The 144,179-nt window shown below is 39.6% G+C and overlaps 6 protein-coding genes across 17 annotated transcripts; 3 read left to right on the top strand and 3 right to left on the bottom strand.

Annotated features, from left to right (window-relative positions):
* Nucleotides 1-7,450: 7,450 nt before the first annotated feature.
* Nucleotides 7,451-16,924, bottom strand: LOC133446198 (rhodopsin kinase GRK1-like). Its single transcript, XM_061724135.1, has 7 exons — nucleotides 16,043-16,924; nucleotides 14,565-14,692; nucleotides 13,032-13,189; nucleotides 12,860-12,943; nucleotides 12,652-12,776; nucleotides 9,228-9,429; nucleotides 7,451-8,449 (listed from the first exon to the last, which is right to left on the bottom strand). The coding sequence occupies exons 1-7, from the start codon at nucleotides 16,739-16,741 to the stop codon at nucleotides 8,160-8,162; spliced, it is 1,686 nt and encodes a 561-aa protein (XP_061580119.1). The 5' UTR covers nucleotides 16,742-16,924; the 3' UTR covers nucleotides 7,451-8,159.
* A 10,015-nt stretch (nucleotides 16,925-26,939) lies between these two features.
* On the bottom strand, nucleotides 26,940-47,853 carry tfdp1a (transcription factor Dp-1, a). 5 transcript variants are annotated; one of them, XM_061724129.1, is made up of 12 exons: nucleotides 47,781-47,853; nucleotides 43,811-43,896; nucleotides 43,217-43,283; nucleotides 42,916-43,028; nucleotides 40,174-40,295; nucleotides 39,840-40,005; nucleotides 38,659-38,805; nucleotides 38,506-38,574; nucleotides 38,189-38,340; nucleotides 34,752-34,918; nucleotides 30,173-30,251; nucleotides 26,940-28,158 (listed from the first exon to the last, which is right to left on the bottom strand). In XM_061724129.1, the coding sequence occupies exons 2-12, from the start codon at nucleotides 43,820-43,822 to the stop codon at nucleotides 28,020-28,022; spliced, it is 1,233 nt and encodes a 410-aa protein (XP_061580113.1). In that variant the 5' UTR covers nucleotides 43,823-43,896; nucleotides 47,781-47,853; the 3' UTR covers nucleotides 26,940-28,019. The 5 variants fall into 5 exon arrangements, with proteins under 5 accessions (XP_061580113.1, XP_061580118.1, XP_061580117.1 ...); XM_061724134.1 differs by having other exon boundaries at nucleotides 43,223-43,283; XM_061724133.1 differs by lacking the exon at nucleotides 47,781-47,853 and adding an exon at nucleotides 47,661-47,755.
* Nucleotides 47,854-77,383: 29,530 nt separating this feature from the next.
* Nucleotides 77,384-95,433, top strand: dcun1d2a (DCN1, defective in cullin neddylation 1, domain containing 2a). 7 transcript variants are annotated; one of them, XM_061724125.1, is made up of 7 exons: nucleotides 77,384-77,537; nucleotides 86,729-86,945; nucleotides 87,054-87,222; nucleotides 88,641-88,771; nucleotides 88,871-88,953; nucleotides 94,304-94,400; nucleotides 94,484-95,433. In XM_061724125.1, the coding sequence occupies exons 2-7, from the start codon at nucleotides 86,771-86,773 to the stop codon at nucleotides 94,561-94,563; spliced, it is 735 nt and encodes a 244-aa protein (XP_061580109.1). In that variant the 5' UTR covers nucleotides 77,384-77,537; nucleotides 86,729-86,770; the 3' UTR covers nucleotides 94,564-95,433. The 7 variants fall into 7 exon arrangements, with proteins under 7 accessions (XP_061580109.1, XP_061580108.1, XP_061580107.1 ...); XM_061724124.1 differs by lacking the exon at nucleotides 77,384-77,537 and adding an exon at nucleotides 80,256-80,392; XM_061724123.1 differs by lacking the exon at nucleotides 77,384-77,537 and adding an exon at nucleotides 82,069-82,215.
* A 2,172-nt stretch (nucleotides 95,434-97,605) lies between these two features.
* On the top strand, nucleotides 97,606-113,646 carry LOC133445637 (cilia- and flagella-associated protein 157-like). The gene is made up of 9 exons (XM_061722960.1): nucleotides 97,606-97,682; nucleotides 98,967-99,247; nucleotides 102,048-102,195; nucleotides 105,255-105,501; nucleotides 105,798-105,898; nucleotides 107,227-107,368; nucleotides 107,515-107,597; nucleotides 109,988-110,122; nucleotides 113,550-113,646. The coding sequence occupies exons 1-9, from the start codon at nucleotides 97,606-97,608 to the stop codon at nucleotides 113,644-113,646; spliced, it is 1,311 nt and encodes a 436-aa protein (XP_061578944.1).
* Nucleotides 113,647-114,887: 1,241 nt separating this feature from the next.
* On the top strand, nucleotides 114,888-131,597 carry LOC133446546 (growth hormone-regulated TBC protein 1-A-like). Of its 2 annotated transcripts, XM_061724591.1 has the most exons (8): nucleotides 114,888-114,960; nucleotides 116,078-116,223; nucleotides 120,532-120,690; nucleotides 124,120-124,244; nucleotides 128,642-128,738; nucleotides 129,918-130,090; nucleotides 130,172-130,357; nucleotides 131,412-131,597. In XM_061724591.1, exons 2-8 carry the CDS (start codon nucleotides 116,130-116,132, stop codon nucleotides 131,505-131,507), a joined length of 930 nt encoding a protein of 309 aa, XP_061580575.1. In that variant the 5' UTR covers nucleotides 114,888-114,960; nucleotides 116,078-116,129; the 3' UTR covers nucleotides 131,508-131,597. The 2 variants fall into 2 exon arrangements, with proteins under 2 accessions (XP_061580575.1, XP_061580576.1); XM_061724592.1 differs by lacking the exon at nucleotides 120,532-120,690.
* A 1,039-nt stretch (nucleotides 131,598-132,636) lies between these two features.
* Nucleotides 132,637-139,997, bottom strand: lamp1b (lysosomal associated membrane protein 1b). Its single transcript, XM_061724590.1, has 6 exons — nucleotides 139,640-139,997; nucleotides 137,393-137,577; nucleotides 137,170-137,298; nucleotides 136,971-137,037; nucleotides 135,154-135,321; nucleotides 132,637-133,675 (listed from the first exon to the last, which is right to left on the bottom strand). Exons 1-6 carry the CDS (start codon nucleotides 139,698-139,700, stop codon nucleotides 133,536-133,538), a joined length of 750 nt encoding a protein of 249 aa, XP_061580574.1. The 5' UTR covers nucleotides 139,701-139,997; the 3' UTR covers nucleotides 132,637-133,535.
* Between the last annotated feature and the right edge of the window lie 4,182 nt (nucleotides 139,998-144,179).

Below are 144,179 nucleotides of genomic sequence, written 5' to 3'. Positions count from 1 at the left end.
TAGCTACTTTAAGAAATTCCCACCAAGCTGATAAAGTTGTGCTAATATTAATGCTTTTGAAACATTGATGACGTTTGATACTTTGACTAATAAATGGTAACTCTGAGATTTCTAGTTCGTTGCAAAACACTTGCTCTGAGTCTAGCCATTGACTATCTAAAGGATGATCTTTTGACCATTTTACAATATACTGTAATTTATTGGCAAGGAAGTAATACTGAAAATTAGGTAGCTCTAAACCTCCATATTCTTTAGATTTCTGCAATGTCTTTAAACTAATGCGTGGAGTTTTATTTTTCCACAGAAATTTTGAAACACCTGAGTCCAGCGATTTAAACCAGGAAATAGGGGGTTTGAATGGTATCATTGAGAAAAAATAATTTACTTTTGGTAAAACCATCATTTTAATGGTGGCTATTCTACCCATGAGTGAAATGGGGAGAGAGCTCCATCTAGCAAGATCATCTTCTATTTTCTTTATAAGCTGAACATAATTTAATTTTATTAACTCTGACAGCCTAGGGGAGATGTTTATGCCTAAATATCTAATGTTCCCTGATTGTAATTGAGTATTGGATATATTCCTAAAATTGCAGTTCACGCACAAAACGGTGGATTTAGACCAATTAATAGAATAATCAGACAGAGATGAAAATCCCTCTATAAGTGCGATTGTCTGTGATAGTGAAGATCGTGAGTTCTGGAGGAAGAGGAGTACGTCATCCGCATAAAGACTTATTTTGTGCTCTACTATTTTGCATTGTATACCTTTAATATTTTGATTTTGTCTAATAGCTGCTGCTAAAGGTTCGATAAATATTGCAAATAATGAGGGAGATAGAGGGCAACCCTGTCTAGTGCCTCTTTGCAAGGTAAAACTTGTAGAGATTTGATAATTTGTCCTTACACGTGCCTTGGGAGAGCTGTATAATATTTTTACCCAGTCAATGAAAGATTCACCAAATCCAAATTTATGTAAGGTTGCCAATAGAAACTTCCAATTTACCTTATCAAATGCTTTTTCCGCGTCTAAGGATATAATAGTAGTTTCCTGTTTATTGATACTGGAATAATCTATAATATTTAATAATCTGCGAATATTAGTAGAGGAATGTCTACCTTTAATAAAGCCTGTTTGATCCGGATGTATAATAGAAGGGGTGACTCTTTTCAGACGTTCAGTAAGGGCCTTGCTAATTATTTTAAGGTCTACATTTATTAATGAAATTGGGCGGTAGCTCGATGGGAGCAAGGGATCTTTATCCGGTTTTAATAAAAGACTAATATTAGCAGAGTTCATATTTAAGGGTAAGCTTTTATTTTCCCTAATATTTAGAATCATTTTATAAAATGTTGGTGCTAATATGCTCCAGAATTCCTTATAAAATTCAGCTGGGAAACCGTCTGGGCCCGGAGCTTTATTATTGGGCATATGTTGAAGAGCTTCATGGAGTTCTCCTATTGAGAGTGGTGAATCTAAATTCGTAACCTGTTCCTGATGTAACTTTGGCAGGTTAATTTCTCCAAGAAACTCATTAATGGATTGATCAGATGGTTCAATTTGTGACGAGTATAATTTATAGTAAAAGTCTCTAAAGATTGAATTTATTAAACAGGGATCATGTGTAACTTCCCCTGACTGGTCCTTAATAGATGTTATGGTTGTTTTTTCTTTGTTTATTTTTAATTGATTGGCTAAATATTTTCCCGATCTGTTAGCATGTGCAAAGTTTTCCAGGCGAAGCCTTTGTACTAGAAACTGCGTTTTTGCGTCAATTATTTTATTTAATTCTATTTTAGTTTTCCTTATTTTGCTAAGGATACGTTCATCTGCAGAAGTCTGGAAGGCCTCCTCTAGCGTCTTTATTTCACCTTCTAATTCTTTTGTTTTTAAGTTGTCTTTTCTTTTTTTATTTGACGAAAAGGAAATTATTTTGCCTCGCATTACTGCTTTCCCTGCTTCCCATAGAACGCTCGCTGATATTTCCGGCTGGTCGTTAATTTGCAAAAAAATATCCCATTCTTTCTTAAAAAAGTTAGTAAAGTCGGGGTCTTTGAGTAATGATGTATTAAATCTCCAAACTTTGGAGGATGATACGCTCCCCCTCTTCCCCAGAGTGAAAGAAACAGGTGCGTGATCGCTAATATTGATTGGGTGTATTTGTGATTCTGAGATATCTCTCATCAGAGAGCTACTGACTAGAAAATAATCTAACCTAGAGTATGAGTGGTGAACGGCTGAGAAAAAAGTGTAGTTCCTAAGGGTTGGGTGTAAAGAGCGCCATGTATCGCAAAGACCCAGATCATTCATGTATTGCTTAACAATACTTGCTGACTGCCAACTCCTGTGTCCGCCTGCATTACTGAGCCTGTCCACTCCAGGGTCCAGAACCATGTTGAAGTCTCCTCCGATGATCACTGTGTTGTCTAGGTGAGCAGAAAGTGAGGTGAAAAAAGAGTGAAAAAACGAGGAGTCATCAACATTTGGACCATATACATTAGAAATACATAAATTCAAGCTTTGAATTTGCAAGACTAAAATTAAATATCTACCCTCTGAGTCAATGTGTGTGTCCTTTACAGTGCAATTTACTCTTTTATTAATGAGAATTGCTACCCCTCTTTGTCTGGAGTTGTAACAGGCGGAGAAAGCGTGCGGAAATTCTGGCGTGGCCAATGCATCTGCTGAAGCTTTAACTAAGTGTGTTTCTTGTAGTAAAACAATGTCTGCCTGCAGAGTTTGAATCTGATTAAGAAGTTTCAATCTCTTTGCTGTGTTCCCGGCCCCGTTTACGTTCCAGGTGACGAACTTTAATTTATCCATAATCCAATCACTGAAAATAACATTATATGTAAATGGTAATGTTGCAGGAGTTGGATGTGTGTGTGCCATGTTAATCTAAATGTATGTTTGTACCAATTAACCAACCGGAAAGTGCAGCAGAGTGAGACATGGAGGGAAAGAGGAAAAAAGGAGTGTGACAATTGGGGTGGGGTGAGGGGGAGGGAAATAATTCTAACCATAATTAAAAGAAAAAAGAAAACAGAAAAAGAGATAGAGAAGAGGGGGAAAAGAAAAGAAAAAAAAGAAACGATCACCGATGTGTGACTGTAACTCATTGAGACTAGCAGATCAAAAATTATAAATACCTTAATATGTGCCGAAAATGTTTATGAAACTTTATCTGATCTAATCACCCAGTGTTTATAAAGCTATCTCTCTAATTAATTACCAAATGTTTATAAAGCTATATCTGATCTAATCACCATTTAGTGAGAGAAAGAGAAAGGAAAAAAAGGCAAATTGTACTTATCTCTCAGAAGAGCCACGGCGTGATGTTGGGGTTCCAGTAAAGCTCCCCGTTCACGTACAGCCGGTCCACGGTGATGACAGCCCGACATCCCTCCGAAATGAGCCTCCTCCGGACCGGGAAGAGGACTCGGCGACGGTCCAGGATCTCCCGGGGGAACTGGTCGTTCACGGAGAACGGCAATCCGCGCAGCTGTGGCCCCTGTCTTCTCACCTGCTCTTTTTGCTTAAAGTGTTCAAACTTGGCAACAATGGGTCTGGGTCTCTGGGCTTCCGATCTTCTTCCTCCAAGGCGATGGACGCGGTGAAACGTGATGGAATTCGCCATGTCTTCGGGAAGCTTCAGGTGGTTGCGGATGAAATCATGAACAGCTGCTTCCGGATCTTCATCAGCTTTTTCTGGGATCCCAGAGAATACTAAATTGTCCCGCATGCTTCTGCTTTGAAGGTCTAAATTTGCCTCTTTCATGGTCTTATTGTCCCTTTTAAGCTGGCTCATCCCCTCTGTCAGAGATTTTACCGACTCCTTTAAATCCCGGTTTTCAGCCGCGAGCGATTCCACCTGCCGTTGGCTGAATTCCAGGGAGGTCTGCAGCGCTTGTATCTCCCTGTGCAGGACCTCCAGGAGGGACAGACGGTTCTCAAAGCCACTTAGCCGGGCGTCGATGGACAGCAGGGCGTCTGTAGTGGTGTTACCTGGGGGGGAGACGGCTCCAGGTGATTTCTCGTCCCGGGATCTTTTTGACGATGAGGCGTTCGGGGTAGCTGCGTCTTTTTTCCCCATTACAATTCGATTGTAACTTTCTTCCATATTCTCCTGCAGGGACTCTATGGTTTCTTCCTGATCCAGATTATTTATATCTATGTAACCTCTCTGTTGAATAAATTTTCACTTACTGTACAATTTACTATTTGTTTGATAACCAAAAGTATATTTTTCAGCTCGACATTGAATGCTGCTGCTGTCTCTGTGTACCTCGTGCTCCTACCACATCTCGCGAGAACTCAGCCTCCTCTCACAGTCACAGGGGCACAGTCATCTTAATTGCATTGACTCTGCCTGTAAGTGAGGTGTACATGGGGGTCCAATTAGCCAGATCCTGCTTGGTTTGTGTTTTCCATAATTTTGCCAGTTGTTTAAAATGTTTTGTTACTGTAACTCCTAAATAACTGAAAACGTCTGTCGTGACTTTAAAGGGTAACCTGATTTTCTCTAGTGATGAGATGTCCACATTTAGAGGCAGCAGCTCACTTTCATTCAAATTTAGTTTATAACCCGAGATCTCACCAAACTGTTGTAACAAATTAAGTATTAATGGAATTACAGTCTCTGCATTAGACACATAAAGGAGAAGGTCGTCAGCATAAAGGGACAGTTTGTGTTCTATATTCCCTCTATTTATTCCCATCATAGAGTGGTTAGATCTAATGGCTACAGCCAGGGGCTCGATAGCCAAGACAAAAAGAAGGGGACTGAGGGGGCATCCCTGGCGAGTTCCACGGTGTAGATTAAAGGGCCTTGAGTATAAATTATTGGTCGGAATCATAGCCGAGGGTTTGGAGTATAGCAGTTTGATCCAAGCGATGAACGTGGCACCGAATCCAAATTTCTTCAGCGTTTCAAAGAGGTAGTCCTCATTCTACTCTGTCGAATGCCTTCTCTGCATCCATGGAAAGAAGGCATTCTGAGGCAGCTTGGCAAGGAGTGTACATTATGTTAAACAGGCGTTGAATATTAAAAAAGGAGCGTCTATGCTTGACAAAGCCTGTCTGGTCTGGAGATATTACACTGGGTAAAGTGTTCTCCAACCGATGAGCCAGTGCTTTGGCTAATATTTTGTAATCTGTGTTTAACAGGGAAACAGGTCTATAGGATCCGCAGTCCAAGGGATCTTTATATTTTTTATGCCAGTAATGTTATACATGCCTGGTTTAGGGTGGTTGGGAGGGATCCTGATTCCAATGATTCCGAATACATGGCCGTCAAAATGGGAGCTAACTGTGTGGAGAATTTCACATAAAATTCACACGGCAGGCCATCCGGACGTGGTGATTTTTTGGTTTGTAGGGACTTAATGGTGTCCACTATTTCTTGTTGTGTCAATGGTTTATCTAAATTTGAGACATGATCTTGAAACAATGATGGGGTGTTTAGATCCTTAAAAAGGTTCTGCATGGCGTTGGGATCGGAGGGGCTGCTGGAGGTGTACAGCTTACTGTAATAGTTTTTAAAAATGTTGTTTATGTCCTGTTGGTCTACAGTGACCACACCATCCTGAGAAAGCACCCCATTGATAATTTGTTTAGCTCTTGCCCCTTTCAATTGTCTGGCTAAAATTTTCCCCGCCTTCTCACCATGCTCATATGTAGCACTGCTGCTCCTGAGCAGTAGATTTTCTATAAGGGATGACGAAACAAGGTCAAATTCTGCTTTAAGTTTCAGGCGCTCTTTATATAGGTCAGGAGATGGGAGATGTGCATATCTCCTATCAATTTCAGCTATTTGCTTGTCAAGTTTTAATTGTTTCGCTTATTGACCATGAAGGATATTATTTGCCCTCTTAAATAAGCCTTAAGGGCTTACAGCTTGAGATTACTTTTAATGAACATTTCTCAGCTCCGCAGGTCTTCCATCTCTGCTGTTTTTCAACTTTTAGTTTTAGAGCGACTAAGAATCAAGAAAGCAGTTACAGAAATGAAAAAAGACGAAGAAAGGTAAATGTCCTCCACACCTATAGTGGGACCCAGTCAGCTAAAAATGAGAATTTACGTCTTTTGGTTATGAGGCTCTAATGTTTAAAGCGGCACTATGTAACTTTTCCACCTTAATGTAATATTTCCAGAGTCATTGTGATGGTACATCAACTTCCAACAGGTTTAATGAACCTCTGTCATGGTCTGAGGGGGTCTGTATCGCCTTCACTGGCACTATGTAATAACTTTGAGGTGCATGGTAGGAACCCTTCCACACTAAAAAACTGCAAATCTTTACGGCTTTGACTGCTTTACGGCATATGTCACTTCCCCCTCCTTCCCGATTCGCAGTCGAGACGAAAATGGGCGGGACGTGGAGCGAGAGCTCAGCAGAAGCTGGTAACCCATTGCTGTGTTGTGGCTGCAGCAGCTCCACACATAACAGACGTGGGGAAAAGATCACTAATGGTTTAACTTTTCACCGCTTTCCTGCTTGGAGGCAGAACAACGGAGGCCAAGTATCTGATATAACAGAGTAAAAGAGTGAAAGAGTCGTCGGCTCGGTTGGATCGCGGCTGTAACGACCAAACATAACGTTCCACAGTAAACAAACAAACACGCACACAGACGGGGGTCGGATCAAAACACGGGTTTTATTCCCCACTTCGCCGGTACTGATTTTTGTTATTGATTTTGCTGGTAGAGGCAGTCAAGCTACCGTGGCGTCAGTTCATCGGCTAATATATTGATCTGGCTCCGTCCCGCCCGCCTAGCGTCTATTTGACTCATGTCAGAACTCCAAAAGAAAAATCTCAACTGAGAAAGACACAACCGGAGATGGTTTTAGAATCGATGGCGAGAAAAATGATCTCAGCTCTCAGCTACAAATTAAATATTCCATGTTTTGATTCTCAGATTTTAGGTTTTTATTCACAACTCGTATATTCTTGAACCGTTGAGGTGACCGGAGCGACTCTGTGTGTCGACCACCTCACTTCACGCCGCTATACTGCCCCCTTTTGATTGGCGTGTGGAGTATAAACTTAAGTTTTATCTTCATGTCCTTTAAGCTGTCGCGCTGATGCCAACGAGATATGTGGAAAAACTGCAGTTCCTCAACCAACCACAAGGGGCTCAAAAGCGACTTAGTTTCAGTGCTGATTTCAGATGTCGGTTTGGTACAAACTGAGGATGTTTAGATTGATATGATGATAAAAAGTCCTAATAAATTGCATCAAATGTAATTAAAGGTGGGCGTGTTCCAGTCAGCCTCAGAGATTTGCTCGTCCCGCCCATTTACCACATGGCACGGCGCTGTACGAAGAAAGAGACTTCAAAATAACTTTTTAGAGAACCTGAGGATGACATCACAGAGGGCTTGTCCAGTTCTTCTTACACAGTCTGGATCCGTGGAAGAAATAAAGTTCTCGATGCAGGTTTTCACATAAACAAGCTATTTTATTCATCAGTGCTTTTTCAAACATTTTATATTTCTGAATTTATTCAACTTTTGCTCAAGAAATTTTGTATAAATAAATAAATTTGCCGTAAATATGTGTCCTATATTCTCATTACCCTCATAATATCTAGACTACATATACATCCATCAAAAGTGCTCCGCTTTTTGGTCGTTCATAAACATTCAGCTGTTAACATCATAAATCCTGAAGACAACGTTGCATCTTCTGTGTCTCAGCTTTTGGTTATCCCTCAGTATTTTATATTAAAAGCTAATAAAAGAAAGAAAAGAAAACACTTTCCATCAGATGGGGTACATCGGTAGCAGCATGCACGTGGTCGAGGTAAACATCTTACAGGATAAAAGATGTCACATCACTGCACCCCTGCTGGGAAATGGGACTTCTTAAAAGACGTTTGGGATCTAAAAGCGACGCATTAATTCAGCACGTATACACAAAAAAGAAGGGGGATGGAAGGTGGAGAAGAAAGAAGGATAAAGGAGAGAAACAAATACGTGATGAGAAGAATAAATGTATGCTGGAGTCCGTTTTTCACGCTGAAAGTCCATCTTGTTCTCGCTGTTTTCCGGGTCCAGAAAGTCTCAAACTGCGTCAGTCTGGGGGGCAGAATGAGCGCCGGCGTCGCGGCGCCGCCAGTTTTAGAGGAAAGCAAGTCTGCCCTCGCGTGTCTTCCTTTACGAAAGGCAGCAGGTGGAGGACTTTGGCTGCTCCAGGATGGACTCCCTGCGGAGGTCGTTGGGGACGGTGCCCTCGGGGCCCCACAGGTTGAGCTCGCCGTAGATGCCCATGTCGATCATCTCCTCCTGCCACGGGATCGGGATGTTCCCGGAGGCAAACTCGTCGAAGAAGTTCTTGTCGTCGTCCTCCAGGTTCACCCCCTTCACGGAGGAGAAGGCCCCGACGTCGTCCAGGCTCTTGGCGTAGACCACCTTAGGGTCGGGGACGAACGGCGGGGGCAGGATACCTGAGGAGGAGCAGAGGTGTCAAGTAACGAAGCACAAATACTTCGTTACCTTACTTAAGTAGAAATTTTGGTTATCTATACTTCACTTGAGTAATTATTTTTCAGACGACCTTTTACTTTTACTCCTTACATTTTCACGCAATTATCTGTACTTTTTACTCCTTACATTTTGAAAACAGCCTCGTTACTCTATTTCATTTCGGCCTTTAAAAAAAAACTATCCAGTTAAATTGCTCCATCCGGATAGAGTGAATTTGGTTGTGGTTGTTTCAGATGTTCTTGTCCAGTTTTATTCTTACATCCGTTCCCTCAGATTCCTGCAACTAAACTTGGAAGTACATTCCAATAAAGGTTAGGATAAATGATAACATGCCTCTGAAGTTTGACTTTTTGCACCATTACAATACTTATAGGCAACTAGTCATCATATCTCCTGCTCTCTGAAACACATGTTAATGCTCAATAGTACACATATATGGTTCTTTAATATATTTGCATTATACTAAGATGCATTCATTTTCAATGGCTTTTGTCCTTAATGGCTTTTTTCCCCTTATATTACTTTTACTTTTATACTTTAAGTAGTTTTGAAACCAGTACTTTTATACTTTTACTTGAGTAAAAAACTTGAGTTGATACTTCAACTTCTACCGGAGTATTTTTAAACTCTAGTATCTATACTTCTACCTGAGTAATGAATGTGAATACTTTTGACACCTCTGGAGGTTTGAGACCGTTGTCCTGAACACCTGAACCATCAGACGGGAATGAAACTGACCTGCGTTCAGTTTCCTCCAGTTGATGTCCTTGAAGAAAGGGTGCGCCCTGATTTCGTCGCAGCACTGGTTCTTGAAGCCCATCCTCGCGTCCACCTCCTTGGCCAGCAGGCCGTCGCACAGCGACTTGGCGTCTTCGCTGAAGGCGTCGGTGTAGGTCACCACCCGGTTCAGCATGCGCTCCTTCATCTCCTCTTTCTCAACCTGTAACCGCCAGACCCAAACAGTCACTCGCCGTTCACTCGGGTCCATAAAACCCAGTAAAAACTTCTGTCATTATTAGTGCCACGGCTGCGCCAAGTGGCACGCCTCCTCCATAGCTATGCAATAGCAATGGAGGAGCAGTGCCTCTTGGCGCAGCCAGGGCGGACAAACTTCGGCGCGTAACTAGTCCCGCAGCTTTGAGAAAACGCAAAAAGTAAAAACGTGCGCCTTAAGCGGGAATCGTGTGCTATGACTTTTATTAGCGATTGGTGTGCACGTTTTTGCGCAACGTGCAAAAACGTGCGCTTTTAGCGCCATCCGGAACGCATTGGGAGAACTTTGGGGCCTCACCACTCGCACACCGTTACTCGAAAAATTCTGAACCGATATAGAAAGTTGTAGGCCCTGAATTTAATTGCAGTCCTGTGGATTTTCAGAGCGATGGCACAAATAGTTTTTGCACGAAGTGCAAAAACATTTCCAAATTTCCAAACTAATGGGGAGATTTTCCCATGTAAGTGAATGGGGCAGAATGTCACACTGTGGGTGGAAAGAGGTTCGAAAAAACCCAAAATTCACCTTTTTTCTGAGTCACGTATCTTTATCATACTTGCACGTAGAAATGTCATTCAAACTTCAAAACGGAGGAAAACTTCTCTTTTCTCTCCAAACCTGAAACAGTTTTTTCCTAAGATATACACTTTTCAAGATATGAGCCCTCAAGCGAGGACTGGAAATCACTTTTTTGTCAAATTTAGAGTGGAGCTCTCATTTTTTAGAGTGGGAGGGACGGTAAAAAAATGACCTTCATTTTTATTTGTAAGTCGAGCTCACGGCCGAACCGTGAAAGCTAGAAAGATCATTTTTGGTCAGAATGTAAACATAGATGTTGGGATTCATAAAATGTGACTTTGACAGGCGGGGTATGCACAAAATTTAAACGGGGGTGGCTAAAGCGGCGCCAATTCCTGCCTCGGTCTCCATTCACTGTAATGTAATCAAAAGTTTTCTTCAAAAAAATCTCACTTTGTTTTCGCACTGCCGTTACTAACACATTTTAAGGAATATCTGAATAAAATTAAGATTGTCAGAATCTGCCGGGTTCTGTGTCTCTCACGATGTCTTTGTTTTTCTGCTAGGAGCTATGGTTTTCTCACAAATCGGAGTTATTTGAGAACTTGTCACAAGGCAAAAGCTGGGGTTTTCTCACAGCCAACCCGGAATGTTCTGAAGTCGAGGTTCTTGTTGCCGGGGCAACCAGAGCTCAGCTGCTGAGTGATTAGACTGACCCAGAACTGGTCACATGACTCAATCAGTACAGACTTCATATACTTTAACCTGGAAAATGGAGAAATCTGAACCCTGACCTTTTGACCTTAGACGATAACCAGTACTGCTGGGAACCGGTTCATGGGATATATATATATATATATATATATATATATATATATATATATATATAATATATATAAAAATATATACATTTGTATATTATATATACAAATTAGCCCCGTCCCTTCTTCTGATTGGCCGATATGTTATAGTCCAATATCTTTTGAATGGTTTGACATACAGAGTCATGGGTGGTGTCATTGGACTCTGTATTGAGTCCTTGACGTTCATTGGTGCAGATAAGCCCCGCCCCTTCTTCTGATTGGCCGATATGTTATAGTCCAATATCTTTTGAATGGTTTGACATACAGAGTCATGGGTGGTGTCATTGGACTCTGTATTGAGTCCTTGACCTTCATTGGTGCAAATTAGCCCCGCCCCTTCTTCTGATTGGCCGATATGTTATAGTCCAATAACTTTTGAATGGTTGGACATAGAGAATCCTGTGTGGTGTCATCGGACTTAGTTTTGAGTCCTTCATCTTTATTGCTTGCAAAATGCAATAATGTACACAAATGGGCAGCAGCCCGCTGTGGCACTCTCGAAATTTCTGCGAGGAAATCATCTAGTTGTTATTATTATACTATTAATTGATTATTAAAACCTATTTATTTAGAATGGCTTTTAATACCCAGTAGTGTGGTGACGCTTTTATTCTTTTTATTCTGTAAAGGGCTATATAAATAAAGTACATTTACATTTTATTAATCAATCATATTATCATAATTATTGTTACTTATTTTCCTTTTCTTTTCTGAATGAATATGTGTATTTTTTTCATAGATCGCCATTATATATACTGCTTTGTATGTTCAAAGAGGATTGTGATATTGATGACCATAGATATTTATTATACTTTACATTACTGTTTACTGAAGCGTACTCTTAAATTAAACACTTACCTGCTACTGCCCTTACTTTTTAACAACTTGTGCTTTTTATTATTTTACCTCTTTTCTTATCATTTTATTTCATTTTATTTGTTATTTACTGTTTAATTGGGTCTTGCCGTTTTTAATGTTGATGTAAAGCACTTTGAATTATCTTGTGTTGAATTGTGCTATACAAATAAACTTGCCTAGCCTTGCCTATTTAATTGATTGATTCCCCCCTTCTTTTACTTTATTTATTAGTTATTAATTAATTAACTATTATTTTTTTTATTTATATATTTACTTTTTTTGGCTGCTGTCTCTCTCCTAAAATAACCATATTTCTAGAAAACCATCATACTCATACACTCCACACACGTGCTTGCATACATAAACGCACACAGACACCACATACACAGTCACAAACATTGATTTTGTTGCTTTGTACTGTTTTGTACGGAAGAGTATTAGGGCCATGCAGGAGAAAAAATATTTGAGAGGTGAAGATTTTTTTTTATTGTGCACTTCGAGAAAAAAGTCGAAATGTCGAGAAAAAAGTCGAAATGTCGAGAAAAAAGTCGAAATGTCGAAGAAAAAGTCGAAATGTCAAAAAAAAGTCGAAATGTCGAGATTAATGTTGAAATACAATTTCAAGAATAAAGTCGAAATTTCGCCTTTTTCTCAATATTTCAAATTTATTCTCGACATTTCGACTTTTTTCTCGAAGTGCATAATGAAAAAAAAGATCCTCTAAAATATTATTTTTATTTTTCTCCCGCCTGGCCTTAATACTCTTCCGTAGTTTTGTTTGGCCATCTGTTTTCTTTGTTTTCTTGCGCCCCCTCTTGTCCTGTTCCTATATGCGCCTCTGTATTGTTACCTGTTTTAAGAATAAAAAAAATGTTAAAACCCGGTAAAAACCGGCCTTTTCTGCCAAGGCGAAGCGTCAAAAACGCACCTTTTCTCCCCGGTTCCTGAAGGGATTCTGAGCGGCCATGAACTCGTACAGGGTGACCCCCAGGGTGAAGTAGTCCACCGAGGTGTCGTACTTCTCTGACTTCAGCATCTCTGGAGCCATGTACCCTGCAGAAGGTAGACCAGGGTTTCAGGTGTGAATCTGGGACATGAACACTCTGCTGATCTCTCTGTCGGGATAAAAACCAAACCTGGCGTCCCGGCGTAGCCTTTGGTCTTTTCTTTCCCCTCCTTTAGCTCCACAGCCAGACCCAGGTCAGATATACGCACGTTGCCTGTTTCAGGGGACGAGATCAGGTTTAGGACGTTAATTACAAAATGAGTTTAAACAACAACAACAAGGACGAGGAGGAGGAGGATTACCGTCGTTGTCCAGCAGCACGTTCTCTGGCTTGAGATCCCGGTAGATGATCCTCTTCTGGTGCAGATGCTCCAGGCCCTGGATGATCTGGGCGATGTAGAAACAGGCCCGGGGCTCCTCGAACCCGGGGTTGTTCTCGTCCACCAGGTAGATGTGGTACCTGCCGGAGACAGAGGTCAGGCAGAGGTCAGACAGAGGTAAGACAGAGGTCAGACAGAGGTCAGACAGAGGTCAGGAGGGCCGCGGGGGCGGATCAGCTCGCCTTTGCTTTATTTGATCACGTATTCAGTCGCGTCAAAATTCAGCATTTTTGACTGACAACTAAACAACTAAATCAGTGCGTTTACATGGGAAGTTTGAATCCTCTTTAATTCAGAATTAAAATTAAATCCGATTTAAAATGATTATAAATGACAACGTAAACACCTCATTCCGAATGAAAATGGCCATTCCGAAATTAAACTTAATTCCGAAGTAAGTGGCTGGTTTATTCCGATTTTAAATCCGAATAGAATAATTCCGCGATCATGTATAGAAACATCATTGTTTTATGTTTGATTCATTGAACTGGTTGCAGCCCAAATCTAGACGGCAATTTCACTGGCTTCAGACCCTTTTTAAATGTGTTTATTTTCCTCTGTCCTCCATATTTAAAAGGACTCATGATTCTATATAATTCTCCATACTCACTCAGACATATGAATTTTCCTTTTTTCTTTGTTCCTAGAATTTTAAAAGAGGTTGGGAAAAGATCATTTTATTTTAAAGCTCCATCAGATTGGAATAATCTTCCCCTCTTTTTGCGTTCTATTACCTCTTCATCGTTTTAAGTTGGCATTATATTCTCATCTTAAAACAAATTGCCTATGTTTTTAATTTATTTATGTATTTTTTGTGTCCTTTTTTCTATTGTGTTTATTTTTATTTATTTTATCTATTTATTTATTTTTTATTTTCTCTCTGTTATGTTATATTTATCTCATTGTTTCGGTTATTTAATTAGCCTACTTTGTAACTAGACTTATGTGGGTAGGGGTTGTGTGTGGGAGGGGCCTTGTTTTCCAAACAAAGTTTCAAGATGGCAGCACGCAGTAAACGGTGGTCAAGAGCAGAGACCATTTATTTAATAAATAGCTTGGAGGACCTGGAAATAATTAAAAGAACAGATGGCAGGAAACATAAAAATTGTGAGCTTTCCAAAGTTGTAGCGGCTAAGTTTGTTTTTCTTCCGGTAGACGTAACTTCCGGTCCGCCCCCCTATCCAATCAGAACCTTCCCAACCCCCAGACCTTAAGTGGAATTGGATAAAGCCGATCAAACATGTTTTCCATGTAAACCGCAATTTGGAATTACTATCTCCATGTAAACTCGAAGGAAAATAGTTTAATTCGGAATTATTTAATTCGGAATAATTAATTCCGAATTAAAAAACATCATGTAACCATGGCCAATGTGAAGGATTTAACCAAATGGGGGAGTTTAGTTTCGGTGTCGGTGCTTGGAAACGTGAGAGGATTTCCAGAAAGTGAGATTACTTGAGGTCTCCTCCGTTCATGATGGTCATGACCAGACACAGCTCGTCCTTTGTCTGGAAGGCGTACGCCAACGACACGATGAAGCGGCTGTGGACCTTCGCCAGGATCCGCTTCTCCACCATCGCCCCCTACAGGAGGAAAACCAGAGGAGATCATCTTCAAAGCTGAAACTCGGGGTACGGAAGAGTATCAGGGCCATGCAGGAGAAAACATATTTGAAAGGGGAAGATTTTCTTTTATTGTGCACTTCGAGAAAAAAGTTGAAATTTCGAGAAAATAGTTGAAATTTCGAGAATAATGTTGAAATACAATTTCAGGAATAAAGTCGAAATTTCGTGAATAAAGTGGAAATGTCTCCTCTGGCCCATCAAATCCAGTTAGGAGAGCGACTGACAGAATTTAGACTGAATTTCTTTGTTACTAAAGCCGATTCTGAAGTACAGTTTCACCAGTTCATCTATAGGCCTACGAGGCATTTTGTAAAGACAGTTTGTTATAGTCTCAGAAGGTTGACTTTATCCTCGAAATTTTGCCTTTTTTCTCAACATTTCGCCTTTTTTACTGCCCTTATTTTTAACCGCTTGTGCTTTTTATTATTTTACTTCTTTTCTTATCATCTTATTCTTAATTTGCTGTCTAATTATGTCTTATGTCATTAAAAGCGTAATGTCAATGTAAAGCACTTTGAATTACCTTCTGTTGAATTGTGCTATATAAATAAATTTGTCTGGCCTTGCCTTGCCTTTTTTCTCGAAATTGTACTTCAACATTAATCTCGACATTTCGACTTTTTTCTCGAAGTGCATAATGAAAAAAAAAATCTTCCTCCTCTAAAATATTTTTAAAATTTTTTTTTCCTGCCTGGCCCTTATACTCTTCCATAGAGTATTTTTTTTAAGAGAAAAACTAAAAAGGTTAGCCCTTTTTTTTTTGTTTTTTTTTGTGTTACGCCCGTTACACCCACGACGAGCTCAGATAAGTCAAGGGCGAGATGCAACTGTGCCAAGGAGTTCCCTCCAGAAGGGCTTTTCATAAAGCTCCCAGTAATCACTCTATCCCTGTCTCAGTTTTTAATTCTGAGGCAGGGACAAAGATGATTAGCACCGCTGCAGCCGGCCCGGCGCCCAACTCTCTCTCTGACGTGCAAACGCCTTTGTTATTCAAACCGGCGCCTCCTGCAACCTCTTTAAAGAAGCCGTGCTATTAATTTTTATGAAAAAAACAATGCTGTGGCACAAAAAACTGCACAAAAGTCTAATTTAAAGGTGAAAATCTAGCATTTCTTCCCCATCAGGGTGATTCCAACATCTAAATCCACAGTAACACCTCGTATCCAAAGCACTTAATCTTTCTACATTTTACAGATTTTTAGCTAATTATGACAATAAACAAGCAGGTTATTATAAGTTTTGTTGTTAAAGGAGCAGATCTGCAGCCTGACGGGCCGATACGAGCGTCTGATGCAGAGTGACATTCACCTCATTGCCTTTCCTCTTCTTCAGCCGCTTCTTGTTGAGTTTCTTACAGGCATACAGTTTTCCAGTGGCCTTGGTCTGACAGGCAGACACCTCCCCAAACCCACCTTTCCCCAGCACACGGAAGTCCAGGAACCAGTCGGCATCCATGGGCTGCATCTCCAGCCACTTCCACTGGAGGAACCTCTTGAGGAACAGGCTCTCCAGGAAGAAAGTGTAGGGGGCCTCCCTGAGGTACTCCAGCGTGTTGGCCAGCGCGGCCGAGAACAAGTCATCGCCCGCCGCCTCCAGGTTTTCCTTCACCTTGGCGACGATGTCCTCAGGCAGGTATGGGCAGTAGTGTTTGGCAGACGGGTCCATGTACCTGGAGACCACCTTTGAGGATTTCTTTGCCCTCTCCGAGTCCTCTGCCAGGTCGTATTCCTCGATGTCCTTCCACAGACGACACGCCCCGTGGTACTGCTTGTTGGAGTCCAGGAACTCCCGGAAGAGGCGTTTGCCGATGGGCTGGTCCACGCAGACCGTGTCGAAGCCCAGGTCCAGGGTGTCGCGCAGGCCCTCGCACACCGTGATGTGGGGCAGCTTGAGGCGGGAGTGGAACTTCTTGTCCCGGGCGGCCGCCGGGTTGGAGCCATCGATGCTGCCGCGGGCGTTGATGTAGGCAGAGTTGGCGACCACGGTCGTCAGTCCTCCGATGTCCATGTCGAGGGGTGGCTGGCGGTGCTTAGGCGGCGAGGAGGGATGGCATCACTGGGAGAGAACAAATGCGAGGAGGGAGGGAAAGAAAAGGAGCAAGCGGGAGCCAGAAAACGGGAAACGGGTCCCAGAAGAGTGACAGAGGGAGCGTAAGAGAGGACTGGCAACGCGAGGCTGGAGTCTTAACTAGATGCACCACCCTCATTCACACAAACACACGGGGGCATGCGCACTCAGGGACACACACACCTGAGTCAACACCTTTCAGTAATCCATTAACACCCCGATGCCCCAGACAAGGTGTGTGAGCTCATGTCCCACAAGTCCAGCAGTACAGGCAGGACCGCTGCCTCTCAATCAGCCGGGGGACAATAATCACACCTCTTCTGGTGTTAATTAGCTAAATATAGTTTTTATACAATCATGCTGCATCAACAGAATTACATTTGTCAATCGAACTTCAGCATAATTAGCCATTCTCAATTTGATATCAACAGATTACATGAGATCTAAGCTGATTGACAGTTTTGTTTTTCTTATTTTAAAGATAAGATATTTAGATATTTTGGAATCGTCTCACTGAAATAAGCAAAGCAGTCCCACCAACGTGTGGTTAGTGTGTAATAACCCGGCCAGCGACACTTTTAACTTTAAAAAAAACAACCTCTCTGGTGAAACTAGTCTGGTCTCCTCCCATGTCTACCGGTACATAACATACCGATACACTTGTTTCTACCGGTACTGAATGTACCGGGCTGGGAGTGAGCTTTATGCAACAAATGAATGCCAAAATAAACTTAAACCTTCTTTATTTATATAGCACCATATCATACACGTGCTTTACATGCAGAATAAAATGACAATCAGAAAACACAATTTAAAACATCCCATACGACCCCCCCCACCCCACACGCACGCACACGCACGCACACGCGCGCACACACACACACACACACACACACACACACACACTTAGGCTTAGCACTAACGATCCAGGTGAGGAAACACTACACTATGGGTGGCCGTCCACACCGAGAGGCATCACCGACCACGACCACAGGGAGCATCGCCACAGAGACCCCCCCAACCCGGACAGACCAGGACAGACCCCACACAGAAGGTGGAGTCCCACCCCCAGCTACCCAGGCCTGAGGGATCCCCTTGACGACACCCCCATGGGCGGAGCAGGCACACCTCCCAGTGTGAACGACCCCCCTGAGGAAGCACTGGAGCTAAAAAATAAAAAATAAAAGAAAGTAAAAAATGCCTAAAAGTATAAAATGTTTATAGAAATCTATACAAAACTTAAGATGAATAATAAATAACATAAAATAAAATGAAAGTCATTAAAAATGGATTAAAGGTTTAAAGATAATAAAAGAGCTAAATAAATAAACACAATAAATAGATGAAAAGACTAGGTAAATGAGATCAGATAAAAGCCAAACTAAAAAGGTGTGTCTTGAGCCTCCTTTTAAAAATATCAACGTTCTCTGTGGCCCTGAGGTTCTCAAATACAAAGTAACTAAGATGTTTACAGTATTGGATCAACAAGTTTTTACAGCATTCACCGGCGTTCCGACTCCTATTTTCACTATTTTGATACTTTTGATAATAGTCTGTTTGTCACTTTGCCAACGGTGCGCTTCGCTTCTCTGATTGTTTGTTTGTCCATCTGACAGCGTCCTGAGGCAGTTCCTTCTGTGTCCGTTGTTGTTGTTGTCCCTGAAGATCAGTCAAATATGGAAAAACCAAACAAATTCTTTGTTGAAGAAATTAAGAATAAGTACTTTTTTCATTTAAAGCAGCACAATGTAACTTTCAGCTTTTGTTGAGTTTGGCGGCTCCTTTGTACAAAAGCGGTAGTGCTTTACCAGTAGTGTGGCAGGGTTCCTACCATGCTCCTCAAAGTTACATAGTGCCAGTGAAGGCGATACAGACCCCTCAGACCATGACAGAGGTTCATTAAACCTGTTGTAAGTTGATGTACCATCACAATGACTCTGGAAATATGATATTAAGGTGGAAAAGTTACATTGTGCTGCTTTAATTAAAAAAAGAATACGTAATGCGTTTAACTTCTCTACACCAGCGAACATTAGGAAGTAAATAATCCCTGTCCCTGTGATGATGTCACGTGCAGCATCAGCATCTGCGTGGATGGAAACATTCATTCATTCCTCCAGCAGCAGAACATCTGGGCTGCAGAGGTGTTCCTTCACAGTCACGTCCAGATCACACCAGCCATTAACAAGCACTGCAAACACTCCTGTCCAGGTTCTGGGGTCCGTACGGGGAATTCTGTCACTGGCATCATCTGATGCCAAACCGGTGAGGAAAGTTTCAAAGCATAAAAGTCTAAAGCAGAACCCAAGCAGATGCAACAGGATTTTACGTGAGAAGCGTCACTCAAGAATATTTTAATGGTCCAACAAACACCCTGTACTTCATGCAACGAACAATATGATTTTTATAAAACTAACTGATTACAAAGTTTCTGACTGTTTCAGAATTTCTTAAGCCTTGATGGTAAAAACTTTATTAATATAACGATAAATGTTGTTTCAAGGCAGTTCAGCTTGGTCCAATGAGTCCAATTACTACAGAACCAATAAGTCTGCAATAATAATTACTGCATCAACACTTTTCTTGGATCCGGTCCCCGGTCCTGATCCAGCACCGGCCGACTATGGAAGGAAAAAGGAAGGACCAGCATCCACCTGGGGTCTGTTTCACAAAGAGAGGTAAGACTCTCTGAATCTAACCTGGTCGGGACCAGGTTTATCTCAATGAACCTGGAGTTTCTCTGCGTCTCCTCCCTCTTTCAGAGCCACGCGCACATTTGATTTCCTCATTTATTCAGTCAGCAGGCGAGTTTTGGCGAAGTTCTGCCGTCTGTCATTAAAAACAGAGTCAGTATATATAGTAGAAGTCCATTGTCACGAACATGGCATGTCCTTTTGATGAAGACACAATCGATTGAGGTGCAGCATTAATGCGCAGAGAATTAAATATTCGTCGGGAGATAGTTATCAGACCACGTAATACATGTATATTACATAGTCTCATTACAGGCAAAGCAATACATGTTAATCCTTTATTTGTTATCATTTTGATGATTGAATTGTTTAATGATTTCATAATATATTCAAATTTTTTGAGATTTTTTATTTGGGGTTTTCATAAACTGTGAGCCATAATCACCAAAATTATAACAAATAAAGGCTTGAAATATCTCACTTTGCATGTAGTGGGAAATAATATTTGTTTCACCTTAAGTTGAATTTACTACGAATGAAGTTTTGCAATATATTCAAATTTTCCGACCTCCATCTGTATATTATTACATAAATAAATAAATAAGAGCATAATATATGTCTATATTGGTTCAATACGGAACGCAACTTTTAATTCCCAATTACGGAACAATTCCGTATTTCAAGGGACGGGTGGCAAGCCTACATAAACCTGTCCAAGCCATCAAGGGGTTCCACAGGATTGCAGGTGAATGATGTAGAGATCTGTTAAATTAATTTTATATTATTCTGTGCTGCGGTGTTACTCTTTTTTCGAAAAACATGTTCAAATTCGGCGTATGCGCGCATTAAAATCTCTAATTCCATTCGGGTGAAAAAGCAGACCTCCTCTTTCCCGTTGCCATGGTGACTCATCGAATCGGGGCTCCATTGATGCTGGCTTTTTATAGTTGTGGTGCACGCGCTTAACTCCAGGTGAAACTACTTAGAGTTGAGTAAATTAACTCAAATCAACTGTTCTGGAACCGAAAACTCAGAGTTTCCGATCTCAGAGTAGATCAATAAGAGTTCAGGATTAGACTCAGAGTTTGTTGAACCTGCTTTTTGAAACGGACCCCTGGACCGGTCGGAGGTTGAGAGGACGGGATAGAGGAGAGAACAACAACAGATTAGGAACACCTGCTGGGAGTTAGGAACAGAAGTTAATAACAACCGTGATGTCATTAATAGAGCTGGACTGAGGACAGGTGCATCATGGGAGGCCTGATGGAGGTTGGTCATGAAGAGCTTTACATGTGAGGAGAAGCTAAAGCTGGACAGATGCATTTACTCAGAGTTCTCATCAGAACCAGTTTCCCTGCGTCGGTCGGATACAGGACGTTCCTGATTTTAGCAATATGATGAAGTTGAGTTATGGCGGCCGTACAAATCTGTTTAATATGTGAATCGAAGGACAGATTTGTTAAAAATAACTCCCAGGTTCCCGTCCGTGGCACCAGAGGCCAAGATAACACCGTCTAGAGTCCCTGAAGCGCTCAGGTCCAAATACAGAAACCTGTTTGAAAGTCATCCAGGTCTTCAAGAACCAGTCCAACTGGTTCGTTCCTCTGGGTTCATGGGCAGGTATAGCAGAGTATCATCAGCTTAGCGAAGGAAGTTTACAGCACGCCGTCCAATAATACCCAATGGATACAAATATGAGAAAAGAAGTGGTCCAAACACTGGACCCTGCAGAACTCTGTGTCCAAGTCCGGTACGTACAGTAACACCTCTGTTGAAGAGAGCGGTAAAATTACCAGTCGGTCGTATATAAGCTACAAATTTTAGCTTAAATAAAACATATTGGTTATAGGTTTATATCCATTTATGTTAAGAAGTTTTCGACCTCACTGATGACTTTACATCCAGAAAATAGAGACGTGTGCATCTGTAAAAGGTACACGTGCACGTTTAGTTCTGATTTCAGACCTGCTTTCTTTTTTTTGGGAGGGGTTTGAGGTCGTGGAGGTAATTGATGGCTATTTGTGATTTGGATTTGTTTATGTTTTAAGTTTTTTTTTAATATTTATTTTTTCGGGTTGAATTTTTTTTAAATCATATTTGACTCACAGTCAAACTACTATTTCTATAATTACAGTTAAATGTGTTATTATTGATAGTTTGTCAAGTAAAACGGCATGTTTTAATATGGTCATTTTGTACCTGTGATACATTTGGGATGGGGAGAGGTGTGAGGGCAGGGGGGCCTCCAAATAACATTTTGCTTAGGGCCCCAATTTGGTCATTAACTTTAACAAACTGGAATCTATCAGATAAATATGACTTAAACCAGTATAACACAGTTGCTTAAATCCTAAAAAGGCGTTCAAGCCTCTGTAATAAAACGTCGTGATCAATCAAACGCAGCTCCTTAATCCAACAGGACGGCGCAGATGCAAGTCCAGGAAGAGTCTTTATAAAATAAAAGTAACTGGGCCGAACCTGACAGGAAATGGAAAGTGAATTATACCAAGAAACCTTTTAACTATTAACGTAATTAGAAAGATTCAATAAACCCATGATTAAAACCGGATACCACGGACGAGCTGCAACTGTCAAACCTCGTCCTCGACGTCGTCATCGTTTCAAAAGAAACAGAAATTATTCTACATGCTTTCTGTACGTTTGTCAGGACAGATTCATATTCGGAGGACACCCAGAGGAGGTTGTGGTCCAGCAGCCAACTGTGGTTCTGGAGGTTCTGGAGTGTTGTTTGCTGAGTGGTGCAGGTTTGGATGCCGCCATGAAGAGCACAGCAGCGGTGTGGAGCGTCTGTTTTCAACCCCGGGGCACCAAAACATCAGCGGATCCCAACTGAGTGTTGAGGTTATTTATGGAATGTATTACTGACATCAAGCAGCGGTTGGCACACAATTTTTTACATTTAAATGAGGACAAAACGGAGTGCATTTTGTTTGGAGACACCGTGACAGCTGAATTTGGCACTTTGTCCGAATCTTTCAGTCCCAAAGTTAGAAACCTGGGAGTGATTTTCGATAGCTTTTTAAAATTTGACCGACAAGTGGACAATGTTGTGAAGTTTTTATCAGTTGCGTCTTTTAGCCAAAGTGAAAACATTTTTGAGCCGCCACGACATGGAGAGAGCTATCCACGCTCTAGTCAGCTCCAGATTGGACTACTGTAATGTACTTTATGTTGGCATCGCCCAATCTTCTTTTAGCATCTTCAGCTGGTACAAAATGCAGCTGCCCGTCTTTTAACAAACACACCCAGACGAGAGCAGATCACCCCGGTCCTCTAATCACCCCGGTCCTCTATTCCCTTCACTGGCTGCCTGTTCGTTTTAGAGTTGATTTCAAACTTTTAATGTTTGTTTTTAACCCTTGTGCTGTCTTTGGGTCAAAATGACCCAATTCTTCTATCCTTCTTTCCTCCTCCAATGCTCTCTTCCTTCTTCCTTTCCTCCTTTTTTACCCTCTTTTACATCTTTTTCTTCCTACCTCCTTTCCGTCATTCGTTCCTTTATTACTTTCTTTGCTTTTCCTTCCTTCTTTCCTTATTTTATCCATTCCTTCCTTCTTCCTTTCCTTTTCTCCATTCCTTTTTTCCCTCCCTTCCATATTTTCTCCCTTACTTACTCCCTTTCCTACTTCCTTCTTTTTCCCTTTCTTCCTTCCATCTTTTCTCCCTTGACCCAAAGACAGCACAATGGTTAAAGCTCTTAACAGCCTTGCCCCTCCTTATTTATCAGAGCTTTTAACGGCGCATGAGCCTGGCAGAGCTCTGAAATCCTCCAACCAACGTTTGTTGGAAGTGCCCAGGTCAAAGCAGAAGCTCTGGGGTGGCCGAGCCTTTTCAGTTGCCCCGGGCTCTGGAATCAGCTCCCCTGCACCATCTCTGACCTGGGCCTTTTAAAATCTAAACTGAAAATGTATTTATTCAGGGTGGCTTTTAATACCCAGTAGTGTGGCGACACTTTTTTATACTTTGGTCTTGATGGTATGTTTTATTCTTGTTTTATTCTGCAAGCACTTTTTGTCTTGATTGTATGTTTATTATGTAAAGCACTTTGGTTCACCTGTAGGTTGATGTAAGGTGCTATAGAAATAAAGTACATTTACATTTACAGCCTCCTGACGCCGTCGTCTGTCAGAACTGCATCCATCGCAGAATGCATCCATCACAAGACGGGCTCCACTTCGAGATCGTCGTAGGTGGGTTTCAGGCATTCGTTTGGTCCTGACATGTTTTTAAAAGCTGATTTTTGTGCTGCTTCATGACTTAAAGGATCATAAACCAACATCAGTGTCGAATGTTTTTTTCATCTTAGAACTATAAATGATGAAACCTGCAAATTTGAATTAAACATTCTAACTTTCTTCAAATATTTGACCTCCGGTTCTGTTTTTCCTCCTGTGTTGATACAGAAAGGGACGGTAACACAACCATTAATCCTGAAACTAGTGGGAATACGATCGGTCAAGTGGCTGTCTCCCTTACTTGTTTGTCTTTTATTAACATGTTTTTTTCCTTCATGCTTTGGCTGTATCTCAGCTAAGAAACACGGGAAAGAAAGACGAATCATATCAGCTGGTGGTTGACCAACTTATTCCGGTGAAGCAGCATCTCAATGTGGATTTTTAGAAAGAAAATAGAATTAAAAATAACAAATTAAGTTAAATATCTATTCGGATACTGTGCTGCTTCTGGCACTTAACACGGGTTATGATGCGTTACCATGACAACTGATTTGTTTATCAGTGGGAGCAGCTGATCGAGTTTTAAAAAGCCAGAAAAATACCCAGAAGTTTGACTCCAAATCCCAAATAAAATGCAAATGTTGGTGTGGATGTAATGAAGGGAGGAAGAGGATGTTCAGAACATCTCTTCACCTGCTCATCGCGGAGAAGGAGATGACCGGAGTTGGAGCAGGGATGAGGAAACGCAGGCAGACGCAGCCCAGATACCCAACACTTTTGTAGATTTTAGGAGCTGAAATAAGACATAACACTGTTTCCATCCTGACAGAAGAGGTGGATCCTTCTCGGAGTTCGTCTCGGGAGCAGAGTAGACCGGAGACGCACCACCGAGCCCACTAAAGCAGACAAACTTAGATCTTTCATTGTTTTCTTTTCTGTGCACGTCTGCAGGCCAGAGCTTCAAGAGGGGGAAGTCCCCCCTTATGATCCACGTCCTGGTTTCTTTCTTTTTCTTAATCTACAGGTTCAAAAGCAAATACAATGAAGAGATTTTTGCCAAATACAGGGAAGAGACATGAGGTAGTGATTGTGGGGATTCAGCATAATATACTGTACGTATATAAAATGGTTTATATAATAATGATTTTTGTGTGTGTGTGTGTGTGTGTGTGTGTGTGTGTGTGTGTGTGTGTGTGTGTGTGTGTGTGTGTGTGTGTGTGTGTGTGTGTGTGTGTGTGTGTATGTATGTGTATATATATATATATATTATTTATAAGTGCTCTGGTATATCATTTATTTATAAAGCTCAGGTATAATATTTATAATGCTCAGGTATAATATTGCAATGAAGCGCTCTAATATTTTTATAATGTAATAACGGGTATATTTTTTGGGAGTAAAGCTTGATGTTATATTTATTTATGTTTATTTTTATTTTGTATTCAAGCAAAATTGAAAAAAAAACAAGGGGTAGGACCTCATAAGTTGTTTTACTTCCTCCTACTCCTTTTCGGGCATGAAGGTTTATTTCCCTTTGATTTATTTAATGACTGTTTATTGGTATTCTTTTCTGATGTTTTGTGTAATTAGTTTTTCTTTTTTATTTAATATGCTCGAAATAAAGATTTCAATCAATCAAACAATCAATTAATACTGTTTGGTTTAAGGTTTTTACCTGCCACTGTTTATGTTCATGTAATAGTTGCTCGGTGGTCAATATTCTGGCCTCTGGAAAGCGCCTAAAGAAAACTTCTGTTGTAATAGACGCTATATGAGTAAAATAGAATTTGCAGCAAGATGCTGTTCATGTTCCTACGTTGGCGGTGAAGAGACTAGAGCATCAGTCTTAAAACTGGAGATGGACACCGTATCACTTGTATTGGGCGTTCCAAGGCAACACTTAATATCAAAACATAATCGGAGGCTTATTGTATTCTTACTTATACTTGGATCAATGAAAAAGTACCAACTGTTAAAGGCTGGCAAAGAGTGGTGTTTGATCTTGTGCCATTAGAGCAGTGGTCCCCAACCTTTTCTGCACCGCGGACCGGTTTAATGTCTGACAATATTTTCACGGCCCAATCTAAAAGTTGTAGTTGATAAAAACTAAATAAAATGACAAGATCGGCATTAAAAACTGTGGTATTTTCTCTATAATAATAATAATAATAAAAAATAAAATAATGGAAATTGTAAATTACCTTTTAATATGAGTATTTCTATAAATGTGTTTTTATGTTTGTTTTCTCATTAACGTTATTTAAAGCCAGGCTTTTATTTTATTTGTTATATATTAAGGAGACCGATATTTAGTGCTTTTATTTTGAAGGCGTCTCGCCGAGACCTCATCTGGCACTTCGGACTTTCAAGGTAAAAGTTTAACGGCAGTGTCTGAAAGACTAAACGAGTGTCGGGAATGCTAAAGTGGTGCCAAACTGACACAAAAAGCACCTAGCTGATAAGGAATTGTTTTCTTTGCAAATTTTATAATGTATTTATGTACAGCTTGAGTTTTGTTACCATGGTTACTCTCAGTATTGTGGTTAAAGGTGGCTTTTTTACCGATCGAGCGAGCAGCTGTGTCGGTCTGTATTAAATGAAACGTATATGAATGTAGAAAGACTAACTTCTGCTACAGAATGTACACGTTACAGAAATAATTTTTTCTTTCTGTGCGGCCCGGGGGTTGGAGATCACTGCATTAGAGTACCTGACATGTATATTGCATTCAAAAACAGAGCAATTCTATAAAGTTTGGGAGCCCTATTTGAACTATGTCCAGCCTGATGTCTCTAATATCATGTTGCAGGGACTTTCTTGACTGGTCATACTGGGTATTATTTATATAGATCTGAGCTGGTGTTTTGTTTTTTTTTTTGGTTCTGTGTGTTTTCCTGTTTTGCTTGTTATTTCTGTGGATCATATTATGTATCCATTCTTTACTTGTAAAAGTGAAAAATTAATAAAAATATTGTTTAAAGAGAGCATGAGTCATCCGCGGGACAGCAGCGCCAGAGTCGATGGTTCAAAGGAAATAAACCTCCAGGGAAAACAGGCTGGTTCCGTCCCTTCTTCAGGCTCACTGCCCCAAAATATGTCACTTCGTGTTATTGATCCGTTTACACAGATCTGCTCACGATTCACCTTGCAGGAGCAGCTCCGGTGGACGGGTGGAGGTCCACCTTCACGTCTTTATAGCTGCCCCGACGACCCGCGACAACAAACTCACATAAGGTTATTAAAACAATCTATATTTTAATTTGCAAACTTATATTAGATTACAGAAAAGGTTTTTGGAAGAGTCAGTACAAGTGTTTTGCTCAGTTTTAAAAGGGAGATCTTTGAAGGGAGTACACAAAGACCTATACAACCACACGTTTTGTTACATCAATAATTTTTGAAGGTCTATCTTTACCACTGGCCGCTAAAGAATACTATCAGCTACGAACCGCCGCAGGATTTATATACGTCATTATCAAACGAAGCTTATTTACCTATCAGGAGAGCCTGGGTTACGAGTCTTTACCGTGCCGATGCCATTATTCCGTAAAAACACTACCGAGGTGTTAATAGGGCGGTGATGGGGGATTCCTGAACTCCGAGGGGAAGAAGAACAAAAAACAAAAACAAACCACAACTAGCAAACAAGATCCAAAAGCAGCTGCCTAGAGAACAGAAGGAAGCCAACCCAATATAACTGGGGTAAGGAAAACAAAACTATCTCAAATCACTTCGCCAAACAAAACCAAAAGAAAAAAAAACAAAACAAAAGTCAACAGATGGGGTGTGGCCCCGTCCAGGGGACGCCGCAGACGTCGTATCCGGCCGCTCAGGACCCATCTGTTGCGCTGAAGCAGACGCTTCCGGGAACATTTTGATCATAATGTTTGTCTGCCGACGGTAATTACAAAATAACTTGAATGACTATTCAAACTGGAACATTTTACATTCCCCCCCCCAAAAAAGCGGCATGTTTTACATAGTTTCTCCGAGCGGGATGGCTTATTGAAAAGTGGATCAGAAATACGAAGGCTTCGGGTGGCAGCGTCCCAGACTGCGGTTCCCTTCAGGTGGACGCCTCTCCCCCGGCGCGGCGGCGAGTGAGTCGGGGCAGAACGAGACGGGCGTGGAGGACAAAAACAAAACACCTCTGTTCTTTCAAGATTCATCTACACCCCTGAGAAAGCCAGAGAGAAACACGGGTGGGGGGTTGGAGGGGGGGCAGGTTGGAGAAGCACACTCAAGACGGGACTAAACTCCCACAGTGACTGTGGTTTGAAGGACTGTGCTTGTTGGGAGTGGTGAGGCGTCGGCAAAGGCGGCGGCCGGTTAGTCCTCGTCGTCGTTCTCGTCGTACTCGTCCTCGTCGTCGTCGTCCCCCATGTACGACACGGGCGTCTCCACGCGGGAGCCGCTGTAGTGAGAGTCGTTCGAACTGGACGCCATGGTGCCGTCGGTGCAGCCGTCACTGCGGGACATGGAGGTGGAAGTTAGACGACGAGCGGCTGGCAGTCACCGGTAGTATTATGGAATACAAGACTGTCTCAGAAAATTAGAATATTGTGATAAAGTCCTTTATTTTCTGTAATGCAATTAAAAAGCGAAAATGTCATACATTCTGGATTCATTACAAATCAACTGAAATATTGCAAGCCTTTTATTATTTTAATATTGCTGATTATGGCTTACAGTTTAAGATTAAGATTCCCAGAATATTCTAATTTTTTGAGATAGGATATTTGAGTTTTCTTAAGCTGTAAGCCATGATCAGCAATATTAAAATAATAAAAGGCTTGCAATATTTCAGTTGATTTGTAATGAATCCAGAATGTATGACATTTTTGCATTACAGAAAATAAAGGACTTTATCACAATGTTCTAATTTTCTGAGACAGTCCTGTTGTGACAACGACCTAAAAATGTGTAGTTCTATCTACTAGTTCAAGAAAATGTTGAAAGAAAATATTGTAAATAAATATAAAACACTAACTATAAAGTATATTATCAAAAACATTCTAGAATGTGAAACGTCAATTTTATATTTTGTCTTTATTTTTTGTCTTTATGCATTGCTTAGGCCCTCCAGAAAAACGCGATTACGCGATCGCAGAATTCATTGCATAATCAACCAAATGGCGCAGATTACGCGGGGATAGATTTATTCCTAAAAGGGCGCATATTTCCCGCGATAATTGCATACGTCCGCGCTAAATATGCAACTATGCGGGGATTATGCGGGGCTCGCTTGATTTCACAATTCACATTTTCGCATAAAGTTTGGAAAAGGGGGAAGTGTTGTGAGGGACATGTTGGGACGGCCGGTCGCGACGTGCGGGACCCGTCCGGGGACCTCCGCACCCCTCGCAGAAACCGCCACCTCCCCAAACAGCAGCTCTCACCCGCGGGGGTGAGAGGAAAAAGGAGTGCCGTCTCCGTCGAGCCCCCCGCTTGCGCGGTGGGCGCGGCTGCCGGTGGACTCAGGATCCGCGCTGACCGCGTACCACTGCGCACGCTGCGCACGCTGCGCACGCTGCGCACGCTGCGCACGCTGCGCACGCTGCGCACGCTGCGCACGCTGCGCACGCTGCGCACGCTCCCATCCACTGGGGGACCTTGGCGGCGGACGCGTGGGTGACGAAGCTCTGGCTCGTCCCCTCACCGCGCCGGTGCGCCCGGCAATCACCCGAGCACCGAGCGGCGGGCTGGAGGGGAGAGACCAGGCGGGGACCGGCGTCTGGGCCGCCACCCCCCTCTCTCCCTGCGCTCTCCTTTTTTTTTTCGTCTACGACCTCAGATCAGACAGCCCGCTGAATTAAGCATATTACTAAACGGAGGACAAGAAACTAACAAGGATTCCCTCAGTACAATCAGCATTCTTTTAATCTGTGTTCTTATGTATTGAGTGTTGTATGTTTTTATCATGGACCTCGAGTCTGACTAATAAACGATGATGATGATGATGACGATGAGTAGCGGCGAGCGAAGAGGGAAGAGCTCAGCGCCGAATCCGCAACTTCCTGCATATTTGGCATATTTTGCAACTTTCCGCATAATCCACGACTTCCCGCATATTCCGCAACTTCCAGCATATTCCGCAATTTCACCGCATAAAAGCACATAAAAAACCCGCACATTTAACCGCATAATCAATGATTTTAGCCCGCATAATCAATGATTTTAGCCCGCATAATCAATGATTTTAGCCCGCATAATCAATGATTTTAGCCCGCATAATCAATGATTTTTGCCCGGGTTTTTCTGGAGGGTCTAATTGCTTGTTTTCACAGATTAATGCTAATGTTTCAGATTTAAGTTGATCACAAGATAAAAAGGGTAGAAGCTACGGCTTCAGCCTACACCTTTTCGGCAAAAGCAATGTTTATTTTACTTTTTCATTTTTTGTTTTGTAAAAATGGCTTGTACAAGGTTTAAGACCGAAATAAAGACCATTCATTCATTCATTCACGGCGAGGACGGCTCACCTGCTGGCGTTGTAGCGGGTCCCGTTGGCAGCGGTTCCTCCAGTGATGTACACGTTACTGATCGGGCCTTTTGCCATTTCTGGATGAAGGGAAGACAAATATGTAAAAAGGTACAAAGACGACAAACTCCGACCTCGCATCACGGAGGCGGTACACAGTTTATATAAACACGAAATACAACCACAGTGTTCCCACTAGAGCTGGGTATCATCACTGACCTCCCGATACGATACTATTCCAATACACTAGGTCCCAAGACGATACGATTTCCGATACGATATAGATATTCTAATTACAATAACGGAATAACGTGATCCTTCCATCGCTACGTCCGGCCAGAGAGGCCCCACCCTGACTGGTGAAAAGAAGCAGCCTGCTCACTCCTCAGGTTAAGGAGACTTGAGCTCAGTGCAGGGCCTCCCGGGGCTGTTAGAGGGAGCTATGCCCAGGACTAACTTAGGAAGGAGCACTGGGTGATAAAATGGGGGGGAAAAAAAAAAAAATTATAATATATATATTTTTTTTAAATCGATACTTGGATTTATATATCGATAATCGTTCCTACACATGTATATCGATGAAATATCGATATATCGATATTTTTAACCCACCCCTAGTTCCCACTCGTTCCCTGAAATTATTTTCCAGGACAGTTTAATTAATGGCGCTCCTCTTCCGTGTGGTGTCTGACATGAAAAGTCATTTGACTTTTTTTCTTTTAACTTTTTGAATCGAATTCAGTTTCAGTTTGAATCCAGTTTATTTTCGGACATCACAAAATTAAAAATAAAATAAAAATGACAACAAGGAAACAAATACACTGTTCAAAGAAAACATTACAAAAAAAAAAAAAAGTTTCCAATATACAAATAACATCCAGACCGAAAAAGATGTAGGCTGAATAGTTAGTGTTTAGTAAACCTCTAGCTGGTGTTGGTAAATCTCTAGGTAGTGTAAACTCTAGTGTGTTAGAGTCAGTAGTCAAAGTTGCAGCTATAGAACAAAACTATAATAGTTAGTCTCAAATATAGCTTCGTGGTAAGATAAGCTGCTATAGGCTTTGCTGCAGGGGGGCACCGACATGATCCACTGGGCGGTGCCTCTCACCATTCTTCTCCTCTCCTCTTCCTCTCTTCTCCATTTCTATTTTTATTTATTATAAATATCTCATCGCTATCGTTTTTGTCCATCACTCCTGTAGTTTCTTGTGCCGGCCCCCCTTTTTTCTCTTTTGTGAATGTTTGCAGGCCGGAGCCTCGGGAGCTGCGTTCTGGCCTGCGGTCCCGGTCCCCCCCCCCATCCGCGGTCATCCCATTGCTGCTTCCACCTGCCTACATGGATGTCTGCTGTGTGCTGCTGACGTCCCCCCCCTCTACTCTAATTCAGTAAAGGGCACGCCCACTCCAGCTCCACCTGTCACTCAACACGGGAAAGGGAGGAGCTTGTGTTCGTGGAAGAGAAAAAGCTCAACATCTAATGACAGTCTTCAACTTTCAGTCGCTAGTTTGACACTAGAACACACTAAAACACTATAATTATAAAGTATACTATCAAAAACATTCTAGGATGTGAAATGTCAATTATATATTTTGTCTTACTTATTTTTTTCTTCTTTATGTATCGTTTGTTTTCACTGAGTAAAAGCTAATGTCTCATATTTTTGCTGATCAAAAGAAATAAGGGTAGGCACTATAAGCTACGGCTTCAGCCTACACCTTTTCGGCAAAAGAAATGTTTTTTTTTTTTTTTTTTTTTCTTCCTTTTCATCTTGTTCTGTACAAGCCGAAATAAAGATTCATTCAAAGATTCATTCAAAGTTTAAAGCAGACAATGTAACTTTTCCACCTTAATATAATATTTCCAGAGTCATTGTGATGGTACATCAACTTACAACAGGTTTAATGAACCTCTGTCATGGTCTGAGGGGTCTGTATCACCTTCACTGGCACCAACTTTGAGGTGCATGGTAGGAACCCTTCCACACTACTGGTAAAGCACTACCGCTTTTGTCCAAAGGAGCTGCCAAACTCCACAAAAGCTGAAAGTTACGTTGTGCTGCTTTAATCTAAGCGTTTCGTCCTTAACGGCGTCTGAAAAGTCTCTAATTCCAGCTACAGTCGACCGGAAGCTCTGAGCAGAAGATCTGATTGGCTGTTGGCGTCGCGGCCGCTAGAAGCAGAGAAAAGTTTCTCCTCCATGAAGCCTGAATGTTGCCCTGATCAGGTGACAACAGATGTACATAAGCAGAACTTTAAACCCGTTTACATTCACTAACAAGGTGGAGGATAATTTTACAGGAAAACTTAACTGTTTCCAGGACATTTGACCCGTTTGTTTTTGTCATTTTCCAGGATGCGTGGGAACCCTGATTAAGTAATGAAAATGATTTTCAATTTTGCAAACATTTAAGTTGATCCGATCAAAATTAGCACGTAGCCTCCACGGCGGTTTACTCTCCCTGGTGTTGCTTAGAAACTAAAGTATATAAACGCAAATGATGCACAGAGCTATGCACCGGGGTAGTGACGTAAACGTTGGGAACGAACAGATGTAAAACCAGAGCACACAGACTGCAGCCTCTCCCATTATTGATCAGGTTAATCCATACAGTTGATTACAGCTTTGAGAAATTCAGCACAGAGCTTCGGACCCCACGTGAGAACAACTCGTGCAGGTCAACAGGTCACGGTGTAATCATGAACTTCAGAGCATCTGAGTTTTCCAGGCATTTAAACCCAAAAGATGAAGTTATGTTGCTAAACTTGAAAGACTCAAATATTCCCGACCCGCTCTATTGCAGCGCTCCGGGAGGACTTTTTAAACGCATCAAAACAGCAACGGAACTGCCGGATCTCCAATATCCGGAGATCTACGACCACATGATCAACTTTCCTTCGTGATACTCCGGGGACTCTTAAAATTTTTAAAAGCCTGGATGTTACGCCCGGGATTTAACATTCAGCTTTAGACTCTTTATTTTATCAGTATAGGAAGAGTAAAAGACACTTCATTCATTTAATTAATAAAGGTCGGTGTAGGCTGTAAGTAAGTACGTAAATCTAAAGCACCTTTCACAGACAAGAGAATGTCACAAAGAATAAAAACAATAAATGTAAAAATAGTATACAAACAAAACGATACAGATTAAAAGCTCCTAGAACAAAAGTAAATACGAATCAAATGTTACTGTGGATTTTTAGATAAATTAGACAGTTTACTGTGTGAATCAAAGTTTTAAGGCTCCACCTCATGCATTCATTTCTTATGTCTATAATAGTTATAATGCAGGCGTCTTTTTTTTTTTTTTTTAAATACATTTATTTTAGGTGATTCCTTGACAAAGACTAAATGACCCTCAGCTGGATTCTCTCGTGTGTCGGCTGTCTTTATGGCATAAATTAGTTTTTCTCTCCTCTCTGGATCTTTAGGAATCTGATAAAAAGCTCCATCTGTTCCCCCGTTCCTAATATTCTGCATCCCGGTGAACGACAGCTATCGGGCGTCGTTTCTACCGTTCACCGGCGCAGAAACGCCCGTCTCCCGCTTCAGCTTTACTGCCAAAATGGCATTGTTTACGTTCTAGAGTGATGCATGCTGGGAATCCTGACCTCACGGTCCGGAGCTCTATCGGTTAGGTCAAACAACCAAGAAATTAAACTTGTAATCGGTGCATCTCTAGTATTCAATACCTGAATTCCAGGAATTGGAAAAGCAAAACTACTATTGTTTATTTTGTTGCTTATATACATTTATTATTTTTTTCTAATCATATACTTCACCACATTTATTCTCCAACTCATAGATGCTTAAAAAATGGCTCGAGAGCTTCACGGGCTGTGATGTGCAAAACTGACAAACAGCGTAGTAATCAATAATCAGAAAAGCAACCGAGGAAGAAGACGAACAAAAGTCACATGACTGTAAAAAGGGAGCGGTTTCAAGGAGTTTCGGTACTTGGGGAGTTTTAATCTTTATTTTCTTATCAGTAGAAGCAGGCGACTGCTGAAGTTCATGTGTAACGTGAACAGACTTCTTTAGCATTAAGGAGGCGAAGGCGAAGATAATCAGGTTCCTTTTAGCTGAAAACTTAAACAAGTTTTGACAAATTAGTGCAGAATTGTTTTGTATAAGGTCTATTTACTCCATTTTCAGAGCAGATATAATTCTTAAACATTGAAAATGTTTAAACATTTGTGTGACTGAACTGCTTTGAGCTAAAATTTGCATCTCACAGACGTTTACGTTCACAACGAGACTTGACCTTTGACCCCTTGGACATAAAACATCACCACTTCTTTATCTTACTCGCATAGACATATTTCAGCGATTACGTCACTATGAGCTCGTGAATGTTTGACTTTCTGGCAACAATAATGGGGGTTTGTGAAGTTACTAAGACTTTTGACATCAAAATTCAAATAACTCGTCTCCTCCGTCATGATATGAAAGGAACATTTGTACCAAATCAGAGGAAACGCCTCCAGGCGTCAACGAGACAGAGAAAAAGAGAAAGACAGACATCAAATGATCTTCTCCATGTGTGAAATAAGCTTTTGTGTTGAAAATAAAGGGACCTTACCTATAACATATGGCTCCAGGGCCTTAGGCACCAGACTACGCGCGACCTTCAGGTCCTCCGGAGAACACTTCCCGATCTCCAGGCCACAGGCCATGCCCATGCGCTTCAGCACCTCGATGTCATCGTGGATTTCAAACATGCTGTCGAAGTTGAACAAATATTCAAACCTGCAGATACAGAGGAGAAGGGGGGAAAGTCAAAGGTGAGCAATCCAGAGAAAAAAAAAACAAAAAAAAAAACACGTTCATAATCCAACTATGAGGTTTCCTGAAGGAACATTGATGAAAATATCTGAAATGTAACCATTACGTTACATGTAAAATTGACGTTTGAACCGGAGACGGACAGAGCTCCTACGTCGGTTTCCTGCCCCAGTTTCAATCTAGCTGTTTAATAATAACGACGAAGACAATAATAATAATGAATCATAATTATAATAATTTTAATTAATAATTAAAATTCATGTGAACTCTTTTTTATTTTATTTTTTAAATCTTTATCTGTTGTGCCTGTGCACTTTATGTGTTTCACCAAGGGAAGTGGGAAACGTCCTCTCGATTCCTTGTATGTCTGACATGTGATGAATCGATAATAAAGCTACTTTGACTTTGATAATCTGCATTTGTAATGAAAAATAATAAAGCTGAGCCACTGTCTGTAAAGCCGCAAGCAGCGATGAATGGGCCCTCGCACGTGCAATTTTCACCACAGTCAAGGACTCAAAACTAAGTCCGATGACACCACCCACGACTCTGTATGTCATACCATTCAAAAGTTATGGCAGAAAGTAGGAACTATCAAATATGGACCAATTAGAAGAAGGGGTGGGGTTAATTTGCACCAATTATGTTCAAGGACTCAAAACAGAGTCCGATGACACCACCTACGACTATATCAAACCATTCAAAAGTTATAGCAGAAAGTAGGACGCGCTTTTTGGCGTCTATCGTCGCCACGGTAACGCTTTTGACTGAGAAAAGTAATGCCCATCGTCGCAGGATCGAGACGCACATTTTGATGTATAACACACCTGGGTGCACGTTACGGTTGGGGCGAAGAAATGGCATAAATTGCGCCAAAATTACACCATTAATTCAAAATGGCCGACTTCCTGTTCGGTTTCGGCCATGGCGCCAAGAGACTTTTCTTTAAGTTGCGACATGATACAGGTGTGTACCGATTTTCGTGCATGTACGTCAAACCGTATTGTGGGGCTTGAGGCACAAAGTTTTCTAGGGGGCGCTGTTGAGCCATTAGGCCACGCCCATTAATGCAAACCATTAAATATCAAATTTGTTGCCAGGCCTGGCTTGAGAGCAAAATTTGGTGACTTTTGGGGCACGTTTAGGGGGAAAAAAGGCCCTCATTCCGCCGGAAAAATAAAAACGAGAAAAACAATTCCTACTGATACAATAGGGCCTTTGCACTGAAAGTGCTCGGGCCCTAATAATAATAATAATAATAATAATAATAATAATAATAACAACAACAAGGACAAAACTGAGAACCACCACCACCAGGTTGTAAACAACCTGACAAAATAAAAGAGCTTTTTTTTTTTAAACACATTTCTTTAAAAAGAGTTTTTCTTCAAAGTAAGGAGGGAAAAAGAATTAGTCTCATCTGGTTCTTGTGAACCAAACCGGATTTAATTTATCATCTGGCGAGTTAAGAGTCCCACCCACATTTATTTCCAAGTATTTTACAAGTTTAATTGGTAAAACCACTGGATCAATTTCAGCCAGTTATTCTGTAATCGTATGTCTCAGCGTTTTGTTCCCACTTAGCAAAATATCAAATTAATCTGCGACCTGATTAAATTAGTAATTGGAGTGGTGCCTTTACTTTTTAAGACAAAAATAAATGTAGACACTTAAGTTTTTCTTTGTTTTGTTTGACCATCCAGTATTAAAGAGTAAAAATTCTCTTATGTTTTAAGAGAAATGATTTGATAAAGTTCCTCTACAGTATAACTATCGATGTGATGTTCAGGACACTATTAAATTACAACAGAGATAAATATATTTCTACATTTCGACTTTCAAACTTAACTTCACAGTTAAACTAATTTCATCATCTCTTCATCCACTTTTCTGTGATTTTTAGACACAGATGTTTAATATTTGCTCGAAAGCCTTTATAAAATTATTATTTTTTTCTTATTTTGAACGTTTCTGTTGTTCACAAGCCGTCCGAATATTCCTCTGGATTAGACTTTGGTTTCTTAAATGATTTTGACGTGATTCAACGTTTTAATAACTTGATTTCCACGTGTTTTGAAAAAAAATGATCAACTTCTAAAAGCATTCACTCCAACACGGCGGGACTTAGTATCCAACTCCACAACAATGTTGAATCTCACGTAATCCCAAAACATTTGTCTTCAAAAGGAGCTGAGCCGGGCGACCTGTCCTGCAGAAACACTGGCTGGTTCACAGTAAAGCAGCTACGTTTTCTTTAGATTCAACTTACGGGACGCGACTCATGTGCTGCTTCCTCGACACAAGCATCAAATCCAGCAGGAAATCAACTCCCCGTCACACGCAAAGCATGTTCAAAAACTGTTGTTATTTTTCCTCTCAGCTTTGGATCAAAGTCTTGATAAGCCCCGCCCCCCTTAGTTACTGACTGCGTTTACATGCATCAATAACCCTTTTAAAAACTGAATATTGGCAATAACCTGAATTTGCACAGCCATGTAAACACCAATAACCCCTTATAATAACCCGAATTTGCTCATATTCGGGTTTTTAAAAACCTGAATATGGCCCCGGGGTTAATTAACAGGATTTCCCTATCAAACGGAACATTAATTTGTTTTCTGCGCATGCTCTGTTTGCAAGGAATCCTGGTCTTTTGAGTCCAAGAAGTTCTTATAAACATGGAGAAACACAAGACCACGCCACACTTTTGGAGTGAGTAGGAGACTAATCACTTCATAAATGTAATGAAGGATATGAACATCTCTGCATTTGTAGATGGTAGAAAGTATCGGGATAGCGAGATTTACAAGAAGGTGAGCGAAAAGTTGCGAAGCAAGATTTGTTTTGAATTGACGGGAATTGCGTCATCACGTTCTCCGTGCGTCGCTGGTTTGATCCAGATATCCTGAATGATTAATTACCACGTAAACGGAATATTCCGAATGTTTCAGTAACCGGAATATTAGCAATAACCCGAATTTTGACTGCATGTAAACGTAGTCACTGTCGCTATCTCATTGTTTACAGTTTTAAATAAGCAACTGCTTGAAAACTTCATCCCAAGATGTTTTAAACCAATTTTGGACCCCAAAAGACCTATTGTCGACAAGCATCAGTCCCAACATGATCAGTTTCCATGGAGACGTGAACGGTCAGGTCTCCCTCTGGTTCCAGCTTGATGCTCTCAAACGTTAACTCACAACAGTTTACACATCGGGTCCGATGGTGACGTACTTGTCGTTGGAGATGCTGCAGTCGATGACTGTCTTCTTGCTGGTGTTGACGATGATGAAGGGAAGGTGGATGATGGAGTTGGGGGGCGGAGGTCTGTTCGCCTGCTGCTCCGTCTGTCTGTTCCTCTGAACGAGGTTCTTAAAAGCTATTTGCTGCGAGATAAAATCAGAGGAGGAATAAAACTCTTCAGGATGTCAACATTTGTATACAAGTATTAACTTTGCCTTCGTTGCACATGCCAGGCGTGAAACACGTCCTTTTTATTTTAGATTAAAATGAGGCCTCCCTCTACATCTCAGCCGTGGATGTGTTCACACCTGCAATATGAGCTCCTGAAGCTGCGACTGTTTCTGCTTAATCCTCTCCAACCGCCGTTGTCTCTCAACCTAAAGATTAAAAGACTCCTGAATAAAAAGTTCCAAACAAGAAATGTGCAGACAAGTGACGTGATGTTCCTCGTGCGCGTTTACCTCGAGGTTTTGGCACTCCTGCGCCGAGTTGGTCGGCAAGCCAATCCACTTGATCTCTTTTTTCTCTTTTGAGATGATGTTCATGGCCATGAGGACATTAAGAGCATCATAAACACGCCGTCGAATGTTCTTCTGGTCATAGACATGCTGCAACGAAGAAAGAAGAAACATCCAACATTTTAACATCTTATCTGGAGAAAAACATGCCCGAGTCTCACATGTAGTGTTTTTATCAGCCTGTTTCAATTTTAGTTTTAGTCTAGTCTTTGGGTCAAGCTATCATTTTAGTTTGTATTAGTTTTAGTCACGTTTATTCTCCTTTTAGTCGTGTCAAGTTTCAGTCGACTAAAAGTCTGAGCATTTTGGGTTTATTTTAGTCAAAATAGTCAAGGACCGTTTTAGTCAAAGATTGTATTTAGCCAAACCCATTTTACAATTCAAACAAGGTTATCTTATTATTATATTATTGTTACCTTATAGACTCAAGAATACATTCATTCCAGATACAGAAGACGCTCTAATTTGATTTATAAAATATATTTATTTTTCAGCATTTCTCCCGTTCTTTTCTACGACACGTTTTCTTTTCCACGTCTATGTAGGAAAGTGTATCCAAAGATGGTCTCCTCTTATTCTTCTCCAGCCCCAGAGCAGATCCCTGCGTTTCTCTATGTAACTTTGTTTTTAATTGACGTTAACTAGAGCTCTGCGTTAACGGCATAAGCCTCTAACTCTGCAGCTGCGTCTTCTGGATCTGATTCCCCGCTGCAGCGACTGGGATTGAGGACGTGACGTCACCCAGCAGAACTAAACCAGAGAAACTACTGAAAACAGTAATGTGAAAACATTAAGGATCTTTGGTAGAAAATCGTCTCGTTTTAGCAGAGTTTTTATTTTGTAATCGCCATTTTAGTCTTGTTTTTATTCCTCTACAATATTTTTTTATATTTATATATATATATATATATTTATATATATATATATATATATATATATATATATAATTATCGTTATCGTCACATGACCATTATTTTTGTTGCGTCTCGTCTCGTTTTCCTCAGGTGATAAAAGGTTAGTTGATGACGATATTTAGTCATAATTTCTGTTGACGAAAGCAACTTTACCAGCATGTGGAGGGATTTTAAACGTTTTTCTCTGGGATCGGTGACTCTGGCACTCACCGAGTCATTCGGTGACATGTGGTTGTCTGCGGAGCTGAATTCGGCCACCAGCTCGTCGGCCACCTCGTTATACGTGGTCACTCCTTTCTTCTGCACCTTTTCACACACTTTCATGGAGAAATGCCTCAAGCCTTTTCCATTCTTCTCCCCTTTCTTGCCACGTTTTCTGCAGAAATAAAAAAAAAAATCACTACATTTTCAAAAACATCCTGTGTTTGAAATCATCATCTACTTTGCGTTAACCCTACACTTGACATAACACATTATTTAATCCCCACAAAGCTCTGTTATTAGGTCCAAGCCAGATGAACTTGATGACCTCTCGGGGACTTACCCTGAGGACCAAGGGGAGGCATCGGGCGCCTGACTCTGGGTGAGGAACTGGGAGCTGGGCGTGTGCGGACTGTTTACCAGAATTGTATTTGATACCGTCGCCCTTTGGGGCGTCCCAATCACCTAACCGGGAAAGTTCAGAGGAAACAAGTTATAAAGTATTCAGGAATGACACAAAATGGGTTCATCAATATTTCATGAGCCTATTTATCCTGAAGCTTAATAATAGAAATACATTATATCTGACAGTTCTGTTAGCATAAAAACAGGTTGCAGGTTAGTTACATAAAAGCTTGGATTAAGTTCTTCTACACGACTACACAGAGGGGTCAGACTGAAACGATGAGCCCTGATCCAGCTCGTGGTTCTGGTGGATGGATGAGGCCATGTCTGCTTCTTTAAGCACCGTCAGGTTCTGGTACCCCAACATATAGGGCTGGGCGATATGGACCAAAAGTCATATCTATATATTTTCTAGCTGAATGGCGAAACTCGATATATATCGATATTTTTTCTGTGCCATAATTGGGGTTTCCCCCAAAGCATTATAGCATAGCATCTCTGTTAGCTTCATTTTTTTCTGAGGCAAACCCTTAAAAAAACAGTCAGTTTTAATAAAATGCCTCGTGCCAAATGTCACACAGGTACATTTCTTAACAGAGGTCTGCACAATATCAAAATGTATAAAACAAATGAAATAAAAATAAACTGCCTGGATATATAGAATAAAAATGCTTCTTGAATAAAATAAAACAAATATCCTTTTCCTGCATAACAATTAAATTAAAATACACTGTGCAATTAATACAATGTAGACAGTAACAGGCAGACTTTTCCACTGAGGTTGACAGCTGTGCAAATAACAAAACATTTGTGCAAATCTCAAATAAAACATTCAAGTCAATTTGTCACAAAATAAGCTATATCAAAATTATATGAAAAAAAATAAAATAAAAAAAATAAAGCTATATCAATATAAACGATATTGTCTCGTACCATATCGCGTTTGAAAATATATCGATATATATTAAAATCTCGATATATCGCCCAGCCCTAGTACAGTTCACCACATTCAATGATGAAAACACAAATAACATCTGGTCCTGAACTGCAGCGCTTGGTGGAAACAGGACCGTTTACACCTGCATGAATGCAAACATGCATAGTCTGTAGTACAGCTGCAAACAATAACTGATGGAGTCGAAAATTAGCAGCCAACGACTTTAATAATCTACTTTTGGTCGGTTATGTCGTCACACATCGGTTTCATGCTCTGGGCTGGAACGTACGACACTTCTTAAAAGGAATAATGATGTTCCGACGCGCTCTGACCGGTGGTGGGAGCGTTTCACCTGTGAGCATGTCGGGGCAGAACTCCACCCGGAGCGATACCAAGCAGAGAAAACTTAACAAGCTTTTTCTTTCTGAGACTAAAGGCTCAAACATGTGGTCGTACTCCAGAGGTCTTGCGGACTCTGTAATGACTCGAATATACGTGAAAACCTCTATTTCTCTGCTTTCTAGTCTTGTTCTTTCAGCTATTACCTTCAGTTGTCGCGACGGCAAACCACCCGTCTCCACATACCCCTAACCTCTGCATCCTCCTCTCTCACACCAACTAACTTCCTGTCCTCTTTCACAGCTAAATAAAATAGGCAAGTTACTGCATAATTCATAACCGAACCAGTCAATCGTTTAGATTAATCAACTATAAAAATAATTGTTACTTGCAGCCCTAGTTGGTAGTTTAGAGCCCAGAAAACCTCTAACTGCCACTGGTTTTCTAACATTTCTTCAAACTGGTTTCCAGATGAATTTCTGGTTCTGTCAGTATCTGGGGAAGCGTATAAATGCTGGATAACAACTGCTTGCGTCTGAATTAAATTCAACCAAGAGCACAAATATTAAGAGGTGACATTGCGCATGAGCTTTGAACTGCACCCGCCCAGACCTAGATGGAGCAGTTAGACTTTTAAAAACAGGAAAGCTGCGAGAATGCCAGTTCCAGTCACTAACATATTATAATCTTATTACATGGGCAATATATTTGCAGTTATATTTGAGTACGACATTTGGCTATTAAAACAGATCCCAGGAAGATAAAAACACAGATGTTATGAACCGTTTCTGTACCATGTAGATATATTTCAGACTACAGGGTAGCATCAGGCACTAATTCCGATTAAACGTCCTCGGGACATGCTGCATTGGAGATACGTTTAGTTTTTGGAGCTTGAAATGCAACTTGAATCACAATTATTTTAATGTAAAACCAAATAATCATTTTTGGGATATGTTAAACCTATTAGACAAAAAGTACATAACAAAATATGGCCGCTAATAATTAAATAAACACCTAGATTAGTGCATCCCAACTATTAATATAAGGTATCCAGGAAATAGGTGATCTATTCCTTCACTAAGGTGATATGTAAGCTGATTTCCGTTATGTATACATTGCTTGTACATAATGAGATGATGGGTGTAATCCTGCTGACTGAAGAGTTGATAAGCTTAGGATCAACCGCCTCCACCTACCCTCTGCCCGGTCACCTCACAATGATAATGGAGGGGGCTTACACAACATTAAGACAGACCAGAGACAAACAGCAAGCAAAACTACCCGCAAATCCATGCAGGTCACCGAGAATTCAACACGGGTTTTTTTATTTTAGAAACACGTCTGGTTTTGAGAGCGTCAGATGGAGCATGCGAGTCTGACACTGTGAAACCCAACACTTACCACGTGTTGCATATGAGTGGCCACGTTCACATTCGACGGCCCAAGTGTTTTGGGTAGAAGCTGTTTGGCCACCGTGCCAGCGGTAGGCTGGACCGTAACCAAGGACAGGACACCTAATGGTGAGACATGGAACCATGAGAGAACTAATCTGAAACTGCATTGCCCCCTATCGTCCGCCGTCGAGCACGAAAGCCTCTACATGCAGCGACATTTCCCGTTGAAAATTCATCAAGATTATATGAACTTGGAACATACCACACCATCTACTGCCCGTTGAAAGGCAAAAGTTAGTAAAGTGTACCTTTACTTGGACTCATATTCTGATCGATGAAAACCTTCAGCTCTCCATTCGTTTCAATCAGACCACCCTGTGGAGGATGAGACATTAATACACTGCAAATATCAAAGAATTTAAGACACACAAATCTTCACCAGTGCAAACGAAAGCTTACAGGAGACTTAAGCAAGTTACAACCATAGATATCATTTATTATTAGCTCTAGTGGCCGTCAGTGTATGGTTTATTTAAACCATGTCTGATACATTATTAAGAAAAAAAAAGGGCTACTGCATTAAGTTTAACATTAATAAAAGCTTTCAACCAACTGTTCTCACTTTGTAATATTTAGATACTAAAGACAAAAGACTCATTTTGATGGCAAATAAAGTAATAGTTTAAGTATGCATATATACCCACACAGACCTTATAGGTCATAAAAAAATATATGGTAAACTTTGGGTTTCAGAACCTGATGGGCCGTAAGTCAAAATGAAACTTTCTGTGAATACTTCAGAAGCGATAAGAGCAAGTGAAACCAAAACAAAAATGTGAGGTCACACAATCCGAAGGGTAGCGGACATCTGCAATATGCTGAATATCAATATAGTTACTCACATCTTTAGCCATGATCCAAAAGGACCGACAGGAGGTTCGTTTCAGGCTTAAAAGATTTGTCCTCTTGTCAATTAATGTTTAGATCCCTGCAGAGAAAAAACAAAGAGAAACAATGATTAGTGACTTGGAAGTTCGTTTTCCTTAAGAAGTCGACTTGAACCCCACCTCAGACGGCCCCTGCCTCATTTCTGGGGCTGAAATATAAACTTATTTCTAAATTCAGGCCCATCTGAAGTGTCTGTAAGAAAAGCTAACGACATCACTGACGTCAGCTGTACTTTGGATTATAAAAGATTATAAAACTGATGGAAAATATTAAACGTGTCGAAGCCTTGCAGGAGCAGGTCTGATCGAGGGGGGGGCATGCAGGAGGGGATCAATCCCAACTTTTGCAGCGCTAAGTGTGCACAAGGCCTGCTTCAGGTACCAGTCCGGAGGATTTGGTACCGTCTAACTTCACCACCCGGGTGAGAACCGGTCCAGCCGGCCTCAGAGGCCACGTTCCGGCTTTAAAATTTCAAAACAAAACTTTCTCAAGACAGCAGACTATTATTGATCAGTTTATTATTGAAGATTAACTGGCATTAAAACACATTACTGCCCTTTTTTAATATAATTTTCTTTGGGAATAGTTATTTTAGATAATATAGTTATTATTGTAGATTTCTAAAACAGTGTGTATCTAATGCATTTGTATAAAACATACAATGTGGAGATTTGGTCGCTTCCTATACATATTTACAACTTTGTTATGCTGCCATACATAATGAACAGCAACTTCCTGTCCTCTTTCACAGCTAAATAAAATAGGTAAGTTACTGCATAATTCATAACCGAACCAGTCAATCGTTTAGATTAATCAACTATAAAAATAATTGTTACTTGCAGCCCTAGTTGGTAGTTTAGAGCCCAGAAAACCTCTAACTGCCACTGGTTTTCTAACATTTCTTCAAACTGAAGTTTCCAGATGTATTTCTGGTTCTGTCTGTATCTGGGGAAGCGTATAAATGCTGGATAAAAACTGCTTCCTTCTGAATTAAATTCAAAAAAGAGCACAAATATTAATAGGTGATTTTGTACATGAAACATACAATGTGGACATTTGGTCGCTTCCTATACATATTTACAACTTTGTTATGCTGCCATATACGTGTGTATACATGCGTGCGTGCGTGTGCGTGCATATATATATATATATGTTTTTTTCTTGTCAATTAATGTTTAGATCCCTGCAGAGAAAAACAAAGAGAAACTATGATTAGTGACTTGGAAGTTTGTTTTCCTTAAGAAGTCGACTTGAACCCCAACTCAGACGGCCCCTGCCTCATTTCTGGGGCTGAAATATAAACTTATTTCTAAATTCAGGCCCATCTGAAGTGTCTGTAAGAAAGCTAACGACAAGTTTATTATTGAGGATTAACTGGCATTAAAACACATTACTGCCCTTTTTTTAATATAATTTTCTTTGGGAATAGTTATTTTAGATAATATAGTTGTTATTGTGGATTTCTAACACAGGGCGTCTAATGCATGTTGTACAAAACATACAATGTGGACATTTGGTCGCTTCCTATACATATTTACAACTTTGTTATGCTGCCATATACGTGTGTATATACATGCGTGCGTGTATATATATATATATATATATATATATATATATATATATATATATATATATATATATATATATATATATATATATATATATACATACATACATATATACATACATACACACACACACACAATTTTTTCTTGTAATGTTTCTTTAGATCCCTGCAGAGAAAAACAAAGAGAAACTATGATTAGTGACTTGGAAGTTTGTTTTCCTTAAGAAGTCGACTTGAACCCCATCTCAGACAGCCCCTGCCTCATTTCTGGGGCTGAAATATAAACTTATTTCTAAATTCAGGCCCATCTGAAGTGTCTGTAAGAAAGCTAACAACATCCCTGACGTCAGCTGTACTTTGGATTATAAGAGATTACAAAACTGATTGTTAATATTAAACGTGTAGAAGCCTTGCAGGAGCAGGTCTGATCGAGGGTTGGGGTTATGCAGGAGGGGATCAATCCATCCCTGGATGCTCCCAACTTTTGCAGCGCTAAGTGTGCACAAGGCCTGCTGCTTCAGGTACCAGTCCGGAGGATTTGGTACCGTCCAACTTCTGCTACAGGTCACCAACTTCACCCCCCGGGCGGGAGCCGGTCCGGCCGGCCCCGGAGCCCACGTCCCCGCACTTAGACCCGCACTGGCCGCATGCAAGTGGGACACATCTCCCCTCACAAGTTGATATAAATGAAGTATCTTTTGTTGGCTGCAGCTAGCTCAGCGCTAGCCCTGCTGCTAGCCTGCTAGTTAGCTCCTGTGCACGTTTTTCCCCCTCACTCGAATCCGCATTCAATCTTTTGGGGGCGATTTCTGGCTCCTCTGGGGAGACCCAAGCCCGTGTTGCACACTGGGCTGGATACGTCCACGGAATATGCGTGCATTTCCCCATGGTGGGTTGAGTTTAAAGTAGTAAACGCAATGCAACTTACTGAGTGCACTCTCTCCTCGACGACTGTTGTTGTTGGCATCTGAGACCGGAGGAAGAGGAGGTCTGAATCCCCCATTAAAACAGGAAACTAAATAATCAACCCACTTTTTCAAGTGCAAAATTATTCAATCGCAATCAGCTTTTAACCTTAAAGTTCTCATCTGCTTGGAGGTTTGTATTTTAGACGCTTTTTTGCAGCGAGTGATGCCAAAGATTTGTGCCAGTTTTTGGTCGCATGAAGTCTCCATGAAGGAGTTGATGGTTCCCAACCCGAGCCTGAACCAGTAACACACTCACAATTGTGTGCATTTACTATTCAGCATTCATAATGTGAGACTAAAGTACAGATATAGTACTTTAGTACATGCACATGGAGCAAAGCAGTCACAGAGGGATTATTTAGGTCCACAGAAGTCCATTTGTATGACTGTGTATATATTTTACACACACACACACACACACACACACACACACACACATATATATATATATAAATATATATATAAACACATACATATATATATACACAAACATATATATGGCAGCATAACAAAGTTGTCAATTTGTATAGGAAGTGACCAAATGTCCACATTGTATTGTGTTTCATACAAAATGCATTAGATAAACACTGTTTTATAAATCCACAATAACAACTATATTATCTAAAATAACTAAGAAACAAAGAAAACTATATTAAAAAAGGGGCAGAAATGTGTTTTAATGCCATTTTACCGTCAATAACAAACTGATCAATAATAGTTTTCTGTCTTGAGAAAGTTTTATTTTTAAATTTAAAGCCACAATAACAACTGTATTATCTAAAATAACTATTCTCAAAGAAATTATATAAAAAAAAGGGGCAGAAATGTGTTTTAATGCCAGTTTACCCTCAATAACAAACTATAATAATAAGTCTGCTGTCTTGAGAAAGTTTTATTTTAAAACTCAAACCCGGCTTTATCTCATGTTTTTATGTTAAATAACTTCATAAAAACCTAAATATACACTTTCTGACGACTGTGTCACCAGATAAATAAACTTTTAAGAGTAAAAAGTAGTTGTTATTGTTGTATTTCTGGGAATTTCTCTTTAAAAGTTTGTTAGATTTCACCTGATCGGGTCCCAGTCGCCGGGGACGGTCAAATTAAACCCGTATTTCTCAGCCTGCCGTGCCAAAACGTTGACATTAAAGGCAGAAAGTTGTTCCCGGGGGAAGCAGAACTTGTTAGCATGGTTAGCTCGGAGCTAAGTGTGACCTCCGGCGCTTTGTTAGCCCCGCGGCTAACGCCGAGCTAACCGACAGCTGTCACCTCAACCTGCGCCGCGGGTCCCGCCGGCGGGGCGTTTCCGAGCCTGTTTTGCGGTGTTAGACAGTGTCGGGACGGATCGGTGCCGGTTTCCCCCCCGCAGGACTGAGGGAAAGGTCTTACCGGGCAGCTCCACTCTCCGCTAGCTGCTGCAGCGGCGCCTCGACAATCTGATCTTGGCGGTGTCTCGCTTTACCGGCCTCTGATTGGACGGCGCGGTCGTGACGTAGGCGGAGCAGTGGCAGCTGGGCCACGCCCCCTCCACCAAACGACGTCCCCTTTAATGGCGTCACAGACGCGGACGATGCAGGCCCCCAGTCTCGCGCTCAGCAGGCACGCCGATTTTTTCCAGTGGCCAGCTGCGGTACTGCAACAAAAAATCCCATGGGGCCCAGAAAGCTTTTTCCCCATAGACCGCAATAGTAAAAGAGAAGCCTCTAAAACTGTTCACAGGACACCTCCAGCTGTAATCACCGGCAATTACTAATCTTTGTATTCTATATTTTTAAGTCATGGACTTTATATCCGTCAAAAATGTTTTATAACGGCCAGAAAAGTCAAAGAAAAGTCTCTTTCTGGGCGTGACGTCACGGCTTTGTCCGTGCACTCGCAAAGCGCGGTCGTGTGTGTCTCGGGAACGAGCATGGCTGAATCTTAAGCCCCGTTCGGCGGAATAATCACTCAGAAAAGTGGAAAACACGGCTCAAAGGTGTGTTTTTGTGGTCTCTTAATTTTTTTTTCCATGACAAAAGACATTGGGTTTAAAATAAAACCTCAGTAAACGAGGGGGAGCTGCTCTGATCAGTGTTGAGCAGCAGCTGAGCAGGAGACCCTCTGTCATTCATTGAGCTGGAGCTGCGCGCTATGGCACAGAGCTCAGGTGGGACGCTCAGGTCACACTCGGTCTAAACGCCCTGACCAGGGGGATCACAGACGGAAATGTTTAATAGCAAGAATAATAATGGTTTGTCATTCTTGTACTTAAACATTTCCGTTGTAGCCAACGGTGTATGGTTTGTGAAAATAAGATATCAGGCAGGAATAACACTTAATGTGAGCCCAGAAGCTGTAAAAGAATCAGAGAAAATGCAAAGTTAATTACGCCTAACATTCGGACTGCACGATCATTAATAGACAAAAAGATTTACCCAAAGGTATATAGATAAATAGCATATGACAGCTTGTGTTATTGTGGGGAATCCCATGTGTTTTTTTGTTTGTTTGTTTGTTTTTATAAAGATGACTCGTTTTATCCTTACTCAAAAAAATTAAACTCCACAAATTAACCACATTTAAACATAATATTTGACATATTTAAACATAATACTTGACAAAACTTGTAATACAAAAAATATTTGTCTTAATGTAAGTAATAAACTTGGGAAGTTTCATGGTGATACCTGCTATTTACATTTTTACACTATTTTAGCCTATATAACCTGGGGTGTCTCATCTTAAATAAAAATGACTCGTTTTATCTTTAATTAAAAAAAACACACAAATGAACCATGTATAGTCTATAACCATGACTTTGAGAACAGCATCGGTTGATTTGCCCTATAAATCCCTAATTTCATTGTGTACATCTATCATTACCGGTCTGAAGGACTCATGAGCGCGCAGCGCTTGTCCAGAGCGCGCAGCGCTCGTTCACATTGCCCCGGGGCATGATGGGAGGCCCCAGAGCATCATGGGAGGTGACTCAACTGCGCATGCTCTATGGGCCCGTGTACCAGGAAGTAAACCAGGAAGTCAGAAATTTTTTCGGCGGATGCGCTGGGTGAGCAAACTCCATTGAAATGAATGGGCGGCCATTTTCTATCCTGTATCCAGTTATATAATACATCCATGGGACGATGCCACCTGCTGCACCGGAGTGCAGCTTTAATTTAATACATCCATGAGTGCAGCAAGGCTTTTGCTATTGTTTTTTTTTTTTGTCACTTTTTCTTTATTGGATTTTCAGGTTATTACCATGAGTGGAAAAAGTACTGAAAAATTGTAATTGAGTAAAAGTATCTTTACTTTGCTTAAATCTTAAAATACATGGTTGATCTGTTAGTTCCCAACTAAGCTCCCAGACCCCTGAGGTTCATCTGGATCTGGTTTGTTGTGGTTCCCAAGAACCAGAACCAAGCAAGGTGAGGCAGCGTTCAGTTATTCTGCTCCTCACCGGTGGAACAAACTTCCTGTAGACCTGAGGTCTGCTCCAACTGTCAGCTCCTTTAAATTAGGCCTAAACACATTACTGTTTACTGAAGCGTACTCCTAAATTAAATACTTACCTGCTGCTGTACTCTACTGCCCTTATTTTTAACAGCTTGTGCTTTTTATTATTTTACTTCTTTTCTTATCATTTTATTTCATTTATTCGTTATTTAAGCGTACCCTTAAATTAGCAACCTGTGCTTTTATTATTTTACTTTCTTTTCTCATAATTTTATTTTATTTTATTTGCCATTTACTGTCTAATTATGTCTTGCCGCTTTTAATGTCGATGTAAAGCACTTTGAATCATCTTGTGTTGAATTGTTATATAAATAAACTTGCCTTGCCTTGCCTAAATCCTACTCAAAGTAAAAGTAAAAGTACTCATCTAAAAATTTACTCGAGCAAAAGTACAAAAGTACTTCATTTAAAATGTAAGTTGAGTAAAAGTTACTTTCAGTTATTTAATGCAAAAAAAGGATGAGTCACGAATCAAATCCAGCACAAGTTGTTTTAATCACAGTACACATCAACACTTGTAAAAGCTCAGCTGAGCTCAGTAACATGATCCTCTTACTTCCGCAGAACAGGACAAAAAGGACAGTCACAACCTGTACTGCAAAGTGCAAACTATTTTCAGTCATATTGTCCAACCGACAACACTAAAACCAGAATCAAAGTATTCAAACACAAAATAAAGTGCCCAATGCCCGCAGGATCCTGCTATTCACAATAAACCAAAATAAAATGCCCACAAGATCCCACTATACTGCCCACAATCTACAAATTTAGACTGGAAAATGATAACATGTAATAACTTATTACAATTGCACATTTTTACCAGATTACAAAGATCATCTGTATATTCACTGTGCAATAAACTTGCATCAACAAACCCACTTTTCATTCAAAACAATACACTTAAATTGCAAGATATAGTTAATCTGAACACCACTGTAATAATATATAAGGCTTATAACAATTTACTTCCGGGCTGCATGCAGGAACTGTTCAAGCCAAGAGAGGGCAAACACGACCTCAGGGGAACAGCAATGTTTAAGACAACCACACTAAGAACAAATACAAAGGGTAGATGTTTATCCGTTTTAGGAGTAAAACTGTGGAACTCATTGGACATGATCTTAAACTAGCAAACTCAATAAAAGCATAAAATATATTATTCAAAGCAAAGGTAATGGACACATAGAAGCACAATAAGCAAACAAAGAAGAAGGTACACATACATGAGATAAAATGACAACCTAAATTTGTTTTGTCGGTTTGTTTAGCATCTTTTCACACTCTGTTTTCAGAGCTATCATTATTATTATTATCATTATTATTACTATTACTATTATTACAGTTATTACAGCTATTATGATTATTATTATTATTATTATGATTATTATTATTATTATTATTATTATTATTTTGTGTAACCTCATGATACTTCATTTGTTCTTTTTGTATATTGTATTCTGTTAAAAGGTGGGCAAGATAAGCTTTATGCTTCAAGCCCAGACCTTTTCGGTCAAAATAATCACAATGTTGCAGGGAAAAACCTGTGGATGTTTGTTATCTTGTTTGTTGATTTTTATGCTTGTGATTGAGCGAAATAAATATTAACTAACTAACTAACAATAGAATAAGCAATCTGAAATAAAAAAACAAAAACCAATGCAAAAAACAAACAAACAAACAAACAAACAAAAATAAAAAGTAGAGAAACATGAACATAAACTTGTGGGTAAGCACATTAATAATCTATCCAAAAAAAGAAAGAAAAAAAGGTCTGCATCCTTATGCTCTCTAGATAAATGTCCACTTGTGCCATCTCTTCTCAAATAGCCCTTCCCTCAAACCCAGGATATGGGTCAGTCTTTCCATCGTCCATATTTCTTTCATAATATCCAGCCACTGTAGGCGATTCAGGTTTATACCAGCTTCTAGTAACGGTTTTCCTAGTAGCTGTAATGAGTATCTTAACCAACCAGCGATCCTCTGCCTGCACTACCGTTGCAATGTGACACAAGTATAAGACAGTACATGTCAATGGAATCTCATATCCAAGTACTTTTGTCAAAACTGAATGTACATCTTTCCAGAAAGATTTCACTTTTTCACAATTCCAAAAAATATTTGCATGATGTGCATTTAAAGAACCACATTGTCTCCAGCAAGGATGAGATGTTGATGATTTTTTTTACTTTGGATCTTAGGCGTTATAAAATACTGAATTAAATGTTTCCAATTAAACACCCTCCATTGGTGTGAGCTTGTGGAGGTATGTTGGAATATACACATGTCATACCATTCTTGCTATTGTTTTTTAATAATTTTTTATTTTATTTATCCAGTAAAAAAATTAAAATAAGATAAGATAATATAATACTTTATTGTCTGTTACACAAGTTTACAGATAATTGTCTTTGACAAGGCTGCAGTCAGAAACAAAGGGAGGGAATTACAAGACAACAGGTGGGGTTTCAAAGTGTGTACATAAAATGCATACAGAATCAGAATCAGAATCAGGTTTATTTGGCCAAGTCAGGTCAAACAAGACAGGGGATTTGACTCCGGTTGTTTTGCTCACTGTACGGTAAATAGACAAATAGACAGCTTTTATTAACATATATACAATGAAAAAAAAGTGAAAGGTGCAGCAGTATGAGGTAGACATGGTTATTGAGAGGTGCATTGTTACAGCATATGATTGTGGTTATTATTATTATTACTACTACTACTACTACTACTACTACTACTACTACTGTCATTACTACTACTACTACTACTACTACTACTACTACTACTACTACTACTACTGTCATTTAGCAGACGCTTTTATCCAAAGCGACTTACATCTGAGAGAACAACACAAGCCCATAATCATATATATATAGGCTATGTATGCCTATATTTTTTTCCCCCTTTATATAAGAAAGCTACTTCTATAAGTGCGGGCAGCTTACTAGATGCAGAAGTGCTCCTTAAAGAGCTGAGTCTTTAGGTTGCCCTCTTAAAAGTAGGTACCGACCCTGCGGATCGGACAGAGTTTAGTAGATCGTTCCACCATCGGGGGAAAAATGGAGGAGAGTCTGGCTACTGATTTCACACCCAGCTGTGGTGGAAGCACCAGGCGTCATTCACTGGCTGAGTGGAGCTGTGGAGAGGGAGGGTAGCTCTGGATCAAGTAGTGAAGGTAGGCAGGAGCCGTTTGGATAATTATTATTATGGTAATTATTATTATTGTACAGTAATTGATTACTCTGAGACTCTATGAGTGATGAGAGTTCATCATAGCAACAGCTCGGGGGAAGAAACTGTCTCTGAGTCTGGAGGTTTTGGTTTACAGAGCTTTGTAGCCGTCCAGAGGGGAGGAGTTCAACCAGACTGTGTCCTGGGTGTGAGGGGTCTGGTCCTGGTCCTGGGTGTGAGGGGTCTGCAGAGATGCTACCGGCCCATTTCCTGGTCCTGGACCGGTACAGGTCCTGGATAAATGGGAGGTTAGTTCCAATTATCCTCTCTGCAGACCTAATTTCCAACCGAGCAATATTGGGCAATATTACATAACACTTATTTCAAGTTCAAGTTCAAGTTCAAGTTTATTTATAAAGCACTTTCAAAAACAACAGCAGCTGACCAAACTGTAAAACAAATAAAATAATTTTAAAATTGATCCTATAACGGACGGGGAGCCAATGAAGAGCTGCGAGCTCAGGTGTAATATGGTCCCGCCTTGGTGTTCTGGTGAGGAGGCGAGCTGCAGTGTGTTGAACCAGCTGCAGACGGGACAGGGAGGAACAGCTAACGCCTGCATACAGTGCCCCTTTTTTCTTTCTATTCATATAATTCTATTTATAGCACTGCACTTTTTATTTTTATTTTGGTTTATTTTGGTTTTTGGGGTGTTTGATTTGTATATGACAATAATGAGTGAGTGAGATGGAGATGTCAATTTCCCCGAGGGAACCTCCCAAAGTGATTAATTAAGTCGTCTGAATTTGAATTTGAATCTGAATCTGAATAAGATGAGATAATATAATACTTTGTTTATAATTCTATGTTTATTTTTTTCTTGTATTTCCATAGTTAGGGCTACAAGGATTAATTTATTGTTTGGATTTGTCAGATTTATTGTTGATGTGTCACCAAGTAAGCAGAGGGATGGAGATAACGTATTTTTACAGGATGAATTTGAAAAAGGGTTGATTTCATTGAGCATCATAGGAATCATTTCTTTGTAGCGATTCTCTCAAAACGTTGTGCAGCAAAATATTAATCTGCAGGTACCAAATAATTTATCAAGGCCTGTTTCATTAATTATTAAATTTTTTTATTTTTGAATGATTCAAAATGCAAAATTCAAAAATAATGTCAAAATTAGTCAGTTATGTTACGATTGTGTCGTAATGTTTCAGTTGATGGAAAATCTGGCTTTAGCCTCTGGTCATCTCCTCTTATGAATGTGGGATTTCTCCAATAATGATATCAGTTGAACCAAAAAAATAAAGATGAACGTCTTTATCTTGAAACTGAATGGCCTGCTTAGTTTTTTCCCCCGTATAAAACTAAACATCCACCCAAAATATCTTAGTAATCAGTTAACAAATGAATCACAAATTGTCCAGAGCAAATTTCTACAAAGGTGTTTTTTTGCCAGATATATTCAGCGTAGAGTCTTGTATCCCTGGAAAATGTCCTTTGGAGTTTGTTTACATCGTTCAAGAAATGTCATCTCTGTTTAATGGAAATTTGATTTACCATGAGGTGAACTCCTTTAAAGGGGAACTATTATGAAAAACTGTTTTTCTCTTGCTTTAACCAGTGTTGGGTGTAACGCGTTACAAAGTAACGCGTTACTGTAACGAGATTACATTCGCCAGTAACGCAGTAATGTAACGCGTTACAGTTGTAATTTGGGTAATCCCGTTATAGTTACTCTAAGACAAGAAAAAATACGTTACTTTAGTTACTTTAAGCTTTTCAACTACATGTAGAACGGGAGAACAGAAAAGAAAATCAAACTTGCCTTTCATGCGTCTTCACCATGCGCTGCAACCCTTGTCTGACTTGAGGCTGATTTATGGTTCCGCGTTAAATCGACGCAGTGCCTACGGCGTAGGATGCGCGGCGACACACACCGTACGGTGCGCGTCGCCGCATATCCTACGCCGTCAGTTCTGCGTTGGTGTAACGCAGAACCATAAATCAGCCTTTAACGTGATCTTACGGGATTTTACGGGATTTTACGGGACTTCTGGTGCTGATCTGGGCACTGCAGTAATAAAGTTCCAACTACAGGACTGTCTCAGAAAATTAGAATATTGTGATAAAGTTCTTTATTTTCTGTTATGCAATTAAAAAAAACAAAAATGTCATACATTCTGGATTCATTACAAATCAACTGAAATATTGCAAGCCTTTTATTATTTTAATATTGCTGATTATGGTTTACAGTTTAAGATTAAGATTCCCAGAATATTCAAATTTTTTGAGTTTGAGTTTTCTTAAGTTGTAAACCATGATCAGCAATATTAAAATAATAAAAGGCTTGCAATATTTCAGTTGATTTGTAATGAATCCAGAATGTATGACATTTTTGTTTTTGTAATTGCATTACAGAAAATCACAATATTCTAATTTTCTGAGACAGTCCTGTATAAATGTTGTTCATTGGCAATCGAGTTATGGTGCAGCTCAGGTGATATTGCGGAGTAATCCAAAAGTAATGTAACTAGTAGTGTAACTAGTTACTTTCAGCAACCAGTAACTAAGTAGTGTAAGGGATTACTTTTTTTAAAAGTAACTAGTAATATGTAATGGATTACTTTTTTTGAGTAACTACCCCAACACTGGCTTTAACATATATAAAGTGGTCTCCCCTCACCCTGCTAACTCAGAGAAGGAGGAAAGCAACCAAATTCTGCAGTGTCTGTACAGCGCCCGGAGGATCCTTCCAGTGTCATGTGACTTCTACGAGCCGTTCAGATTCTGCTCCCGTCCTTACGTAACGACGGGAGTAGATTTCCATAGGTCGGCCTCCGCTGCTGAAACCACGCCCACAACTCTCTCCACCGGCTGGAGCGTCCGCCATTGTTCAGAAGCGGTGGCTGTTTACACAGCAAGGGGACAGTAAAAATCAGGTTTTGCATCAACACTTACCCTCATAAAAGGATCAGTGCCCACAGTACGGACCCGGCTACTGCACACGAGTCAGCGGTAAGTGACGTTATTTTTTTATGTTATTTACATTTGTCTACAAGTATGATCTTTGCATGGACTAAGTATTTAGCTTAGCTCCGGAGTACCGGAGCTGCTGTTCCCTAATGGAGCCACTCACTCGTTAGGTAACACTGGAGCTCTATTAGTAATACATTTTTCGGTAACACTTTATAATAACTACACACTATTAAGCATTAGTTAAGCATTAATTAAGCATCAGTAAATGCTTAATTGATCATTAACTAATGCTTAACTAATGCTTAATAGTGTGTAGTTATTATAAAGTGTTACCCATTTTTCTTCTGTTTATGGTTTCAGATCTTCCAAGCACCTGAAGCTGTTCAACGACACCTGTAGAAGACGCACGGTCCTTCCTTGAGCCAATAATAGTGCATACATGTTATTTATATACAACTTATGTTATTTTATTTTTTTTTAACAATAAAGTTGTCATTTGTGAACATTCAGTGTTGTGATTTCTTTACAGTTAACGTGATTAATTTGTCTTGTAACATAAGAAATGAAATGATGAGGAATCGGAGTAAAGAACTGTGGCGTACCTGTTTAGAATTCAATTAAATCTTCCTGTGTGAAGATTTGGTGACCTGGTGTTACCAGGATGCCAGGTGTGGGGGGGCATTAGTCTTATATTACCCGGGGGGGCAAAAAAAAAAGTTGCAATGCTCAACTAGTGCAAAATCCAGCGTAGGCCTACTGCACCTTAAAACATGTTTTGTTTTCTCCTCTCTCCTCTCTAAATCCATAACTGAACATATGAACATGCAGGCGATAACATTTTTTTTGTTTTGTTTTGTTTTGTTTTTTTCTAAGGTGATAGAGAAGGTAAAGACACAATCAAAGGTAGACCTTAGAACACATCCATAACTGAACATATGAACATGCAGGCGATAACATTTTTTTTATTTTTTAAGGTGATAGAGAACGACACAAAGGTAGAACTTAGAAAACAATGAGATGTACAGGTTACAGGTATATCCTTATTATCTTCTCTTCTTCTCTGCAATCTTATTATGAGCTTTTTTATGAGCCACCTATGCATCTCACTATATAGTGCTTATGTGACTAGGTTTATGTAATTATAACCCCAATGGGCTGGCCAACAGCAGGTAGCTGCTACCTAGCTGTGTTGCTAACACGTAGTACAACACACAATGGAGGGCACACAGATGACAGACATAGAAATAGACCATTCCACACGGTTTTCAATAGAGGTCACTGCTAACTGGGTCAAGCGATCATTGCTTATACTCAAACGAAGGTATGTTTTGATAAGCTTCAGCTTACTGAAGGATCTGTCGGCAGATGCAACCGTCAGAGGTCAGGATGCTCAGGAATATTCTGAGGGCTTGTGAGGGAGTGGGAAATCATCCCCCTCACTAAAGTGATAAACACACTTTCAAACACATTACATGTGTTTAGTTGGACAAACTGATTAACATAGGAAGTTCTTTTTTGTTGTTGTTGTTTTTTGTACTTTTATTTTGGTGACCCTACTAACCACTGTCTCTTTGAGGTTGACTTCCGGGTGGGCGTGTTCTCATGGGTGCGAATCATGGTGCAAACATGAGCATGCAGCCACAGAACTCCAATTGATGGGATCCAGCTGTGTCAATTAATTGGAGCTTAACAAGCGAATTTCGGGAGCAGGACCACGCCTCAACCACGCCTCCTCCGGCACCACGCCTCTTCCGGCAAACCTTCAAATACCAGCCTAACCCTCATTTCCTCTTCGCTCTCGTTCTATGCACCCCTCCCCCCACCCCTTTTCTCTTCTCCTTCTTCCCTCTCTTTCTCTACCTCATAGATTCCTAGGGGGTTCGTCGTTGCCCGGGCGCTGCGGCGGATTCCCTACCAGCTTCCCCACAACGCATCGACCGATCCATAGATCATCGTCATTGTCATCGTCATCGCCATTATCATCACCATCGTCATCGTCATCATCTTTGTATCAATAAATCATTTAAACGTATCCTGTTGATGGCGTGGTCCTTGCTAGTGAACTACCTGGTTGGGCTGTACCAAGTAAACCAGGACCAGAGAGGGGAGGAAGTAGAGGGTTTTGTTGAATTTAGCTTCTGTTTGACATTTATTCTGTTTATTATGTATTTTGTTTAATCTGTGTTATGCAGGATGCATTTGTAGATTGTTTGTGTAAATATTATTTGCAGGATTCATTGGTAAACATATTTTCTAAACTTATTTGGGTGTGTGGGAAATGGTAGAGGCCGTCAGTAGATAGGCCAGGTGTGAGAGCAGGTGGGGGGTGAGAGAGAGGGGCGTCAGGTTGGGCTTCACCTTTGCTGCCGGGATCTGCTGCACCTGTAAGCCTGTGCTTTGTTTGCCCTGCTCCATGTATGAAAGAAGTGTGACTTCGTGCAACTTAAAGTAAAGAAAAACAGAGTTCTGCGAAATCCCTGCTGGTCTCATGCTATGTCATTGCTCGCTCTACACCTGAATTCCGCAAAGTTTCATCCTGCATGTAAGGGTTACCACCTCAAAAAACCCTACAGGGCTACTGTCAAATTTGGAAACTCCAAATCAAGATTCTCCTGTATGAGGAAATTTAACTTTTCAAGAACCTTGTAACCCTTCAGTAGACGGCTTGCTGGGTTTATCTCTAGAATACTATCTCTGGAAACATCACAGGTAGTCGGGATGATTCCTCCAGCTCAGCTTTTGTCATGTGCTCAACACAAGCTGAAGATTGAAAGACCTGTCAGACAACTCTCGCAGAACTGTGTCGACAATTATATTAAAAACCATGCCTAAAGTGCCTCTTGGGTTCCTTTTCATGATAAAGGACACAGGTTGGTCAGCAGAAATTCAGACCATACTGAGCATCTAGGTTTTTGTGCAACAAGCATTTTTAATAGCTTTGAATAAATTGCAGATCTTGCTTATGCAATTTTTCCAATATAAATCATATTTAGATATTAATCACTTAGTATTAAGTGGCTGTTCCTACACTTCCACCTAATATAAGACCAACCTGTTGGCTTCCCCTGTCTGTGCTGATTCTCTCTCTTTCTCTCTTCTTTCTTTCCATCCTCAAACCTGAATGACATGAACTTTGTGTTAAGGAGGTTTCAAAATACAGCAGTCAGACCACATAAAAAACATAACATTTTGATTTTAATTGATATCCCTGTAGGATATCAGTTACTGATAAGACACTGCATCTTATCAACTCATCAGACTGAGATACATCACAGCAGCGCTGTATGTTATATCCCAGTGAAGACAATTAAACTGAAGGGTATCACTCCCGAGTTCTCTGATTTATCAGTTTTATGATTCATCATTTAGTTTAAACAAATGATAACTGTCTGCCCCCCCCGCCATCCCACACACACACACACACACACACACACACACTCTACAAGTCTTGGGAAAGTGTGTGTGGGTGTCAGTGTGGTATACTGTATGTCCTGTCTTGCTTCGAGCTCAGCGTCTTTGCTCCACAGTTATTTTGGTTTCATTTTCAGTGAAATACTGTTGTTCAGTTTCACTGTTGAGGAACACATCCCCAACAGTTACCACGACTGGAGGCGTTGTCACCAAGTGTGATTACAAATCTCTAACTGATGGATGAATGGCAAAACGTTGTGAAATATAGTAAATCATGAAATTTAAATTCAAAGTTTAGGTGTTCCTATCCCTTGATCTCTTTGGTACATGTTAACAAACATCTAACGTGCAGTAACTAACATTTGTATCATAGTTATCTACAAGATGTTGAAGAATTCACTTTACAATAAAATCAATTTTTTTCTATGACCAAAACATCAAAAACATTTCCTGATCAAATACAACGATATAGCACTCATTCACTCATCTTCTCCCGCTCCCGTCACCCCAGACACTTCCTCCAGCTCTTCCGAGGGGAGTCCGAGATGTTCCCAGGCCAGCCGAGAGACATAGTCTCTCCAGCGTGTCCTGGGTCTTCCCCGGGGTCTCCTCCCGGTGGGACATGCCTGGAACACCTCCCTAGGGAGGCGTCCAGGAGGATCCGGTACAGATGCCCAAGCCACCTCAGCTGACTCCTCTCATAGTGAAGGAGCAGCGGCTCGACTCCGAGCTCCTCTCGGGTGACCGAACTCCTCACCCTATCTCTAAGGGAGCGTCCAGCCACCCTGCGGAGGAAACTAATCTCGGCCGCTTGTATCCGCAATCTTGTCCTTTCGGTCACTACCCAAAGTTCATGACCATAGGTGAGGGTAGGGGCGTAGATTGACCGGTAAATCGAGAGCTTCGCCTTTCCACTCAGCTCCTTCTTCACCAAGACGGTCCAGTACACCGACCGCATAACTGCGGACGCTGCACCGGTCCGTCTGTCAATCTCCCGCTCCATCGTTCCCTCACTCGTGAACAAGACCCCGAGATACTTGAACTCCTCCACCTGAGGCAGGACACCCACCCGGAGAAGGCATGCCACCCTTTCCCGATGGAGAACCATGGCCTCGGTTTTGGAGGTGCTGATTCTCATCCCTGCCGTGTCGCACTCGGCCGCAAACCGCCCCAGCACATGCTGAAGGTCCCGGTCTGATGAAGCCAACAGGACAACATCATCTGCAAAAAGCAGAGATGAAATCCTGAGGTTCCCAAACCGGATCCCCTCCGGCCCCTGGCTGCGCCTAGAAATCCTGTCCATAAAAATTATGAACAGGACCGGTGACAAAGGGCAGCCCTGCCGGAGTCCAACATGCACCGGGAACAAGTCTGACTTACTGCCGGCAATGCGAACCAGACTCCATGCTCCGATCATACAGAGACCGGACAGCCCTTAATAGAGGGTCCTGGACTCCATAATCACTCAGCACCCCCCACAGAATGGCACGAGGGACACGGTCAAATGTCTTCTCCAGATCCACAAAACACATGTAGACTGGTTGGGCAAATTCCCATGAACCCTTGAGCACCCTGCGGAGGGTATAGAGCTGGTCCAGTGTTCCACGACCGGGATGAAAACCGCATTGTTCCTCCTGAATCCGAGGTTCAACTATCGGCCGTAATCTCCTCTCCAGTACCCTGGCGTAGACTTTCCCGGGGAGGCTGAGAAGTGTGATTCCCCTATAGTTGGAACACACTCTCCGGTCCCCCTTTTTAAACAGAGGGACCACCACCCCGGTTTGCCACTCCAGCGGTACTGTCCCCTTCCTCCATGCAATGTCGCAAAGGCGTGTCAACCAAGACAGCCCTACAACATCCAGAGACTTGAGGTACTCAGGGCGAATCTCATCCACCCCCGGTGCCACTGAGGAGCTTATGAACCATCTCAGTGACCTCTGCTTGGGTGATGGATGAGCACGCCTCCGAGCCCCAACCCTCTGCTTCCTCAGTGGAAGGCATGTCAGTCGGGTTGAGGAGATCCTCGAAGTATTCCTTCCACCGTCCGACAATGTCCCCAGTCGAGGTCAACAGCTCCCCACCCACACCGTAAACGGTGCCGGCAGAGTACTGCTTCCCCCTTCTGAGGCGCCGAACGGTCCTCCAGAATTTCCTCGAGGCCGACCGAAAGTCTTCCTCCATGGCCTCCCCGAACTCCTCCCCAACAGACTCTCACAATCCGTTTGGGTCTGCCCGGTCTGTCCAACCTCCTCCTCCGCCAGCGCATCCAACTCACCACCAGGTGGTGATCAGTTGACAGCTCAGCCCCTCTCTTCACCCGAGTGTCCAAGACATGCGGCCGAAGGTCAGATGAAACGACAACAAAGTCGATCATTGACCTCCGGCCTAGGGTGTCCTGGTGCCACGTGCACTGATGGACAACCTTATGCTTGAACATGGTGTTCATTATGGACAAACTGTGACTAGCACAGAAGTCCAACAACAAAACACCGTTCGGGTTCAGATCGGGGAGGCCGTTCCTCACAATCACGCCTCTCCAGGTATCACTGTCATTGCCCACGTGAGTGTTGAAGTCCCCCAGTAGAACAATGGAGTCCCCAGTTGGAGCACTATCAAGTACTCCTCCCAGGGACTCCAAGAAGGCCGGGTACTCCCCACTGCTGTTTGGCCCGTAGGCACAAACAACAGTGAGAGACCTATCCCCGACCCGAAGGCGCAGGGAAGCGACCCTCTCGTTCACCGGGGTGAACTCCAACACATGGCGGCTGAGCTGGGGGGCTATAACCAAGCCCACACCAGCCCGCCGCCTCTCACCCTGGGCAACTCCAGAGTAGTGGAGGGTCCAGCCCCTTTCAAGGAGCTGGGTTCCAGAGCCCAAGCTATGTGTGGAGGTGAGCCCGACTATCTCTAGCCGGTATCTCTCAACCTCACGCACAAGCTCCGGCTCCTTCCCCCCCAGCGAGGTGACATTCCATGTCCCCACTGTGAGGGTTTTGGTCCAGGGATTGGGTCGTCGAGGCCCTGCCACGACTGCTACCCAGTCCACATGGCCTCTCACGGTCCTTCCTGCGGGTGGTGGGCCTACGGGAAGGCGGGCCCACGTTGCCATTTCGGGCTGAGCCTGGCCGGGTCCCACGGGCAAAGACCCGGCCACCAGGCGCTCGCCAGCGAGCCCGACCCCAGGCCTAGCTCCAGGGAGGGGCCCCGGTGACGCCGATCTGGGCGACGTAACGGTCCTTGGTGTATTCCTCCTCATGATTGGCGTTTGTGAACCGCTCTTAGTCTGGCCCGTCACCCAGGACCTGTTTGCCATGGGAGACCCTACCAGGGGCGTAACGTCCCCGACAACATAGCTCCTAGGATCACTCGGGCACACAAACCCCTCCACCACAGTAAGGTGGCGGTTCAAGGAGGGGAATGATATAGCATTTTTGATGAAAATTCTAAATGACACTGTGATGGTTGGATATGTTGGAAATGACCTGGAGGGGAAGTACAAGAGCAGAGTTGAGGACTGCACCAGAATACAGCCAAAAGCAAGGCTGTGGTGATGGGTTTCTGGTGGAGTTAACCACTACAGCAGCCTGTGGTAACTGAAAGGGTCAAAGTCAAGGTGGTGAAGGTCAATCTATATCTGGGGATGTTCCTGGACACACACATACACACACACACACACACATACACACAACCACAAACAAGTTCCTATTGTACTATTATTTACTATTATTTTTTATTTAGTTACTATTATTTTTCTTGCCATGATCTATTGTAAATACTGATCAACAAGACAACATCAACCTGTCGTTTTACTAGTAGTAACTAGCTTCAGCTAACCTGAATAGCCTATTTACAGCCTCCTCTTAGGGACATAACTCACCTACTGTCTTTCAACCACTTTGAAATGCTTTGTTTCATCCCCATCAAATCTTCCTCCTTCTCCCTCTCCCGTTTTCGGGTTTGTGTCCCCGACAGCTTTTTTTTCTGCTTCTCCATAAAGTTACTGTCAATTCAAACACTCGCGCTCCAACGCATGCTCGCGGGGGCGCGCAGTGTGTCGGAGAGGAGAGGAGGTGAAGGAGCAGAGGGGTGCCTAATCACTGACGTGCTGCTGTTATTAATCATATAAATTACACATAAACGATGTTAAATACTGAAAATGAACACTCCAGATAATTTCCCCCCGTAGCTTAGTGCATAGTAACCACTTTTTGCGCCACTGCATACACAGTAATAGATGAATGATATCACATGCGTCGTGCCAGACATCCAGTTTTCCTTGGGGGGGCAGAGCGTGTCCGTGGGGGGGCACTGCCCCCCCACGGACACGCTCTGCCCCCCCCCACTGGTAACGCCCCCGCCTGGTTCCCTCTTCAGGGAACTAAAGGCTGATTTATGGTTCCGCGTTACACCAACGCAGAGCCTATAGCGTAGGGTACGCGTCGATTTAACGCAGAACCGTAATTCGTGTAACTGAATGCGAGCGTCCGACTATCACATCAAGCTGCGTGACATCGGACGCTCTCTGTCCACACTGAAACCGTTAAACTCGCGGCCAGTTAGGACAGTCCAATACAAAAAAAATAAAGCAATGGAATTTATTTTGTCGCAGAAGCTCCCTTTCATGGGCCACGCTTTGTGTACGCAGCCGGCTCTTCAGCCCGGAGCGAGGCTTTGTTCCCTCCCCTGCTACACGTCAGCCGATCAGCACAGAGCCCCATTATCATAGCCTCCCCTCCCCTCAGAATCCCTCATGGAGAAGGAGGCTAGAAGCGGTAAAACTAGAGACATGGCCCACAGGCTGAATTTCTGTTTTATGTAGAAAAAACAAGCTTTAGATTGTTTTTAAGACATTCAAGGCCTGTTTAAAATATACATTAAATGCCATAATAGGTCCCCTTTAAATTTGTCCATTTTTGAATTGATGAGTTAAAATCATGCCCAACCGCTGTTTCAGTATTTCCTTCTCTGTCTAATTTAGTCTCAGATCAGTGATAGCAGCAACAGCTTGGATGCTGCATTACCTCACCAACCCACCACAGTAGTAATCAAGGGCTGAGAATCGGATAGCGGTGTTTGCACGTTGTTTCCTCCGTTAGTCCTTTTTGTGTTTGTTTTTTTGCTCATGTTATGTCACATATGAGCACATATGAGCAAAAGATCGGATTTGGGTCACTTGGGAACTGCAGTGGGAATGTAGTCTTAGAATTTTCATCAAAAACGCTATATGATTGTATTTGATCAGGAAATGTTTTTGATGTTTTGGTCATAGAAAAAAATAGATTTTTATAGTAAAGTGAATTTTTCAACATCTTGTAGATAACTATGATACAAATGTTAGTTACTGCGTGTTAGATGTTTGTTAACATGTACCAAAGAGATCAAGGGATAGGAACACCTAAACTTTGAATTTAAATTTCATGATTTACTATATTTCACAACGTTTTGCCATTCATCCATCAATTAGAGATTTTTAATCACACTTGGTGACAACGCCTCTAGTCGTGGTAACTGTTGGGGATGTGTTCCTCAACAGTGAAACTGAACAACAGTATTTCACTGAAAATGAAACGTAAAGTAAAGGAAATGTGGGGCAAAGACGCTGAGCTTGAAGCAAGACAGGACGTATACCACACTGACACCCACACACACTTTCACAAGACTTGTAGAGTGTGTGTGTGTGTGCGTGCGTGCGTGCGTGCGTGCGTGCGTGTGTGTGTGTGTGTGTGTGTGTGTGTGTCACAACAGCAGTCTATAAAAGCATTTTGCAGCGCGTCAGCCTTCACTTCTTGAATTAATCTCCTACACAAAAGGTACGTCACAAATCTATTTCTTTGTAAACTAAATACTTGTAAATGCTCTAATTAGCAATTAAGAATCATGTTCAGCCACAGTTTGAGCAGGTCGTTCTCCGTCTAATTTTCTCTCACAGCAGCGATGGCAGCAGCAGCCCGGGTCACAAACACACAAGTGTTTGGTGTCAGAACCGTCAAAGGCCTGTTCATCATGTTCACTCTGCTGAGTCTGGTCTGCTTCACAAGTTCCCTCTCCCAAATCGACAATCTGGTAAATGAGCAGCTGTGTCACGAAATATACACCAAAACCATGCGCACCTTTTCTAGAAAGGATTTTCCCATATTGTTGAAATATGTACTGCAGTATGTATATGTATTGTATTTTTTTTTTTTTTACTATTTTACTATGCTTACTAATTTTCATTCCTCATTTGTAGGCAAGAGTCAAGGAAAGTCATCAGAGAACAGTAAAAGATTTGGAGAGAATCAAGGTCAGAGGAAAGGATTTTAACATCCAAAACAAAACTTTGTCTCTGTGTGCTTTTATTCTTCAAATAGATACAAGTTTTTCCTGTGCCCCAGCTGCCTGACTAGTGCTCCAGATTGTCTAATGTAGATCTTTTTATTTGAGCCATTTTGAAGAATGTGCAAGTTTAATTTGATGGGATTTGACTGAAGATGCAGTGTGGTTGAAAGATGTGTTGACTCCCCTCTACACATTTGATACATTTTCCAGAATATCAATATTAGTATTACTATTTTTGTTTTAGTTTAGGTCAATTGTTCTGCAGGTGATTGTAACCAATATGTTGATGATGACATTTATGTTTGTTGCCATGTCATAAAGCAGTTCTTTCATTCTCCATTAGGCACAACGCGAGTCATTAGTGTCCATCTCATCAGGCCTGATGAATGACTATACAAAGTTTATTGATCAACTGATGGAGTCTGAGTCTGAGTCACCTGAATCGGTCCATATTCTGGAGAAGTCAAAGGATTTGTTGCAGACAACCCAGGCTTATGTTGACCAAAGCAGCAAAGATATGGGTGTAAAAATACATGACACTGAAAAGATAATGATGGAAACAAAGAATATAATCCGTCTCCTTGAGGAACAGCAAGCTGAACTGTAACTTACTAAGGCCTATTGTAGGTAACTCCATCTTTTGTATCACTCACTTTTTTTTCCCAGCTCCATTTCAAATTTTTAGGTTTAAAATGTGATACCATGAAAGCAAAACTTAAGGTAAATAAGATTTTGATCAATTTTCTTGAAGAGCAGGATTTTCCAATGATACCGATCCCGCCTCATTTGATGTGTCGCTTTGTTTTAGATTAGAAATTCTGCATTTCTTTTACGTATTAGGATCTCAAAACTGGATGTTCACAAAGATTTGGGTTATAGTTAAATGAGAATTGTGTCTGCAGTTCTTATTCAATGAAGATATGTACGTTTATTCATCTGTTACTTCATGTGTTACTTCATGTGCTACTATGTTTCCAGCTATTTAAAAAAAGTGAGGTCAGTGTGATTTTCTTTGCTGCTAATTTCAAATAAATGTCTTTTAAAGAGACGAGCAAATGATAACAGTCACAAAATGTATTGTACAGTTTTGAAAATTAAGAAAAAAAGGTTCATATTTGTCTTTTAGGGGCTTAAAGTCTAAAACACCACTTTTTAGATATATCTTGAAATGTTCTCTAAAGTTGATGCTATGTTAATGTTGGTGTTGCTTCTGAAATATTTAAATCAAATACAGATTTCTGAAATAAAAGCTCTCATCTCATAAGAATCAGTGATGTTGATGATCCAAATTTGCAAGAAGATTGGTGCTCTGTATTGACTTTGAAATGACACATGTAAACGGGTATAGGACTGCAGGGGCTGTGAGTTTTCTGCTTTGTTTTACTTTTTTTAATTTAAATTTGGTGAATAAAAAGTGCTGAACTTCAGACGCTTCTGTGAGTGAATTGTCAAGTATGTTTTTGAAAAGTGAATGTTGATTTTTGGACTTTGGTGCTTCTACTGTTTTAGCGTTTAAACAAAAAAATGGGTTGCACGCCCTCCTGTCTCTGTCCCAGCTGGTTCTGTGGTTCAAGACACAGTTCAGGATGTCTGATGAATAATGAGAATAAATACTATTTTGTAGTTACCACACGTGTATACATGCAGACTATATACTTTCATGTATTGGGTGTAGCATCGCACCAGCATGTCAGAGCTAAAGCCTGAATTATGGTCCTGCGTCAAACCAACGCAGAGCCTACGCCGTCACCGTGACGCCGTCGTGAACCTTCGGAATTCTCCGTAACTCCATTGCTCCGCGGTGCAGTACCCCCCGCGACCGCTAATTCGCAATCTTTTCCTGAATGGTTTATCCGACTTTCTCCGGTCACAGTGAGTCAAAGAGATAAGGACAACTATTGTGCAAAAAACCAAAACAAAAAAAATCACACATAAACGAAAAAAAGAGCCCTGAAAGTTCACGACTGCTTCAAACCGGAAACCGGAAATGCGTTGCTACCAAGCGAACCAATCACAGCCCTCTCGGTCTGCGTGTGGTCTGCGTCGCCTCGACGCGCAGTTACAATTCTCGGGAGGTGCACGTCAGTGACGGCGTGTGGTCGTGTGGTCTGCGTCGACGCAGACCACACGCCGTAGGCACGGCGTCGTTTTGACGCAGAAACATAACTCAAGCTTAAGACTTGATGTTTCCTCCTCACCACTTCCTGTTGTTGTGTCATTGTTATTTTTCACGATCAAAAAATTAAAAGTGATGTTTCAGTCAACTGAAAATAGGATCCATATAGGATACCGTTAGTTTTTCCTTTCAAAATAGAAAACCTTCAAAAGACAAGAATCAGACAGACAAAGTTCAGCGTTGCAACGGGAAGAGAGCTCTAAGGAGTAGAGTTAAGAACACTGAGACATGCTCAGTGCAGTTCCACTCCAACCTCCCCACTCTAACTCCAATGAGCCTCTGCGTGAACCTTCTTTTAATTGACACAAGTTCATTTGCATATAAGAAAGACAAAATGTACACAATGCTTTCTTCGTTCGTTCGTTTTTATTTATTTCCAACATGTATATACCAAAAAAGGACGAGTGACGAGAGAGAGCAGGAAGCGGCGGCAGCGCAGCACAGCCACTTCTAGGAACCTGCACCCAAGCAAACAGTCACACCGGAAAAAAACATTTGTGCTTGCAACTCTGCAAGCATGAAGTGGAGCTAGAAGAAGAGCTTTGTCTCGCTGCAGCTGCCCTCTGAACTCTGTGTAAATTTACTCCAATAAATGAACAATACAATGGAGGATATGACATATTTGGATGAACTCAATATGCCAGCTAATATGAAGACAATAACCCAGAAACTTTCTTGCAAACTCAGAGAGAAATGGAGAGTGACTGCATATGAAATTTCTGAAATCCAAAGGCGCAGATCTGGCTTTAAGGATATTGTCAAGGTCATTGAGTACCAAGTCAAAATCAGTTCTGATCCAATTTTTGGTGACATCCAAGAAACTCAAGGTGTGAATAAAGGAGGTATCAGGACAAAGGTACAGCAAAAGTCATAGTTCCAACGAAAGAGTTTTGCAACTGCTGTCTTTATGCCTAAAGAAACAACTGCAATCAAGAACAGAATTCATGCTCAAACACAAAGTGTGTCATCTACAACAACAAGCTTTGTTTCCTGCCTATACTGTACACATGGACATGATTTGGATCATTGTCCAAAGTTGAAAAAGAAAATGCATCGGGAAAAGCTGGACTTTCTAAAGGAGAAAGGAGCATGCTTTGGTTGTCTGCGCATAGGACACATGAGCAAGGATTGTAATAATTGCATATCCTGCAGAGTTTGTAACCAAAGTCATCCCAGTCTTCTTCACATTGAGAAAAAAGCACCAAGGAAAGATGAAGGTCAGTCAAAGGAATTGTCAGTGAGTGGCACGGCTGTCTCTACTTGTGGTCATACAGGGGCCGGGGGCAGCAACGGCATCCTTTCCATCTTACCTGTCAATGTCAAGTGTATAAAAGGAAACAAGATCATCCAAACTTATGCATTTCTGGATCCAGGAAGTACAGACACTTTCTGCACTGAAAGTTTAATGAAAAGGCTGAACATCAAAGGAAAAAGGACGAAAATACATCTACGTACAAAGGGTCCCCAATACCACCGTTCTAAGTTGCACTGTAAAAGGCTTGGAAATCTCTGACTTCACCGGCACACAGTTTTTTCAGCTTCCCAGTATGTTCACACAGAAGAAAATGCCTGTGACGACAAATAATAATTGTGGCAGGGTGCAGGATTGGGGCGTGGTCTGCAGGGGAGAGAGGGAGTGCGGGGGAGTGGCGCACAGGTGACGCGGCTGGAACAGCTGATGGTGCATAGGTGTGTCTAATCACTCTCTGTGTATTTCAGTAGTGTGCGGGCCGGGCCCTGGAGACAAGAGAGGAATGACGCAGAGCGGAGCTCTGCTGAGAGGAAGTAAAGCTGCTGAAGGTGCTGGTGCACGTGTGTCTGGGTGAAAGAGTATAAAACGTTTCCTGCACAAAACCCTGTGTCTGTTGTCCTGTCTGGTGACCCCAAGTAGCAAGCCCTTGCTACAATATTATCACTGAAAAAGAATTGTCCAAATGCTCGTACTGTACCTGAAAGACATGCATATTCCCTGTATCAACGCTAATGTTGATTTGCTCATTGGCACAAACTCCTCAAAGTTAAAGAAGATGTCATTGTTTATATGTTACACCACAGGAACCATGATAACTGATCCTTGCATTAGATGGACTATACCACTTGGTATAACATCTGAAATTATTGGGGGGGGGGGGGGTTGTTGCTTATTTTCTTTGGCAAAATTAGCTTTTTTTTTTTTTTTTTTTTTATTGATCTTTTTAGCAAATAAAACAACATACAATGACAACATGGACACAAATAATCAAAAATACGAATTATGCATTATACATTGTCCCTTTTTTTTTTTTTTTATAAACACACAGAACTAAGAACAGAGTCTCTGTAGAGTTAAAATAAAAAAAAATAAATAAACAGATGAGCAACAAATGAACAATGGAGGAGAGTATGGATGAGCAAATGCGGCATACAAAAACAAATGCAGTGATAAATGCAAATGCCCATCACTAATATCCTATTAACTGGAAATAATAATAATAATAAAAAAAAAAAAAAAAAAAAAAAAAAAGCAAGCAGCATAAAATGCAGCATAAATAACAATAATCAAAACAAATAAATAAATGAAAGAAATGAAAAGAAAATTAAGGTAAGGGGGAGGGATCAGTCGGTGGGTAGAGTCTTCAATGAGTTAAAATAATCTACGAAAGATTGCCATTTACGAACAAATTTAGATGAGTTGCCTTTTAAAATTAGCATTTTAAATGTACGGAGAATTAATTAAATGTTTAATTTTTAGTGCTTATTTCTGCATCTTTGCTGCAACTGCAGGCAAGTTCTGGTTGTGGTTTGTTTCCTCTTGCTTTGGTTTGCGTGTCAGTACGACTAAAGTTAAACATGGCAAAGTTCTTGTGTTGAACGATGCAGCCAGTATGTAGTAATAAGTATTTGTGCAGAGAGATAACACAGAGCTACTTTTGAATTACGCTGAAAACATTAAAGGTGTGTCATCAGGGTTTAATCAATCACAGACAGGAACATATACATATTTTGTGCAAGCAAAGCAAAAGAAGAAAAAAACACATATCATTCTTGAACTGATTATATGAATACGCAACAACAGCATGAATAACACAGTTTTTGTTGCTCCTCTTCTTCACATACCAGAGGAGAACCAATGCCGACCAGCGTTGGAAAACAAAGCAAACTGACCTTTCTCAGAGCAGCCGGCACAGATTTCTCTAATGATCCGTCACTCCGGTTTAACATCCCCGTTAGCTCGACCACAGACATGTCTCTATACGAGCATCCTCTTAGTCTGCCTTAATGGAACGCAGTAGTTTTATCAGTGTGATTTATCCTCCTGCCATACTGCTGTATTGACACTTTTTACAAGGCTTTTTACAAGGAGCTGAAACATCATTTCATCGCTGGATGTCTGGAAGTCATTTCCACTGATATCTACAGGACTGTCTCAGAAAATTAGAATATTGTGATAAAGTTCTTTATTTTCTGTAATGCAATTAAAAAAACAAAAATGTCATACATTCTGGATTCATTACAAATCAACTGAAATATTGCAAGCCTTTTATTATTTTAATATTGCTGATTATGGCTTACAGTTTAAGATTAAGATTCCCAGAATATTCAAATTTTTTTAGATAGAATATTTGAGTTTTCTTAAGCTGTAAACCATGATCAGCAATATTAAAATAATAAAAGGCTTGCAATATTTCAGTTGATTTTTAATTAATCCAGAATGTATGACATTTTTGCATTACAGAAAATAAAGGACTTTATCACAATATTCTAATTTTCTGAGACAGTCCTGTAGACTTGTAGTCAAAACCACCTAAACCAAGACCAAGACACTGTCAAGACCAGAGAGTATCAAGACCAGGACTAGTTCATCTCAAGACTGAGACCAAAAACAATCCTAGTTATTTCCTGATCCTGCGTGATTGTAGAACATCATCCTGGTTCAGCTAGTTTCCATATGAGCTTGTTTTCAACTGCAGCACAATAACACAGAGAAGTGGATGATGATGTTGAACTCACTATAAATGTTTAATCCATCAGCTGAGATCAGATATGTGTGGCGACTGCACTACCGCTATTTCTACACTATTGGAGGATTGACTCCAGTGCTTTTAAGGATTGACACGACTACTAACTAGTCCCAAAGTCCTCTAGCAGAATAACCAGCTCCAACACCCCCCTCCCCCTCAGAAAAGTCATGAATAGTAAACGTTACTGATTTAAATTGGACTTAATTTGTAGATGAAACATGAATTTTAAATATTAAAGATACAATTATCAACTTTAAATTACATTATTTACCATTATAGTAATCAGATTACTTATGATGATTATCAGCATCACTGAAATGGACCTGATGCTTAATCAATCACAACGATATGCAAATATTATCCATATATTTATTCAAACAAGGCCGTTATAAACCCAAAACTGAAATTAAATACAGACACACATGCAGATGCACTAAAACATTTAATCAGATGCAAAATGCAAATAGTTTACAAAACTGTACATTAACAAGACGAAGAACTGCTGATCATCAGTTATCCGAGTCCAAGACCTAGAGAGACCGAGAGACCGAGACCACAAAAAATTGGTCTTGAGAACTACAAGTCCACCGACATCTAACGTTCAGGGTTGATAAGAGCAGTTGATTGTCTGTCGTTGTTACGAGTTCTGAACAATCAAATGAGAAGATTTTAATCTTCACATTCAATTCTCTCTTGTCCTTAATTATAAGTAATAATTAAATGTGCTTATCTTTCCAGCTGTCAACTTGTTAAATGGCTCATTATTGATGAATTATTAGTCCCAGCATGCACTTTGATGCTCAAGCTTATATATGATTGATATATTCCTTGTCTTAGTTTGGAGGTCTAGTTTATCTGGGTTTTGGTCTCGGTTTATGGGTGTTGTTCTGCTTTTTGAATTCGTGTTTTGTGGCCGGAGAGGTTTTGTTTATTACTTCAGAAGTGCTCCATCTTCTCTGGGATTTCCTCTCCACTTCCTGTTGATCCCGTTCTGGTGGAACAGCAACATTCCAGCGTCCGGGGCTGAGCCCGACCCGGTGGGAGGTGCAGTTCCTCCGCTGGCCACTAGGGGCTCCTAATCCCCACTGAGGGTTAGAATGTCCCACTTTAGAGCAGAAATAAACATATTTACAGTCTATGACCGATCTGATCTCCATAGTTAGGTTTCACATCCATGACAAATGTACGAGGGTGGATTTATTTGCACCACATCAGGTAAAATAATATAAAGCAACAAATGTATAATTAAGGGAGTGAACTTGTGATTGGCAGCCAGCGACGAGCTGTCGTCACGTTTGCTGCTTAGCGCTGGATTTACTTCTGGACAGTGAATAAAGACACGACAGAACAAATCATTCGTATTTGAAAGAGAACACGTTTTGTCGAGTTCTTAAACACGGATCTCCGGCTGTGTTTGGTCCAAAAAAGGTCAGACGACAAAAATCAACAAGGTCCTGCAGTAAATGTTCGCTGGCAGTTCTGGTGTTGATCATGTTACCGGTGGACTACGACGAGTTTAGCCCCCGCTAGCGGCAGGTCAAGCGGAGCCATGCTCAGCCTTGTTTCAGCTCCGGCAGCACTTGTTTCGCTCGTTTCAATAGTGGTTCAATCAACTGTGATTGACATGAGGTTGGCATGTCCCACCTGGCTTCCCACGTCTGCTCGTTCTGTACATTAAAGCAGCACAATGTAACTTTCAGCTTTTGTTGAGTTTGGCGGCTCCTTTGGACAAAAGCGGTAGTGCTTTACCAGAAAGAACACTACGTTTCCCATCAGCACCAGCGCGTACTGCCGGAAAGATCCTGTCCCCGTCACGTGCATTTGTTTTGATAATGAAATAAGACGGGACGGAGTTTCAAAACTACTTTTCTGTTTTCAGCAGTCGTTTGCAGGATGGATAGCGAAGAGGTAATGTATCTAGTTTTGGCTAAACAATATAATATGACGATGTTGAAAATCACTATGTTCAAATTTTTTTTAGTGAAGTCACCCCCGCCCCCTTGTCCTGTTTCAGCCAGATAATGCGCCCCAAACTACAAACGTTTTTTAGAGGGACTTCGTCATAAATTAGTAGTCCAACATACTTACTGACAAAATAAAAAAATACTTTATAACCTGTGAATAACTGAATGCCCATTCCTTATATTTTGCAGATCAGCCCTGCACAATTTTTACTTTACATTTACATTTGTATCATAACAATTCTGTCTCTCTTGTCGGACATCCCTCCTCGTCTTTCATCTCACGCCTCCTCCGATAAAAATTTTATTTTCTTTTTTTCGCTGCTTCGGCCATGATACCAGCTTCTGCTGAGCTCTGCGCTCCACGCCCCGCCCAGCTTTCGTCTCCACTACGAATCGGGAAGGAGGGGGAAGTGACGTATGCCGTAAAGCAGTCAAAGCCGTAAAAATGTGTAGTTTTTTAGTGTGGCAGGGTTCCTACCATGCACCTCAAAGTTACATAGTGCCAGTGAAGGAGATACAGACCCCTCAGACCATGACAGAGGTTCATTAAACCTGTTGGAAGTTGATGTACCATCACAATGACTCTGGAAATATTATATTAAGGTGGAAAAGTTACATAGTGCTGCTTTAACAACACAATGACGCACAATGTGGAAAAAAATAGGCTTCAAAAGAACTCGTCAGAAACCTGTGGTTGATGTCGCCTGAGCGTTGTCCAGTTCTTCTTATACAGTCTCTGGTTCCGGTTCATCTTCATCATCTCCACCTGTTTCCTGTTGGTCCTTGTGTGCGTCCAGCGTCCATCTTGTCTGTCTTTATGGGTTCTTCAGCTCTTAATTCCTCTTCTGTTTTTGTTTTATGAATTGAATAATTGCCTTTTCTTTCATATTCTTTATTGTGAACCTCTTAGTCTTTCCTATAGCTTCATAACGTTGATCCATTCAGCCGGATAATGATGATTTAGGCATGTGTGCTTAGGTTTGTAGCCCCAAACATGATTATTTAAACCAAATCAAATCAAACTTTGTGTATTCAGCACTTTTGATACAATAGTAACACAAAGTGCTTTACATAACAAAATCAACATTTAACATAGAAAAACTCACACAGTCATGGTTAAAATAACACATCTGCTGGTCATTTTCACACACATCCTCACTTTAATACCCACACAGCACACATATAACCTTGTTAGCTGTTGCACAGATCAGGACCGTAGTAGTGGAACAAGGTTTCACTAATAGTTTTTATTCTAACTTTAGGAAGAATTAAAAGGCCGGTACCAAAGGACCTCAGGGTCCGCTAGGGCTCATAATTTATAAACAGATCAGATAAATAAGAAGGCCCAGGACCATTAAGGCACTTATAAACTAATAAAAGAACCTTAAAATCAGGTTATTTTATGAGTTCTGTTTGCTTAACAATTTGTACAGCTTACTTTATTCTCAGAGGTGTCAAGTAACAAAGTACAAATACTTTGTTACCTTACTTAAGTAGACATTTTGGTTATCTATACTTCACTGGAGTAATTATTTTTCAGACGACTTTTTACTTTTACTCCTTACATTTCCACACAATTATCTGTACTTTTTACTCCTTACATTTTAAAAACAGCCTCGTTACTCTATTTCATTTCGGCCTTTAATAAAAACTATCCAGTTAAATTGCTCCATCCGGATAGAGTGAATTTGGTTGTGGTTGTTTCAGATGTTCTTGTCCAGTTTTGTTCTTACATCCGTTCCCTCAGATTCCTGCAACTAAACTTGGATGTACATTCCAATAAAGGTTAGGATAAATGATAACATGCCTCTGAAGTTTGACTTTTTGCACCATTACAATACTTATAGGCAACTAGTCATCATATATGCTGCTCTCTGAAACACATGTTAATGCTCAATAGTACACATATATGGTTCTATCATATATTTGCATTATACTAAGATGCATTCATTTTCAATGGCTTTTGTCCTTAATGGCTTTTTCCCCCTTACATTACTTTTACTTTTATACTTTAAGTAGTTTTGAAACCAGTACTTTTATACTTTTACTTGAGTAAAAAACTTGAGTTGATACTTCAACTTCTACAGGAGTATTTTTAAACTCTACTATCTATACTTCTACCTGAGTAATGAATGTGAATACTTTTGACACCTCTGTTTATTCTTTTATGTTTTATCTTGTGTGTCGACTGGGGAAAAAAAAAAAACAATAATACATGCATTCACAGAAAACAGAGTTCATGTTTGCCGATGACGGCCTACATCACTCCGCCTGAAACACGCTGACAGGTGGGGGCTGTGGGGGGGTGCTCTTAAATACTAGTGCTGCTGAGTTTGATGAGCTGTAGATTAATCTAAATTTAAAAGAAAAAATAACTAATTTGCTGCTGTAATATCTGAATATCTCCAGGCAGCAGCTGCATCTGCTGTCTGCAGCAATGACATGAAACCAGCCGAGTGGAGCGTCATGGACGTTTACTTGAACTGACAATCAATTTATTATTATTATTATTATTATTATTATTATTATTATTATTATTATTATTATTATTATTATTATTATTATTATTATTATTATTATTATTATTATTATTATTATTATTCAGCTCACTGAAATACAAAGTCTGCAAAGTTGTTTTTTAGGTTACAGACTGCAACCAGGACCTTTCCAGTGTAAACCTACAGTACATAACAAAAGCAAAAGGAAGCCGATGGCTGCAGAGCCTCTTATCAGTGACAGCGCTGCGTGTTATTAACACTCGCCGAAGGGTGGACTCGTTTTCTCGTAAGATAAAGACGAGCTGAGTCTTCTGTCAGCTCAGTTTATGGGATGTTTCGGTTTTCTGTTGAAATTAGCTCTGGTTGTTTGTTTTTAAATGTTGAATGTGGTCCCACAAGTTAACCACACCCCTCTCTCACGTTTACATTTTCTTTATTTGTTCATTAAATAGGAATTACTCAGTAATAGCGGTGAATTTCAGCATACATTGTTACATGGTTTAAGTTTCAGACTTTTACAGACTTTTTTTGCCCTTCAGTGAGCAGCAAGTGTCCGCTAGGCCTCAGTTTTGAGTGGAAATGCATATATGTGGATAAATATTTGATATGTACAAAAATGAGCAGCAGGGAGGGAATTTTCCCTAACAGTCTGATCAACTTTCAAACATTTTTTTCAGTTAAAATAAAACTTTCAACACTACAGATGTACCAAGGTCAGAATCATGTTTTTTTTACTAAATGTCGTTACGAGGTCAAAGCAAAAGCTGACTTTTGTCTCAGCGAGCAACATTTCTCTGCAGGAAAGAAAAATTTCCACTGATGAAGATGACATTTACTTACTAATTTTGAGATAAATGTGTTCAGCGGCTGCGACTCCACCCCAGATGACGTCATCTTCCTCACCGCTCATCCAAGCCTTCTTCAGTAAGTAAATGATCAATTCTGCTGATACCTTGTGCAAACAGCAGGAGCACGGAGGTCGTCTCTACATCAAATTAAATGCTGAAGCTGATTTGATCTGCGACGGCCAGGATCCTCTCAAAGTTCTGGGAACCGAAGGTGCAGGACTTCCTGGAGGCCCTCAATGATGACCAAGTCCAGGTTGTTCTCCATCCTCTTCTAAGGTACTTGGACAGGGTACTCGATTCTAAACTTGTAGTCATGACCGCCTAAACCGAGACCAAGACTAGTTCATCTCAAGACTGAGACCAAAAACAATCCTAGTAATTTCCTCATCTTGCGTGATTGTAGAACATCACCTGGTTCAGCTAGTTTCCATATGAGCTTGTTTTCAACTGCAGCACAATAACACAGAGAAGTGGATGATGATGTTGAACTCACTATAAATGTTTTCATCCATCAGCTGAGATCAGATATGTGTGGTGACTGCACTACCGCTATTTCTACACTATTGGAGGATTGACTCCAGTGCTTTTAAGGATTGACACGACTACTAACTAGTCCCAAAGTCCTCTAGCAGAATAACCAGCTCCAACACCCCCCTCCACCTCAGAAAAGGAAGGAATAGTAAATGTTACTGATTTAAATGAAATTGTAGATGAAACCTGAATTTTAAATATTAAAGATATAATTATCAATTTGAAATTACATTATTTACCATTATAGTAATCAGATTACACCGTATATCAGCATCACTGAAATGGACCCGATGCTTAATCAATCACAACGATATGAAAATATTATTCATATATTTATTCAAACAAGGCCGTTATAAACACAAAACTGTAATTAAATGCAGACTCACATGCAGATGCACCAAAACGTTAAATCAGATGCAAAATACAAATAGTTTGCAAAACTGTACATTAACAAGAAGAAGAACTGCTGATCACCAGATTCTGTCACCTTGGTGAGCAACAGCATCTCAGTTATCGAGACCAAGACCACAAAAAAGTGGTCTCGAGACCAAGACCGGTCTCGAGAACTACAAGTCTATCGATGCCCGAGGCCTCCTCATACTTCCTGTCCAACAGGTCCTGGACCTGCAATGCAAACACTTGGTCATTTAAGTCCAATAAACAGATCTCCAGAGCAGCGTTGCTGGTCCTGGACTCCACCGCTCTGCTAACAGCAGTACTGTCAGCACGTTGTTTCATAGTCCCACCAGTAAATTTGACCTCTCGTTGGAACCTTCTGTGGTTTTTATTTTCTTAAAAACCTTGAAGAAGGTCTGTGGATGCGCTTCAAACATCTGAGATGTGAAACCTGCGTACCTGTGTCAGAGACGGGGATTGAGGGCATCTTTACTTAAGGAGTGGTAGTCTAGTGCAGGATGGCAATCAAAATAAATCACTTTGGGCCCTGAGCAAGGCCTTTAACCCTAAATTGCTCCCCGGGCGCCAAAATAATGGCAGCCCACTGCTAGCAGTGTAACTAGTGATGGGTTAAAAACAGGTGACATGTTTCAATGTGTTTCCATGTGTACTGACAAATAAAGAGATTATTATTATTATTATTATTATTATTATTATTATTATTATTATTATTATTATTATTATTATTATTATTATTATTATTATTATTATTATTATTATTATTATTATCTTGTTTTAGTTGCTCAGTTAAAAGTTCAGGCCTAAAAACCCGACACGAGTCTTCACATATCTGGGAATAAACACCAGGTTCAAACGCACCATTTATGAGGAAATGCTAGGAAAAGACGAGTGATATCTATATCCTGATACTCAGGTGTGTGAAGATTATGTTTTTTCCCCTTTGATAACAAACTGGATCTGACTGCTGGCGGACGAGATCTTGCCTAAGAAACCGGCACCTTGGCTGGTTCAGGAAACTTCAGCTGAGGAAGAGGAGATCATTTGATTATTGATTGAAATCAAGAATCCAGCTCTCGTATTTGTGTGTTTTGGCCTGATTTCAATGAGCGAATACCAAATTAACTTGATTTTTAAGATCTGGGAACATATATTTACTGATGCTCTGGTTAATTTATCACCATCAGTACTTTTCCCTCAATGACAGGTTTCATATTCTGTTTGTATAATAAATAGATCTGCACTCATTTGATCAAATCAGCCCCACAATGAGGTAAATATGTGTTATAATAATGTGTTAATTGTGTTACCAGAAGTTTGACAAACATTTGTTAACAAGACTTAATGTTCCTGAAATTATTCAAGGAGAGATGTAGCACATTTCTTTTTAAGTATTTTATTTTGTCCAGCAAAGAGCAAAAATATATCACTTTAATAATCAATCACACAACCATAACTTTACACTCAAGTGCGCGCTCTCGTTTTCTTCGCGCTTCCCTTGTCCCAGCACGAACCGTACAGCGAGCGCGCCCTCTGCTGGCCAGACTTAGACACTACATACTGGTAGGTAAAAATGCCTTTTCAACCCTCTTACCTTTACAGAAAACACCCAAAAATTATCACCACACTCTGAACATGACCTGTATTAAACGAAATGTAATTTACACATATAAATAGAAATAATGATATAGAAGCACAGAAGCTTCGTAATTAGAAGATGTGAAATAAAATTTTCAGTTATAAACACTGATGGAACTTTAATATTGTTCGTAAAAGATGTATAAGGAGAGGTTTTATGCAAACCTCAAACCTCATTTTAGGATGGCAAAAAAAAAAACACTCTATTGAGACTTGGAACATGTTTAAAAGGATAAAAACATTTAATGACCACTGCTTTAGATATCATTAATGTGTCTGTAAGGTGCAGGAGGGAGATAATGAAGCCTCCTGCTGGGGACATAAAAACAACTTTTTCTGAGCAGCGTAGATCATTTAACAGAGAAAAAGAAGTTCTCTTAGAGAATTAAAAATAATATAATAATATATCTAAAAAATAATAATAACAATAACATGTTAACATAAATGGCTGAATCAACACAGTTTCTTTCTTCAGGTGATCTTTCTCTCTTCAGTTTATCTTCTCTGAAGCTCATCTTCTTGTTTTCAACTGATCTTCCTTCCTTCAGGTAATTTATCTTTTCTTTAGTCTTTATTCTCCTTTTCAGCTAATATTTCTCTTTTATGGTCAACTGGTTTTCTTTGGCTCATTTTCCTGGTTTCAGCTGATATAACTCTTTTCCTGTCTTAAGCCCATCTTCTTCTCTTTAGCAAATATTCCTCTTTTAAGTGTCTCCTACTGTCTTCAACTCCTCTCGTCTTCCATCATCTCAAATAGGTTTCAAATGTTTGAGCGACATTTTGCCATTTTCTTAAAATTTTCACCTGACTTAAGCAATTTTGAAAAAGGCTGAGAGCCAGGTGAATAAAATCATGAGATTCTAGTTCATATTATTAGCTATTTCTAACCAGGATGATTTCCCTTCATAATAAGATACATGTCATAAGAAATAAATAGGTAATTATTTTTTTGGTTTAATGTTTGTTTTGTTTGTTTTTCTCTTGTATGATGTTTTGTGATTTTACATCATCCTAAGATTCTGTACTGAGCTATATTTGGTTAGAAACACTGCTGATAATAACAATAATAACAATAATAATTAACATATATATAATATAAATTAATTAATTAAATAAATTAATTAAAATTAATTTATTTTCTGATTATGATTGAAGCTATCCCAAACTGGGGGGAAAAAACAACTACAATTTAATATTGTGACGTTGCATCTGTTACCTTTTTCCCTGTTTTGAATTAACCTGAAAGGTGTGTATGATCAGCTGCTAGACTGCTGGCTAGGTAAATGTGTGCATTTAAAAAACTAATATCACTATTTCGATGCAGTTTAAACAAAAAAAACAAAAAAATTGCGAACCGATGACATACAGAAGTCAAACATAAGCTACATGGTCCTCCATATTTTTTCCCCCATTTTCCGAGAAAGGCGTGCTAAAACCTGAACAGAGCAGCACTGTCCAACAACCCCCCCACCCCCCTCAATTTAAGAAAAATAATGTAAAAAGAAAATAAATTAATTAGTAAATAAACAGAATAGGGCTGTGCGATTAATCGATTTTAAATCTAAATCGGATTTATTAATCACAATCGATGTTAAAAAAAGGAAAATCGGAAAATCGATTTTCCTTTTTTGCAGCTGGCAGCATTACATACAGAGCTCGTCTAGTCATCTTTGTTTGGTCAAGAAAATTATAAATGTTGTCACTTTACTAAACTCAAGGAGGATTTACAGTATCTTTCAATTGCACTTCATTCCCAATAGGGAAATTTGTTTGCTATTTTTCTTTAAAAATAAAGATAAAATATTTGAAACAATTTATTCCATTGTATTTTGTAGTTTTTCCAAAAAAATCGAAATCGAAATCGAAAATCGGGTTTTCAGAGAAAAAAATCGGGATTTTATTTTTGTCCAAAATCGCCCAGCCCTAAAACAGAATAAAACAAACTAAACAAAACCTGTAAGTGATAACAAGACTACATAAAAAGGATGAAAAGGAGACTATATAAAAGCAGCTAAATGAAATAAACCAAACACACAAAAAACAAATTAATTACACAAAAAATAATAATAATAAAAATAAAAAAATAAAATAAAAAATAAAAATAACCAAGGGTGCTAAATACGAGGGATGCCCTGGGTGCCCACCCATGGATCTATTAATAAAATCGTGCCCACCTCACAACATGAGAAGAACATAGAATCAGCTAGGATCCAGAGAGAAAACCAAACAAACAAACTTGACAGCAGACGCTGCTGCTCAGCTGCTGCCTCCGCGCATGCGCACTGTTCAGCTGCTCAGCTGCTGCCCCGCGCATGCGCAGCTGCGGCACCGTTCGGGCGACCAGACTGGAGAAGCAGCGGGTGTAAAAATGGTAGGTGACCAAAATAAACAGGAATAAACAGCGACCCCGGCTCGGTTCGCAGGTGCCACCGCGGCCCGAGCCGGGGCCGGGGTTCTAACACTAAAGTACGCCACGTCCCGCGGGTTGGCGGGCTCTGGGCGGCCAGTAAAGAGCATTGTTGGCTGTTTTTAGGGAAGGTCAGTTGATGTTTTGGAGCAGCTAGCGTTAGCTGCTGTGCTAACTGGCTCTGGTGGACCTGGAACCGGACCGACACCGGGACACCCGGGCAGAACCCGGTTCAGGCTCTACCACACAGGCAGGCACGGACAGAAATATCACCTTTTTGTGGGACTAGCTCGGCTAGCGTTAGCGTTAACCTGCCCCCCCATCTGTGGGTCAGTAATCCAGAACCACAGCCGGTACCAGAGAGGGGATTCATGTCTGGTCCGGATCAGAGATGTACAAGTTTATCTGGAGAGTATAATTACACACCAGGTAGTTCAGAGTTCTTCACATCAACATTAAAACCAGCAAGACACAATTAAACAGTAACAAGTCAATTAAAAAGGGAATAGGAATTATAAATAATACTTCAATACAATAAATAAAATAATAAAAAGCACAATTTGTTAAAAAGCAGAGGTGTCAAAAGTATTCACATTCAATACTCAGGTAGAAGTATAGATACTAGAGTTTAAAAATACTCCTGTAGAAGTTGAAGTATCATCTCAAGTTTTTTACTCAAGTAAAAGTGTAAAAGTACTGGTTTCAAAACTACTTAAAGTATAAAAGTAAAAGAAATGTACGGGGGAAAAAGCATTAAGGACAAAAGCCATTGAAAATGAATGTATCTTAGTATAATGCAAATATATTAAAGAACCATATATGTGTACTATTGAGCATTAACATGTGTTTCAGAGAGCAGGAGATATGATGACTAGTTGCCTATAAGTATTGTAATGGTGCAAAAAGTCAAACTTCACAGGCATGTTATCATTTATCCTAACCTTTATTGGAATGTACATCCAAGTTTAGTTGCAGGAATCTGAGGGAACGGATGTAAGAACAAAACTGGACAAGAACATCTGAAACAACCACAACCAAATTTACTCTATCCGGATGGAGCAATTTAACTGGATAGTTATTTTTTAAAGGCTGAAATGAAATACAGTAACAAGGCTGTTTTTAAAATGTAAGGAGTAAAAGTAAAAAGTCGTCTGAATAATAATTACTCCAGTGAAGTATAGATAACCAAAATTTCTACTTAAGTAAGGTAACATAGTATTTGTACTTTGTTACTTGACACCTGCAAGTTTGTTACACACACACAAGGAATTTGTTGTGGTGATTGGTGCAATACAAAGAACAAATATATAAATAAAAGAGAAAATGTACAACATGAGGTTTTAAAGTGCCGGATATGAGTCTATGCAAAGTTGACCTAGGATGTGCGTTAATGTAACGCATAAGGTCAGGATTGAAGTCTTTAATGTAACGTAGAGTGGGATGGGGGGGCAGTCCGTGGTAGACTGGGGAGAGAGGGGGGTCTGGGGCCTCGTTGATGAGTTGTTGATGACTTCAGTAAACAGTAATGTTTTTAGGCCTGATTTAAAGGAGCTGACAGTTGGAGCAGACCTCAGGTCTACAGGAAGTTTGTTCCACCGGTGGGGAGCAGAATAACTGAACGCTGCCTCACCTTGCTTGGTTCTGGTTCTTGGGAACCACAACAAACCAGATCCAGATGAACCTCAGGGGTCTGGGAGTTCTAGCAACGTTTTTTAGGTGGTAATAGGCAGATTTAGTGATAAACTTTAGATGGCTGTTGAAGTTCATGTCGGAGTCAATAATTACCACAGCCGGTACCAGCGAGTGGCTTCATGCCTGGTCCGGATCAGCAAGTTTATCTGTAGAGGCCAATTCAACACAAGGTAATTCAAAGTGCTTTACATTTATCACTAAATCTGCCTATTACCACCTGGAAAACATTGCTGGAATTAAGGGGTTTCTGACTAAACAAGACATGGAAAAACTTATTCATGCATTCATTTTCAGTAGGTTGGATGATTGCAATGACATCTTTACAGGCCTTAACAAGAAATCAATCAGGCAGCTGCAGCTGATCCTGGAAAAGGAAAAGGAAACTGGACCACATTACACCGGTCGAGGTGCGCTCCAGGTTGTTCTGAAAACCTCCTTAATGTGCACTTTTGGCTCCTCCACACACTCCCAAACCCCAAAGCATCAATTAAACCAACAGAGGGGGACATAAATGAACCAATCTGTTTTGCTGAGACCAAGACATTTGACATGTTTTCTTTCTTTAATTCTTTTTTTTTTTTATTTAACCTTTATTTACCCAGGCAAATTCTTATTTACAAATGGAGCCGAAACAAAGAGCATAAGCACTTTGAGGGGAGAGGGGAAGGGGAGTGCTAGGAATAAACAACAATGTTATGTAAAATTGCATAATAACAGTACAATAAATATGTACAATAAATATAAATACAATGATATTGAAAAAACATTAAGACAATGGGATGTGGCAAGTCGGCAGATCAACAAGTGCAAGAGTCAACTGTAATTTGTTGCAGATTTTGTTTGAAGACAGACTGTGATATGAGAGTTCTAGGGTGTTTTGTAGTGTGCTCCAGTCATTAGCTGCAGCAAACTGGAAGGCGCTGTGACCAAAGACTGTCCGGGCTTTGAGGATGGAGATTGAGGGCAGAGTGTGACAGGTGTAGAAGGGAAGAGAGGTAGAGAGGTGTTGCAGGTATGGGTTTGTAGATGAGCAGGAGCTAGTGACGGAGCCGTCTGGGATGGAGGGATGTCCACTCTACCAGGTTATATACAGGACTGTCTCAGAAAATTAGAATATTGTGATTTTCTGTAATGCAATTACAAAAAACAAAAATGTCATACATTCTGGATTCATTACAAATCAACTGAAATATTGCAAGCCTTTTATTATTTTAATATTGCTGATCATGGCTTACAGCTTAAGAAAACTCAAATATCCTATCTCTAAAAAAATAGAATATTCTGGGAATCTTAATCTTAAACTGTAAGCCATAATCAGCAATATTAAGATAATAAAAGGCTTGCAATATTTCAGTTGATTTGTAATGAATCCAGAATGTATGACATTTTTGTTTTTTTAATTGCATTACAGAAAATAAAGAACTTTATCACAATATTCTAATTTTCGGAGACAGTCCTGTAAGTCGCAGTGGTGAGATGGCGTTGTGGTGAAGAGTATCCAGTTTAATGAAAACAAAAACAGTATAGTTTCTTGTATGACGGCAGCTTTGCAGCTGTTTTATTATCCACTCTTGCTGTTTAAATGGACGCATTGCAGTTTAAGGATACAATAATCAATACACAGTGTTCTGGCTTTACCTGATCAAAATATGACTCTGTTGTATTATATATCATTTGACTGTATATTTGTTTTCCTGTCGTTGGATTTTTGTTGTAAGAAGCACAAAGGGAGTTCTTGATGATAAAGTTTCAGTTTGCATTAGAAGGAATAATTGATCGCTTTCAGGAAGTATGAAGTTCAAGTTTATTTGAGATACATCATTGCATAACAATATGAATAATGATGTTTCTTACACTTTGACACAAGAGGATTTGTGATCCCTGTCGTCAGTACACAGCAGGTTAGTCCAGTCTTGCCCCTCCAGGGCATGTTTCAAATGTTTCGCCGCTTCAACACACTTGATTCAAACAACTGGATCATTTTCAATTATCCTTTGGTAGATTGAAGCAGGAAAAACATTTGAAACGTGGAAGTCAGTGGCCCTCGAGGACTTGGAAACCAGAGAAACCTGGCAGGCATGATCCACGCTAAATTTGGACTCGCATCCCAGACGTGTCTCGCGACAACTGGGTGTTGCTTCACGGGACCATGTGACAGCCGCGGTGAGGAAATCAGCCCTGGGAGCCGCCGTGTACATCGTGGCAGAGGTGACTGAGAGCCTCAGGAAGGTAGTGACAGACGAGCGAAACGGCAGAGTAACTTATCTCAGACGGGGTCATGAAATGGACTTAACCTCCACGCCTATAGGGGGACCTGCTGAATCCTGCTGAGGTTCTGTTGTTGCCGCTTTAATATTGCTATTTTTGGTAAGGTGCTTGTGTTGCACTCCAGACTTGTTGCACCTCGAGGTCCTCGCTGTGGCATCTCGTTTCCCTGCTCATGTTACATCTATCACTGTGGTTATCCGAGGGGCCCTCCGAAGTACAGCATGTGCTGCGAGTATCAAAAACATCTCTCTTTGGGAAAGTCCATGTTGCTCTTGGACGGCTCATCTTCTCTACCGTGTGCTTGTCAGTGTGACTGACTAACCTTTTGATCTATGTGTTTTTCTGAGCATCTCCCTTTTTCTCGTTAGTCCACCTCACCGTTGCCCGAATGCCTGTGGATGTTTATGTTTCAGTGTGTGTTTTTGTCTGCGTGTCGGTGGGTGTTTGCGTCCTGTTGTCCGTGTTCCCCGGCCTGATAGCGCCGGTGTCTGACAGCCCCTGTCCTGTGTTACCACAGCATAAGCTGAAGTCTTCGCAGAGGGACAAGGTACGGCAGTTCATGTCCTTCACGCAGGCCGGGGAGAAGACGGCCGTGTACTGCCTCACGCAGAATGACTGGAAACTAGAAGTCGCCACCGATAACTACTTTCAGAATCCAGAGCTTTACTGCAAGGAATCCATGAAGACCTCAGTGGACCGAAAAAAGCTGGAGCAGCTCTACAACCGCTACAAAGGCAAGGACGACAGATTACAAAGTATTAACGGTATGAGCAGGTTGTTCCAGAAAGACCTCCATAATAGTTGTTTTTGTTTTGTTTTGGGTTTTTTTGTTCTCGATATAGATCCCCAGGATGAAAACAAGATTGGCATCGATGGGATCCAGCAGTTTTGCGACGACCTGTCACTGGACCCGGCCAGCATCAGCGTGCTGGTGGTCGCCTGGAAGTTTCGAGCCGCCACTCAGTGCGAGTTCACCAAGAAGGAGTTTCTGGACGGGATGACGGAGCTCGGGTGAGTTGACATCAACGGCGAGCGACGTGCCCGGAGTGTCTTCGCCTGGCCGTTCTCTTAGTCTGGCTCCGGGGAGGGAAGGCCGGCTAAATATAGATCCACCCACAGCCCGACTATTCTGTGTCTTCATGCCGTGACTAGATGAAACAGTTGCAGTGTTTTGACTTTTCAAGTCGGCGTGTGTGTGAATCACTTTGATGCAGCTTCACGGTTACGTTACATCTGGTTGAGGAGGACGTATGTGAGATTTTATTATTATTTTTTTTTTTTTGAAACATGTCTTTATTAGATTTTCCACATAATACACAACAAAACAGAAACCCCATTTGGCAGCACAACGCAAAAACACACAACCAAAAACTACACAAGGGCAAGGACATTAAAAAGAAAAGAAACACATTAACAAAATGAAAACTGGCTTGTAACAGAAATCATAATTACGGAAGAGTATAAGGGCCATGCAGGAGAAAAAATATTTGAATATTTCAAGAATAAAGTCGAAATTTCGTAAAGAAAGTCAAAATTTCCCCTTTTTCTCAACATTTCTTTATTCACGAAATTTTGACTTTATTCTTGAAATTGTATTTCAACATTAAACTCGACATTTCGACTTTTTTCTCAAAATTGTACTTCAACATTTATCTTGACATTTCGACTTTTTTCTCGAAGTGCATAATGAAAACAAATCTTCCTCCTTTAAAATATTATTTTTATTTTTCTCCTGCCTGGCCCTAATACTCTTCCGTACATAATAATAACAAACTAAATAGAAGAAATAAATAAATAAAATAAAAATAAGAGGCATAATTAAAAATAAGAGGCATAATTAAAATGTAAGTATTCATATAAAGTATAAATTATCTCCACGATGCCTGTTCAGGTCACCTCACCGTATATTCATGCTCACAAGGCTTCAGATATCATCAAATTCAAGGGGCTTTTTCTTGACACAGTAGGTGGGTTTTTCTAGAGCCAGGCATGGCGTTAGATGTCTCAGCCAGAGGCCTAAGGTTGGACCATTCATTTTTTCCAGCACAAGGCTATTGATCGTCTAGATTATAGTAAGCATAGGTCAACCATTTTTTTTTCCCTTATTGGACAAAGCGCAATTGTCCGGGTAGGCACTCAAAACACACAATTTAGGGCTTAGAGGAAGCGGGGCGGAAATAATTTGTGAGATATATTAGGTCACCATCCTCCAAAACGTTTCTTTACATTCCCATAGACAGTGATATAAAGTACCTTAAAGTAAAGTACCTTGATAATCATTGCATTTATAGCAGCGGTCAGGGATATTAGGATCAAATCTATTTAATTTTACAGGAGTGATGTATAGACATGTGTGATTTGATATTATCTGCTCAAACTGTTTGTTTTTTGTGTGTTTAATTGTGTGTTTTTTTTTTTTTTTTAATTAGGTGTGACAGCGTAGAAAAACTCAAGGCCCTTTTGCCAAGATTAGAGCAGGAGCTTAAAGACAGCGGGAAGTTCAAGGACTTTTACCAGTTCACTTTTAATTTTGCCAAAAATCCCGGACAGAAGGGCCTCGGTAAGTGACGTTAACGCGGATAACAACAAGTTTTTCGACCGATGCGGCTGATTCTCGGTCAGGCGGGCTGAAGTTTCCATCTTTGTGTCTCATGTGCAGATCTGGAGATGGCCGTAGCCTACTGGAACCTGGTTCTGTCAGGACGATTTAAGTTCCTCGATCTCTGGAACAGATTCCTTTTGGTGAGTCAAAGTAGAAGCAGCACTGATGCTTGATGACCAAATTAATCACTTTACTTCAAAAGCAGCGCCGCTGAGTTTTACTGGGAGCTTTTAAATAAGTAGAGAAATAAATTACCTTATGAAACGGCTGCATTCTTCCAGGGATTTTTGCTCATGAGGCTGCGATTTAGCAAAAAATATATCTCTTTATTTTTAAAAAGCTAGATGATACATGAGTAGATCTTTAAAATAAAAGCCTAAACATGTCAATTTCTTTTCTAGTAAAGGATCAAAGAAAGAAAATAATAACTGAAAGTGTTTTACTGTTATAAACAGCAGTCATGACCATTAAAGGAGAGATTTGTGAGGTGTACTGAAGCGTGGCGGCTTTAACATCAAAGCCTAAATCACCTTTTCTTCCCACTTTCATGGGTCGAGAAAAAGTTGATAAAGGGAGACGGTTTGTTCATGTAAGGTACATCTTCCAGTTCTCATCCCGTTTCTGGATTTAAGGGCTTATTGTTGCAGCACCTTTATGTTTTATGTGTTAACATGTTAAACTGAAACTTCTGCTCTCATTTATCAGTGTTTCCAGCTGCTTCACCTGTTTTAAAGCAGCTCGACGTTAAGTTTTACACCAAAAGGACTAGGGCTGGGTATCGATTCAAATGTCAAGAATCGATTCGATTCCGATTTTTAATATTCAGAATCGATTATCATGATTCGATCCGATTCGATATTGATTTGGCTTAGTGTTATTTAAAATGTTTTTTGAGCTGTTGCCTGAATTATATGACTGTAAAATAACTAGTGAAATAATAATTTCACAATAATTATTGTGAAATAACTAAGAAATAAATAACTCAAACAGGCCTTTCAATATCCATTTAAAGTGCAAAAAAGAAAGAAATTGCAACAATTCATGCAGTAAACAAATCATTTTAGTTTATCTAATTTATTATGTCACCACGCACACATATTGTCATGAAGCACCTGGCATTTTTCAGAAGTGTCATGACAAACTGTGTGTCCGACTACTGGCATTAAAGTTCACCTGGCGGAAATGATGAAAGTATAAGAAAGAAAAAAAATCCCCCCCCAAAAAATCGATCTTTAGACATAAGAATCGATTTTTAGGAATGAATATGGGAATCGATTTAGAATCGGAAAATCGATTTTTTCAACACAGGCCTAAAAAGGACGTGGTTCATGAGGAAAGATGATGGAAACCACACTGTTACTGTACTGCAGTTAAAACTCACAAACAAGACAACAATGCTCAGGGTTTTTTTTTCCCCTTCATAACATTGAGAGTTTAACAAGCTTAAAAAAGAAGAAAAGAGATATTTTTAGCTGCTTCAGTCCGCCATTGCCATGTTTCACACAATTACTGTGAATATGGGATGTTTATATGAGTGACTCTAAAAATACAACTTACAAGTGGACCCATCAGCCTCGAGACGGTTCAGATTGGGTTGTTTTGTTATTAAAACAGTATTAAAACGGTAATAATAACCACACAGCTCATAAAAAGGCCCCGTTAAGACCTTGAATTATCGTCTGCGTTCACGTCTGGCATTAAAATGTGTGAATTTAACAACACTTATTTTATCCCCTAAGGGAAATTATATTGCTTCAGTGTGAATTATGATAAACATGAGGTGGGAAACTGTCAGATTGCAGGCGGGGTTCAAATCTCAGGAGATCATTATGATGCTCGTTGCCTGGCAACAACTGTATACCGATGATGTCACATACAGCCCTGACAGGTATCTTAGGTGAACTCCGTCAGGAGAATGCAGGGATGGGAATGTAACATCCAACAGGTGAACGTCTGGGTTGCAGAGATGCTCCTTCACAGTAGCACGTCCAGGATTACAGCACCTATCGACGAGCACTGAGAGCTCTCCTTCACCCTGAAGTCTGTTGGCCACCTTTATCGTCCGAAATTCACGTAGAACGATGTTCTGGAGACCAGAATATGCTCCTGTAGCCACGTTTAAATAAAAAAACATCACCACCACCGGAAGATGTTTCAAAAGTCATAAAAGTGCAGCAAAAGTTCAAATCTGACCTCCGGTCTCTACGTGCGCCAAACACATCTAAGGAACGATCTGCCTCAAACACAAAGAAGATATCGAATGATAAAGACTTTCATGAATTCAACAAAAAAATCAAACAAGTTATCGTCTCAGCCGAAGGCCCCAGTATCTGGTCTGAACTGGATTTGGGGAAAGCTGCCCAAAGCCCAAGACTTTAGTTTAGTAGATTGTCCTTGAATCCATTGCAGGATGCTTCCGGACTACAAAGAAAACCTAAAGTGTCTCAGACCAACTTCACAGACGTCCCGAGTGATCAGATCTAAACCAAACCTAAACCAAAACCAAGACACTACAAAGACCAGAGAGTATCAAGACCAAGACTAGTTCAGCTCAAGACCGAGACTAAAAACAAACCTAGTAATGTCCTGATCCTGCGTGATTGTAGAACATCATCCTGGTTCTAGTTTCCATATGAGCTTGTATTCAACTGCAGCTCAATAACACAGAGAAGTGGATGATGATGTTGAACTCACTATAAATGTTTCCATCCATCAGCTGAGATCAGATCTGTGTGGCGACTGCACTACCGCTATTTCTACACTATTGGAGGATTGACTCCAGTGCTTTTAAGGATTGACTCGACTACTAACTAGTCCCAAAGTCCTCTAGCAGAATTACCAGCTCCAACACCCCCCTCCACCTCAGAAAAGTCATGATTAGTAAATGTTACTGATTTAAATTGGTCTTAATTTGGAGATGAAACGTGAATTTTAAATATTAAAGATACAATTCCCGACTTGAAATTATATTATTTACCATTATAGTAATCAGATTACACCGTATATCAGCGTCACTGAAATGGACCTAATGCTTAATCAATCACGATATGCAAATATTATTCATATATTTATTAAAACAAGGCCGTTATAAACACAAAACTGTAATTAAATATAGACACACATGCAGATGCATCAAAACATTCAATCAGATGCAAAATACAAATAGTTTACAAAACTGTACATTAACAAGAGGAAGAACTGCTGATTCTGTTACCTTGGTGCAACGAACTCTCAGTTATCCGATTCCGAGACCGAGACAAGACTACGAAAAGTGGTCTCGAGAACTACAAGTCTTCTTTCTAGAGAAAAAGACCAAGTAGTTCTGCCTAAAACGCAGAAATGGGGATTTTCTTTCTCTTTTTCTTATCCTAAAAATAGTCTGAGACCGAGACAAGACCAAGGCCACAAAAAAGTGGACTCAAGACCAAGACCGGACTGAAGAACTACAAGTGTAGTTCACACCTGATCTTATTTCCTAATAAGGAAATAATTTTTTATGTCTTCTGTCATAAGAAGACATAAAACAATGTTTAACTCTGAAAGCAACTAAACTAGTAATTCGGGCCTTAATTATATAAAATCTTGACTATTACCCGGCAGTTTGGTCAAATGCAACTGCAGATATGATTGCAAAACTACAAAAAATACAAAACAGGGCTGCACGCATTGTTCTTAGTTGTAACTGGACGACAAGTGTTATTAAAATGCATAAGAATCTTGGTTGGTTAATGGTTAGTGACAGATTACTTTACTCATTATTATCATTTATTAGAAATATGTCCATAACAAAGACTCCTCAGGTATTATACCAGGAGGATGTTACAGCTCTGACTATCATACATACAGGACTGTCTCAGAAAATTAGAATATTGTGATTTTCTGTAATGCAATTACAAAAACAAAAATGTCATACATTCTGGATTCATTACAAATCAACTGAAATATTGCAAGCCTTTTATTATTTTAATATTGCTGATTATGGCTTACAGCTTAAGAAAACTCAAATATCCTATCTCAAAAAATTGGAATATTCTGGGAATCTTAATCTTAAACTGTAAACCATAATCAGCAAAAGGCAAAGGCTTTCAATATTTCAGTTGATTTGTAATGAATCCAGAATGAATGACATTTTTGTTTTTTTAATTGCATTACAGAAAATAAAGAACTTTATCACAATATTCTAATTTTCTGAGACAGTCCTGTATATCACCAGACATGCAGCTGGAGGATATTTTGCTGCCAAATGTGAATTCTAATGCTGGTAAAAGGACTGTTGTGTAAAGGGCCATGTATGAGTGGAATTGATTTCCCAAACACATCACACAAACAAACAGCATAAGAACATTCACATTATTAGTTAAGCAACATCTTTTGAATCCGTGTAGTAGAACATTGAAATAAATCACTTGAACAAGCAGCTGCTGAGACTGATTGTCTGACTTGCTGGAAATTGAAACATAGTTGGCTATGACTGTTGTTGAATGTATTTTTTTCTTTGTTTTTTTCTATATTAGATCAGTTGTGAAGTTCTAGACTATAAATGAAATTAAATTGTGGACTGCTTTTCAGACTTTTTGACGACCTCAGATGAACTCTTAACTGTCCAGGGTTTTTGTTTAGTGTTATGTTCTCATTTCGCTGTCTTCATTTTGTGTCTGCTTTTTTTGCAGAGTATTTTTAATTTGATATTCTTTTTATTTAGTGGAAATTTATTTGGTTTGCTTTTATTATGTTATGTTAGGGCTGGGTGATATGGACCAAAAGTCATATCTCGATATTTTCTAGCTGAATGGCGATACTCGATATATCACAATATTTTTTCCGTGACATAATTGGGGTTTCCCCCAAAGCATTATAGCATAGCATCTCTGTTAGCTTCATTTTTTTCTGAGGCAAACCCTTAAAAAAACAGTCAGTTTTAATACAAAGCCTCGTGCCAAATGTCACACAGGTTCGTTTATTAACAGAGGTCTGCACAATATCAAAATGTATAAAACAAATGAAATAAAAATAAACTGCCTGCATATATAGAATAAAAATGCTTCTTGAATAAAATAAAACAAATATCCCTTTCCTGCATAACAATTAAATTAAAATAGACTGTGCAATTAATACAATGTAGACAGTAACAGGCAGACTTTTCCACTGAGGTTGACAGTTGTGCAAATAACAAAACATTTGTGCAAATCTCAAATAAAACATTCCAGTCAATTTGTCACAAAATAAGCTATATCAAAATCATAAAATAAAAGATATATCGAAACAAACGATATTGTCTCGTACCATATCGCGTTTGAAAATATATCGATATACATTAAAATCTCGATATATCCCCCAGCCCTATGTTATGTGTAGTACTGTATTATTTTAAAATGTTGGGGGACCCCAGGGAGAATATCAGCAGTCATGCTGTAGCTAATGGGGATCCTAATTAAACAATTAAACAATTAATCTCTGCACAGACATGCTCACCCTTCTTTGTCGTTGCAGGAGCACCATAAACGATCCATCCCCAAAGACACGTGGAACTTATTGTTGGACTTTGGAAACATGATCGCAGACGACATGTCGAACTACGACGAGGAAGGTGAGTCCGAACCATCTAGACGGATGCGTGAGACGTGGCCCAGCGCCGACTCTCATTGGTCCCTTCTCCTGTCTGTTCCTCAGGGGCGTGGCCCGTCCTCATAGACGACTTCGTGGAATTCGCGCGACCAATTGTTACAGGATCAAAACGCAAAACTCTCTAAGTCCGGCCCTCACTCTGGAGAACCAGAACGTATCTTTTACAGTGACATCATGATTTTTTTTAAGACTTGTACAAAAGAGAAAAAAAAAAGTTTGAAAATTGTAGACTTTGAAGAGGAAACAGAAGCACCTGAACCCGTCGGGGGAAGCCGCCCGTCGGGGGAAGCCGGGCGGAACGACCGGCGGCATTTTCCCGTCCTCTGGTTGGCCGAGGCGCCGGACGGAGGTTTGCCAGGTTTCTCGGGATCCCGGACGCCCCTGGGCTTTGCTCGGCGGCCCTGCGGGGGGACGCAGCGCCGACAGGAGGCCCCCACCCCCCCCACAGTCGGCTCCGAGCGGCTGCGCAAACATCCCACGTCCCGCTCCGAGCTGGGGACGCGAGTGCTCGCCACACCAGCACCAACAGAACTGTTGCAGTTTTTACTGTACATACTGTATCTATCGGGACAGTTTACAAAGAGAACTATATGAAGAATAATATAAATATGTTCAGTTTATAAAATGCAAAAAGATGATTGTTTTATGTACAGTAAATGCTAAGATCTCTATCAGGATGCCTCAGTGTTGTGGATGATGCGCCGTTGGTTTTAATCGTTTGGTGGATGTCGAGTCATGGAATTGTGAGCTTCTCATCGAAAGCATGTTAAACCCATTTTACCAGCCGTCTCGGGCTGGTTTCACTAATAAATATTCACTTAAGTAAAAGACAGTGCTTTAATTTAGATAATTGATGCTGATTGGTGGTATTCACTTGTCTGAGGAACCTCAGTTGATGTAAGATAGTCGGTCCCTCCCATCGTTTCTTTCTGAGAAACAAAAAAGTCAAAAGCATCAAGGAAAAAAATAAAAAAGGTTTTGTTTTTATCAGTTTACCCCCATGGGATTTTGTTTGTTTTGTTTGTTTTTCACACTGAAATGACTATTTAGCAGCATTTAGGAGAGCCGTGAAGGGAGCTGATGGACGTTTATGGTTTGCATGGCACATATCTGTACGTTACTGCAGCAGAGCGGCGCCAGAACGGCCGACGGCAGAGCCTCACGAGTCCACCTGTCCACTGTCTCTGGTCCTGGCCCTGGTCCTGGTCCTGGTCCTGGTCCTGGTCCTGGTCCTGGTCTTAGTCCTGGTCTTGGTCCTGGTCCAGCATTGCTGAAGGTAGTGAACATCAGAATATAATGATGAAACATTGTGTAAGGAGCATACGTATATTGTTCATTTCAGAAAGATGAATAAAGCATGAGTTTTTCCATAAGCGTGGATGAATTTAGCTCATTTCTTTGATCAGATGGACAAAGGAGCATATTTATTTGCACACATTTACTAACAAACAAACTATTTGCAAGATACTTTTTTTTATTTTCCAACACCTCATCTCAGCATCCTTCTTATTTGATTTATTAGGGCCATGCAGGAGAAAAAATATTTGAGAGCGGAAGATTTTTTTTTATTGTGCACTTCGAGAAAAAAGTCGAAATGTCGAGATTAATGTTGAAATAAAATTTCAAGAATAAAGTCAAAATTTCGTGAATAAAGTCGAAATTTTCGCATTTTTTCTCAACATTTTGACTTTTTTCTCGACATTTGGACTTTTTTCTCGAGATTTCGACTTTTTTATCGACATTTCGACTTTTTTCTTGACATTTTGACTTTTTTCACGAAATTGTACTTGTACTGGTCCTGGTCCTGGTCCTGGTCTTAGTCCTGGTCCAGCATTGCTGAAGGTAGTGAACATCAGAATATAATGATGAAACATTGTGTAAGGAGCATACGTATATTGTTCATTTCAGAAAGATGAATAAAGCATGAGTTTTTCCATAAGCGTGGATGAATTTAGCTCATTTCTTTGATCAGATGGACAAAGGAGCATATTTATTTGCACACATTTACTAACAAACAAACTTAATTTGCAAGATCCTTTTTTTTAATTTTCCAACACAGGAAGCAACCATTTGTCTTGTGTTTTTGCATCCTTCTTATTTGATTTATTTATTCATCATAAAGAGTATATTGAGCTGCGTAAAGTGAGCCTGGTCCTTATCAGGTCATAAAAAAACATTAAAACAACGTACAATGCCTCAAGACGGAACACTGTGTTGTTATTTATAGAAAAAGAATCACTATTAAAATACAGAAATAAAGAGTGCTAAAGCGAGTAAACGCCATGAATTAACCTTATAGAACCTTATGAATGAGCGGGTTTCTTTTATTTGGAACAAATCCTGAATGCAGTTTGGAAGCAGTTTCTGCTGGGCTTTAAAGGCAAATAAAACAGTTTTCTGCTCTACTATATCATGGAATTTTAGAGTATTATATTTAATAAAGAGATTATGTTTTGGTTCATAATAGTCAGATCTATAAATTATCCTTAAAGCTCTTTTCTGTAATAAGAAAATAGGGTCTGTATTTGTTTTATAGGCGTTACCCCAAACTTCCACACAATAAGTCATGTATGGAACTATGAGTGAGTTATACTTTAAAAACTGAGCTCTTTGACAGAAGATATAATTTGTTTTGCTTAATATTGCTAGAGCTTTTGACATTTTTGATTTTACACTATTTATATGTGATTTCCAGCAAAGTTTATCATCAATTATTACCCCCAGGAACTTATTTTCGTATACTCTTTCTATTTCCATACCACTAATTTTAATGACAATCTGTTATGCTGCACACTGGCTGAAAAATTCTAGGTTAGGTTAGGAGATGTTGAGTGTTAATTGTGTAAATAAATTAGACACAATGGAAAAACACAATTACCTGAATGTAAGTTGAAATAATACATTTGTTACATTTTGCAAGTTTTTATAAGACTGACTGAAACAAAAAGCCAGATGTTTTTTATTTATTTATTTTTAAATCGTGGGAATAAGGACATTGAGCATTCCGAGAAGTCCTGGAATGCATCACTGCCAAGCAACAGCATCGTCTGAAAAAACTGCTCATTTTTAATTAATCTCGCTGTAAATTTTCTCTGAAAACTCATTCCGGATACATTATGGCCAAGGGTTCAGGAAAAACCACCGCTAATCTTAAAAAAACCGCAAAAATGGCAAAGGACGAGGCAGGAAAAGAAAAGGAGTTATATATAACTCAGATGAAACATCTGGAGGAAAACCTTAAACGGTGAGTCTCACAGCACACTCGCCACTATCTGAGTAAATACATATCATGGTGTAGTTTTCATGTTTTTCAAAACTTTAATGATGAAATTTAGTGTGATTTATATTTTACTTTGTTAAAAGTGAGCTACAGTTATGTTAACTTAGCTTGCGTAGCTAAATATGTGACAGTTTTAAATAAATACATTTATTTAATTATTTTTGTTTTTTTATTATTATTATTATTATTATTATTATATTATATATTATTATTTATTTTTTATTTATTTATTTATTTCTGGAATAAACTATATACCAAGTAAACTAAAGCTGAATTGTTGTGCAGCTAGAGACAAATTGGATACATATCTCTGGTTTGTATTGCAATTGATATTTATATTTTGTGAAATAATTAACTTAAAAAAAAAACATTAAAAAAATGTTTTTTATTATTTTTATTTAAAAATGTATTTATTTTTTTTCATGGAATTTTTTCACATCATGGCACTATCAGAGCTCAAGTGGGCCAGACCAGAAAATGAACACCATACAAAACCTTAAATAGCAGCAAAAAACATTTTGTTTTTTACGTTTGTTTACAGCAAAAAGTTATCAGTGACTTATGGAAACATTTACATTTAATAAACCATCTTTTTACAGAACATTAACAACTGAACTTTTTAAAGAAAAATAAGTGCCTTTTCATTAATGTTAAGCCTCAGTATATCATTTACAATTGTGCAGTACAACCTATAGGTCACAGAGTATTTACAAAGGCACCAAACATTTAATCACACATATCTGGAACTGAACAAAACCGTATTTTACTTCGTGATAAAAAACACACACATCATGCAAACTAAAGTGGGAACTATTCAGGAAGAAAGTAAAGATGAAGATATCCCACTGCCTTGTATTTGTTTAAGATTTGTACATAAAAAAATACATGAACGTTGTGGCAGTGCGTGAACAATGGGGTTCCATCAAACCAAACTCTTTTGCAATGAAGCTGACAACTGACAAATTGCACAATATTCAGTGTCTTTAAATGTTTCCACTCAAGCAGATCTCTTAATGTTCACAAAATGCTCATTACAGGTAAAACCTTTTCACAAAGGTAAGTAGTTGCACATATGGACAAAACTTTTACAGCAAAGGATGTCAATTAGTGGTAGCCTGGCAAGAGATATTGATAAAATGTGTTCAAGCCAACTGATGCAAATTTGTTTGATGTATGTCTTGATTGATTTGTGTATTGTGAGTTTAAAAGACTCTCGTTTAAAGTTGCATTCTCCTTTCCATCCTGCAGATCGGAGCTCAGACGTGATGCTCTGAGGAAAGAAAACAAGGAGTGTACCATACACTGCAACAAACAGGAGCAGGACGACCGTGATGAGACATTGTACCTAACGCACCGCCTTTCTGAACTGAAGGAAGATAAAGAGGAGGTGGTGGGACTGTTGGAGAAGGAGCAGTTACTTGCAAAACAGTTTGCAGAGGCGGATGAGCTGCTGATGAGTCAGGAGAGGCAAGAGACCCAAGAGTTACAGGAGAGGATCGATCACTTAACCTCTACGCTCGACAAGCAAGGTGTGTCATTACCCGATGTGAGTCACACATGCGCAGTCGCGTCCAACATCATCGGCCATCATCGGCCATCTTGGAAAGCAACATACGGCAACACTACTTGGACAAACTGTCATTACCCGATGTGAGTCGCTACCGCACATGCGCCACTTTTCGCTGTGCATTTCAGCAGGAAATCAGTCAGTCAGTGGAGAAGTAGAGAGTGTTGTCATTACCCGGTTATTGATTAAAATGAGCGATTTTAATTTTTTCCATCAGCTCCATGCCTACATGGAATTTTTTGGGGTAATATTAAACTAATGAAAATGGTGTTTCTTCTCATTCATCATTAGTAATATCAAAGGGAACTTTTACTTATTTCATTAAAATTCAGACCAAATAGGAAAAACTTATTGTGAGTAGTGTACCGTATATCAAAACAAGTGTGTGTTTAGAACTTGTCTATCAAGTCTGGCGACGTAACTGTAGTTTGTCCAAGTGGTGTTGCCGTATGTTGCTTTCCAAGATGGCCGACGATGTTGGACGCGACTGCGCATGTGTGACTCAAATCCAGGCCCCCGGTCTCGCACTCAGCAGGGACGCTGATTTTTCCCAGTGGCCAGCCGCGGTACTGCAACAAAAAATCCCATGGGGCCCAAAAAGCTTTTTATCCCATAGACCGCAATAGTAAAAGAGAAGCCTCTAAAACTGTTCACAGGACACCTCCAGCTGTAATCACCGTTAAATACTAATCTTTGTATTCTATATTTTTAAGTCATGGACTTTATATCCGTCAAAAATGTTTTCTAACGGCCAGAAAAGTCAAAGAAAAGTCTCTTTCTGGGCGTGACGTCACGGCTGACGTCACGGCTGTGTCCGTGCACTCCATGGATGTATTATATTAATACATATTATATAATATATTATATTAATACATTAATAATATATGTAATAATATACATTAATTAATATATTATATTAATACATATTATATTAATACTCGTTCTCATTGCCCCGGGGCATGATGGGAGGCCCCAGAGCATCATGGGAGGTGACTCAACTGCGCATGCTCTATGGGCCCCATAACGCGGAAGTAAACCCGGAAGTCAGGAAATGTTTCGGCGTATGCGCTGGCTGAGCAACTTTCATTGAAATGAACGGCGGCCATTTTCCGGTCTGGTATCCAGTTAATTTAATACATCCATGGACTGCGCATGTGTGACTCAAATCGGGTAATGACAAGGTGCAACATTTGATTCTTGTTCCTCTCCCTTTTCTCTTCTGTACATTTGGAGACTGGAGGTTCCAGAGCGTCGTGCTGCCCTGCAGTTCCACACTCTGACCACCTCCATGTTTAGCTCCACCTGTCTATACAGATGTCTGCAGGATATCAACTCACATGCCTCACTTGCAGTCCGACTCTCTGACCACCTCAGTGTTTGCTGCGTTCACCTGTTTATATAGTTGTCTTTTTAGTACATCATTTAATAATGTCCTTATATAAGTACATAGAACCCTTAGTTCTAGGGTTGTCCCGATCAGGATTTTTTAGCTGCCGGTCACTTGAGTTTGAGTATCTGCCGATCCCGATTTTTCCCGATCCCATCACTTTTTTTGGCTCCCGATACATTTCCGATACTTTTTCCCGATCAGATACATTTTGGCAATGAATTAAAAACTAAAACTCAAATTATCCCAAGTTTCTTTTATTGTCCATTGGAGAACAACATGGACATATATTTCAACAAAGCTTATCAGCTCTGGTGCCAAAAATTTAACTTCAAAAGAGGTAGTTGAATGACATCCAGTCAAACTCACAAACACAAGAAAATTAAAATACCTTTTGGCTTAACCTTAGTGCAACATTCTGAATGGCATGAAATGAATATCAGCAGCTTAATGCAACATGAACATATATAGAATTTCACAATTCAAACATGTAAACTATGTAAGTTTCACTTACTTACGTTACGTTAAATGCAACGATATATAAAACGATTTAATATATATTAAAAACATTAATAACTAGGTATGTCCCGATACTTTTTTGGCCGATACCGATGTTTTAAAAATGCCGTGATCACACTACTTACTTGACAACACTACTTAGTTCTCCAACTCACAGATAATTACATCTAATATATTTTGTCCTATATAACATTAACAACATATTTTGCCTCTCCTCCCTCTTTTCTTCATTCTCTCTGTCTATTTTATCCTCTTTTCTACCTTTACCCAATTCCCCTTCAGCAGGAGGATCCCCCCTTATGAACCAGATCCTGCTCAATGTTTGAACCCTCTGAAAGGGGAGTTTTTATTTTACAGTGCTTGGCTTGGCTTGGAGGTTTTCTCTCCTGTAAGGAGATATTTTTTTTACTTGCCATTGTTTCTTTACTCAATACTTGATAATTTTACTAATATTTTATAAGTAAAATATTAAGTAAATATTCAAGTACCTAGAGACCAATTGTATTGAAATAGACAGTATATACCGGTAAATACATTTGATTTTAAGTTGATTCTATTGATGGCACCATGAAAAAAAAACAGCCAGGTTTATTACAGTGCATACAGTAAAATAATAGCATCGCTAAGATATTGTTGTCCATCTGAGGTTGTATTTGTCTTATACAAAAGCTCACTACGATCAGAAGACACACCCATGCACAAATGAAACAGGATTGAAGGAGTAGATTACTAACTTCTGCTCAGGACTGCAGTTGCACATCTGTGCGTTGTGGAGCAAGACGTCTTAAAAAATAGTCTTTAACTAAAACTACACAATCAGTTACTTTTCCTTTTTACTTGTGTTTTCTGCCACCAGCTGCTCAGGAGAAGGAGCAGAATGCAGAGCTGGAGGAGCTGACTCAGAAGCAGTCCAGTCTGAGTTGTGAGGAGCTCGCTGCTCAGCTGGCTGCTCTGCATAATGAGCATAAAACTGCTGTTGAAAAGCTGAAGCACAACAAGGCAAAGTAGGAACTATGAAACATTTCCCCGGTATACTAACCAATGACTGCATTATTGATAAAACCGGTGAAACATTCAATGTTTGGCTCCCTATTGGGTTCACTTTTGAATGTGAGGCGTTAGGGCTACAGGCAGTACTCCAGTTGTAAAAAAAAATCAGGGGGGATGGTGGATTTTATCATATGGGGACAGATAATTTGTGCTGATTACAAATAATATAATATATTACAAATAATAGCACTGCCCAAAACACCTGCAGAAATACTGCAGGAATGACATAGCAGCAGTTAAATGCAGCCTTCTGTAAGCTTTAAATATCCACTGGGCTTACATCAAAACACAACAATAAAAAACTGTTTTCTGAACTTATCAATATGATTCTGTCCTTCACAGGATAAGTAAAATGGATCACTGCAAAAACTAGAAATCTTAACAAGAATATTTGTCTTATTTCTAGTTAAAATGTCTCATTTTAGTAAAAAAAAAAACTCATTACACTTAAAACAAGACTCATCACTGAAAAAAACAACAATTTTCACCTGTTTCAAGTAGATTTTCACTTGAAATAAGTAGAAAAATCAGTGCCAGTGGAACAAGATTTTTTTGCTTGTAATAAGAAGATAAATCTTGTCCCACTGGCAGATTTTCCTACTTATTTCAAGTGAAAATTTACTTGAAACAGGTGAAAATTGTCAAATAAGTTATTTTTCTGGTCTTATTTTTCTGGTGATGACTCTAAATGTTGAAATAGCAGTAATATCACATTCATTGATGAAATGACTTAAGGGATGGAAAGGGGGGATGGCAGTTTTACAGGGGGGATGATTTGGACCGTTTTTATTTCAGGGGGGATGCCATCCCCGCTCATCCCCCCTCAACTCCAGTACTGGCTGCAGGTCTATTTTTTTGTGTTTCACTAGTGCAGGGGTCGGCAACCCAAAATGTTGAAAGAGCCATATTGGACCAAAAACACAAAAAACAAATATGTCTGGAGCCGCAAAAAATGAAAAATCTTGTATAAGCCTTAGAATGAAGGCAAATGGCAAAAGGCGGAATGTCGAGAAAAAATTCGTAAGGTTGAGGAAAAAGTCGAAATGTCGAGAAAAAAGTCGAAATGTCGAGATTAATGTTGAATTACAATCTCTAAAAAAAAGTCGAAATGTTGAGAAAAAAGTCGAAATGTCGAGAAAAAAGTTGAAATGTCGAGATTAATGTTGAAGTATTATCTCTAAAAAAAAGTGGAAATGTTGAGAAAAAAGTCGAAATGTTGAGAAAAAAGTCGAAATGTCGAGAAAAAAGTCGAAATATTGAGAAAAAAGTCGAAATGTCGAGATTAAAAAGGAACAAAAAAAGAGAAAAAAAGGAAAAAAAGAAAAAAAAGAAAAAAAGACAAAAAAAAGGAAAGAAAAAGCTCCAGGGAGCCACTATGGCGGCGCTAAAGACCCGCATGCGGCTCTAGAGCGTGTTTAGTCCCACAAATAGCTTATAAAGGATATATAAGTGTATATCAAGAACTAAGTTCACACAATGTTAAAGCTGAACAATGCAGTATGTGAAGACGTGAAAAAGGGTTCATAGGACGGGAGTTCATGAAGGGGCCAAACGGAGCAAAGCTTCTTGAGGGTAAAAAACCTAGAGAAAAAGCTAATGTACCACCTACTCTGTATTACCAGTTGTGAGAAAAGTTAAAGTACCACCCGCTTTATAAAAGATGGTGTAAGAGCTGTAAAGTTTCACTCTTTCTGGAGTGACTGTGGTTTGTTTTGCCACATGTCGAATAAACTTTGTACTGCATGGAGATTCAACCTCCAGTGTTTTTTTTTTTTAATCCAGCGTTTTTACTGTTTGACTCAAATTTTCTAGACCCCTATAATTAAGACAGGAAGATATATAATGTTGATTTTAAAATTGAAACTGTTAAATTTGTTTTAAAAAATGAAAAAACAAAACTATGCTCAGGGGTCTGAAAGAAAAAAGGGTTTCAGAACATTTCAAATTGAATGTCAAAAATGCAACACTATCTGTCATTAATTGTCTTGTTTTTACTGAACATATCATTAAAGGTATTGTGGCATCATTTTTAACATGCTTTTAACACTATTAAAAGTCTTGGCCAACATCCCTCAAATGTGTCTAAAAGAGTGTAACAAGAAAATATTCACTCTAGTACTCTATTCCTGGCTTTTTATTACAGTGTTTTTTTGCGCCGTGAAAAATGCTTACTTTTCCCCCTTTCCTGTCAATCATTGCTCCGCTCCTCCTCCAAACCTCCTCCTCCTCCAGCCATACGCTCACAGCGGTGTCGGAGAGAGCCGGGAGCGACAGGCGAAGCATGCACGGAAAAGCAGCACGGCGAACCACAGCAAACAATCATAAAAATAAAGGCATGCAAGCAGCAGTGTCACCTTATCTTAAGTCCAGTCAGTGGCCGCGGGTCTTCTTAGCAGTTTTCCTCCGGTGATTAGAACAAAAGAGGCTCTAAACACTAAACAGCTCCGTGTTAAGCCTGATTTATGGTTCCGCGTTAAATCGACGCAGAGTCCTACGCCGTAGGGTTCAGCGTACGGTGCGCGTCGCCGCGTAACCCTACGCCGTAGAGTCTGCGTCGGTGTAACGTGGAACCATAAATCAGCCTTTATGGTGCGCTGGAGAGGAGAGGAGACAGGGAGCTGGGTGGAGGGGGCGGTGATTTAGCGGGCCGTTACGTAACGGCCCGCCACCAAACCACATGCGCCGTTTTTGCACAGTTATGCGGAAAATCCCAGAAAGCACACAATACACTGAATGTTAAAAGTTCGTTGTTTTTTGGGTGTAATTGATGTCAAGACACCCAACAAAACACAAAAAATCAAGAAAAATGTGTTTTTCATGTCACAATCCCTTTAAAATATTTTAATTTTGTTTAATAGAGATTGATGTTTGTTCTGTTGAACCCAAATAAACTAAAAAAAAAAATCATATCCAATGAAAAGATAAGTCTTGTTGGATTTCATTTATTTGGCAGATCATTTTGACCTCATCCATACACCTGATGCTGAATTGACTCTTTGTCTTGCACTAACAGGAGGAGAAATGAAATGGAGAATGAAATGAAGCAGGCCGTGAAACTCGAGGCCCAAGCCGCTCTTAAACTGAAAAGACGTCAGCACAAGATGGATGAAATGAAAGCTTATCGTGTACTTCCAAATCCGAAGGTCCTGAAACAGCAAAAAATGTCTTTGAAAAAACGCCTTGTGGCGCTTCATAAGGAGGAAGAAACAGAACAGATCGTCCTCAGTAAAAATATCAAGATGATTTCTGACCTCGAAAAAGTAAGAAGACATCTGCAAACATATCTAACTGTAAACCTGGTAAAAAAAAAAATGTATGCTGCTGATGAAGAGTCAGACTGGTCACAGTTTTTTACTTATAACCTACAAAGCTGAGAAAAATTCTGATTTATATCGTGTACATGAAAAAAATATATAAAAAAAAAGATCATGTACAAAATGTAGGAATAAAATATACATAACTGGTTAATATCTGATTTATCCCAGTTCAGGATCAATTGTGGTAGCTTCTCAAAGTTTTGTTTTTTCAAGTTCTATGTATAAAAATTACTCTTCAGGAAAAAGAGGTCCTGACTGGGCAAATCCAAAAGCTCCAGGATGAAATGAAGGCTTCAGTAAACCGCCGTCAGGCTCTGCTCGAGAAGAACGAGGCTTTCAGGTGAGAGTTTGATCTATGGTCCAATCCCAATACATCCCCTACTTTTCTTCACTAGCCCTACTTTCTTTCACTCGCCCTTCTTTTCTTCACTACCCCTAAAAAAGAAGGGACAGATTTTAGGGCACTTGAAATCTTCCCAGGGGCCTGTCCCAATACTCCCCCTACAACTCGTTTTCATCCCTACTCCTAATCAGGAAGCTGAGAGCCAAAAGCTATTTTAATTTCAGCTGTAGCGCTGTTAATATGGCACTTTATTAAGTTTTAATATTTTTTCAGGCGTAAAAGTAACCGTTAAGATCCCAAACCTGGGCTCAGTTTATCCAAATAACGCCTGTTAAGAAATTTGACCCGATGTTTTCGGCGATGATGAGAGCCACCGGTCCGGGGCACAGCAGCAGCAGCAGCAGCTCACGTACAGACGTGATCGCCAGGTCAACCTGCGCCGTCGTCCCGGGGAGAAACCTGCAGCTCTGTGGAGAATTACCGCTGGCTGAAATAAATCATTTAGGAAGATAAATGTTGGTTTAATAGATTAAATCTAACAGTTGTAGCTACGCCTGTTAAGAAATTTGCTCCGAAAATTTCGAGATTTCTGCCTGCCGGCTCCGGAGCTGATTTATGGTTCTGCGTTAAATCGACGCGGAGCCTACGGCGTAGGGTACGGCGTAGGGTACGGCGTAGGGTACGGCGTAGGGTACGGCGTAGGGTACGGCGTAGGGTACGGCGTAGGGTACGGCGTAGGGTACGGCGTAGGGTACGGCGTAGGGTACGGCGCGCGTCGCCGCGTAACCTACGCCGTAGGATCTGCGTTGGTGTAACGCGGGACCATAAATCAGCCTTTATTCCGCTGAGGTTGCAACAACGGGTAAAACGAGTGATTATGTACATTCACTGAGTGAATATTATGAAAGTAAAATATATATTTCTCGCTAGAAATGTAATCAAAACGCATTTTTATGCAGAAACTAACTCAAAATATTGATTTTATTCTCTAAAAAATAAGAAATGTCCGCCATGTTTTTCTTTTTGGATTCAGTCCACAAATGACGACGAAAAGCATTCTGGGAAATTTTTCTAGCCCTCGATCCGTACGGTGCATCTGAAAACCCTCGCTCTGAAGGGCCAGATTCATAACCACTCGCCCTCGATATGTGCACTCCCCCTAGGTGAAAAGAGGAATTGGGACACCACTACCCTCACGGGAACGCAAAAAATTTAGGGGAAGGGATGAAAACGAGGGGTGGGGGGAGTATTGGGACAGGCCCTAAATCTCACCATTCTGGGGACTGAACCTCAGATGGAAAATGTCATCCGCCTTGTGTTTTCAGACAAGATCAGGCCGAGGAGCAGATTCAGTTTGCCGTCAAACAGGCTGAGCTGGTCAGCCAGCTGGAGCAGGAGAGGAGTGAGGTCAGGAAACTGGAGCGAGTCATGAAGCAGGGAACAGCTAATCTCACAACGGTCCTGAAGGTAAGAACCTTGCCTGGTAGGAAGCGTTGGAACGCTGAGGATTCCTACCACAGCATCTGCTAAATCTTATTGTGATGGAATATAACGTAACGCTGTGAGACAAATAAGATGATCTTGTGACGTCTTCTCTTGTATTTCCTCTGCAGAAGCCTGAGAGAAGGTCTTATGTTGGGAAGAAGATGGAGGAGGTGCTGAAAGCTCTAGAGAGCGCCTGCCCAGAAGCAGCCAGGTACTGAAACCACTCGGGGACAATGACTACGTTTACATGCAGTCAAAATTCGGGTTATTGCTAATATTCCGATTACTGAAACATTGGGAATAATCTGTTTACATGCGTGAGCAAACAGGGTTGTCCCTGTATACATGGTGATTAATCATTTGGGATATCTGGATCAAACCAGCGACGCACGGAGAACGTCATGACGCAATTCCCGTCATTTCCGCTTCTTCTTCCTGTATCCAAATCCAAAACAACAACAATAACAGCAGCACGGCGGATAATGAACAGCCCAGTAGAAGTCGTTTTGTTTCTCGGCCCTGTAATTCGCCTTTTTCAGCGTCTTCCAGCGGAGCTTGATCTGGTCTGGCGTTTGTACAAATCCTGCTTCGCACAACTTTTCGCTCACCTTTTTGTAAATCTGGCTATCCCGGTACTTTCTACCGTCTACAAATGACAAAATGTTCATATCTTTCATTACATTTATGAAGTGATTAGTCTCATCCTGGTCTTGTGTTTCTCCATGTTTATAAGAACTTCCTGGACTCAAAAGACCAAGATTCCTTGCAAAAAGAACATGCGCAGAAAACAAATTCCTGTTCCTTTTGATGGGGAAATCCCGTTAGGCGTTTACATGACCAAATATTCGGGTTGGAAAAGGAGTAACCCAGGGGTCATATTCGGGTTTTAAAAACCGGAATATGAGCAAATTCCGGTTATTCAAAGGGGTTATTGGTGTTTATATGGCCGTGCAAAACCGGGTTATTGCTAATATTCCGGTTTTAAAAGGGTTATTGACTGCATGTAAACGCAGTCAATGATTATCTAAACTGACCTGACAGCTAACTGGCTGCTCAGTCTGGATCCTGTTAAGTTCCATGAGAACCAGCTCATCTGCAACTTTGTTGTTAAAATGGTCAAAGAAAATGGATTGGTCTCCAAACAAAAAAACAAAGCACAAAAGAAAAAAATCATGTGGACAATACTTGGTACCCCCATGATCCAATAGTTTATAGAGCTACCTTGACCAACAGTAACAGAGTACACCTTTCCTGTATGACTTGGTCAGTCTCTCACATGGTTGTGGAGAAATTTTGGTTCGATTCTTCCTTTCTCAACCCCGGGGTAAATTTGCAGGGACATCTGCTCCTGTGAAGATTGACAGTTGTTTTGAATGTTTACTACTCGTGAATAATCTTTCTCACTGTAGAACATTGAACTGTAAATAGTTTGGAAATGCTCTTAGAAACATTTCCAGATCAACATGCAGAAACAACTGCTTGTTTAAGACTAATGCTGATATTTTTCCTTCTTGGCATTGTGTTAACACACACCAGAATGTTCCAGACTGGCACACTGTCAAAACACCTGCTTTTATAAGGGTCTGCACAGCTGCTGGTCAGTGAAACGCTGATGATTGATAAGACCTGGCTACAACTTACCCTTTTAAATCCATTGGAAGAAATAGTGTTAGACAGTGTTACCCACATGAAGAGGCAATCATTCATTTGTATGTCACTTTTGTGTCATCTGAACCTCTTATATGCAGCATCTACTAGGGCTGGGGATCGACTCAAATGTCAAGAATCGATTCGATTCCGATTCTTAAGATTCAGAATCGATTATCAAGATTTGATTCGATCCAATTCGATTCCGATATTGATTTGGGTTAGTGTTATTAAAACTGTTTTTTGAGCTGTTGCATGAATTATATGACTGTAGTTATGCAAAATATTACTACTAGTATTATATTGAGATTAACCAGCAAGTATTGGCAGCTAATGATGCTGTAAGGACCAATCAGCTCCCAGAATGCTGATAGAACTGCTTTCAGAAACATCGTGGGTCAGAATTACCAAACAGATCCAGGGAGGAAACAGAGACGGATGAAATCGGTTTTATTTTTTCCCACATTCCGTTTTTATTTGTTCCATTTTCGGTCTATTTTGGTTTTTAATTTTTGAGAATTTGGTTTTTAGCATTTTTTGCAAATGTAACCCCAAGACAGTATATAAAGTAATGAAATATAGACAATTTATGCAATTATAACCTAACACTTTAATGTTTTCATACCTTTAAACATATTTAAAGGCAAAAACATGGCACCAGTTATTCTCGTGTCCAACAAAACATTCCTTTTTTGGGGATAAACAAAAAAATAACCAAAAGTTGTAATGTAATGATGAAAAAAAAATAATACATAAATAAATAAAAGAAAAAAACAAAACAAAAAAAATCGATCTTTAGACATATGAATCGATTTTTAGGAATTAATATGAGAATCGATTTAGAATTGGGAAATCGATTTTTTCAACACAGGCCTAGCATCTACAGTGAGGTGTCTGAAGTCTCTTGTAAAGGAAGGAGAAAAAATTTGAAGCATCATGTCGTGTCTTCCACAGTGAAAAGACTGCAACCCCGGATCGTGACCCGTTGTTCCTGCTGGCCAAATACAGTCCAGGTGATGATGGTTTCGTACCCCGACCCACATGGAACCCCAAAACACGTTCCAACGGGACCGTGCCACCTCACGAAAGGTTTGTTGTGGCTAATGAGCACATGTATAAACTTATATCAACAAAGCAACTTTTTTTTTTTTTTAATGACAATGGTTTTAAGTTGGTTGTCACTTCACCCAAATGTGACTTTGTTATAACTAGTGATGCACCGAAATGAAAATGTGTGGCCGAAACTGAAACTGAAAATAATAATAAACACTTAGTTAGTTAATATTTATTTCGGTCAATCACAAACAAAAATCAACAAACAACATAACACAGGTTTTTCCCTGGTCAACATTGTGATTATTTGACCGAAAAGGTCTGGGCTTGAAGCATTGAGCTTATCTTGCCCACCTTTTAACTGAATAGAATATACAAAAAGAACAAAATTAAGTATCATTAGTCTACACAAAATAATAATAATAATAATAATAATAATAATAATAATAATAATAATAATAATAATAATAATAATAATAATAATAATAATAATAGCAATAATAATGATAATAATAATAATAATAATAATAATGATAGGTCTCAAAACAGAAAGTGAAAAGATGCCAAGGAAACTGACAAAACCAATTTAAGTTGTCATTTTATCTCATGCATGTGTGCATTCTTCTTTGTTTGCTTGGCACTTGGCCGAATACCGAATAATACCGAACGATGGTTCTTCGCAGTTTTTCATTTATTTATTTATATATCACTCCACGCTGTTCGATTGCGTCATCTAAACATGCCGTTATTAATTGTTCGGTTTTTATCCCCAATTATTCCACCGAACACCGAAAGTGTTTTTTTGCTATTTTCGGCCGAACAATTTCGGTTACCGAACATTCGGTGCATCACTAGTTGTAACATGACATTTGTATGACTTTATGTATGTTAGGTTCCATTTATCCTGCTCAAATCTTACCAAATATACCGTATTTTCTGGACTATAAGCCGCTACTTTTTTCCTAAGTTTTGAACCATGCGGCTTATACAAAGGTGCAGCTATTCTGTGGATTTTTCTTCCACCGCTAGGGGGAGTGCTAACCGGAATTAGAATTAAAAACTAAGACAAAATAAATGCAAAGAAGAATACGCTACTTCTTCTTTAGCAGATAGAAGTAGGTAGAAGCAGAATTCAAACCGGTAAATAGATAAATAAATACCGGTTATTTTCTCTTGGTTCTGTCCCGTTTTAATCAGCAAAGTTGCTGCCGTGTTAAAAGACACTGTTAGGAAAGGATCTATTTAGGTACAAACATGTACATCATTTACAGTTCAAAATCCTTCTGTACATGTAGTAAATATCTAATCTAACAACATAAATATCTGCGGCTTGCATATCTTTTTTTTTTTTAAATAGAGCGGGTGCGGCTTATATACAGGTGCGGCTTGTATATCTTTTTTTAATTGTTTTTTTTTTTTTTTAAATAGAGCGGATGCGGCTTATATACAAGTGCGGCTTATAGTCCAGAAAATACGATAGTTATTTCTGATGTCGCTTCGGAAATAACATCCAAAACTCGTGCTGCCAGAGCTGAAATCAGGACTAGCATCAGCTGGTGGCCCAGGTAGTCAGTTTGGAAGGGTCTTTAAACGGCCCGAAGCCAAGGTTTTACCGGAGCAATCAGCCGCTACAAGAGGAAGATGCTGATGAGATAAAGGCGGTGCAGCTTGCATCTTCTAGGTAGCAGTCGCAGCAATCTCTTAGTACAGTTAACAACAGAGGTGTCAAGTAACGAAGTACAAATACTTCGTTACCTTACTTAAGTAGAAATTTTGGTTATCTATACTTCACTGGAGTAATTGTTTTTCAGACGACTTTTTACTTTTACATTTTCACGCAACTATCTGTACTTTTTACTCCTTACATTTTAAAAACAGCCTCATTACTCTATTTCATTTCGGCCTTTAAAAAAAACTATCCAGTTAAATTGCTCCATCCGGATTGAGTGAATTTGGTTGTGGTTGTTTCAGATGTTCTTGTCCAGTTTTGTTCTTACATCCGTTCCCTCAGATTCCTGCAACTAAACTTGGATGTACATTCCAATAAAGGTTAGGATAAATGATAACATGCCTCTGAAGTTTAACTTTTTGCACCATTACAATACTTATAGGCAACTAGTCATCATATCTCCTGCTCTCTGAAACACATGTTAATGCTCAATAGTACACATATATGGTTCTTTAATATATTTACATTATACTAAGATGCATTCATTTTAAATGGCTTTTGTCCTTAATGGCCTTTTTTCCCCTTACATTACTTTTACTTTTATACTTTAAGTAGTTTTGAAACCAGTACTTTTATACTTTTACTTGAGTAAAAAACTTGAGTTGATACTTCAACTTCTACAGGAGTATTTTTAAACTCTAGTATCTATACTTCTACCTGAGTAATGAATGTGAATACTGAAGACACCTCTGGTTAACAACACAAGAAGCCATATTATTTTTTAAATAATCACTGCATCCCAGGTTGTGTACAGTACATTCAACATTGGAAGTGGTTCAAAAACACACTTACATATTGAGAGGGGATTTTGAACATCCGTTCACATCACAGGACTTTGATTAAATGTTTTGATTCCCCTAAAATGTTGCTTACTGTATTTCTGCAGTAAAACTGGATATTTTACCTGGACCTCTGGAGACTGACTCACTTTAGAGGAGCAGTTGAGCTCCTGCTATTTTCTTCACTGTCTGGATTGAGTCAGACCCAGATGTAGCCCCTAGGCCAGGGATCAGCAACCCGCGGCTCTAGAGCGCCGCCCTAGTGGCTCCTTGGAGCTTTTTCAAAAATGTTTGACCTTTTTTTTCCTTTTTTCTTTTTTTTCTTCTTTTTTTCTTTTTTTCCTTTTTTTCCCTCTTTTTTTTCTCTTTTTTTACTTTTTTTCTACTTTTTTTTCTTCTTTTTTTCCTTTTTTTCTCTTTTTTCCTTCCTTTTTCCTTTCCTTTTTAATCTCAACATTTCGACTATTTTCTCAAAATTTTTACTATTTTCTCGACATTTCGACTTTTTTCTCAACATTTCAACATTTTTGTCAACATTTCAACTTTTTTCTCGAGATTATACTTCAACATTAATCTCAACATTTCAACTTTTTTCTCGAAATGTCTACTTTTTTGTCTACATTTCGACTTTTTTCTCAACATTTTGACTTTTTTCTTGAAGTGCATAATGGAAAAAAAATCTTCCCCCAGTTATAACTAATATAGAAACATGCAGCATGTGTTGCCTTCATTCTAAGGCTTATACAAGACTTTTCATTTTTTGCGGCTCCAGACATATTTGTTTCTTGTGTTTTTGGTCCAATATGGCTCTTTCAACATTTTGGGTTGCCGACCCCTGATCTAGGCAATAACAATTTTTGCTGTTCTTGACGAATTAGACTGTATTTTGAAGCTAAGTCGATATTGATTGTGTTCACTGTTTCCACTTTTTCTTTTTTTTTTTTAAATCTCTCAGGGAAAGCGGCTGTCGCCGGACTTCTGGTCAACGAGACGGCCTGGCCTACCGTCGTGCTGGGGAAAACTTTCGTCTCTTCCAGGACAAATATATGTAGGTTGCTGATCACAGAATTTGAATTTAAGATATTGTAGGAGACCGGTTTCCTTATGCCTTGATCTTGTTTATTGGTTGTTTGTGTTTGTGTTTAAAATTCTTATATGGCATATATAATATGATATTGTGAGGAAGGGACAGGACTAAATAAGCGTTCTGCTTCCTCCTGTTCCCTCTCGAACACATTGTTTTGCTGTGTGTTTTATATTTTGATGCTTTTAATTTGATGGGTTTTGTTGTGTTCGACACAAAGCCAACAATAAAACAATAATAAAACAGGGCCTTGTTTTTCTATATTTTTTCTGGGCTCAAAACATTTTTAGCACCAGCTGCCATTGGTGGACACCACGATACCAAACAGCAGACTGACCACTTTTAACCTTTTAAAAACAGTTATTGACTGAAGATTGGAGACACCCGAGTGTCATAATTCAATAAGCAAGCTAAAGACTCAGCTCTTTAATCAGCGCTTCTGCATCTAGTAAGCTGCACACACTTTTAGACGTAGCTTTCTTATATATTAAAAAGAATAGAATAAAAAAGTATATTCTAGCACTGGCTGGGCAGCACCTGTGTCCAACTGGACTCTCAGCAGTCTGACCAGCACTGATGCAGCTGGACCTTCTAACCTTCTTGACCTTTGTTGTTTGTTTTTTGTAGTTTGAATATTAATGACACCTGAAGTTAGATCCTACCTGAGAGGACATGAAGAGCAAACACTTCTGCTTCTGTTCCTGTGGTTGTTTTGTGTGTAATCAGAGCACACACACACACACACACACACACACACACACACACACCTGTGGATGCGGCCCCTCCTCCCTCTGTAAGGTGAGACACTGAAACTCAGATCTTTGTTATTTACCTGCGCAGCCGCCCGTCCTCTCTCCAGCCCAGATGAGATAACCTCTTGTTGCAGGTGGTTTGCAGCTCGGTGGATCCAGCCCTGCCGCCCCGGCGGCCCATGGAGGGGGAGATGACCCGGGCCCGGGCGTGTCCTGACAACAGTGCCGGGTAATTACTGACTGACTGGTGCTTTTCCATGAGAGCATCTTTGTGGCGAGTCGTTACAAGTTACTCCTGACTTCACCCTTCCTTCTTTAGTGTAAATACCTGCCGCTTCCTCGATGGTGACCTTTTTATCTTTACTGGGAAAGTTGCTGCTAAAAACCTCCCAGCTTTGTTGTTCCTTGAAAAATGTCTCATTTTTATAAATACCCCGTAAAATATTGTTATTTGTTACTTTTGTAAGTTCTGAGCTATTTCAGTGATCGTTGTGTGTTGATGGAAGGAGACGAGGAGAGAGACGAACCAGGTGACACGTCCTCATGTCGAACGCATGCACATACACACACACACATATATATATATATATATATATATATATATATATATATATATATATATATATATATATATATATATACATATATATACATATATATATATATACATATATATATATATATATATATATATATATATATATATATATATATATATATATATATATACACATGTATATATATATATATATATATACACATATATATATATATATATATATATATATATATATATATATATATATATATATATATATATATATATATATATATATACATATATATACATATATATATATATACATATATATATATATATATATATATATATATATATATATATATATATATGTATATATATATATATGTATATATATGTATATATATATATATATATATATATATATATATATATATATATATACTAGGGCTGTGCGATTAATCGATTTTAAATCTAAATCGGATTTATTAATCAAAATCGATGTTAAAAAAATGAAATCAGAAAATCGCTTTTTTTGCAGCTGGATTACAGACAGAGCTTGTCTAGTTTGGTCAAGAAAATTGTAAATGTTGTCACTTTACTAAACTCAAGGAGGATTTACAGTATCTTTCAGTTGCACTTCATTCCCAATAGGGAAATTTGTTTGCTATTTTTCTTTAAAAATACAGAAACAATTTTTTCCATTGTCTTTTGTAGTTTTACCAAAAAAATCGAAATCGAAATCGAAAATCGAAAATCGGGTTTTCAGAGAAAAAAATCGGGATTTTATTTTTTTCCAAAATCGCCCAGCCCTAATATATACACACACATATATCTATATATATATATATATATATATAACACACACACACACAAAACTCAGTCTCTCCGAGGCCCAATATGTTGGAAATAAAAACATACAGGAGTTTAAATCTATTTTCTGATCTTGACCGAGACTATTTGCTGCTTAACCCACAGAAAAGTAACTTAATACGCAACTGTTCATGCAGCCGTGGCATTTGATCGCCCCGCCGCAGAAACCTGACCCGTCCGGAGAGAGAGGGAGTGAGGTACCAGAACTCATGGGTCGTGTTCTGTCCCGGCAGGATCGACCCGTACGGCTTCCAGAGGAGCCAGGACTTCGAGCCGTACAAAGAGATGATGCACGAGTACGTGTCGGTCCTGGAGAGACGGTCTGAGAGGTGGTCCAAGCTGCTGCAGGACAGGCCCGGCGTGGAGAAGAACCTCACAGGTACCACTAACACAAACCTCAAAGGTACCACTAACACAAACATAAGTGTGGTTCTGGTGCTCCGACACAAACCCAGCGATGTGTCTCGACAGTTTAGTTTAGTTTAAAGGGGACCTATTATGGCATCTAATGTCTATTTTGAAAAGGCCTTGAATGTCTTAAAAACAAGATTTTGATTCGTTTTTGCTAAATAAATTAGAAATTCCAAGTATCTCGGGATCTTGTTCACGAGTGAGGGAACGATGGAGCGAGAGATTGACAGACGGATCGGTGCAGCGTCCGCAGTTATGCGGTCGATGTACTGGACCGTCGTGGTAAAGAGGGAGCTGAGTCGAAAGGCGAAGCTCTCGATTTAACGGTCAATCTACGCCCCTACCCTCACCTATGGTCATGAACTTTGGGTAGTGACCGAAAGGACAAGATCGCGGATACAAGCGGCCGAGATGAGTTTCCTCCGCAGGGTGGCTGGACGCTCCCTTAGAGATAGGGTGAGGAGTTCGGTCACCCGGGAGGAGCTCAGAGTCGAGCCGCTGCTCCTTCACATTGAGAGGAGTCAGCTGAGGTGGCTTGGGCATCTGTACCGGATCCTCCTGGACGCCTCCCTAGGGAGGTGTTCCAGGCATGTCCCTCCTCCCTAGGGAGGTGTTCCAGACATGTCCCACCGGGAGGAGACCCCGGGGAAGACCCAGGACATGCTGGAGAGACTATGTCTCTCGGCTGGCCTGGGAACGCCTCGGACTCCCCCCGGAAGAGCTGGAGGAAGAGCTGGAGGAAGAGCTGGAGGAAGTGCTGGAGGAAGAGCTGGAGGAAGAGCTGGAGGAAGTGTCTGGGGTGAAGGAAGTCTAGGCATCCCTGCTGAGGCTGCTGCCCCCGCGACCCGGAAATGGATAAAGCGGCGGACGATGGATGGATGGATGGATGGATGGATGGATGGATGGATGGATGGAAATTAGAAATTCAGCCTCTAAACCATGTCTTTATCATCCCATTCTCTAACCTTGTTATCTATGCAGGATTCTGAGTGGGCGGGGCTATGATAATGAGGCTCTGTGCTGATTGGCTGCCTGAATGACGCGATACACCGCTACGAAAAAATGGTGGAAGCTCCGGCCGGCGGAGTTATTTACACCGTGTCATAACTGCATGCGATGCGAGCGAGCGTCAGCGACAAAATCAATTCCATTGCTTTATTTTCTATTGGACTGTCCTAACTGGCCGCAGCGACGCATGTTACAACCAAAAACGTAACAACGGCCAATAACGTAATAACTGCCAATAATGTAATAATTTTGGCCATTTCAAATGTAATAAAGCCAATAGTGTAAAAATGTGCCAATAATGTAATAAAACTTTTGAGTCAATAACGTAATAACTTTTTGCCGATAATGTAATAAGGCATTACATTATTGGCTGGTTATTACGTTATTGGCCTGGTATTAAAAAAAAACTTTCAAAATGTAATAACTGGTGCCGATAATGTATAAACACATAAAAATGACAGCAGCTCTTGGAAATAAAGGCTTTTGTTAAGTTTTTGTGCAGTTTGCTAATCAAAAATAGGTAGCCTATAGTGGACTATAGTACACTGCAGTTCAGATTTTGGGATTGGAAATAAATAATAATGCAAGTCCAGGAAAATATATGGTGAATTCATTTGACACCTCAACACCCTCAACGAGACACTAATTTTATGGTATATGCATGATGGTACACATGAAAAATTGCCTGTTTAGACAAGAACGTCTAACTGCCCAATAACTGCAAAAAAAACCTTTATTTCCAAGAGCTGCTGTCATATTTATGTGTTATTACATTATCGGCACCAGTTATTACATTTTGAAATTGGCTTAAAAGTTATTGGCTCAAAAGTTTTATTACATTATTGGCACATTATTACACTATTGGCTTTATTACATTTGAAAAGGCCAAAATTATTACGTTATTGGCAGTTATTACGTTATTGGCCGTTATTACATTTTTGGTTGTAACAGACGCAGCGCGCCGTTTTGAGCTGAACATTTGTCGGACGTCCTGCTTCTATTTTCTTCCTGTCGCTCGCGTTGAAAGCCAGTTGAAAGCGCTGTAGGAAACAGTCATGGATGAGGAACGGCTGATCCAGTTAGTTGAAATGAGAAGTTATCTCTATGATTCCTCTTCATTTCACTACAAAAACCTCAATAAAGTGGCAGCTGCTGGAGGGAGATGGACAGAGAGCGTCCGATGTCACGCAGTACGAAGCGATAGTCGGACGCTCGCATGCAGTTAGGACACAGTGTTTAGTTTTGGGCGTGGTTTGCAATTTGGTTACGTAACGAAAATCAGCAGAATCTGAACGGCTCGTAGAAGCCACATCCGACTGAACGGCTCATCCGGGCGGCTGAACAGACCCTGCAGAATTTGGTTGCTTTCCTCCTTCTCTGAGTTGGCAGGCTGAGGGGAGACCACTTTATATATGTTAAAGCAAGAGAAAACGTGTTTTTCATAATAGGTCCCCTTTAAGTTTATTTCAGTCATATATAGCTTTCAAGGCAACAAGGAAGAGACTAATTTTACAATTTGACTGAAAAAGGCTCAGGCAGAAGCAGAGCTTATTAATGCCCACCTACTACACAACTTAAAACTACACAATACATGGTGTCAAGTGTGAAGAAAAAAACCAAACATATAATATATACGTATACTGTACACTTGCATACAAACATGTACACACATAGATGCATATACCGTACACACACATACATATCTCTTTTCCCCTTTTTTCAATTACAGCCATAACTCCCATTGCTTAAGTTTGAGATCAACACTATTCCACAGCTGGACCCCTTTAAAAGAAATACATCTTCTTTTAACTTCTTTTATCGCTTTTGGTAACAAAAATCTTCATCCATCTATTAACTCATATTTACTCTTAGATGCTATGAAAATCTTCTGCACACTGTCTGGTAGTGTTTTATTTTTCGCTTTAAACATGATTTGCATTGTTCTATAATAAACCAAGTCCCTAAACTTCAGAATATGAGGATTTAAAAATAATGGATTAGTATGATCATAATATCCCGCTTTATTTATTATGCGTATAGCTCGTTTTTGTAGTAAAGTTAAATAAGGAAGTATCAGCGAACAGTAAATTAAGTATAAACTTTTACGATTTAGCATGTCTTTGGTTTTGTACATGATTGCTATTGATTTTGAGATTTCCCCTTTTACATATTCAACATGTTTTTTCCAGTTAAGTTTATGATCGATCACAACCCAGAGGAATTTGGTCTCCCAAACCCTTCCAATTTCAGTATTAAAGATTTTTAATTTATTACTTCCAGGTTGGTTTCCAAATACCATAAATGTAGTTTTCTTTATATTAAGAGATAATTTAACATCAAACCAAGTTTTGAGCACTCCAAGCTCTTGTTCAACAGTGTGCAAAAGATCTTCTAAATTTCTCCCGGAGGAGTACAAATTTGTGTCATCGGCAAATATAATACATTTGACTTATCAGAAACATAACAAATATCATTAATAAAGAGAATAAACAATTTGGGCCAATGATGGAGCCCTGAGGCAATCAACAGGTGACCGGTTTACATTTTTTTTAATTTATTTATTTAAATTTGGGGAAATGCCTGTAAAACATATATTCAGTCAATTTTCATTTTGCAAAAAAGAGCCATAAGAATAATCAGTAGAAAACGATATAGAGATCCAACAAATCCATTATTCCTTCAGTTACAATTGTTGAAATTTCATGAATTAGTAGACTATAGTATTCTGCAAATCATGTTTAAAGCTCATAAAAAAACTTTACCAATCAACATTCAGAAAAGATTTGAAAAAGGAGAAAGCAAGTATAACTTAAAAAACCAAGATTCAGGACTAAATTGATAGAACGTTGTGTTTCTGTGAATGGAATCAGTTTATGGAACAATCTGAATAAAGAAAACAAAGAATCCAAATCAAACATTACATTCAAAAGAACAATTAAAGCCTGTATGTTAAGGGAATATAATGAAAAATGATAGTTAAGTTTGATTGACATACCCATAGCCGGCGGTAATTTTATTTTAGTTTTTTATTTACTTCGTTTTTTAAATTTTTAATTTACGTTATTTGTAAATTTATTTCTTGGGAAAAAGGCGCAGATTAGATAAGATTCTTCTTCTTTTTGCTCCCTTTCATTCACAATTTAGGAACGTTTGTGTTTGTATTGAATAGTTTGTTGTTTTATTTTTGAATGAAATAAAGAATGAATGAAAATGAAATGAAATGAAATTCAGACCTTGTTTGGTTTATTTGAACATATTGCTGTCATAGTGAAGCGGTTTGTGCGTAAAGGCGTTCCCAACGAGCACCGGGCCCGGATCTGGATGGCAGCCAGCGGCGCCCAGGAGCAACTGGACCTGAACCCGGGTCATTACCGGGCCCTGCTGGCGACGGAGCCCGACGCCAGGCTGCGGGAAACCATCCACACAGGTCCAACAGCGCCTCACTTTTTTTTTTAGTTTAGTTTAGTTTATTTTGGTTATGACATCACAAAAAAAGAATAAAAATAAGACAAACTATAAAATCAAAATAGCTTTTACAAAATTAAAAATAAAATAAAAAATTACAAGGAAACGAATACACAAGAAAACATTACAAAAAAGTTTCCAATATACAAATAACATCTAGACCAGGGGCCTGTACTACGAAGCGGGATTTGGGGTTAGCGAGGTAACTTCAGGTTTAACCCTGGGTTTTCAGGACTACGACGGTGGTTCACTTCTCACCGGGGTACATCGCCATGGTAACTTATGCTGAACAGCTAACCTGCTCCGGAGCAGGTTATGTTCGAGATACAGATCGCCGGGTATAAAAGCACCGCCCACTGACCAATCAGCTCTCTTGGAAAATGAATCCAGTGGAGCTCGGTGCGCGGATCGTGAGAGGATCCCTCCGAAGAGAACGCGTATTCAGGGACCGCCAAAACCCCTTTGCTTTCCCTGATGAGTACCTGTATGAACGATCCCAAAAAAAAGGAAAAAAAGAGGTGGAGGAGAAAATAAAAAATAAATCAATCAATGAATAAGTAAAACAAATCATCACCCAAAATCCGATGTACAGTCAATCCAAAACTAATACCAATTAAATAAATAAATCAAGAAGAAATGAAAAAGAAGATGCATTTGTAAGGGGATAGCAAAAAAGGGATTTCCAATTTCGTCCCTCGAACATTCTGAGAAGTCACTTTGAAATACTAAATACCCCCCTCCTGAAAAAATAAAAAATTAAATAAAATAAATAAAAAAACCCAATTCCTTCATACAGCATCAGCACAAGTTATCGGTCAACAACAATAGTTATAGAACCAATATATACAGGACTGTCTCAGAAAATTAGAATATTGTGATTTTCTGTAATGCAAACACAAAACAAAAAAATGTCATACATTCTGGATTCATTACAAATCAACTGAAATATTGCAAGCCTTTTATTATTTTAATATTGCTGATCATGGTTTACAGTTTAAGATTAAGATTCCCAGAATAATATGCCAGCTGTCTTTCCTGCATTTTGCAGCTGCAACTGTGTTGCTTTTTGCCTGTATTATATGCCTATACTCATCATATTTCCGTAAAATTATTGTTTGCTCTTCGCTACTGAAATAAGCGGCTCTGACAGCGGACTTCTCCATGCTTGCGATTGGTCATGCGCTGAAAACACCGCCCCTTTTATGTGCACGCGCTCATATCCAGATTGGAGAAACCTGGGTTGATATACCGAGTTGATAACCGCCGTCGTGTGACCGCTTAGCGTGATTGCAATTGTCCGGGTTAGTGAATCTGGATAAGGAAAATATATCCTGGGTATGTTGAACTTGCTTCGTAGTACAGGCCCCAGGTGTCGGCAACCCACTGCTCTAGAGCCGCCCTAGTGGCTCCCTGGAGCTTTTTCAAAAATGTTTGACCTTTTTTTTTCCTTTTTTTCTTCTTTTTTTCCTTTTTTTCTATTCTTTTTTCTTTTTTTTCTTCCTTTTTTTTCTTTTTTTTCTTTTTTCTTTTATTTTTTCTTCTTTTTTTCTTCCTTTTTAATCTCGACATTTCGACTTTTTTCTCAACTTTTCAACTTTTTTCTCGTCATTTAGACTTTTTTCTCTAAATTATGACTATTTCCTCAACATTTCAACTTTTTTCTCGTCATTTTGACTTTTTTCTTGACATTTTGACTTTTTTCTCGACATTTCGACTTTTTTCTCAACATTTCAACTTTTTTCTCTACATTTCGCCTTTTGCCATTTGCCTTCATAAGGCTTATACAAGACCTTTCATTTTTTGTGGCTCCAGACATATTCCATAGACCGAAAAAGGTGTAGGCTGAAGCAAAGCTTATTCATTGCCTACCCTCAAAAGGATTATTTAAAGTAATGAAATAAAAGCAAGAAGTAAGAGATAAGACTGCCAGTAAAACAAATTGCCTCCATGGGGATAACAAAGATTCCTCGAGAAATAAGAAAGAAAAAAAAAGGTGCAGTCTACATGTTTCCTTCATCCTTGAATAATCAAATCAAATCACCAATTAAATAAATACCCAAATCAACATAGTAAGCATCACCACTCATTACTTTGGTATAGAGAAATCATCCTTCTTTTCAATGTTTTTTTAAATAACATTAAGGTTCTACATGATTTCAAATCCCTCTCCAATTTATTCCATACATCCATCGCTGCCACTGTAGCATCTCAGGCTGCGTCCGAAATTGCATACTTCCACCCTAATGAGTTGCTAAAATAGTATGTGAGATTTTTAAGTGCGTCCGAAACATTAGTACGTACACAATAGTATGCACTATCCATACTCATTCTGGAGAAATTTATCACTGTGGATTGATGGACACTAGCTAAGCAGAAACTTCCCACAAGGCAATGCAGCGGTGTTTGGTTGCTAAGTGATACGCAGATACATATATGTCATAAGTATAATATTAAGTATAATAATATTATTATATAATATTAATATTATAATATTCGTATATAATAATATTATATAATGTCATCTTGTTTGGGCCAGGATAAACGGGAAAGAGCGGTGTTGCTACTGCTGCTGTGACAGGAGTTGTTACCATGGTAACAACTCCTGTCACAGCAGCAGGAAGTGCCGTTTGGCTCTGAGTAGTACCGAATTAATGCAGACTACTGATATTTACCATATTTTCCGCACTATAAGGCGCACCGCATTATAAGGCGCTACAGTAGAGGCTGGGGTTATGTTATGCATCCATTAGACTAAGGGTCTAGTATTAAATTGAAGTGTATTTTATTTGTGTTAGTTCTTTAATATTTTAGTTCTAAATTGGAAGATTATTGTGATCTTGACATATTAGAATAAATATATTTTATTGTTTTTCGTCGCTCAAAATAAATGTCATAAAAGCTGGTATCCAAAACGCCATCCAGTCATCGCGACTTTCAACCCCAGCAAGGCCAAGTATGGAGCAATGTAAGAAAAGAAAAATATCTGAAGAAAATCGAACATTGATCCATATATAAGGCGCACCGGATTATAAAGCGCATGGTCAGCTTTTGAAAAAATTGAAGGCTTTTAGGTGCGCCTCATAGTGCGGAAGATACGGTACTCAAAAGTGTGCCGAACTTAAGTATACTTTTTAGTATATACTGTTTAGTATGGCATTTCGGACGCACCAATTGTTTGGTGTTGTTTCTGATTTTTGATTTCCTGTATCTGCTCTCCCCTCTGAGGTTGGAATGGCTTTGTCTTAAATTAAACATGTTTTGGATTCAGTCTGGCAGCGTGTTATTGTTGATTTTGAACATAATCTGTGCAGTCCACCAGTTCATTGAATTTGAGCTCATTCACCTCTCAATCTTCAACCTCAGCAACAGAACTTTTATCGTTTCTGGGCAGACCTGCATCGGACCTTCCCCGACAACATCTTCTTCCAGACCCGAGCGGAACCGGGCCTGCAGGAGGCGCTGTTCAGGGTTCTGCTGGCCTACGGGCTCCACAACAAGGCGGTGGGGTACTGTCAGGTGAGGAAACGGGCCGGCTGCAGAACCTGCATGAAGGGGAGCTGCACTCTGGACCGGAACCACATGACCTCACTAGTGGTACGGGTCTGGTTCTGAACCGGCAGGGAAAGGTGCTCCCACGGGGGTTCCGGTCCAGAGTGTCCAGGTTACAGGGTTCTGCTAGGACCAACAGGGTTCTTCTAGGACAGGGATCGGCAGTACTGGAGTTGAGGGGGGATGAGGGGGGGGGGGGGTGGCATCCCCCCTGAAATAAAAACGGTCCAAATCATCCCCCCAGTAAAATTGCCATCCCCCCTTTCCATCCCTTATGTCATTTCATCAATGAATGTGGTTTTACTGCTATTTCAACATTTAGAGTCATCACCAGAAAAATAACACCAGAAAAATAACTTATTTGACAATTTTCACCTGTTTCAAGTCAATTTCCACTTGAAATAATTAGGAAAATCTGCCAGTGGGACAAGATTTATCTTCTCATTACAAGCAAATAAATCTTGTTCCACTGGCAGATTTTTCTACTTATTTCAAGTGAAAATCTACTTGAAACAGGTGAAAATTGTTTTTTTTTTCCAGTGATGATTCTTGTTTTAAGTGTAATGAGATTTTTTTTTTTTACTAAAATGAGACATTTTAACTAGAAATAAGACAAATATTCTTGTTAAGATTTTGAGTTTTTGCAGTGATCCATTTTACTTATCCTGTGAAGGACAGAGTCATATTGATAAGTTCAGAAAACTGTTTTTTATTGTTGTGTTTTGATGTATTTGATGTAAGCCCAGTGGATATTTAAAGCTTACAGAAGGCTGCATTTAACTGCTGCTATGTCATTCCTGCAGTATTTCTGCAGGTGTTTTGGTCAGTGCTATTATTTGGAATATATTATATTATTTCTAATCAGCACAAATTATCTGTCCCCATATGATAAAATCCACCATCCCCCCTGATTTTTTTTTACAACTCGAGTACTGGGGATCGGAAACCCGCGGCTCTAGAGCTTTAGCGACGCCCTAGTGGCTCCTGGAGCTTTTTAAAAAATGTTTGAAAATGGAAATCGATGGGGGAGGGAAATATATTTTTAATTTTAATATGGTTTCTGTAGGAAAACATGACACAAACATTCTTAACGTTTTCCAATGCTGTAAAAATGTGTACAATAAATATTACATTGCAACATTTCTGTTAACGAAGATTTGTACGGAAGAGTATCAGGGCCATGCAGGAGAAAAAATATTTGAGAGGGGAAAAAAAATTTTATTGTGCACTTCGAGAAAAAAGTCGAAATGTTGAGATTAATGTTGAAATACGATTTCAAGAATAAAGTCAAAATTTCGTGAATAAAGTCGAAATTTTCGACTTTTTTCTCGACATTTGGAATTTTTTTTCTCGACATTTAGACATTTTTCTTGACATTTAGACTTTTTTCTCGAAATTGTACTTCAACATTAATCTCGACATTTCGACTTTTTTCTCGAAGTGCATAATGAAAAAAAAAATCTTCCTCCTCTAAAATATTATCTTTCTTTTTGTTTTCATTTCATTATGCACTTTTATTGCACAAAAAGTCGAAATATCGAGAAAAAAGTCGAAATGTCAAGATTAATGTTGAAATACAATTTCAAGAATAAAGTCGAAACTTTGCCTTTTTTCTCAACATTTCAACTTTTTTCTCAACATTTCAACTTTTTCTCAACATTTTTACTTTTTTCTTGACATTTCGACTTTTCTCTCGACATTTCGACTTTTTTCTCGAAATTGTACTTCAACATTAATCTCGACATTTTTCTCAACATTTCAACTTTTTTCTTGAAGTGCATAATGAAAAAAAAATCTTGCTCCTCTAAAATATTATTTTAATTTTTCTCCTGCCTGGCCCTAATACTCTCCCGTAGATTCGGGTAACAAAAAGAGTCATGTGGAAAGACATTTTCATGCTACATTTGCAGCCGAGGACCCAGTTATAACTAATATAGAGACATGCAGCATCTGTTGTCTTCATTCTAAGGCTTATACAAGACTTTTCATTTTTTGCGGCTCCAGACATATTTGTTTTTTTGTGTTTTTGGTCCAATATGGCTCTTTGACATTTTGGGTTGCCGACCCCTGTTCTAGGACCACCAGGGTTCTGATAGGACCAGCAGGGTTCCGGCACCGGTCCTGGTACCGGTAACCGGACCCGGTGCTGCTCGTTTACATCTTCGCCCTTTTCTCTCTGAGGAGCTGGTGCCGGCTCTTCATGAAGGAAATAATCCTGCCTCCTTTAACCTCCTCGACCTTTTGACAGAGGTGGGTAGAGTAGCCAAAAATTGTACTCAAGTAAAAGTACTGTTACTTCAGAATAATATGACTCAAGTAGAAGTAAAAAGTAGTCATCCAAATAATTACTTGAGTAAAAGTAAAAAAGTACTTGGTGAAAAAACTACTCAAGTACTGAGTAACTGTTGAGTAACGTCTCATTTTTTTTTAACACAACCATTCAAATAGACAAAAGTACAAAATAATCATCTTCAGGCAAATTAAATCAATAAAATAATAAAATAAATTAAAATTAATAAAAAATAAAAAATAGCTTAAATTAAAATAATCTTAAAGTAAATTCAAGTACTTTAATAAATAATAAAATAACAGAATAAAAAAATTAATTAGGCAGAAGTAGCACAAAATTTCAAGCCTTTGTACTTTTCTTTTTTAACCAGGCAGAACTAGAACAAGCCCATGAACTCATAGAAACTCTGTGTGTGTTTGAGTCTGTGTAAATGTGACAAAACATGCAAAAACAAACATTTTTCCCAAAGAATCACCCAGTGATGTCATGAGATTGACGCGTACGCGGATAAAAGGGATAAAAGAAAAGTAACAGCTCAACGTAGCCTAATGTAGCGGAGTAAGAGGAACAGTTTCTCCTTCACAAATCTACTCAAGTAAAAGTAAAAAGTATAGTGATTCAAAACTACTCCCAAAAGTACAAAATTTCCCAAAACTTACTCAAGTAAATGTAACGAAGTAAATGTAACTCGTTACTACCCACCTCTGCCTTTTGACCTTTGAAGGCGATGAGTTTCTATTTAATCACTGACAGGTATGTTTTGGTTATTCCAGCTCGCTTCACGTCTGGTCGTCCCGCATCTTTAGTCTGTTGTCAAAATACTGAAAAATTCAGCTGCTGAAACAGAAACTGAACGTCTCAACTTCAGTCTCAGGTTGATTTGTTCGCCTCAAATCCGTTTTAGTGTCTTACGTCGTTAACATAGCCCTCTTAGGCTTGTAACGAGTCATAATAGGTTTACATTTATAGTTTGAAGTGAGTTTTCTTGAATTGTGCTCTATTTTCATGTGCACTGTAAAAACAGCCAACCTAAAAATAAACCTAATATTTCTCAATCTAGTCAAAAATGCCTTATTTAAAGGGGACCTATTATGAAAAACAAGTTTTCTCTTGCTTTAACATATATGTTACCTATATATATGTATATCTACCTATATATGTACCTTACCCACCTTGCCCCGTGTGAATGTGTATGAATGTTGGTGGTGGTCGGAGGGGCCGTTTGGCGCGATATGGCAGCCACGCTTCTGTCAGTCTGCCCCAGGGCAGCTGTGGCTACAAAACGTAGCTTACCACCACCAGAGAGAATGTGTATGAGTGAATAATGAATAATTCTGCGCCCGTCGTTACGTAACGACGGGCGCGATTTACATCGATTGGCCTCCGATGCGTGAAACTACGCCCACAACTAACTCCGCCGGCCGGAGCTTCCGCCATTTTTTCATAGCGGTGTATCGCGTCATTCAGGCAGCCAATCAGCACAGAGCCTCATTATCATAGCCCCGCCCACTCAGAATCCCGCATAGATAATGAGGTTAGAGAATGGGAAGATAAAGACATGGTTTAGAGGCTGAATTTCTATTTATTTAGCAAAAACAATCAAAAGCTTGTTTTTAAGACATTCAAGGCCTGTTTAAAATAGGTATTAGTTGCCATAATAGGTCCCCTTTAAAGTTTCAAGTGAGTTTTCTTTAATTGTGCTCTATTTTCATGTGCACTGCAAAAACGGCCAACCTAGAAATAATCCTAATATTTTTAAATCTAGTAAAAATTTTAATATCTTTGCCAACAAAATAATTTTCCTGAAACAGGGTGTTTTTACTTTCTTAGAAACAAGTTTTTGCACTGTGTATTTTTTTTGTGTGTAGAGGCACATTGTACATTGATAAACATTTTAAAATGTAAATACACCCAATTGTAGCCAAAAGGCTAATTTCCATTGGAAAGGACCTGCAAGACTCAAGAAAAAGATACAAGCAACATTACACGACGCACAATATCAACAACAATTAAAAATCACACAACACGGCATTTGTTAATACAATTAACAATGATCACAGATTTTGGTTTTCAGGGGATGAATTTCATTGCGGGTTACCTCATCATCATCACCAAAGACGAGGAGCAGTCGTTCTGGCTCCTGGACGCGCTGCTGGGCAGGATCCTCCCAGGTACCGGGGACTGACGGGACGAGAACACGCACAGATCAGCACCTGAAATACATTAAAGACGGAAAACACACACTAACGTCACTGAAATATTTACAGAAGTCAAAATGAATGATGGTTCTGTGGAGGGTTTTGGGTCTTTGTTCTGTTGGAGGACTTTTAGCGCTCAATGTACAGAAATCTGAATGAGCCAAAGGGATATTATCAATAAGATCTTATAAAACCAGTGTGAGAGACTGATAACATTATTAAAAACCATTTATTTCACGTTGTTTCTTGTTGACGTTGTTGAAATAGAATTTCAAGAATAAAGTCTCATCATTTCAACTTTATTCACGAAATTTCGACTTTTTTCTCAAAATTGTACTTTAACATTAATCTCGACATTTCGACTTTTTTCTCGACATTTCGACTTTTTTCTCAACATTTCGACTTTTTTCTCAACATTTCGACTTTTTTCTCAACATTTTGACTTTTTTCTCGAAGTGCATAATGAAAAAAAATCTTCCTCCTCCAAAATTGTTTTTAAATTTTTCCTACCTGGCCCTAATACCGTATTTTCCGCACTATAAGGCGCACCTAAAAGCCTTAGATTTTTTCAAAAGCTGACCATGCGCCTTATAATCCGATGCGCCTTATATATGGATCAATATTGAGCGTTTATTTTGAGCGACGAAAAACAATAAAATATATTTATTTTAATATTTCAAGATCACTATAATCTTCCAATTTAGAACTAAAATATTAAAGAACTAACACAAATAAAATACACTTCAATTAAATACTTTTTTTTTTGTAATTTATTTTCCCAAGCGGCTCCGGAGCCGCGGGTTGCCGACCCTTGGTCTAATGGATGCATAACGTAACCCCAGCCTCTACTGTAGCGCCTTATAATGCGGTGTGCCTTATGGAAAAAGTTTTAAAATACGTCATTCATTGAAGGTGCTCCCCTGCTGGTCCGTTGTCATCCCGGTTCTCTGCTCTTCACCTTCACTGTTCTCTGTCTCCCTGATCTTTCCTTGCTCAGCTCCGCTGGATTATTTCCATGTTATTCTTTTTTAGACTATACATTTTTAACAGTTTTTCTTTTTAAATCAAGCTAATATTAGTTCAATTGAATATAATATTACATAGAGTTTGATTAGATATCCAAGATGTTAATCCGAACATGTGATTCTGTAGACTACTACAGCCCCGCCATGCTGGGGCTGAAGGCCGACCAGGACGTGCTCGGGGAGCTGGTGAAGGCCAAGGCCCCGGCCGTGGGCCAGCTCATGGCCCAGTACCCCGGCATATGGACCCTGGTGGCGTCACGCTGGTTCATCTGTCTCTACATCGACATCCTCCCCATCGAGGTGAGGAAAACGCTGGGATTCCATGTCAGAAACGAGAACGTGGAGCTCACAGGTTTCCGTCTTCCTCCCCTGCACCTACAGACGGTTCTGCGGGTCTGGGATTGTCTTTTCTACGAGGGATCCAAGGTCCTGTTCCGGGTGGCTCTGACCCTCGTCCTGCACCACCAGGCGGAGATCCTGCGATGCCGCTCCCTACCCGACGTGTGCGAGTGCTTCAGGCAGATCAGCTCGGGGGCCTTCACCCTGGACTGCCACACCTTCATGCAGGTGAGATCCATGAGCCGTCGCTGGAAGAGTCTGGTCCAACTCAAATACTTGTTCCTGGTCACCTGTTTCAAATGCTATCAGTCCACTGAGTAGGAATTTATCATGTGTAATCAGCAGAGGTGGGTAGTAACGAGTTATATTTACTCCGTTACATTTACTTGAGTAAGTTTTAGGAAATGTTGTACTTTTAGGAGTAGTTTTGAATCACTATACTTTTTACTTTTACTTGAGTAGATTTGTGCAGAAGAAACTGTTACTCTTACTCCGCTACATTAGGCTACGTTGAGCTGTTACTTTTCTTTTATCCCTTTTATCCACGTACGTGTCAATCTCATGACATCACTGAGTGATTCTTTGGGAAAAATGTTTGTTTTTGCATGTTTTGTCACATTTACACAGACTCAAACACACACAGAGTTTCTATCAGTTCATGTTTGTTCTAGTTCTGCCTGGTTAAAAAAGAAAAGTACAAAGGCTTGAAATTTTGTGCTACTTGTGCTTAATTTATTTTTCTATTCTGTTATTATTGTATTTATTTTATTATTTATTAAAGTACTTGAATTTACTTTAAGATTATTTTAATTTAAGCTATTTTTTGTTAATTTTAATTTATTTTATTATTTTATTGATTTAATTTGCCTGAAGATGATTATTTTGTACTTTTGTCTGTTTGAATGGTTGTGTTAAAAAAATAAATCAGACGTTACTCAACAGTTACTCAGTACTTGAGTAGTTTTTTCACCAAGTACTTTTTTACTTTTACTCAAGTAATTATTTGGATGACTACTTTTTACTTCTACTTGAGTCATATTATTCTGAAGTAACAGTACTTTTACTTGAGTACAATCTTTGGCTACTCTACCCAGCTCTGGTAATCAGAGCCTTGAATGGTGTGAGTAGATGGGATACTGTCTTCCCGGTAGATATTTGTCATTATTCTTTGGGTTGATAATGGCTTTCCCAGCTACTGCTATTGAAAATGAAACTTAGGCTCAGTAGATGTTTTGTCACCGGTTAGAATTTCTTCCTTCAGGTGTGTTTATTTCTCTTTCAGCGGATCTTTACGGAACCCGGCAGTCTGTCGATGGCGACTATCGATAAACTGAGAGACAAATGCAGACGACAAATCCTGGAGGAGGAATCGAGATGACCCACAAAGTTCAACGTCCACTTCAACCCCAGAAATAGAAAATAAATAAAATCTGTCCCGCCTGTTTTTTTGTTTTGTCTTTTTGATATTAAAACCATTTGGGAAGAGGGGAACAAATAAAATTGTACAAAGAAAGATTTTAGTTCTGTTGTCCTGATTTACAGAATTTAAGCTTATGTTTCAAATTTTGTTAAAAATCAAATAGTCCCTTTTATCCATTTGTTGGTGAAAAAAATGTCTACCACATAAGCTGAATATGAAATGTCAATTATGTTGTTTTATTTTATGTGATTCTGTAAGAGAATAAAGACCAATTGCTAATGACGTTTGCCCGTCTCCTGCTTTTCTAAATTATAACTTATTTTATGTTTTCGCTTCTCCTTTTTATGTTAAATTCAAATGCCTGATAGAATGTATCTTTTTTCTTTTTAATCATACATCCCCAAATGCTGTGTATCTTGAACTTTTGTACCATACTTAATTTTCATTCGTATTATCATCCTCTTTGAGAGTTTGTATTTTCAATTATTCAATGAAAAAAAAAAAATATTGCTAATGATGTGTCAATAGCTCATTTATTGAATTACGTCTGGTTTTATTGTGAAAGTAAATATTGCTTGTCGGATGTGAAAATGTGATATTTCTCTTTTATGGTATAAAACAATTTATCTTAGTTTATAGTCCAGTAATAACAGATTGTTTTTAAAGGCATCTCAAACTATAGCTGCACATTTTTCAGTTTAAATTCATAACTGACGTCATACTGATGTTTCAAAGTAGTTTTTTCAAAAAAATAGTGGCCAATTTGGGGAAATTCTAAACATTGGCAAAAAATAAAGTAGAATTCAGACCCCGTCTTCACTTGAGAGTAAATCCAAGGTGTGATTTCGTTTAGTTGAGGTTCTGTAAAGAATTTCCAGTTATTTCCGTGACCAGTGTTTTTTTTTTTTGTTCTGTAATTAAATGATAAACAAATTCACGTGAAGGTGTGTCTCGTCAGATTCTGACCGTCGGGAAGAAGATGCAGCATCTACTCAGTTTTTCATTGAATTAGTTTTCTTTTGTGGATCTGGGGCAGAAGAGCATTTGGGTCATTTCTGGCTAAACAAACTGGAAACAAAGTCTGACACTTGTTCATGAGCCTTTATTGACATCTTAAAAAAAAACAACCCAAAGAAATCAATTAAAATATTATTAAACCAGATGTTAAGATGAGGGAAGGGCAACTAAACACAAATACATGTAGTATTTTTCTTTTAATGGTAGTACAGTACATGAGGGCGCCCCGGCGAGGCAGCGCAGCGTCAGGGAGGGAGTGAGTACCGACAGTCCCTTCATCTCCGCCTGGGAAGGCACCGACAAACACTGACCCGAGTGTTTTGGCCGTTTCATTCTTACGTAATTGTCAGGATTTCAGTGCAGCATCTCTCTTCAACAATCAAAAGCCCTGAAGTGGGTCAGAACAGAACCCACCCGGAGGACTATAATAAGAAACACATCAATGTCACATATTTGACCTCCATCATGGATTTAGTGTAACTTGCAGAAATATTCCCTTTGTAACAAACGTATTACTGGAAGAGACCAATAATAATAAAAAAGAAGAAAACAAGTCACTCAGAAAAGAGAAGAAAAGTTAAAGTAACAGTCCAATCAAATCCCACAATCCCTCATAATCCCTTTGACACAAATCATAAATACGAGAACACAGCGCGAGGAATCTCGTGGACTCTGATCGACATGCATCCACTGCGTTCAGCCGGTACCAGTGAGGAGTTTCTCCTTTCATCACAACCTCCAGCAGAGTCCCTGTTGCATGAAAGAGCTCAGAAAGCGCACGTTTACCTCCGCAAAGTGACAATGACGAGTGTTACTGATGAAGGCAGCGGACAGCAAACACACAGAGCAACGAAAGACGGCGAGGGGCGGAGAGGGTTGAGTGCGAGTCTCGTTAAAACGGAGGTTAATTTCGAGGGTGGGATGGATGGCACGCTCCTGCTCCTGCCAAGCGCTCGCGACGCGCCGGCCTCAGATGGTCTGGTAGCCGGCGTGGCTCCTCTTCCTGCCGATGAGGTAGGCGAGGAGCACGACGAGCACGAGACCCGCTAAAGCTGCTCCAACGATGATGGGGATCAACATGTCGTCTTCATCCAGCTGGCACTCCTCCGCTGAGGAAGAAAGAAAGAGAAACGTGTGAGAGAAGAGGAGTCTGTGAGAAGCAGCAGCTCACCTGCCGTTAGTGTTGTTTTTGCAGCCAGTTTCAATTTTAGTTTAGTCTTTAAGTCAAGCTATCATTTTAGTTTGTATTAGTTTTAGTCACGTTAATTCTCCTTTTAGTCGTGTCAAGTTTCAGTCGACTAAAAGTCTGAGCATTTTAGTCTCGTTTTAGTCAAAGATTGTATTTAGCCAAACCCATTTTACAATTCAAACTAGGTTATCTTATTATTATATTATTGTTACCTTATAGACTCAAGAATACATTCATTCCAGATACAAAACACTCTAATTTGAGTTTACAACATTTATTTTTCCGCATTTCTCCCCATCTTTTTCTAAGACACATTGGGTTTTCTTTTCCACGTCTATGTAGGAAAGTGTATCCAAAGATGGTTCTTCTTCTTCTTCTTCTTCTTCTTCTTCTTCTTTTCTCAGCCCCAGAGCAGATCCCTGCGTGGCCGGCCATCGGCCCCTTTCTCTATGTAACTTAGTTTTTAAATTGACGTGAACCTAGAGCTCTGCGTTAACGGCATCAGCCTCTAACTCTGCAGCTGCATCTTCTGGATCTGATTCCCCGCTGCAGCGACTGGGATTGAGGACGTGACGTCACCCAGCAGAACTAAACCAGAGGAAACTACTGAAAACATGGAGATTAAGGATCTTTGGTAGAACATTTCGTCTCGTTTTGGTCAACGAAAAAGACGACACATTTTAGCAGAGTTTTTATTTTGTAATCTACATTTTAGCAGAGTTTTTATTCGTCTACAATTAGTGATGCACCGATTGTTCGGTAACCGAGATTGTTAGGCCGAAAATGGCAAAAAAAACACTTTCAGTGTTCGGTGGAATAAGTGGGAAAAAAAACCGAACAATTAATAACAGCGTTGTAATATAAGGAAATAGACTGGCCGCTCCCGTAACGGTTGCGCACCACAAACATAAATCGTTGGCCAACCAAAAAGTAACCACATAAGAATTTTACCTAACATTCACCAGGAGGTGGAACCAAAACCACATAATGCTGGGAAATTAAAAAATGTTCAGTTTTTTATGTTCAATAAATATTTTCTACCTTGTAATTTTGTAATTTAGATTTTTTCTTTGAAAAGCATGCCTAAATCAAATTTATTTGATTTATGCAATGGTGAAAAAATTGGCAAAATAAATGAAAAACTGCGAAGAACCATGTTATTCGGTATTGTTCGGTATTCGGCCAAGTGTTTATTATTATTTTCGGTTTCGGCCACAAATTTTCATTTCGGTGCATCACTATCTACAATATTGCATTATATATTTAATTATGGTTATCGTCACATGACCATTATTTTTGTTGCGTCTCGTCTCCCTCATGTGATAAAGGTTAGTTGACGACGAGATTTAGTCATAATTTTTGTTGGCCAAAGCAGCTCTACCTGCCGTAGAACCTCACCTGCTCCGAACTGGTCCCCCTTCAGGCCGAAGGGCTGCACCTGCACCTGGAAGGCGTTGATGGAGAAGTTCTGGGAGACGATCATCGTTTGCTGCTCACGGCACATGTACGAGTGTCCCATGGTTCCCGGCAGGAAGTCCACACTGCTGTTCCGGACACTGAGCGGGTCTACGGGTCGAGACGGAGCAGAGAGAAAAATGTAAGAGGGTGCATCAAGTTTTTAAAGTCCAGACTGGTTCAGGAAGCTTTTATGGTGTCAGCATTGAGGACAGAGGAACTTAAATCTAATCAACCCCGTCCCAAGTCCAGAGTGACAGTTTCCACCCAAGACCTCTCCCAACAGAGCTGAAGGCATCTGAACGATATAGATGAGGCTTTTTATTTTTTAAACTAAGTTTTAAGAGATATTTGTAAATGTGACTTTCTAATTATTTTTGTAAGAAATTTTTTTTTAGGTTTTTTTTAATAGCAGGTATAAAGCATTGTTTTTTTAAATGTTTTTGTCCCCTCTCCATCTCTTTAGTGCACGTGTTCATCGTCCTTGAATGAACTATGCTGGAATTACTTTTTTTTTTTTGAAAGTGCCAAAATATTTGCAGATTTAGTTGCAAAATTATGAATAAAATAATTAGAAAAAAGCTTTTTCAAGCAGAGTTTTTCTCCATTATACAATGTCAGCAAAGTTTTAAGAGATATTTGTAAATGTGACTGTGTTTTAGTGTTTAAAAATGATTTCTAAGGTGATTCTTGCTCGTGTTTACGTCAACTCCTAACGTCATCTGAGACAGTTTGACCTTTAACAACCTCTTTGCATCTTTCACACTCAGAAATTTCAATTGTTTATCGTGTATACATGTATATAATGTAAATCTTAATCTCCCCTTGGCTTTTTTTTTTTAAAGTCCCATATTAGGCTTTTCTTGACTTTAACAAATTCAAAATGTACACAAAGTCTCACAACCTCAGTTTTCAGGTAATTTTTACAACTACGTAGTGAAGCATCTGCAGATTTGTCCTCTAAACTCCGAGTGCAAAACATCCCAGATCTTCTATCGGGCCAGTTCTTGGACACCCCGTTAAAAACAACAACAACCAGACGGCCTTAATGACTTCAACCCTGCACTTCAGTGGTATTCCTGCATGATACTGCAAAACATATAATTTCCTTATATTGGATATAAACAGTACCAGAGACAATATCGTTTATAGCGATATAGTTAATGCTGCGATAAAAATCATGCTAGTTTAGCCTCCGGTGAACAAAAGTAACACATTCTATGAAGTATAACTGTTATCAGAGACGCAGTGTAATCTTTATGCAGAACGGTGTTTTATCTGAAAACAGGCTTTACAGGTATAAATTTAATTTTCTAATTATTTTTGTAAGAAAAACATTTTTAGGTTTTTTTTAATTACAGGTATAAAGCATTTTTTTTTTTATGTTTTTGTCCCCTCTCCATCTCTTTAGTGCACGTGTTCATCGTCCTTGAATGATCCATGTTGAAATGACCTTTTTCTGAAAGTGCCAAAATATTTGCAGATTTAGTTGAAAAATTATGAATAAAATAATTTGTAAAACGCTTTTTCAAGCAGAGTTTTTGTCCATTATACAACGTCATCAACCCCCCACCCCACGTCCCAAAGTCCCAGCCTGTTTGAAACTTTACCTTCGTATTTTTCCTAAAGTACTATACCAAATCTGATTTTACCCTAATTTTTCAAAGTATAAATGTTACCGGCCTGAAATGCTCCTGATGTATATTGACACATTAAAAAAAAAAAACAACATATTCTGACCTGAGAGGCCTCACACTCACCCTTCACGTCTGGCAAGGTGGCGTTCAGAGACACCTCACTCAGGTGGTACTTGGTTGACGTACTATTCTGAAAAACAAAGAGCAAAACAGACCCAAGTCATGATGCTGCACTCGAGGTTTAGATGAAGCTCCAAGCGCCATCTAGTGGCTCTGGCCGCGAAGTACAGGGTAAAGAAATGAACCAGATACAGTAACTAACCAGAATGAAGACGAAGCTGAGGTTGGTCTTCTCTCCATCTGTTGTGAGCAGCAGGACGGCGCGCTCCTGCTCACACGAGCCAGAGGCTTTTGTCACATTGGGCTGAATGTTCACAACATACTCCACAACCTGTGAACAAATTAAACAGTTTTAGAATCTGTGGAAGCGTCAGCAGTGTCAACGCTGACTGTATTCAAACATCTGACTGGTTTTTTTTGGACACCTTTTCCTGGAAGACGAAGGACATGTTGAGCTGGAGTCCCATGTTTGCCAGCAAACAAGCGGTGCCGTTGGTGCCGTTGAGCCGGTACGTTCCTCTGTCGGGTCGTTCGGGGTCTTTCTGCGGGGCAACTGTGGTTTGGGCAGTTGGCGGGGCAACTGTGGCGAAACCCTGATGCAGGGCAGCAGCTGAAAAACATGTCTACTTATAAGTAAAGTCCTACAGACAGAAGGGACTCACGATGAGCAGCGTTACAAATAGACAAAACTCAATACCATTCATTCCCTCTATTAATAAAAAAAAAAACACAATTTCTAGCAATATCTGAAATTATACACACACTATTATTTAAAAAAAAAAAAAAAGGGTCAGAAATAAAGGTTTTGAGGATCAAACTTTCATCATCTGGAACAAATCATGAGTCACATTGTTGTGTGTCACTTTGTTTATAATGTTGAATACTGGGCAGCGACTTCTGTCTTTACCAACAACAAGCAACACTTGATGTTATGAAACAACTTCCAACACAATGACGTAACTCTCCATCTATTATCAGAGCACTGCGCATAGTTCCTGGATTTATATCTGCATTTCTTTAGACTAAGTATGCGAAGAGGCAGCAGCATGAGCCGTCTGCCTACTTTTCTTTTGTATTTGTCAACAACTGGACTAAAAAAATAGATAAAATCACAGGAGCAGATGGTTTTAATTTGGTTTCAAAAGGGTCGAAACATAAACCCGACGTCCCACTTCAACAGCAACTCCACTAGGGAATTAAGTAAAGTTTTTAGAGCACAAACAAAAATACTCAGATAATGTGTCAGTAAGACACAAGGTGGGGTTGTTTCCACAGTTCAGTTACACATTCTGGACTCATCCTGCATTTACTTTTATCTCTTGTTTATCACTTGCATTAGGTTTCGTAAGTCAACACTCAGAAGTGCTTTCTGATTGTTGTTTAACATTAGTTATATCAGACCTAACAATCTAAACGCTGTAACTTTGGAGCTTTCTCTTCAAATGCTAGTTATTTGCTGGAAATTAAGAAAGTAGGATTTGTTTTAAATGAAAATTTATTACCAACTTAATGACTATTTAAAAAAAAAAAGAAAAGTAGCGATTGTTGAAATAGCTCTAACAAACTAAGGTGGTTTTATTCCAGTGAACAGCAGCAGCAGCCGGCTTCCTCCGTCACACGTCCGGCTGTGTGAACTAACTTTCACAGGAAATTAAAACAGACACACCTGACACGTTCAAAGTGGTGCCTTAAATACAAGTCAGGTACTTGGACACTCACTGGATTCAAGGACTGGTTTTTACTTTAGGTCATTGTATCGAGTTTGGGTTCAAGGACCCGAAACAACAGTCTCTGACATCACTTTGTTTATCCTGAATTTCCTGAATGTCTTTGATCGAAGCCAAAGTGCCACAAAAAGGGTAAAAAGAGAAAGAAATTAAGAGAAATACAATTTCAAAGAGGGTTCAGGTGGAGAGATTTGTTCAAAAATGAATGTCCAAGTTCAGTTATTTGTCAATTTGAAAAAGCATTTTCAAATTAAACTTTCAGTATTTAACAGTCAATTAATTAATTACACAATTCCTTTTTTTTTAAATGCTCATAAAAACAATATTGACAATATTTACCAATTAGGCAATTTATTTTGGGATTTTTAAAATGAATTTTCAATCTAGTTTAGTAATCTTATATTTTTATATCTTAACGCTTTAAACTCGAAAATTAACCCTTAAAATTTGAGATGCAATGGTTTAATAATATCAGACATCCTGCCTAAAGATGTCTAATTAAAATTGACCTGGTATGAACACTGCTTTAGTTTTATTTGGCCTTAACTTAAATAAAATGTGTATTTGAGGCTTAATATTATTTTGTCTCAGATTTATAGTTTCAGAGCAAAAATCCAATTTAGCTTAAATTTTATGCATAAAGTATGTGTTTCAATCTTCCCAGCGAGTGAAGCTATTTAAGGTTATACACTTAATTAATCAAAACTTTATGAAACACTAAGACATTTTAAGATAATCAGGCTTTTTTTTTAAATATATATAATATATATAAAATTCTGATACCTTTGCTCCAAAAGTGATTGAATTTCTTAAGAAATTTTTGAACCAATGAGACGACGATAATAAAACTGTAAATAACGTGAATAAAAACATTTTCTACGTTTTCGTGGCTAGTTTTGTTTTTTATAACGCGTTTTTTGTCGTTTTTACCGCATAAATACTTACCCAAAATGAGGGGCAACGTTACTCCGAGACACCATGACCGAAAACCGCTGACCTGCGTCATGTTTGTCTCCTTTTTCCAGGTAAAAACCACAAAAACACCAACAACGAAAACAACAGCAGCTCGTTAGCCCCCGTTAGCGGGCAGCTAAGCTAACAGCAGCGTCGCAGCAAAAACAGGAAAAAGAAGCAAAAGCAGAAGAAGAATAACGCGCTATTGTTGACCACAAAATCCTACAACGTCTGTGATTACAGGAACTGACTTTCTTTAAGTTTACGCGCACACGCTGAGAGGTTAATTAAGTTTGTCTTTAACACCTTTATCAGCGCAACCACTGCAAACACCTGACACACCAGACACGTGACACCCGGGTCACGTGACTGTTAAGAAACGCCGAGAAAGTCACGTGATGACGCAGCTACAAACAAACAGCTTTTATCTCCGTTAGTAAAAAGGTTGAGGTTGAAAATTAAACTTAAGGCCTGTGGTCAGTTGCTGTGTATTTTAATAATAATAATAATAATAATAATAATAATAATAATAATAATAATAATAATAATACTACTACTACTACTACTACTACTAATAATAATAATAATAATAATAATAATAATAATAATAATAATAATAATAATAATAATAATAATAATGAAAAAGGCACAATCCAAATATTTCTTATCTAAATTCAGTAAATCAAATCCACCAATATGTTAAAAAACCCAACTTATATTTGGGAACCTATTCTTTCTTTTGTTAATTCTTTGGCATCCTTGGAAGACTAATTTAATTTAATTAGGGTTTAATTTTTAGGGTTCCTCTTATGTCTGTTTATTTTAATTTGTATTTATTTATCTTATTTCATTTTATTTATTTATTTTTATTTATTTATTTTTATTTATTTTTTTGATGTTGTTTTTTGTGTCCTGTATTTTATTTTAGTACTTTATTTTTCCTATTATTATTGTCTTCAGTCAGAGTTTGATTGGTAATTGGCACTTACTTTGGGACCTGTTTATAATTACGTATTTTGCAGTGTGTGTGTTTTGGGGTGTTTGTTATGTTAAGTTTTGTGTCCTTATTTATTTTACTTATTTTTTGTTTTTTTTGTGTGTATGTGGTAAAATATAAAATGGGATATTCTGTCGAATCCTTTAAAAAATGTTTACTGTGTAATATGCATTACATGGACTACCCAATAAAGAAACATATAAAAAAAAAACCCAATTTAAGCAAAAACACCAAGAAAAAGTTCAAATTTGAGCACAAATAACAAACTTCATATTCAGGTTTTTCACAAATAACAAAGGAATACATTTATTCAACCTCTAGTGTGGGAGGATGAGATGGTGATGTACAGTTTTCGTCAAATGTTTATAAAAAATGCAGCCCTATAGCCTACACTCCAATATTTGGTCTTTTGTGGCTTTATACCATCAACGCTCTGTGTTTTTATGGTTTTAGCATTAGCTCTGCAACAATGCTTTATTTACTTTTAATTCATTTTTGCCACAAAAATGAAATTTCAGGTGAGACACAAGAATGGCTGTATTAAAACTCATCTTTCCTCATCTCTTAATCCTTGATGAATATGTTTTGAAAATAGCAAACATAGCTGTCATCCGCTGTCACTGAAGAGCAGTAACTAATTAGTCTGGTTACTGTGTTTGGTTCTGAAACTTTGATTCTGAAACCAACATAGTTTTTGGTTCTGAAACTTTTTTGAAACTTCTCCGTGTTTCAGAATCAAACACAGAAAAGCAGCATTCAGCTTCTATGCTCTGCAGATCTGGAACACACTTCCAAAAGACTGCAGGTACGCTGAAACCCTCAGTTCCTTTGAATCAAGATTAAAAACTCATTTGTTTACAGCTAAATTTGACTGGAATGTTTACACCATTCTGAATTTAAATCTAGTTTCAGTATCGCACTGTAACTCGTATCTTTTTCTACTCTTCTTTTCTCATTATTGTTTATGTTTTCATTATGTAAAGCACCTTGAATTGCCCTGATGTGCTATAAATGTGCAATAAAAATAATGTGGACTTCATTTCCTGGGTTTAATTTATCACTCGTGCCAAGAAAAGCGACATAATTTTCCTCCCACATAATTTATCGGTCCAATTCTGCATTCACAGTATTTTTCAACAGTTTTTTTAACCTGGCCAGGATTTAGGATTTTCATTTGCGTTCACATATGGCACTTTTGCACTAGTCCCGGATCGGCCCGGTTCTACCCGCTACGGCCCCGTCTTGGGCGTTTGCACTAGGGGCTGAGACGGGCTAGAGCTGCTCCAAGCCGATACTATTTCTGTAACCATTCTGGCGAGGTTCTATCCGGGCTGAGCCGGGACTATTTCTGACGTCACCACCCTCCGCGCCACTGATTGGTCGGGGGGCCGGCAGACGTTTGAATCAGGAAGCGGGAGTCAGCGCGAGGGCGACTGGCAGCTCGCAGCGATTTTATTATAAAGCGCAAACGTCTGTTTGGTGATCCAACTCTGAGGTGCAGATGTTCAAAAACCTGGTGACTGACGAGCGCCGACACGAACAAAGGTGTTGCGCAATCGAGTACGTCACAGCCGCTTCACCCAAACCCCCCCACTTCTCACCGGGCTGTGGAAAAACAAACGGGGACAAAACGGGTGGAGCCGTGACGAGCCGCGCCGAGCCGAGCCGGGCTGATCCGGGACTAGTGCAAAAGTGCCAATAGTTAAGTTGCTTCGTAGTTGAAAAAGCAAGTGTCTTTTCACTGATGGGGGGAAAACAAAAAGTGCTGGTCATGTCATGGAGGCAGAGCCGTCTGGGAGATTTGCGAGGCCCTGTGCGAAATGGCCGGGGGGGGCCCTCGAAATTTTTGGGTTTTTCGGGTCGGATCGGGTGTCTATATGCTCAATTTTAACTTTCCAATTAGCAAAATACTGGACACCTTCCCCTGCCTCATCATCATTTGGCTTGCCTCGACGCGGGGCCCCACGGCTGCTTGAGACCCGTGATTTTTGTAACAAATTTATCAAACGAGCCTTTCAGAGAGGCATTAAACACTTCCATTTTCTTTAGTTTTTTTCTTTTTTCATCCCCTTTTTTCATCCCCTGATGGAAATTTCCTGAATCTGTCTCGTTCTCTCGACATTGTGTGACAGTTTGTTCCAACTCCACCCGTCTGGATCAGAGCAGCTTGTGTCTGCGCTTGGTCAGACGCAGTTGTATTGAACAACAGACACGCGCATCATTGCACATATATTTATTGATATGCACAGACTAGTACACATTTAGGTATGAAATGGAACGTGACTGTTGATATTTATAAGGGGAAAAAAAACAGAAAAAAAAAAACGGCCCACAGCGCGAGGCCCCATGCGGTCGCACAGTTCGCACACCCCTTGCGGCGGCCCTGCATGGAGGGTACCGATGTGCCACTTTACCACGTACCACGTACTATGTGTTGATGTATGTGCCGTCCTTTCAAAAGTCCCACAAGTGTCACAAGCACAGTCACTTTCAGATGCACGACATTACTTTCAGTCCTGTAACAGAACAACAAGATTAGTGTGTGGTATGAGTGCTACCATAAACTCCTTTCCCTGTTTTTATTGACGCTGGTAGCACCAATCATATTTTCACAGATAAAGAAAATGCCCATTTCTCAAACCTGCACGTTGAATCTGATGAAAAGACAGTAAATGGCGCAAAATGTTGAACTCATTCTGTTTTCCTTGTAAAAGCAACCGCAGTTAAGATGGAGGCTAAAAACAAAGCACATGAAGAGGCCGTATCACAGTTTTGGGTTTCAGTGCAGCTGCCTTCTTCTTTTTTTCATGCAATGTCTGAAAAAGTTACTGGTATGTAGCTCAGTAATTTACTAACATGGTGTGTGTATATTTATAGTAATGGACCTCTGTGGTTCCTCCGGTTAAGAGATGTGATGAAAAGTGAAACTGTGACCCGAATGCACAGATATCACGACGAAAAGTGTATTTATAACAGATTTTGTGATTTGATTTAGTGAAGTAAGAGTTCTCCGCTAGAGAAATGGGTAAACCTACGACTGCCCAGAAGGTCCAGAAGTGTTTGAAGGGTACTAAGCTATGCACAACTACCGGTAGTTAAACCCTGGAGCCCCGTGTACAAGGGGGAAAACACAGGCCTGAGATCAGGAGTAAAGGGCTTTAAAGCCTCTAATGTTGTTACTTATGATTAATCAGTCTTTCCAATCTTTAGGCAAACACGGTTTTATAAATAGAGACAGTTTATCAGTGTCTCGTAGTCTGAACCGACAACCTTAGCAATCCTTGTCCTGTCAACACGAGTCCAGAGGCTGCTCGCTATCACGCCGCTGTTAATCATGATTGTTTAACGCAGAAAAAACTCTCCTTACAGGAGCTTTAAACTGATACGTGGTATTTTATATTTAGGTTTTAATAGATGACATACAGTACTGTCTCAGAAAATTAGAATATTGTGATTTTCTGTAATGCAATTACAAAAACAAAAATGTCATACATTCTGGATTAATTACAAATCAACTGAAATATTGCAAGCCTT

This window comes from Cololabis saira, chromosome 6 (genome assembly GCF_033807715.1).
Source record: "Cololabis saira isolate AMF1-May2022 chromosome 6, fColSai1.1, whole genome shotgun sequence".
NCBI classification, from domain to species: Eukaryota; Metazoa; Chordata; class Actinopteri; order Beloniformes; family Belonidae; genus Cololabis; species Cololabis saira.
Note: the sequence above shows the minus strand (reverse complement) of the source record. Positions and strands in the feature narration are given on the sequence as shown.

Excerpts from the sequence above, each read along its gene's own strand:
- LOC133446198 (XM_061724135.1), bottom strand. The coding sequence starts at position 16,741 with ATGGACATCGGAGGACTGACGACCGTGGTCGCCAACTCTGCCTACATC. Across the intron at positions 14,693-16,042 it reads AGAAGAGGAAAGGCAATGAG|GGGGCGATGGTGGAGAAGCG; the intron begins GTGAATGTCACT and ends TTCCTCCTGTAG. Across the intron at positions 12,944-13,031 it reads CGTGCTGCTGGACAACGACG|GCAACGTGCGTATATCTGAC; the intron begins GTAATCCTCCTC and ends CCCCTGAAACAG.
- tfdp1a (XM_061724129.1), bottom strand. Across the intron at positions 38,341-38,505 it reads TTCAGGAGCTCATATTGCAG|CAAATAGCTTTTAAGAACCT; the intron begins GTGTGAACACAT and ends TTTATCTCGCAG. Across the intron at positions 30,252-34,751 it reads CCTGGAGCCATATGTTATAG|AAATGGCAAAAGGCCCGATC; the intron begins GTAAGGTCCCTT and ends CCCTTCATCCAG.
- dcun1d2a (XM_061724122.1), top strand. The coding sequence starts at position 86,600 with ATGCCTGTGGATGTTTATGTTTCAGTGTGTGTTTTTGTCTGCGTGTCG. Across the intron at positions 88,954-94,303 it reads TCTGGAACAGATTCCTTTTG|GAGCACCATAAACGATCCAT; the intron begins GTGAGTCAAAGT and ends TTGTCGTTGCAG. Across the intron at positions 94,401-94,483 it reads GTCGAACTACGACGAGGAAG|GGGCGTGGCCCGTCCTCATA; the intron begins GTGAGTCCGAAC and ends TCTGTTCCTCAG.
- LOC133445637 (XM_061722960.1), top strand. The coding sequence starts at position 97,606 with ATGGCAAAGGACGAGGCAGGAAAAGAAAAGGAGTTATATATAACTCAG. Across the intron at positions 102,196-105,254 it reads CTGAAGCACAACAAGGCAAA|GAGGAGAAATGAAATGGAGA; the intron begins GTAGGAACTATG and ends TTGCACTAACAG. Across the intron at positions 107,369-107,514 it reads ATCTCACAACGGTCCTGAAG|AAGCCTGAGAGAAGGTCTTA; the intron begins GTAAGAACCTTG and ends TTTCCTCTGCAG.
- LOC133446546 (XM_061724591.1), top strand. The coding sequence starts at position 116,130 with ATGATGCACGAGTACGTGTCGGTCCTGGAGAGACGGTCTGAGAGGTGG. Across the intron at positions 124,245-128,641 it reads AGGCGGTGGGGTACTGTCAG|GGGATGAATTTCATTGCGGG; the intron begins GTGAGGAAACGG and ends TTTGGTTTTCAG. Across the intron at positions 130,091-130,171 it reads TCGACATCCTCCCCATCGAG|ACGGTTCTGCGGGTCTGGGA; the intron begins GTGAGGAAAACG and ends CTGCACCTACAG.
- lamp1b (XM_061724590.1), bottom strand. The coding sequence starts at position 139,700 with ATGACGCAGGTCAGCGGTTTTCGGTCATGGTGTCTCGGAGTAACGTTG. Across the intron at positions 137,578-139,639 it reads AACGTTGCCCCTCATTTTGG|CTGCTGCCCTGCATCAGGGT; the intron begins GTAAGTATTTAT and ends CATGTTTTTCAG. Across the intron at positions 137,038-137,169 it reads TCAGCTTCGTCTTCATTCTG|AATAGTACGTCAACCAAGTA; the intron begins GTTAGTTACTGT and ends TTTGTTTTTCAG.